Raw genomic sequence first — 143,875 nt, 5'->3', positions numbered from 1 at the left:
TTATCATCAAACACCAACTAAAATTAGCGATGCCATTTCTGTTCTGTCTATCTGAGTTTTTTCTAGGCCTCTCATTTCCTTAGACCACTTCACAGGGCCAGCTGTCAGTCTCAGAGCTACAGTAGGCTCCCGGAGCTAGGCTCTCAGAGCTCCCCGAGCTAACCTCCCAGAGCTAGGCTCCCAGAGCTATCCGAGAGCTATCCTCCCAGAGCTAGCCGAGAGCTATCCTCCCAGAGCTAGGCTCCCAGAGCTAGCCGAGAGCTGTCCTCCCAGAGCTAGGCGAGCGCTATCCTCCCAGAGCTAGGCTCCCAGAGCTAGCCGAGAGCTATCCTCTAAGAGCTAGGCTCCCAGAGCTAGCCGAGAGCTATCCTCCCAGAGCTAGGCGAGAGCTATCCTCCCAGAGTTAGGCTCCCAGAGCTAGCCGAGAGCTATCCTCTAAGAGCTAGTCTCCCAGAGCTAGCTGAGAGCTATCCTCCCAGAGCTAGTCTCCCAAAGCTAGCCGAGAGCTATCCTCCCAGAGCTAGTCGAGAGCTATCCTCCCAGAGCTAGTCTCCCAGAGCTAGCCGAGAGCTATCCTCCCAGAGCTAGCCCAGAACTAGGCTCCCAGAGCTAGCCCAGAGCTAGGCTTCCAGAGCTAGCCCAGAGCTAACCTCCCAGAGCTAGCCCAGAGCTAGGCCCCCAGAGCTAGCCCAGAGCTAACCTCCCAGAGCTAGCTCAGAGCTAGACTCCCAGAGCTTGCCCAGAGCTAGGCTCCCAGAGCTAGCCCAGAGCTAGGCTTCTAGAGCTAGCCCAGAGCTAGTGTCCCAGAGCTAGCCCAGAACTAGGCTCTCACATGAGAAATCAAGGAACAGATACTACCTAACAACCCTTCCACATCTGACTCAGTCAGGGCGAATAAACCAACATACTGTAGCGACCAGGGTGGCTTGGCTGTTTCAGACCACCTTCAGTCCTCAGTCAGACTACGTGCCACTGGCTACAGAATAGTGCTCTGCCCTACATAAGAGCTTCCTATACTCTCTCTCTCTCTCTCTCTCTCTCTCTCTCTCTCTCTCTCTCTCTCTCTCTCTCTCTCTCTCTCTCTCTCTCTCTCTCTCTCTCTCTCTCTCTTTCTCTCGGTGCTTGGCTGGCTGTGAAGGTATGGAATACTGAACGTTGTGATGATGTTTCAGGTTGCAGTGTAATTGATGTTGTGGACTATTATTAGTACATGATAAAGGTGAGTGTCGCCTCAGGGTTAGTTTCTGACCGACAGAAAGACATAACTCTAGTGAAAGTGTGTGTGTCAGTACAATGCCGCTGTTGCGTCCTTGGGTTAGGAAGTCTAAAAAACATACTTTCTCCATCTCGAAAAATGTAATGATTTCACAGAAATAACCAAATATTCAGTTAACTGCACGACCATTCAGTTGTAAACAAAAAAAATCCACTGCTGTTGATCAACTACCTCAGTATCTAAATCAAATAACATAATACACTTGAAATCTTACCTGGTTCTGAAATCTGCCAACACTGTCCTCTAGTAAATAACTGTCTCTCTTGTGGCTAATATCAATGTCTGTTTCCATTTCCAACACATCTCTCCCCACAGGCGCAGCACCCGAGGCGAATGAGGAAAAGGATGAGGAAAAGGATGAGGAAAAGGATGAGGGCGGAGGAGCCAGCACCGCCTCAGTCGTATTGATCTCCAGCCCGTACAGTTTGGTGGTGGGAGAGGCCAGTGTGTCAGACGATGAACCCAGGGCTGAGTGGCTATCTGCGGGATAGGCAGAGCAGTCATCCTCAATGATCACCAGCTCTCCAACAGGCTCCTGATCTCCCTGCCCTGCTGATGATATACACCCGCTGTGGGACTCCTCTGTCTCGGTGTCTTCCCCTTCCCCTTCCCTGTCCTGGAGGCTACCCACTACCAGTAGCTCTTCTGGCCCAGCGAGGATGGGGCTCTCTGGGCTGGCTCTGGGCTCCACTGCCTGGTGTTGGATGGCCATGGGTGTCTGTGGATATGCTTGTGCTTGTCCCAGTTTCTGTGTGAGTGCAGCTGTTCCTGTAAAGTCTTCGGGTCGCGGTCCTCCTCCAGGGACTATGACAGCCCAGTCGGAGAACGTGCTATACCAGCTGTCAGTGGACACAGACCTATCAAAAGGTGGCACAGACAACCACTGGTCTGAATCACAGCCTCCCTGACCAATAGCAGCCTCCGTTCCCGGTAGGAAACCCGACTCCTTTGTGTTGTCCGGACATTCTGTGACACCGCTGCCTCTGATAGGATAAAGGCCCCACTCGTCCCCACCCAAAATAGCCCCTTCTTCCCCCTCCCCATCCTCAGCTGCCAGGGTCTGATACTGGCACGCGTCCAGCCACAACTCGTTAGGACTGTCATTGTTTTCCTCTGAGCGCTTTAAACTAGCTCCCTCTGTCCCATCATGTATCACACTAGTGATGCTATCACATAAGACCCAATAAGCATCAACAGGTGGTGATGTAGCATCATGATAGCCCGGTGCTAGTCCCTCTGACTGGGCCATGTCCTCTTTCTCTGTCCTAACATGGTGGTGGTGGTGGTGGTTTAAGAGTCCTGTCACCGGATCCTGGGTGACTAGCATTAAGACATGTGTGTCACAGTGACAGTCAGTCACATTGTCCTCCACTGTGTCATTTTTAGGGGTAATCTGTCGCATCTGTCGCGTCTCCTGGATTAGGTTAAGTGTGTCGGGGTCAGTGACGCTGGCCTGGATATTTGAGTGAGGGGGTATAGGTTCCATAGGGCCAACACTGATACCAATACCAACACCATGTATCCGTTTGTGACTGGGACAGGGGCGATGGGGGGCCACTGGCCCCTGTGGGGGGTGGATTAAGACAAGTGTGTCAGGGTCAGTGATGCTGTTCTCTGTCTGGGTATTTGGCTTAGGGGATATGGGCTCCATGAAGCCGGCACCTTCCATCCCTCTGGGGCCAAGGCTGGGGCTCGGACCTGGCCAGCAGTGGGGCTCTGGGCCCTGGGAGGTGGGTGCAGGTTTGAGCTGGGTGTCTGGGAGGGGTGGTATGGGTTCCGTAGAACAGAGCCTGTACATCCGTCTGCGGCTAAGGCTGGGGCAGGCTGGTGTCAGGGTGTCTGGCTCTAAGAGGGGTGGTATATCTTCCTCCATAGCGCCAATGTATCGAACGTGAGTCAGGCTCACAGTCAAAAGGGAATTTCCTATTGGGCCAACGGTTAAGAAGTTGGTTTCTCCCGTGGGAGAGCCGGATTCAGATCCCGCCCGCGACACCAACACAGTTCATCCCTCTGGGGTTGGGGCAGCAGGAGGCCCCTGAGAGGTGGGTGCAGGCTGGGGTTGGGGCAGCAGGAGGCCCCTGAGAGGTGGGTGCAGGCTGGGGTTGGGGCAGCAGGAGGCCCTTGAGAGGTGGGTGCAGGCTGGGGTTGGGGCAGTAGGAGGCCCCTGAGAGGTGGGTGCAGGCTGGGGTTGGGGCAGCAGGAGGCCCCTGAGAGATGGGTGCAGGCTGGGGCTGGGGCAGTAGGAGGTCACTGGGCCAACAGGTGGGTGCAGACTGGCGTCGAGGCTGGGCACTACACGGGTCTGTGGACCGGAGCTGGTTGTGGTGACACCAGCCCTTGTCGTTTAGATATTGTCCACCAAGAGCTAGTAACTACAACTTTCCTGTTCGACTGTTCCTTCCTCCATTCTACAGTACTGTCATCCACTCCGAATGGGTTTGTTCAGGAAGATCTGTGGAGTAAAATATGGATCTTATTACACAAAATAATACAACACCTTAAGTCTCTTAGGACCGATCCTAATCTCTTAAAGCTTGATAATAAATTACCATTGGAAAAGATAAACAATAAATATCCTACAACAGGGATCATCAGCTAGATTCAGACGCTGACCATTTTTTTTCTTGAGGAGATAATAAACCCCACCGTCTCCATCTAGCGGTCAATTAATCCACTATCTACCTCTAGATATCTCCCTCTAGCTGTCAATAAACCCACTTTCTCCCTCTAGCTGTCATTACACCCACTATCTCCAGCATTCAATAAATCCACTATCTCCCTTTAGCTGTCAATAAACCTACTATCCTCATCTAGCTGACGCCCTCTAGTTATCTCTGTGTTGCTGTCTCCCTCGAGCTGTCAATGAATCCACTGTCTCCCTTTAGCTGTCAATAAACATCTATCTCCCTCTAGCTGTCAATAAATCCACCATCTCCTTTTAATGAAATCCCTCTAGCTATCTCCCTATAGCTGTCTCCCTCTAGATATCTCCCTGCAGCTATCTCCCTCTAGCTGTTAAAAAACACACTGTCTCCCTCTAACTGTCAAGAAACACACTGTCTCCCTCTAGCTGTCAAGAAACACACTGTCTCCCTCTAGCTGTCAATATACCCACTGTCTCCTTCACGAGATCAATAAACCCACTGTCTCCCTCCAGCTGTCAATAAACCCATTGTCTCCTTCTAGCTGTCAATAAACCCACTATCTCCCTCTAGCTATCTCTCTCTAGCTCTCAAAACACCCACTATCTCCCTCTAGCTGTCTCCCTCTTGCTATCTCCCTGTAGCTATCTCCACATAGCTAGAGGGAGATAGGATAATGGGTTTGCTGACAGTTAAAGGGAGATAGCTATCAATACACCCACTATCTCCCTCAAGCTTTCTCCCTTTAACTGTCAGTAAACCCACTATCTCTCTAAAACTCTGTAGAAAGGCCAGAACCTACCTCGCACTAACAATCTCCATCAAGTTGTCAATAATCCCACTATCTCCCTCTAATTGTCAACAAACCCACTATTTCCCTCTAGTTGTCAATAAACCCACTATCTCCCTATAGCTATTTCCCTCTCACTGTCAATAAATCCACTATCTCCCTTCAGCTGTCAATAAACCCTGTATCTCCCTCTAGCTGTCAATAAATCTGCCATCTCCATTTAGTCATCTCCCTCTAGCTGTCAATAAACCCACTGATTCCCTTTAGCTGTTAATAAACCACTATTTCCCTCTAGCTATCTCCATCTAGCTGTAAATCAAACAACTATCTACCTCTAGCTAGCGCCCTCTAGTTACCTCCTTCTAGCTATCACCCTCTAGCTGTCAATAACCCACTATCTCCCACTAGCTGCCAATAAACCCACTATCTCTGACTAGCAATATACCTATAGTTGTCAATAAACCAACTATCTTCCTCTAGCTGTCCAAAAACCCACTATCTCCATCTCATTGCCAATAAACCCACTATCTCTGACTAGCAATATACCTATAGTTGTCAATAAACCCACTATCATCCTTTAGCTGTCAAATTACCCACTATCTCCCTCTAGCTATCTCCCTCTAGCTGTAAATAAACCCACCACATCTCTTTATCTGTCAATAAAACACTATCTCCCTCTAGCTATCTCCCTCTGGCTATCTCACTCTAGCTGTCAATAAGCCCACTTTCTCCCTTTAACTATCTCCATATGGCTGTCAATACACCCACTATCTCCTTCTAGTTATATCCCTCTAGCTGTAAATAAACCCACTATCTCCCTGTAGCTATCTCCCTATAGTTGTTAATAAACCTACTATCACCCTCTAGTTATATCCCCCTAGCTGTCAATTAATTAACTTTCTCTCTTTAACTATTTCCCTCTAGCGGTCTCCCTTTAGCTGTATCCCTCTAGCTATCTACCTCTAGCTAGCTCCCTCTAGCTTTCTCACACTAGCTGTCAATTAGCCAACTTTCTCCCTCTAACTATCTCCCTATAGCTGTCAATAAACCCACTATCTCATTCTAGTTATCTCCCTCTACCTGTTAATAAACCCACTATCTCCCTCTAACTGTAAATAAACCTACTATCTTTGTCTAGCTATCTACCTCTAGTTGTCAATAAACCCACTATCTCCCTCTAGCTGTCAATTATCCCACTTTCTCTCTCTAAATATATCCCTATAGCTGTCAATAAACCCACTATCTCCCTTCAGCTGTCAATAAACACACTGTCTCCCTCTAGCTATCTCCCTATAACTATCTGCATCTAGTTGTCAATAAAACCACGATCTCCTTCTAGCTATTTCACTCTAGGTGTTAATAACACCCTATCTCCTCTAGCTATCTCCCTGTGGCTGTCAAAAAAACACTATCTCCCTCTAGCTTTCTCCCTCTAGCTATGTGTCCCTCTAGCTATCTCCCTGTAGATATCTAACTCTAGCTATCTCCCTCCAGCTGTCAATACAGCCACTATCTCACTCTAGCTATTTCCCTCGAGCTATCACCCTATAGGTGTCCATAAACCCACTGTCTCCCTGTAACTATCTGCCACTAGTTGTTTATAAACCTACTATTACCCTCTAGCTATATCCCCATAGCTGTCAATTAATTCACTATCTCTCTTTTTCTATTTCCAACTAGCTATCTCCCTCTAGCTGTCTACTTCCAGCTGTCTCCCTCTAGCTGTCTACTTCTAGCTATCTTCCTCTAGCTGTCTCCCTCTAGCTATCTCAATCCAGCGGTCAAGAAACCCACAATCTCCCTATAGCTATCTCCCTCTAGCTATCTCCTTCTAGTTGTCAATAAACATAATATTTCCCTATAGCTGTCAATAAACCCACTATCTCCCTCTAGCTGTCAATAAACCCACTATCTCCCTCCAGCTGTCAATAAACCCACTATTTCATTTTAGCTGTCAATAAACCCACTATCTCCCTCTAGCTGTCAATAAACCCACTATCTCCCTCCAGCTGTCAATAAACCCACTATTTCATTTTAGCTGTCAATAAACCCACCATCTCCCTCTAGCTGTCAATAAATCCACTATCTCCCTTCAGCTCTCAATACACCCTCTATCTCCCCTAGCTGTCAATAAACCCACTCTCTCCTTTTAACTAAATCCCTCTAGCTATCTCCCTATAGCTGTCTCCCTCTAGATATCTCCCTGCAGTTATCTCCCTCTAGCTGTCAAGAAACACACTGTCTCCCTCTAGCTGTCAATAAACCCACTGTTTCCTTCTAGCTGTCAATAAACCCACTGTCTCCTTCTAGCTGTCAATAAACCCACTGTCTCCTTCTATCTGTCAATAAACCCGCTATCTCCCTCTAGCTGTCAATAAACCCACTATCTCCCCCTAGCTGTCTCCCTTTAACTGCCAGTAAACCCACTATCCTATCTCCCTCTAGCTGTCAATAAACCCACTATCTCCCTCTAGTTGCCTCCCTCTTGCTATCTCCCTGTAGCTATCTCCACATAGCTAGAGGGAGATAGTGGGTGTATTGACAGCTGTGTGGAGATAGCTACAGGGAGATAGTGGATTTATTGACAGCTATAGGGAGATAGCTACAGGGAGATAGCTACAGGGTGACAGCTAGAGGGAGATAGGATAGTGGGTTTACTGACAGTTAAAGGGAGATAGCTAGAGGGAGATAGTGGGTGTATTGGCAGCTATCTCCCTTTAACTGTCAGTACACCCACTATCATTTCTCCCTCTAGCTGTCAATAAACTCCAGGTCTCCCTTTAGCTGTCAATAAACCCACTATCAATAAATCCACTCACTCCTTGTAGCTATCAGTAAACCCACTATATCCTTTAGCTATCTTCCTCTATCTGTCAATAAACCCACGATCTAATACATATCTCCCTCTAGCTGTCAAAAAACCTACTATCTCCCTCTAGCTGTTTCCCTCTAGCTATCAATAAACCTACTGCTTTCCTCTATCTGTTTCCCTTTAGCTGTCTCCCTCTAGCTATCACCCTCTAGCTGTCTCCATCTAGCTGTCAATAAATCCACTATCTCCCTCTAGCTATCTCCCTCTAGCTGTCTCCCTCTTGCTATCTCCCTGTAGCTATCTCCCTCTAGCTATCACCCTCTAGTTGTCTCATCTAGCTGTCAATAAATCCACTATCTCCTTCTAGCTATGTCCCTCTAGCTGTCTCCCTCTTGCTATCTCCCTGTAGCTATCTCCCTCTAGCTGTCAATAAACCCACAGTCTCCATCTAGTCAAGAAATCCACTATCTCCCTCTAGCGGTCAATAAATCCACAATCTCCCTCTATCTGTCAATAAACACACTATCTCCCTCTAGCTGTCAATAAAACCACTGATGTCCTCTAGCTGTCAATAAATCCACAGTCTCCCTCTAGCTATCTTGTTTTAGCTGTCAATAAACCCACTACCCCCCTTTAGCTGTTGATTAACCACTATCTCCCTCTCGCTTTCAAGACACGTATAAATTAGTAATCTGCTACTCTGAAAACAAATGATCTGTCTACCTGTTGTACTGTATTTTTGGGATAACGAAGTTGGCCTGTGGTGGGGTTTGCAGTTTTTGAAACCTTTCTTTTGGTTCCATTGCAACAGACAAGCTCAATCAAGCACAGATAAAGTATACTGACAGCATTAGCACATTAGTGCTTGAGGGGGATGGCCCCTTTTTCTCCACCCTACCCTGCTCTGCACTGCACTGAGCTAAGCTTTCCAGCTGGGTAGGTGTCTGGTGGCAGGGACTGTGGAAAAATACCAGTTCACCCATGTGCTGCATTAGTGTCATTCCAGTTTAGATGAAGGGCACCTTTAGCCTGGACCTCAGCACTGTTGTTTAACAAGATATATCCACAGCTATTGACTAGCACAACACTTTCCATGACATTCTAAAACAAGACATTCCAATCCTTCCAAACGAATCCCACCTGGCACTATTCAAGCTTTGATACGATGTAAACAGAGATAAATTATTAAAAATTAGGATTGATTAAGCCTTCATTATGCATTGAATCAATTATCAAATCAAATCAAACATTATTTGTCACATGCTTTGTAAACAACAGGTGTTGACTAACAGTGAAATACTTATTTACCGGTTCTATCCCACAATACAGACAGAAAGAAAATATAAGCAATAGAAAATAATAGCACAAGGAATAAATACACAATGAGTAATGATACTATGGCTATATATACAGGGAACCAGTACCGAGTCGATATGCAGGGGTACAAGGTCATATTTGATTTAACCTTTATTTAACTAGGCAAGTCAGTTAAGAACAAATTCGTATTTACAATGTCGGCCTAACCCGGACGACCCTGGGCCAATTGTGAGCCGCCCTATGGGACTCCCAATCACGGCCGGTTGTGATACAGCCCGGAATCAAACCAGGGTCCGTGGTGACACCTCTAGCCTTAGACCTCTGCTCCACTCGGGAGCCCCAAATGTACGTACATATATGTAGGGATGAAGTAACTAGGCAACAGAGTAAATTATAAACAGTGAAGAGGGCATAAAGGGTCAACTCAGATAGTCCAGGTAGCTGTTGGTTAACTACTTAACTAACTATTTAACAGTCTTATGGCTTGAGGGTAGCTGTTCAGGGTCCTGTTGGTTAACTACTTAACTAACTATTTATCAGTCTTATGGCTTGGGAGTAGCTGTTCAGGTTCCTGTTGGTTCCAGACTTGGTGCATTGGTACCACTTGCCTTGCGGTAGCAGAGACAACAGTCTACGGTGGCTGAAGTCTTTTACATTTTTAGGGCCTTCCTCTGACACTTCCTGGTAGAGAGGTCCTGGATGACAGTACTGGGCCGTACACAGTACCCTCTGTAGTGCCTTGTGGTCGTGTTAACACTGTAAGGAGTTCTGACAGCAAGTTCCAACATGATAACTGATTTAAATCTATGACATCACAAAGTGAGGCAATTCCAATTGGAGTGTAAAATTCCAAAATACAACGGATGATCCTTTAGAAAGGGATGCTGATGTGACCTGTACAATTCTAAAGTAGAACAACTCACACGTCAAACAGCTAAAGGTGAAAGGTGAAAGCTAGGCATGTCTTCAAGCAGGAAGTGTCCAAGACTATGACCAACATACATCCACAAACACATGACTGGTGCTAAGAGACAGCTGGATTTCTACATCTAGTCGGTATCTGACCATCTGGAGTGTGTGTGTGTCAGTGGAGACTGCTGACAGAAGGACGCCTCATTATAATGTCCGGAATGGAGTCAATGGAATGGAATCAAACACATGTTTTTTGGGGAGGGGTGTTTCGTGTGTTTGATGCCATTCCATTCACTCCACTCCACTCTGGCCATTATTATGAGCTGTCCTCCCCCTCAGAAACCCCTGTGTGTGTGTGTGTGTGTGTGAGTGTGAAGTGTGTGTGTGTGTGTGTGTGCGTGTGTGCGTGTGTGTGTGTGTGTGAACGATTAGTCAGCGATTAGTCAGAGTCTGGTCTATTCTGGCATTAAGAGATGATAAAGCTGTCGTCACATAGCTGTAGTGAAACTCTGCGGCCTCATCCATCAGATCACTGTTTTGACTCCAGGTCTACTGTCCACACCAAGCTACAAAGATGTTCTCATTTCAAATAACAGTTCTTCAAATACGAGTTGGTTCTTAATTGACTTACCTTTATGAGCAAACGTTTTCAAAAAATGACAATTCTGCTGTCTTGATGTCCGAATACATTTGAATCTATAATTGAATCCCAAAGTTATAAAACGTATAGTAAAAACATAGGTCCTGTTGGATATTAATAGGATACTGAGAATCCATGATTTAATAACTAAATCAACGTATAAAATAGACCCATGTCTTTTACAAATTACATCTCAATCCTTTTCAGGCTACCCTGGGGCGGCAGGGTAGCCTAGTGGTTAGAGCGTTGGACTAGAAACCGGAAGGTTGCAAGTTCAAACCCCCGAGCTGACAAGATACAAATCTGTAGTTCAGGCAGTTCCTAGGCTGTCATTGAAAGTAAGAATTTGTTCTTAACTGACTTGCCTAGTTAAATAAAGGTAAAATAAATTGAAAAAACCTGATAAGATGACGTCATAGAACAAGCTGTATACATGTATTAGGTTTTGTTTTGAAGTTAAATTGTTTAGCTCACAAGATCAGAACATATTACTGGACAAAAAAATATAAACACAACATGTAAAGTGCTGGTCCCATGTTTCACGAGCTGAAATATAAGATCCCAGAAATGTTCTATACATCACAAAATGCGGCTTTGTCTCAAATTGTGTGCACAAATGTCTTTACATCCCTGTTAGTGAGCATTTCTCCTTTGTCAATGTAATCCATCGATCTGACAGGTGTGGCATATCAAGAAACGTATTAAACAGTGTGATCATTACACAGTTGCACCTTGTGCTGGAGACAATAAAAGGCCACTCTAAAATGTGAAGTTTTGTCACACAACACATTGCCACAGATGTTTCATGTTTTGAGGGAGCGTACAATTGCCATGCTGACTGCAAGAATGTCCACCAGAGCTCTTGCCAGAAATTGAACATTCATCTGAGGACTATTTCTGTCTGTAATACATTTGTGGGGAAAAAACGAATTCTGTTTGGCTGGGTCTGGCTCCCCAGTGGGTTGGCCTGGCTCCCAAGTGTGTGGGCCTTTGCCCTCCCAGACCCACCCTTGGCTGAGCCCCTGCCCTGTCATGTGAAATCCATAGATAGGGCCTCATTTATTTATTTAAATTGACTTGATTTCCTTATATGAGCTGTAACTAAGCAAAATCTTTGAAATTGTTGCATGTTGCGTTTATATTTATTTTCAGTATACATACAGTTGACTAGAACAGGTAAGTCAGTAGCCCTGGTAAGTCAGGTAAATCAACACCATCCCCAAAAGCCTAATGAACACAGACAAAACATAATCAAAACCCCATTTTACGATTCCCAACAACAACCTTATAATTGCTGACATCTCAACCTAACTCCAACAGATCTGGCCTCTCTACACGTATATAAAACCTTGAAAATCCACACACATCAACACAAGGAGAACGTGCCCCCCCCGGGCACAGACGTCAGTTCAACTTCTAATTTTGATATAAATTTGGTTGAGTTGTCAAATAACGTGAATTCAACGTACATCATTTAACTTGAAATGACATGGAAACAACATGGATTCAGCCAGTTTTTGCCCCGTGTGTTGTTAACGCTTCTCTGAATAGTTGTCTACCCTTTGGTATATTCTCAGCATGCTTTTACATACCCGTATTGTCTTCCGTATAGCTGATTATCCAGGGGCGAGATGAAGGAGACGGTAACATGCTCAAGTCAAAGCTGAAGCTTCAGGGGCTCTGGGGCTATTTCTAACACCCTTCAGTAACAGCCAGTTACCTGATAGCTGGGACGTGTGCAGATCCTGAACACTTAACACCCGACATCTATATTCATGTCTTAAAAAGGCACCCTATGCCCCACGTAGTGCACTACTTTTAGTGCACTATAAAGGGGATAGGGTGCCATTTGAGATGTAATCCACAGTACCAGTCAAAAGTTTGGGACACACAAACTCGTTCAAGGGTTTTTCTTTATTTGTAATATTTTCTACATTGTAGAATAATAGTGAACATATCAAATCTATGAAATAACACATATGGAATCATGTAGTAACCAAAAAAAAGTGTTAAACAAATTAAAATATATTTGAGATTTGAGATTCTTCAAAGTAACCACACTTTGTCTTGATGACAGCTTTGCACACTCTTGTTATTCTCTCAACCAGCTTCATGAGATAGTCACTAGTCACCTGGAATGCATTTCAATGAACAGATGTGCCTTTTTTTGTGGAATTTCTTTCATTTTTAATGAGCCAATCAGTTGTGTTGTGACAAAGTAGGTGTGTTACACAGAAGATAGCCCTATTTGGTAAAAGACCAAGTCCATATTATGGCAAGAACAGCTCAAATAAGGAAAGAGAAACAACAGTCCATCATTACTTCAAGACATGAAGGTCAGTCAATACGGAACATTTCAAGAACTTTGAAAGTTTCTTTAATTAAGTGCAGTCGCAAAAACCATCCAGCACTATGATGAAACTGGCTCTCATGAGGACCACCACAGGAAAGGAAGACCCAGAGTTACCTCTGCTGTAGAGGATACGTTCATTAGCCTCAGAAATTGCAGCCCAAAGAAATGCTTCACAGAGTTCAAGTAACAGACACATCTCAACATCAACTGTTCAGAGGAGACTGCGTGAATCAGGCCTTCATGGTTGAATTGCTGCAAAGAAACCACTACAAAAGGACACCAATAATAAGAAGAGACTTGGTTGGGCCAATAAACACAAGGAATGGACATTAGACCAGTGGAAATCTGTTCTTTGGTCTGATGAGTCCAAATTTGAGTGAGACTACTTGACCAAGGAGAGTGATGGAGTGCTGCATCAGATGACCTGGCCTCCACAATCACCTGACCTCAACCCAATTGAGATGGTTTGGAATGATTTGGATGCAGAGTGAAGGAAAAGCAGCCAACAAGTGTTCAGCATTTGTGGGAACTCCTTCAAGACTGTTGAAAAAGCATTCCAGGTGAGGCTGGTTGAGAGAATGCCAAGAGTATGCAAAGCTGTCATCAAGGTAAAAGGTGGCTACTTTGAAGGATATAAATATAAAATATATTCTGATTTGTTTAACACTTTTTTGGTTACTTCATGATTACATGTGTCATTTCATAATTTTGATGTCTTCACTATTATTCTACAATGTAGAAAATAGTAAAAATTAAGAAAATCCCTTGAATGAGTAGGTGTGTCCCAAACTTTTGACTGGTACTGTATATTTACGCCTTCTGCAGTTTCACTGAGTATCATTGTGTTAGCTAACTTAACTTACAAACATCCAGAACTGACCGATCTCAAGAGTCTTGTTTTCTTTTCATCGGCAGCAGTGAAGTCATTAGAGTAATATGTGAGTCTTTAAATCTGTTTTTTAAATTGATCAAGTCACTGATCAAGTCAGCTGATCAAGTCACTGATCAAGGCAGCTGATCAAGTCACTGATCAAGTCAGCTGATCAAGTCACTGATCAAGTCAGCTGATCAAGTCACTGATCAAGTCAGCTGATCAAGTCAGCTGATCAAGTCAGCTGAGTGGTCTAAAGCCTTACGTCAGGGCCCAACATGATCTCAACATGATCTCACGAATCCAGCTAGTGACCAGCCTGCAGGGCCAGTGGGCCACGGTGTTGTGAGGAGGGTGGGAATTAATTTGGAGGTATCTTAACGACTCTCTATGTAACAGTCGGTCACAAGACACTAGGAGGAATCTGAAAGGCTTTTCTATGTTGACAGTCTGACACAAGAGATTAGGAGGAATTGGAAAGGCTATCTATGTTAACAGTCTGTCACAAGACACTAGGAGGAATCTGAAAGGCTCTCTTGGGGAGCGTGGTGGTAACAACCTTATAGCGTGTTACAACATTATAGATCTGCTGAGAGTTGAAGGAAGTCCCCAGACTGACAACAAACTGACAACAGAAGCCCACGGCATAGAAATAGAACGCAATTTTATGTCATATTCTGTCATTCTATTTCTACGGCCCGCAGAGCCAACGCCAGCTCCAGCCCCAGCCCCACGTGAGTTAGTAATGTGAGGTGCTCCTTACTGCCAGGTGGCCTTTTTCGTGAGCCAGGCTGGCGAGGGGGACTGACATAAAGTGACTTCCGTTTCTCAGTTCGAGGAAAACATTGGCACGGAACAGCATGGAAAGAGTTTTCTCCGCCGCTCTGAGTGGATTTATCGACCTGTCACTACCTTGGTGGTGGTGGTCACAGTCAGTGGGCAACATGATCTCATCAACTCACCGTATTATTTTAATGTCTGCAATGAGCTATGAAACTTGGACCTGGATGCCAGTCTGGTGAAGCAAGCTAAATGACACGTTGTTTGCTTAGTTGGCTAGCTATATACATGCCAAATGGATAGGCTACCCACATGTATCGGAAATGACATGATCAATTGATAAACTTACTGATTATGAAAACATGCAGTTACTTGCTGTATAGTATCCCGTTGCTATACCTCCAAAATCACATCGTTATCACGCCTCCTTCTTGTTTTAGGGAAGCCCGGTTCGTGAAGAACTCTGATGAGAGCTAAATGTGGAATGATGGGACATGTGTACTTCTGACTATGCTTTTAAAGAGTTGACGATGTTAAAAACAAACAGCTATAACATTTATTTAACAATCCCTTAAAAACGGAACATATTTGTCAATGGTTTAGTGGAGCTGGGGTCTCCTTGCCCCCCAGCAGCCAAATCGAACACTCTGCACCCTACTGTAACGTTTTATCAGAGAGGAAGAGGAGAAGCTGGGCCAAAAATCTGTCTTCTCCAGCAGGTGGCATTGTTTAGTTTCTTTCGCTCACCAACCGAGGAGTTTTGAATGGAGGTCAATGAAAAGGTGTCGAATTTGTTAAAAAAAACAATGTAATAGCTTATTTGCTACATGCGGTTTATTTGACCCAATTAAGTTTTGTACTGCTTAAGTTGTTACTAGTGTATTGATTTAAGTAGGACACGTAAAATCCCGACAACTTTGAGAGAAAAAAAATTATATCGCTGTTGTCAAGTGATGACTATGCATATTCAAAACATTAGGCTAGTAGCATCCATCTCTCTCCATTGTTAGGGTGAAGACATAGGTATTTCATCATCATATCCAAATCTCTGGTTTTATTGATAATGACCTATAGCTGAGTTATTTTTCATTAAGTCCATGGTATTCTAGTTATGTGAAATGTTTCCACTAAGTGAAGGTTGACCAATCACGAGACAAAAAGAGAGCAACAACAGCTCTACATCAGACTGCAGGGTCATGTTCATTAGGGCGTGGGACGGAGAAAGTTTGAAGACACATTTTAGCACAAAATGAATATGAGGGTTTCTTATTTAGACAAGGCCATGTAGTCCTTCCCTGTTTCAGTCCGTGTTATTCTGTTTGGTGCATAATGAACCCAACCAAGGAGCCTGCTTTACCTCAGGGCACAACCCAGGATCCACATTTACTCAGGTCTGAGACAAAGCCTTAAGTGTACTCTTAAACTGACACCATGACCAAAATACCTAAGACCCTCAGGTTTCATCTGAAAGCCCTGTGGGCTGTTAGAATAATCAAGGTCAGGTTTCATCTGAAAGCCCTGTGGGCTGTTAGAATAACCAGGCTCAGGTTTCATCTGAAAGCCCTGTGGGCTGTTAGAATAACCAAGGTCAGGTTTCATCTGAAAGCCTTGTGGGCTGTTAGAATAAGCAGGCTCAGGTTTAATCTGAAAGCCTTGTGGGCTGTTAGAATAACCAGGCTCAGGTTTAATCTGAAAGCACAGTGGGCTCTTAGAATAACCAGGCTCAGGTTTAATCTGAAAGCCCTGTGGGCTGTTAGAATAACCAGGCTAAGGTTTCATCGGGAGAGGCGAAGGTCGAGAGCTGTGCGTCTTCCAAAACACAACCCAGCCAAGCTGCTTCTTGACACAACACCCGCTAAACCCAGCTGCACCAATGTGTCGGAGGTAACACCACACACCTGGCAACCGTGTCAGCATGCATTGCGCCTGGCCCACCACAGGAGTCACTAGTGCACGATGGGACAAGAACATCCCTGCTGGCCAAACCCTCCCCTAACAACACTGGGCCAATTGTGCGCTGCCCCATGGGTCTCCCGGTCGCGACCGGCTGCGACGGAGCCTGGACTCGAACCAGGATCTCTAGTGGCACAACCTTAGACCACTGCTCCACTCGGAAGGCCGTTAACATTTTACAGACATTGTTATGTAAATGTCAGCTGTAAAGTCAGAGCAGGTCCACCAGGCCCACGGCCCATTTAGACACGGGTACCGGCCCACGTAGATGGAAACAGAAAAGTCTGAGGCTGTTGGGTGAAACACTGGGGTAAAACACTGGGGTAAAACACTGGGGTAAAACACAGGGGTAAAACCCCGGGGTAAATCTCTGATGGAAACTCACCACAAGTGTCTTATTAAATTCCCTGTTCCATTCTGCTTCCCTCTCCCAAATCATCTACCTACATATCTCCAGCTCCTCCATTCTACCTCTTCTCCTCTCCCTGTTCCATTCTGCTTCCCTCTCCCTGTCTCATTCCTCCCAGTCCGTACCCTCAGGGCTGGCATCCCTTCAGGCTGTGGCATCTCCTTATCACTGTCGCACCTCAAGGTCAAGTGGACCAACCACCACCAGACTCTCAGGACTGCGTTACGTCATTCAATTGCACCTCCCGCCTTCGGGCCTCCAGCATTCAGCGATCTATTTCCCTTTAATAAACACCTCTCTGATCTTATTATTAATACTATTTCAAAGAAGATCAACAATTATTTTTTTAGTGTGGGAAGTCACTAGCATGTCTCGTACTTAGTGGGCGATTCATGTAAAAAAATAAATAACTATGTTACGTTCTCTTCCAAGAAGACCAACAAAAATGGTTACATCATCACCCAGAAACAGACACACAGAGGTCAGTTTTATAACCTGGGTGTAATAATCGATGTGTCGCCATGGGTTGTGTCTCATTGTCTTTGAAACAGCAACAGGTGTGGAGTGGTGAGTGCCACGGTAAAGTCAGAAACTCAACACGGCAGTAAAATATCAATTTAATGAGGACCGAGGGGGGGGGGGATCGGGGAGTGAGGGAGCTCCTTTCTTCCTGGTTCTGTGAATGGATGAGCCTGTTGCTGAGGTAGATTTATGTAGAACTTCACCCTCTCTCCCTTCCTCTCCCTGCACCCTAGAACAGGGTAAAAAGGAACGAGAGGTCACTAGAGGTCACGAGAGGTCACAAGAGGTCACTAGAGGTCACGAGAGGTCACTAGAGGTCACGGGAGGTCACTAGAGGTCACGAGAGGTCACAAGAGGTCACTAGAGGTCACTACTTCTTCTAATCTCTTCTTCAGAACGTCAAGTGCTGCTGACCTCCCATCGAAAACCAGTTTTGTAACCGACGACGATGGCCTCACAACTGTTCTTCATTCAGCTCCCAAGCATCGCAGCGGTCCAAGTCTCAGTGCTAGAGGAGTCACTACAGACACCCTGGTTTGATTCCAGTCTGTATCAGAACCAGCCGTGATTGTAAGTCCCATAGGGTGGCGCACAATTGTCGTCCGGGTTAGGGTTTGACCGGGGTAGGCCGTCATTGTAAATAAGAATTATAAAAATGTATTTTTAAATGTGGTCACTTGGACCTTCTCTGAAATTGTAATGGAGACGGACAAGAACATTTCTTTCTTTAACTGGACAACAACCATGTTCCTAACTGGACGACAACCATGTTCCTAACTGGACGACAACCATGTTCCTAACTGGACAACAACCATGTTACTAACTGGACAACAACCATATTCCTAACTGGACAACAACCATGTTCCTAACTGGACAACAACCATGTTCCTAACTGGACAACAACCATGTTCCTAACTGGACAACAGCCATGTTCCTAACTGGACGACAACCATGTTCCTAACTGGACAACAACCATGTTCCTAACTGGACAACAACCATGTTCCTAACTGGACAACAACCATGTTCCTAACTGGACAACAACCATGTTCCTAACTGGACAACAACCATGTTCCTAACTGGACAACAACCATGTTCCTAACTGGACAACAACCATGTTCCTAACTGGACAACAGCCATGTTCCTAACTGGACAACAACCATGTTCCTAACTGGACGACAACCATGTTCCTAACTGGACAACAACCATGTTCCTAACTGGACGACAACCATGTTCCTAACTGGACAACAGCCATAACATACTCTATGAAAGAAGATTCCCCTTTGAGTTGAGCTTTCAAGTGATGAGGTTAAAGGTCATCAGATAGTGTTTATGTACATATTCATGTACGTCGACTGGTTATTGTATAATGTGTGTTCATAACGCTGTTGTTCCACCCAGATACATTACTATTCTAGTCTCTCATTTGGTTGCAGAAATGATCACTCATCAAACGACAACAGTAGGGTACAGTGTCAGGACATCAAGTGGTTTTGTATTCAGTGAGTGAACATGGTCTTCAGAGCAGTGCATGTGTTGCCCATATTGCCATATCAATAGACAAAGTGGCTGATAAGGCGTATGTGGCAGTGGCTCCTAACAATCACGGGTTACAAAAAGAAAGCCAACCACATCACAGTCACCAAGCTGAGTTGCCGAGGATAGCCCCCGATGACAACGTGGGCTACACACTGACAGTCTCCACTGAGGAGACTCACAGATCTACAAATGACCCAATCGCCATTACAGTGTACACTGCCCTCACCCACCTAGACAAAAGGAATACATATTTGAGGATGCTGTTCATTGACTACAGCTCGCCCTTCAGTACCATAGTGCCCTCTAAGCTTATTACAAAGTTCACGGCCCTGGGTCTGAACTCCTCCCTATGCAACTGGGTCCTGGACTTCCAGACGGGCCGCCCCCCAGTAGGTGAAGGTAGGCAACATTACCTCCTCGACACTGATCCTCAACACGTGGGCCCCACAAGGGTACGTCCTCAGTCCCCTCCTGTACTCCCTGTATACCCACGACTGTGTGGCTTCACACAGTTCCAACTCCATCATCAAGATCACTGACGACACGACAGTAGGAGGCATGATCACCAACAACGACGAGATGGAGCCAAGAAGATCATCAGGGACCCCCCAAAAAATGTACTCTGCCACCACCCCAACGACATTCATCACTGTTGCAGTTGTTAATATGTGTATTATTACTTTTTTGTTTTTATTTCACTCAATGGTCATTCTGCTGCTCCCCCAGTAGTCATTCCACCTCACCCCTTCAATGGTCATTCTGCTGCTCCCCCAGTAGTCATTCCACCCCACCCCTTCAATGGTCATTCTGCTGCTCCCCCAGTAGTCATTCCACCTCACCCCTTCAATGGTCATTCTGCTGCTCCCCCAGTAGTCATTCCACCTCACCCCTTCAATGGTCATTCTGCTGCTCCCCCAGTAGTCATTCCACCTCACCCCTTCAATGGTCATTCTGCTGCTCCCCCAGTAGTCATTCCACCCCACCCCTTCAATGGTCATTCTGCTGCTCCCCCAGTAGTCATTCCACCCCTTCAATGGTCATTCTGCTGCTCCCCCAGTAGTCATTCCACCCCACCCCTTCAATGGTCATTCTGCTGCTCCCCCAGTAGTCATTCCACCCCACCCCTTCAATGGTCATTCTGCTGCTCCCCCAGTAGTCATTCCACCTCACCCCTTCAATGGTCATTCTGCTGCTCCCCCAGTAGTCATTCCACCCCACCCCTTCAATGGTCATTCTGCTGCTCCCCCAGTAGTCATTCCACCCCACCCCTTCAATGGTCATTCTGCTGCTCCCCCAGTAGTCATTCCACCCCACCCCTTCAATGGTCATTCTGCTGCTCCCCCAGTAGTCATTCCACCTCACCCCTTCAATGGTCATTCTGCTGCTCCCCCAGTAGTCATTCCACCCCACCCCTTCAATGGTCATTCTGCTGCTCCCCCAGTAGTCATTCCACCCCACCCCTTCAATGGTCATTCTGCTGCTCCCCCAGTAGTCATTCCACCTCACCCCTTCAATGGTCATTCTGCTGCTCCCCCAGTAGTCATTCCACCCCACCCCTTCAATGGTCATTCTGCTGCTCCCCCAGTAGTCATTCCACCCCACCCCTTCAATGGTCATTCTGCTGCTCCCCCAGTAGTCATTCCACCTCACCCCTTCAATGGTCATTCTGCTGCTCCCCCAGTAGTCATTCCACCCCACCCCTTCAATGGTCATTCTGCTGCTCCCCCAGTAGTCATTCCACCCCACCCCTTCAATGGTCATTCTGCTGCTCCCCCAGTAGTCATTCCACCCCACCCCTTCAATGGTCATTCTGCTGCTCCCCCAGTAGTCATTCCACCCCACCCCTTCAATGGTCATTCTGCTGCTCCCCCAGTAGTCATTCCACCTCACCCCTTCAATGGTCATTCTGCTGCTCCCCCAGTAGTCATTCCACCCCACCCCTTCAATGGTCATTCTGCTGCTCCCCCAGTAGTCATTCCACCTCACCCCTTCAATGGTCATTCTGCTGCTCCCCCAGTAGTCATTCCACCTCACCCCTTCAATGGTCATTCTGCTGCTCCCCCAGTAGTCATTCCACCTCACCCCTTCAATGGTCATTCTGCTGCTCCCCCAGTAGTCATTCCACCCCACCCCTTCAATGGTCATTCTGCTGCTCCCCCAGTAGTCATTCCACCTCACCCCTTCAATGGTCATTCTGCTGCTCCCCCAGTAGTCATTCCACCTCACCCCTTCAATGGTCATTCTGCTGCTCCCCCAGTAGTCATTCCACCTCACCCCTTCAATGGTCATTCTGCTGCTCCCCCAGTAGTCATTCCACCTCACCCCTTCAATGGTCATTCTGCTGCTCCCCCAGTAGTCATTCCACCTCACCCCTTCAATGGTCATTCTGCTGCTCCCCCAGTAGTCATTCCACCCCACCCCTTCAATGGTCATTCTGCTGCTCCCCCAGTAGTCATTCCACCTCACCCCTTCAATGGTCATTCTGCTGCTCCCCCAGTAGTCATTCCACCCCACCCCTTCAATGGTCATTCTGCTGCTCCCCCAGTAGTCATTCCACCTCACCCCTTCAATGGTCATTCTGCTGCTCCCCCAGTAGTCATTCCACCTCACCCCTTCAATGGTCATTCTGCTGCTCCCCCAGTAGTCATTCCACCTCACCCCTTCAATGGTCATTCTGCTGCTCCCCCAGTAGTCATTCCACCCCACCCCTTCAATGGTCATTCTGCTGCTCCCCCAGTAGTCATTCCACCTCACCCCTTCAATGGTCATTCTGCTGCTCCCCCAGTAGTCATTCCACCTCACCCCTTCAATGGTCATTCTGCTGCTCCCCCAGTAGTCATTCCACCTCACCCCTTCAATGGTCATTCTGCTGCTCCCCCAGTAGTCATTCCACCCCACCCCTTCAATGGTCATTCTGCTGCTCCCCCAGTAGTCATTCCACCCCACCCCTTCAATGGTCATTCTGCTGCTCCCCCAGTAGTCATTCCACCTCACCCCTTCAATGGTCATTCTGCTGCTCCCCCAGTAGTCATTCCACCTCACCCCTTCAATGGTCATTCTGCTGCTCCCCCAGTAGTCATTCCACCTCACCCCTTCAATGGTCATTCTGCTGCTCCCCCAGTAGTCATTCCACCTCACCCCTTCAATGGTCATTCTGCTGCTCCCCCAGTAGTCATTCCACCCCACCCCTTCAATGGTCATTCTGCTGCTCCCCCAGTAGTCATTCCACCTCACCCCTTCAATGGTCATTCTGCTGCTCCCCCAGTAGTCATTCCACCCCACCCCTTCAATGGTCATTCTGCTGCTCCGCCAGTAGTCATTCCACCTCACCCCTTCAATGGTCATTCTGCTGCTCCCCCAGTAGTCATTCCACCCCACCCCTTCAATGGTCATTCTGCTGCTCCCCCAGTAGTCATTCCACCTCACCCCTTCAATGGTCATTCTGCTGCTCCCCCAGTAGTCATTCCACCTCACCCCTTCAATGGTCATTCTGCTGCTCCCCCAGTAGTCATTCCACCTCACCCCTTCAATGGTCATTCTGCTGCTCCCCCAGTAGTCATTCCACCCCACCCCTTCAATGGTCATTCTGCTGCTCCCCCAGTAGTCATTCCACCTCACCCCTTCAATGGTCATTCTGCTGCTCCCCCAGTAGTCATTCCACCCCACCCCTTCAATGGTCATTCTGCTGCTCCCCCAGTAGTCATTCCACCTCACCCCTTCAATGGTCATTCTGCTGCTCCCCCAGTAGTCATTCCACCCCACCCCTTCAATGTTCATTCTGCTGCTCCCCCAGTAGTGATTCCACCCCAACCCTTCAATGGTCATTCTGCTGCTCCCCCAGTAGTCATTCCACCCCACCCCTTCAATGGTCATTCTGCTGCTCCCCCAGTAGTCATTCCACCTCACCCCTTCAATGGTCATTCTGCTGCTCCCCCAGTAGTCATTCCACCCCACCCCTTCAATGGTCATTCTGCTGCTCCCCCAGTAGTCATTCCACCCCACCCCTTCAATGGTCATTTTGCTGCTCCCCCAGTAGTCATTCCACCCCACCCCTTCAATGGTCATTCTGCTGCTCCCCCAGTAGTCATTCCACCCCACCCCTTCAATGGTCATTCTGCTGCTCCGCCAGTAGTCATTCCACCCCACCCCTTCAATGGTCATTCTGCCGCTCCCCCAGTAGTCATTCCACCTCACCCGTTCAATGGTCATTCTGCTGCTCCCCCAGTAGTCATTCCACCCCACCCCTTCAATGGTCATTCTGCTGCTCCCCCAGTAGTCATTCCACCCCACCCCCTCAATGGTCATTCTGCTGCTCCCCCAGTAGTCATTCCACCTCACCCCTTCAATGGTCATTCTGCTGCTCCCCCAGTAGTCATTCCACCCCACCCCTTCAATGGTCATTCTGCTGCTCCCCCAGTAGTCATTCCACCCCACCCCTTCAATGGTCATTCTGCTGCTCCCCCAGTAGTCATTCCACCCCACCCCTTCAATGGTCATTCTGCCGCTCCCCCAGTAGTCATTCCACCTCACCCGTTCAATGGTCATTCTGCTGCTCCCCCAGTAGTCATTCCACCCCACCCCTTCAATGGTCATTCTGCTGCTCCGCCAGTAGTCATTCCACCTCACCCCTTCAATGGTCATTCTGCTGCTCCCCCAGTAGTCATTCCACCCCACCCCTTCAATGGTCATTCTGCTGCTCCCCCAGTAGTCATTCCACCTCACCCCTTCAATGGTCATTCTGCTGCTCCGCCAGTAGTCATTCCACCTCACCCCTTCAATGGTCATTCTGCTGCTCCGCCAGTAGTCATTCCACCTCACCCCTTCAATGTTCATTCTGCTGCTCCGCCAGTAGTCATTCCACCTCACCCCTTCAATGGTCATTCTGCTGCTCTGCCAGTAGTCATTCCACCTCACCCCTTCAATGGTCATTCTGCTGCTCCGCCAGTAGTCATTCCACCTCACCCCTTCAATGGTCATTCTGCTGCTCCCCCAGTAGTCATTCCACCTCACCCCTTCAATGGTCATTCTGCTGCTCCCCCAGTAGTCATTCCACCTCACCCCTTCAATGGTCATTCTGCTGCTCCCCCAGTAGTCATTCCACCTCACCCCTTCAATGGTCATTCTGCTGCTCCCCCAGTAGTCATTCCACCTCACCCCTTCAATGGTCATTCTGCTGCTCCCCCAGGAGTCATTCCACCTCACCCCTTCAATGGTCATTCTGCTGCTCCCCCAGTAGTCATTCCACCCCACCCCTTCAATGGTCATTCTGCTGCTCCCCCAGTAGTCATTCCACCCCTTCAATGGTCATTCTGCTGCTCCCCCAGTAGTCATTCCACCCCACCCCTCAATGGTCATTCTGCTGCTCCCCCAGTAGTCATTCCACCCCACCCCTTCAATGGTCATTCTGCTGCTCCCCCAGTAGTCACTCCACCCCACCCCTTCAATGGTCATTCTGCCGCTCCCCCAGTAGTCATTCCACCTCACCCGCTCAATGGTCATTCTGCTGCTCCCCCAGTAGTCATTCCACCTCACCCCTTCAATGGTCATTCTGCTGCTCCGCCAGTAGTCATTCCACCTCACCCCTTCAATGGTCATTCTGCTGCTCCCCCAGTAGTCATTCCACCCCACCCCTTCAATGGTCATTCTGCTGCTCCCCCAGTAGTCATTCCACCTCACCCCTTCAATGGTCATTCTGCTGCACCGCCAGTAGTCATTCCACCCCACCCCTCAATGGTCATTCTGCTGCTCCCCCAGTAGTCATTCCACCCCACCCCTTCAATGGTCATTCTGCTGCTCCGCCAGTAGTCATTCCACCTCACCCCTTCAATGTTCATTCTGCTGCTCCGCCAGTAGTCATTCCACCTCACCCCTTCAATGGTCATTCTGCTGCTCCCCCAGTAGTCATTCCACCCCACCCCTCAATGGTCATTCTGCTGCTCCCCCAGTAGTCATTCCACCCCACCCCTTCAATGGTCATTCTGCTGCTCCCCCAGTAGTCATTCCACCCCACCCCTTCAATGGTCATTCTGCCGCTCCCCCAGTAGTCATTCCACCTCACCCGCTCAATGGTCATTCTGCTGCTCCCCCAGTTGTCATTCCACCTCACCCCTTCAATGGTCATTCTGCTGCTCCGCCAGTAGTCATTCCACCTCACCCCTTCAATGGTCATTCTGCTGCTCCCCCAGTAGTCATTCCACCCCACCCCTTCAATGGTCATTCTGCTGCTCCCCCAGTAGTCATTCCACCTCACCCCTTCAATGGTCATTCTGCTGCACCGCCAGTAGTCATTCCACCCCACCCCTCAATGGTCATTCTGCTGCTCCCCCAGTAGTCATTCCACCCCACCCCTTCAATGGTCATTCTGCTGCTCCCCCAGTAGTCATTCCACCCCACCCCTTCAATGGTCATTCTGCCGCTCCCCCAGTAGTCATTCCACCTCACCCGTTCAATGGTCATTCTGCTGCTCCCCCAGTAGTCATTCCACCTCACCCCTTCAATGGTCATTCTGCTGCTCCGCCAGTAGTCATTCCACCTCACCCCTTCAATGGTCATTCTGCTGCTCCGCCAGTAGTCATTCCACCTCACCCCTTCAATGTTCATTCTGCTGCTCCGCCAGTAGTCATTCCACCTCACCCCTTCAATGGTCATTCTGCTGCTCCGCCAGTAGTCATTCCACCTCACCCCTTCAATGGTCATTCTGCTGCTCCGCCAGTAGTCATTCCACCTCACCCCTTCAATGGTCATTCTGCTGCTCCCCCAGTAGTCATTCCACCTCACCCCTTCAATGGTCATTCTGCTGCTCCCCCAGTAGTCATTCCACCCCACCCCTTCAATGGTCATTCTGCTGCTCCCCCAGTAGTCATTCCACCTCACCCCTTCAATGGTCATTCTGCTGCTCCCCCAGTAGTCATTCCACCTCACCCCTTCAATGGTCATTCTGCTGCTCCCCCAGTAGTCATTCCACCTCACCCCTTCAATGGTCATTCTGCTGCTCCCCCAGGAGTCATTCCACCTCACCCCTTTAATGGTCATTCTGCTGCTCCCCCAGTAGTCATTCCACCCCACCCCTTCAATGGTCATTCTGCTGCTCCCCCAGTAGTCATTCCACCCCTTCAATGGTCATTCTGCTGCTCCCCCAGTAGTCATTCCACCCCACCCCTCAATGGTCATTCTGCTGCTCCCCCAGTAGTCATTCCACCCCACCCCTTCAATGGTCATTCTGCTGCTCCCCCAGTAGTCATTCCACCCCACCCCTTCAATGGTCATTCTGCCGCTCCCCCAGTAGTCATTCCACCTCACCCGCTCAATGGTCATTCTGCTGCTCCCCCAGTAGTCATTCCACCTCACCCCTTCAATGGTCATTCTGCTGCTCCGCCAGTAGTCATTCCACCTCACCCCTTCAATGGTCATTCTGCTGCTCCCTCAGTAGTCATTCCACCCCACCCCTTCAATGGTCATTCTGCTGCTCCCCCAGTAGTCATTCCACCTCACCCCTTCAATGGTCATTCTGCTGCACCGCCAGTAGTCATTCCACCCCACCCCTCAATGGTCATTCTGCTGCTCCCCCAGTAGTCATTCCACCCCACCCCTTCAATGGTCATTCTGCTGCTCCCCCAGTAGTCATTCCACCCCACCCCTTCAATGGTCATTCTGCCGCTCCCCCAGTAGTCATTCCACCTCACCCGTTCAATGGTCATTCTGCTGCTCCCCCAGTAGTCATTCCACCCCACCCCTTCAATGGTCATTCTGCTGCTCCCCCAGTAGTCATTCCACCCCACCCCTTCAATGGTCATTCTGCTGCTCCCCCAGTAGTCATTCCACCCCACCCCTTCAATGGTCATTCTGCCGCTCCCCCAGTAGTCATTCCACCTCACCCGTTCAATGGTCATTCTGCTGCTCCCCCAGTAGTCATTCCTCCCCACCCCTTCAATGGTCATTCTGCTGCTCCCCCAGTAGTCATTCCACCCCACCCCTTCAATGGTCATTCTGCTGCTCCCCCAGTAGTCATTCCACCCCACCCCTTCAAAGGTCATTCTGCTGCTCCCCCAGTAGTCATTCCACCCCACCCCTTCAATGGTCATTCTGCTGCTCCCCCAGTAGTCATTCCACCTCACCCCTTCAATGGTCATTCTGCTGCTCCGCCAGTAGTCATTCCACCTCACCCCTTCAATGGTCATTCTGCTGCTCCGCCAGTAGTCATTCCACCTCACCCCTTCAATGTTCATTCTGCTGCTCCGCCAGTAGTCATTCCACCTCACCCCTTCAATGGTCATTCTGCTGCTCCGCCAGTAGTCATTCCACCTCACCCCTTCAATGGTCATTCTGCTGCTCCGCCAGTAGTCATTCCACCTCACCCCTTCAATGGTCATTCTGCTGCTCCCCCAGTAGTCATTCCACCTCACCCCTTCAATGGTCATTCTGCTGCTCCCCCAGTAGTCATTCCACCCCACCCCTTCAATGGTCATTCTGCTGCTCCCCCAGTAGTCATTCCACCTCACCCCTTCAATGGTCATTCTGCTGCTCCCCCAGTAGTCATTCCACCTCACCCCTTCAATGGTCATTCTGCTGCTCCCCCAGTAGTCATTCCACCTCACCCCTTCAATGGTCATTCTGCTGCTCCCCCAGGAGTCATTCCACCTCACCCCTTTAATGGTCATTCTGCTGCTCCCCCAGTAGTCATTCCACCCCACCCCTTCAATGGTCATTCTGCTGCTCCCCCAGTAGTCATTCCACCCCTTCAATGGTCATTCTGCTGCTCCCCCAGTAGTCATTCCACCCCACCCCTCAATGGTCATTCTGCTGCTCCCCCAGTAGTCATTCCACCCCACCCCTTCAATGGTCATTCTGCTGCTCCCCCAGTAGTCATTCCACCCCACCCCTTCAATGGTCATTCTGCCGCTCCCCCAGTAGTCATTCCACCTCACCCGCTCAATGGTCATTCTGCTGCTCCCCCAGTAGTCATTCCACCTCACCCCTTCAATGGTCATTCTGCTGCTCCGCCAGTAGTCATTCCACCTCACCCCTTCAATGGTCATTCTGCTGCTCCCTCAGTAGTCATTCCACCCCACCCCTTCAATGGTCATTCTGCTGCTCCCCCAGTAGTCATTCCACCTCACCCCTTCAATGGTCATTCTGCTGCACCGCCAGTAGTCATTCCACCCCACCCCTCAATGGTCATTCTGCTGCTCCCCCAGTAGTCATTCCACCCCACCCCTTCAATGGTCATTCTGCTGCTCCCCCAGTAGTCATTCCACCCCACCCCTTCAATGGTCATTCTGCCGCTCCCCCAGTAGTCATTCCACCTCACCCGTTCAATGGTCATTCTGCTGCTCCCCCAGTAGTCATTCCACCCCACCCCTTCAATGGTCATTCTGCTGCTCCCCCAGTAGTCATTCCACCCCACCCCTTCAATGGTCATTCTGCTGCTCCCCCAGTAGTCATTCCACCCCACCCCTTCAATGGTCATTCTGCCGCTCCCCCAGTAGTCATTCCACCTCACCCGTTCAATGGTCATTCTGCTGCTCCCCCAGTAGTCATTCCTCCCCACCCCTTCAATGGTCATTCTGCTGCTCCCCCAGTAGTCATTCCACCCCACCCCTTCAATGGTCATTCTGCTGCTCCCCCAGTAGTCATTCCACCCCACCCCTTCAAAGGTCATTCTGCTGCTCCCCCAGTAGTCATTCCACCCCACCCCTTCAATGGTCATTCTGCTGCTCCCCCAGTAGTCATTCCACCTCACCCCTTCAATGGTCATTCTGCTGCTCCCCCAGTAGTCATTCCACCCCACCCCTTCAACAGTCTTTATTCTGCCCCAATGGACATGTATTTATTCTAAACTGCCACAGTTGTTATTATGTATATAGTGCTATTTTTATATGACCATTTTCATTTGTTTATTTCACCTAGTTGGAGCTTGAAGGCTAAGATTTTCACTGTACCCTACAATCACACCTGCAACCCTGTACATGTGACTATTAAACACTCTGAATCTGGTGCTCTAGTGAGTATGCAGTACGATACTGTTTGTCCAGTCCAACTCCTCAGTCTCTTCCGGGCCCCTCGGACCATGGTACACAGAGCTCAGGGCATCCTGTGAGTAAAACAAACCCTCCTACTTTTGGGATGTGCCCTGTCCAGTGCCTCTCAGTGACTTCACTGAGTCAACAAATACCAGTTTATCACCTGCAAGTCTTTCATTGGTGTGTAAATACTTCCTGTCTACAGGAGGGGGGAGGCTGTGTGTGTTCCTATCTACAGGAGGGGGAGGCTGTGTGTGTTCCTGTCTACAGGAGGGCGGAGGCTGTGTTTGTTCCTGTCTACAGGAGGGAGGAGGCTGTGTGTGTTCCTGTCTACAGGAGGGAGGAGGCGGTGTGTGTTCCTGTCTACAGGAGGGCGGAGGCTGTGTGTGTTCCTGTCTACAGGAGGGCGGAGGCTGTGTGTGTTCCTGTTTACAGGAGGGAGGAGGCTGTGTGTGTTCCTGTCTACAGGAGGGAGGAGGCTGTGTGTGTTCCTGTCTACAGGAGGGCGGAGGCTGTGTGTGTTCCTGTCTACAGGAGGGAGGAGGCTGTGTTTGTTCCTGTCTACAGGAGGGAGAAGGCTGTTTTTGTTCTTGTTAGAGGCTTTATCTATGGAATATAACTGTGCTTTAGACCCATGAAAGACCCAGCAAACACACAACCATCACACAACGTTGTCTCCATGTTCTTGGCCTCAACGTGTCATGGCTACTTAGTACCAGCACTTTGACAGCCCTGTAAGTGCAATAGCGACTTTGTAACAACATTAGACAACCAAGCCACAAGGCTCTGCCCACACCAGATAATTTGTTGTTGTTGAGCTCCTAGCCTGTGAAGGATATTCTCCTTCAGTCCCAGCCTCGTTCTTAACATCCATAGGAGTCGGTGTCAGAGACATGCAGTGGGTTGGTGTCAGCTTTCCAAAGGCAGTTATATTTAAAACGTGTTGTCGCCTGGACGGCCCATCCCTCCCACCATCCTGCTGGCCTTCTAGCCTGTGTTGCCTCCTAGGGTAGGCCAAGTGGATAATGGTGATACACACGTAAGTAGAACAGGCGGCTCAGTTCTTGACTCCTGACTGACTTCCCGGTACCGATGCAGTCAGATGCGTAGGGGGGGGGGGTCTGACACGTGAGTATTTTCCCTTTGCCACTGCGCCAGAGTTGAGATGTGTGGCGTAACTCTGGAATCAGAGAATTATAGGGTCTACGGTAACATAGTGTCTTGTGACAGACAGACTGTTGACGTCATAATCACACTGAATTACATAAATTAATCTTGGAACCTTTGTCAAACCGTCCAAGGAAACGAAACAAAACTAGAGAAGCAGACAGGAGAGACGTCAGGCTGACAATGTAATTTACAATGTATTCTTAATTGACTAACCTTAATTTAGGTTAAATGAACACATCAACTTCTGTTTTACCTGAGGGTAACAAGCTAATAGGAGCCATATACCGGTACCTCAAATAACAACAGACAGAATTTACAGAATATTACTCGCAATGAATCACCATATTGATACACACACTGGCTGACTTTCTGTGATGGGTAGGAGGGGATCTTAAATGTGACACCACGAAGCACTAACGCCCATTTTCCAGCAAGTAGCCTAAAATGTGAGACATCAATCCCCCCCAAAGAAAGAGCATCAGTCGTCAGTTCGGAGCTAGAAGATCTCTGCCTTGCATGGTTGCGTCATGATGACCAACTGAGTGCCTAATGATGTAAGCCACCCTGATTAGTCGCTCTCTTTCGAGATGTGAGCACTCAGTCTGTTTGTCCTGACAAAGATCTGTTTTGGATGGAAACGTTGTCAATAAAGCGATGAATTGGGAGCATAGATATTGTGCAGGCCTTCTTGCCTTCTTTCACTCTCTCTCAACCTCTCTACCTCTCTCTCTACCACTCTCTCTCTCTACCACTCTCTCTCTACCACTCTCTCTCTACCTTTCTCTCTATCACTCTCTCTCTCTACCTCTCTCTCTACCACTCTCTCTACCACTCTCTCTCTACCACGCTTTCTCTTTACCTCTCTCTATCTCTTTACCTCTCTCTCGCTCTCTCTCTCTCTCTACCACGCTCTCTCTCTACCTCTCTCCTCTTTACCTCTCACGCTCTCTCTACCTCTCTCTCTCTACCACTCTCTCTTTACCTCTCTCTCTATTACCTCTCTCTCTCTATTACCTCTCTCTCTCTCTTTACCTCTCTCTCTATTACCTCTCTCTCTCTCTCTTTACCTCTCTCTCTCTTTACCATGTCTCTCTCTTACCTCTCTCTCTCTTTTTACCTCTCTCTCTCTTTACCATGTCTCTCTCTTTCTTTACCTCTCTCTCACTCTCTCTCTCTTTACCTCTCTCTCTCTCTTTACCTGTCTCTCTCTACCTCTCTCTCTCTCTTTACCACTCTCTCTCTCTTTACCTCTCTCTCTCTCTCTCTCTCTTTCCCTCTCTCTCTCTCTTTACTTCTCTCTCTCTTTTTACCTCTCTCTCTCTCTCTTTATCTCTCTCTTTACCTCTCTCTCTTTACCTCTCTCTCTCTCTCTCTCTCTCTCTCTCTCTTCATCTCTCTCTCTTTACCTCTCTCTCTTTACCTCTCTCTCTCTCTCTTTTTACCCCTCTCTTTCTCTCTCTCTCTCTCTCTCTCTTTATCTCTCTCTCTTTACCTCTCTCTCTCTCAATTCAATTCAATTCAATTTCAATTCAATTCAATTCAAGGGCTTTATTGGCATGGGAAACATGTGTTAACATTGCCAAAGCAAGTGAGGTAGACAACATACAAAGTGAATATATAAAGTGAAAAACAACAAAAATTAACAGCAAACATTACACATACAGAGGTTTCAAAACAGTAAAGACATTACAAATGTCATATTATATATATATATACAGTGTTTTAACAATGTACAAATGGTAAAAGGACACAAGATAAAATAAATAAGCATAAATATGGGTTGTATTTACAATGGTGTGTGTTCTTCGCTGGTTGCCCTTTTCTTGTGGCAACAGGTCACAAATCTTGCTGCTGTGATGGCACACTATGGAATTTCACCCATTTCACCCTCCCCACTCTCTCTTTGCCACTCTCTCTCTCTCTCTCTCTCTCTGCTACTCTCTCTCTTTATCCACTCTCTTTCTGCCATGTCTAGTGGTCTGGATCTTCACATACTCAGGTAGCCTACTGACACACAGACTTCATAGAGTTGCCTGTCATTCCTCAAACTGACCTCTAGAGGGACCCATTCTTCACTTTAACATGTCTTGGTCCTCAGTTGGAACTACAGTAGGTTAGGTCCTACTGTGTGCCACTGACGTTAACCTTTTCAAAGAGTTACATTCTGAAATTGGATGGAGATAATTATATAGTAATTATACTTAAGAATCTGACCGCTTTAATCAGGTGAAATTAATCATAAGTGTGAAAATGATTAATTTGTGTCAGCAAGTGGTTGATTATAGTGACTTGGTTTCCATGAGACACACGTAGCTAGCTGACTAGTCAAATCAAATCAAATGTATTTGTCACATACACATGGTTAGCAGATGTTAATGCGAGTGTAGCGAAACGCTTGTGCTTCTAGTTCCGACAATGCAGTAATAACCAACGAGTAATTTAACCTAACAATACCAAAACTACTACCTTATACACACAAGTGTAAAGGGATAAAGAATATGTACATAAAGATATATGAATGAGTGATGGTACAGAACGGCATAGGCAAGATGCAGTAGATGGTATCGAGTACAGTATATACATATGAGATGAGTATTGTAGGGTATGTAAACATTATATTAAGTAGCATTGTTTAAAGTGGCTAGTGATATATTTGACATCAATTCCCGTCATTAAAGTGGCTGGAGTTGAGTCAGTGTGTTGGCAGCAGCCACTCAATGTTAGTGGTGGCTGTTTAACAGTCTGATGGCCTTGAGATAGACGCTGTTTTTCAGTCTCTCGGTCCCTGCTTTGATGCACCTGTACTGACCTCGCCTTCTGGATGATAGCGGGGTGAACAGGCAGTGGCTCGGGTGGTTGTTGTCCTTGATGATCTTTATGGCCTTCCTGTAACATCGGGTGGTGTAGGTGTCCTGGAGGGCAGGTAGTTTGCCCTTGGTGCAAAGCCTCCTATCACCACCGCTATCACCTTTCCTGGCCCACTCCATCAGATGACCAATCAGTGCATCCACTGCCTTGGCCCATGTTGGTCCCTGTTGGCTCCTGTTGGCCCCACATGGGCCCATGTTTCCCATTGTTGGTCCCTGTTGGCCCCTGTTTCCTCCTGTTGGCACCCTGTTTCCTCCTGTTTCCCCCTGTTGGCCTCTGTTGGACCCACCTGGGCCCTTTTTGCCTCCCGTTGGTTCATGTTCCTCCCTGTTGGTTCCTGTTTCTCCCTGTTGGTCTCTGTTTCTCCCTGTTGGTTCCTGTTTCTCCCTGTTGGTCCCTGTTTCTCCCTGTTGGTTACTGTTGTACCCTGTTTCCCCCTGTTGGCCTCTGTTGGACCCACCTGGGCCCTTTTTGCCTCGCGTTGGTTCCTGTTCCTCCCTGTTGGTTCCTGTTCCTCCCTGTTGGTTCCTGTTCCTCACTGTTGGTTCCTGTTCCTCCCTGCTGGTTCCTGTTTCTCCCTGTTGGTTCCTGTTTCTCCCTGTTGGTCTCTGTTTCCCCCTGTTGGCCTCTGTTGGACCCACCTGGGCCCTTTTTGCCTTCCGTTGGTTCCTGTTCCTCCCTGTTGGTTCCTGTTTCTCCCTGTTGGTCTCTGTTTCTCCCTGTTGGTTCCTGTTTCTCCCTGTTGGTCTCTGTTTCTCTCTGTTGGTCTCTGTTTCTCCCTGTTGGTTCCTGTTTCTCCCTGTTGGTTCCTGTTTCTCCCTGTTGGTCTCTGTTTCTCCTGTTGGTCTCTGTTTCTCCCTGTTGGTTCCTGTTCCTCCCTGTTGGTTCCTGTTTCTCCCTGTTGGTCTCTGTTTCTCCCCGTTGGTCTCTGTTTCTCCCTGTTGGTTCCTGTTTCTCCCTGTTGGTTCCCGTTTCTCCCTCTTGATTCCTGTTTCTCCCTGTTGGTTCCTGTTTCTCCCTGTTGGTTCCTGTTTCTCCCTGTTGGTTCCTGTTTCTCCCTGTTGGTTCCCGTTTCTCCCTGTTGGTTCCCATTTCTCCCTGTTGGTTCCTGTTTCTCCCTGCTGGCCCCTGTTTCTCCCTGTTGGTTCCTGTTTCTCCCTGTTGGTTCCTGTTTCTCCCTGTTGGTCCCTGTTTCTCCCTGTTGGTTCCTGTTTCTCCCTGTTGGTTCCTGTTTGTCCCCGTTGGTCCCTGTTGGTCTCTGTTTCTCCCTGTTGGTTCCTGTTTCTCCCTGTTTCTCCCTGTTGGTCCCTGTTTCTCCCTGTTGGTTCCTGTGTCTCCCTGTTTCTCCCTGTTGGTTCTTGTTTCTCCCTGTTGGTTCCTGTTTCTCCCTGTTGGTTTCTGTGTCTCCCTGATTGTTCCTGTTTCTCCCTGTTGGTTCCTGTTTCTCCCTGTTGGTTCCTGTTTCTCCCTGTTTTGTTCCTGTTTCTCCCTGTTGGTTCCTGTGTATCCCTGTTGGTTCCTGTTTCTCCCTGTTGGTTCCTGTTTCTCCCTGTTGCTCCCTGTTGGTTCCTGTTTCTCCCTGTTGGTTCCTGTTTCTCCCTGTTGTTTCCGTTTCTCCCTGTTGGTTACTGTTTCTCCCTGTTGGTTCCTGTTTCTCCCTGTTGGTCCCTGTTTCTCCCTGTTGGTCCCTGTTTCTCCCTGTTGGTCCCTGTTTCTCCCTTTTGGTTCCTGTTTCTCCTTGTTGGTTCCCGTTTCTCCCTGTTGGTCCCCGTTTCTCCCTGTTGGTTCCCGTTTCTCCCTGTTGGTCTCTGTTTCTCCCTGTTGTTTCCCATTTCTCCCTGTTGGCCCCTGTTTCTCCCTGTTGGTTACTGTTTCTCCCTGTTGGTTCCCGTTTCTCCCTGTTGGTTCCCGTTTCTCCCTGTTGGTTCCCGTTTCTCCCTGTTGGTTCCCGTTTCTCCCTGTTGGTTCCCGTTTCTCCCTGTTGGTCTCTGTTTCTCCCTGTTGGTTCCTGTTTCTCCCTGTCGGTCCCTGTTTCTCCCTGTTGGTTCCTGTTTCTCCCTGTTGGTTCCTGTTTCTCCCTGTTGGTTCCTGTTTCTCCCTGTTGGTTCCTGTTTCTCCCTGTTGGTTCCTGTTTCTCCCTGTTGGTCCCTGTTTCTCCCTGTTGGCCCCTGTGGCTTTAGGATCATATTTGTTTATTTAGTGATGGATTCAGGATCAGGAGGCTCCAGTTTCAAAACCAAGGGAATATATTTACTATTTGAGTGCATTGATACCTAACTAGATGGGGGTGTTTTGAACAATTGGCAGTGACATGTTTGGGTTACTGGGCTAAGGCTAAGCTAGATGTTGTGGTCATGCAGTGGTAAAGACCATGGTGTACGAGAGACCCACAAACACTTGCCTAATAACCCACTGCTGTGACATATGTGACCCACCACCTGGATTTAGTCTATGTAGCAACATTTGAAATTGTGTTTTTTTACATTGGATAAAAGTAGAGACTGGGTTACCAGCAAAATGGTTTATCATACACAGCATTTGAGGAACAATGGAAAAGTAATTCTGCTTTGAAAGTTGATCAAGTTGTAAACTCACTTTTGAGGAAATGGCCTTTGTATGTTTATGTATCTAGTGAAGAGCTCTTCTTACACTGCTTGGCTTCACAAGTAACATTGTACCTCAATACTACAGTCAGCGTTAAACATTCTAACCACAGAAAGTATTACATTCTAACATACCACTCTGTTCAGACTTTATGTTTCAGTTTTTATACATGGCAAATTATACAATCATTTACACCGCACATCTTCCATCTTACAATGAATACAGTCATCTTTATAAATCAGCCCATACATCATTCCTTTCATTTATGGCCATACTGCTCACAGCTATCCAATCCTTTCAGATCTACAGGAGTGTTGTAGAGGAGGAGGGTCTAGGGGTCCTGTCGTAGGGAGGAGGGGTCATGTCGTAGGGAGGAGGGTGTAGGGGTCATGTTGTAGAGGAGGCGGGTCTAGGGGTCATGTCCTAAAGGAGGAGGGTCGAGGGGGTCATGTCCTTAAGTCTTACTGCCCCTGAGGAAGAGGTAGGGCTTTTCCACCAACACGGTCAGCACATAGCCAATCACCACCGTCAGAATCATGTGACCCAGGAACAGATAGAACTGAGGAGGAAGAAAACAAAGGAAAATAACACAGTGTGATCATCTCCAGAAGAGCAGGAAGATGCATCTCCTTCAAGCATAATGTGCTATTATGATCTACAGTAGTAGGCCTGTCCTAGATCTGTTTGTGCTTTCTTGCCAACTCAAGTCATTGCCATACCAGAAATGTTTGGCATGATAACAACCATGGAAGAAGTTGGCTACGCAGCAGACACTTATCTGGGTCTAGGTTACTACTGTGTGAAATACTTACAAAGTTCATGTCTGTGTAGTGTATAGGAGTCTCCTGTTTGCCGTTGTATAGTATAATAAGAACAGGATGGATCAGGTAACAGGCAAAGCTGATGTTGGACAGAGGAACCCACAGATTTAGTGACAGGAGGTTATCAACAAATCCTGGAGAGAGAGAGAGGGACAGAATATACAGCATGTGAGAGAGACACTGGGTAGTTACTGGAGACTGGCTAGTTACTGGAGACTGGCTAGTTACTGGAGACTGGCTAGTTACTGGAGACTGGCTAGTTACTGGAGACTGGCTAGTTACTGGAGACTGGCTAGTTACTGGAGACTGGCTAGTTACTGGAGACTGGCTAGTTACTGGAGACTGGCTAGTTACTGGAGACTGGCTAGTTACTGGAGACTGGCTAGTTACTGGAGACTGGGTAGTTACTGGAGACTGGGTAGTTACTGGAGACTGGGTAGTTACTGAAGACAGGGTTTTTTTAAGGGGCAGGAATGTTACCTGACCACATGAGGAAAAACTCTGATCCTTTGCTAAAGGATGTAACTAAGACTCTTACATAGAAAACGACTAGGGACCATCATTTTTACCGGTCAGATCAAATGGTCAGCAAAGACTCCTAGCCTTAGATCTGTTCAGAATAGTACAGTGCCTTGCGAAAGTATTCGGCCACCTCGAACTTTGCGACCTTTTGCCACATTTCAGGCTTCAAACATAAAGATATAAAACTGTATTTTTTTGTGAAGAATCAACAACAAGTGGGACACAATCATGAAGTGGAATGACATTTATTGGATATTTCAAACTTTTTTAACAAATCAAAAACTGAAAAATTGGGCGTGCAAAATTATTCAGCCCCTTTACTTTCAGTGCAGCAAACTCTCTCCAGAAGTTCAGTGAGGATCTCTGAATGATCCAATGTTGACCTAAATGACTAATGATGATAAATACAATCCACCTGTGTGTAATCAAGTCTCTGTATAAATGCACCTGCACTGTGATAGTCTCAGAGGTCCGTTAAAAGCGCAGAGAGCATCATGAAGAACAAGGAACACACCAGGCAGGTCCGAGATACTGTTGTGAAGAGGTTTGAAGCCGGATTTGGATACAAAAAGATTTCCCAAGCTTTAAACATCCCAAGGAGCACTGTGCAAGCGATAATATTGAAATGGAAGGAGTATCAGACCACTGCAAATCTACCAAGACCTGGCCGTCCCTCTAAACTTTCAGCTCATACAAGGAGAAGACTGATCAGAGATGCAGCCAAGAGGCCCATGATCACTCTGGATGAACTGCAGAGATCTACAGCTGAGGTGGGAGACTCTGTCCATAGGACAACAATCAGTCGTATATTGCACAAATCTGGCCTTTATGGAAGAGTGGCAAGAAGAAAGCCATCTCTAAAGATATCCATAAAAAGTGTCGTTTAAAGTTTGCCACAAGCCACCTGGGAGACACACCAAACATGTGGAAGAAGGTGCTCTTGAAATTGAACTTTTTGGCAACAATGCAAAACGTTATGTTTGGCGTAAAAGCAACACAGCTCATCACCCTGAACACACCATCCCCACTGTCAAACATGGTGGTGGCAGCATCATGGTTTGGGCCTGCTTTTCTTCAGCAGGGACAGGGAAGATGGTTCAAATTGATGGGAAGATGGATGGAGCCAAATACAGGACCATTCTGGAAGAAAACCTGATGGAGTCTGCAAAAGACCTGAGACTGGGACAGAGATTTGTCTTCCAACAAGACAATGATCCAAAACATAAAGCAAAATCTACAATGGAATGGTTCAAAAATAAACATATCCAGGTGTTAGAATGGCCAAGTCAAAGTCCAGACCTGAATCCAATCGATCATCTGTGGAAAGAACTGAAAACTGCTGTTCACAAATGCTCTCCATCCAACCTCACTGAGCTCGAGCTGTTTTGCAAGGAGGAATGGGAAAAAATTTCAGTCTCTCGATGTGCAAAACTGATAGAGACATACCCCAAGCGACTTACAGCTGTAATCGCAGCAAAAGGTGGCGCTACAAAGTATTAACTTAAGGGGGCTGAATCATTTTGCACGCCCAATTTTTCAGTTTTAGATTTGTTAAAAAAGTTTGAAATATCCAATAAATGTCGTTCCACTTCATGATTGTGTCCCACTTGTTGTTGATTCTTTGAAGCCTGAAATGTGGCAAAAGGTCGCAAAGTTCAAGGGGGCCGAATACTTTCGCAAGGTACTGTATGTCTGGGACTTGTGGTAGGTGCGTTGTCAGTGCTCAGGTCTCACCTCCATATCCCTCCTCACAGGCCAGTATGATCCAGGCCACGGCCAGGGCCCAGAGGGAGCGATGGATCCCCTGGTAGAGGGCGTGAGGCGCGGACGGCTGGGGTGGGACATCCCGGAGGACATAGGCCAATCCTACCAATATCGCCATGACTGACAGGCAGCAGAACCAACCTACTGCAGCCTGCCACTGAGTTGTTACACAGACACAGACACAGACACAGACACAGGAGAGGAGAGGAGAGGAGAGGAGAGGAGAGGAGAGGAGAGGAGAGGAGAGGAGAGGAGAGGAGAGGAGAGGAGAGGAGAGGAGAGGAGAGGAGAGGAGAGAGAGATGTTATTGAAACGAAACAGGACTGTAGTGTTAAAAATAACAGGTAGGTAAACCTTAATGCAAAAAAAACACTTATATAGCATTAAAAGGAGGGTAAACCCTGTTCACAAAATTTTAAAGGTAGGTAACTGAGTGTTAAGCAGTTAAACTGAGTGATAAGCAGTTAAAGGTTATTCAGTTAATTCATGTTATTACCTGATGTTTTAAAAGGTGGCCTTTCTTAGTTGTCATGCTTATCCCTGCCAGGATCCCGATCAGGTAGGGCCCGTATCTGGTGTAGGGTTTATTGTAGTAATACTGGAAGTAGTTTTCATATTTTCTGGACCATATACAACATAAACGATAATGGCAGTGTTGGAACAGAATACATATTATACTGGACATTGTGGGTGATCTGTAACAGTTGATCTGGTTTGAGTTTATGTAATATGACATTTTCTTACAAATCATTTTTTAATGATTTATGTAGGTCTTGCAATGGGTCAATGAAAGCTTCATTGTGCTTTTATAATGATTAATTATTGTTAAAGTGTTACCACTTGATCTTACAGTGTGGTATTCTGGGTAATTTACAGTGTGGTATTCTGGGTAATTTACAGTGTGGTATTCTGGTGAACTTACAATGTGGTAGTCTGGGTAATTTGCAATGTGGTAGTCTGGTGAACTTACAATGTGGTATTCTGGTGAACTTACAATGTGGTAGTCTGGTGAACTTACAATGTGGTATTCTGGTGAACTTACAATGTGGTAGTCTGTGTAACTGACAGTGTGGTAGGCTGATTGAACGTACAGTGTGGTAGTCTGGGTAACTTACAGTGTGGTAGGCAGGGTAATTTACAGTGTGGTAGTCTGGGTAATTTACAGTGTGGTAGACTGGGTAATATACAGTGTGGTAGTCTGGGTAATTTACAGTGTGGTAGTCTGGTGAACTTACAGTGTGGTATTCTGGTGAATTTACAATGTGGTAGTCTGTGTAACTGACAGTGTGGTAGGCTGATTGAACGTACAGTGTGGTAGTCTGGGTAACTTACAGTGTGGTAGGCAGGGTAATTTACAGTGTGGTAGGCAGGGTAATTTACAGTGTGGTAGGCTGGGTAATTTACAGTGTGGTAGGCTGGGTAATTTACAGTGTGGTAGTCTGGGTAATTTACAGTGTGGTAGTCTGGTGAACTTACAGTGTGGTAGTCTGGTGAATTTACAGTGTGGTAGTCTGGGTAATTTACAGTGTGGTAGGCTGGTGAACGTACAGTGTGGTAGGCAGGGTAACTTACAGTGTGGTAGGCAAGGTAATTTACAGTGTGGTAGTCTGGGTAATTTACAGTGTGGTAGTCTGGGTAATTTACAGTGTGGTAGTCTGGTGAACTTACAGTGTGGTAGTCTGGTGAACTTACAGTGTGGTAGTCTGGTGAACTTACAGTGTGGTAGTCTGGTGAACGTACAGTGTGGTAGGCTGGTGAACGTACAGTGTGGTAGGCAGGGTAACTTACAGTGTGGTAGGCAAGGTAATTTACAGTGTGGTAGTCTGGGTAATTTACAGTGTGGTAGACTGGGTAATATACAGTGTGGTAGGCTGGGTAACTTACAGTGTGGTAGTCTGGGTAACTTACAGTGTGGTAGTCTGGTGAACTTACAATGTGGTAGGCTGGTGAACGTACAGTGTGGTAGGCTGGTGAACGTACAGTGTGGTAGGCTGGTGAACGTACAGTATGGTAGACTGGGTAATCTACAGTGTGGTAGTCTGGTGAACTTACAGTGTGGTAGTCTGGTGAATTTACAGTGTGGTAGTCTGGTGAACTTACAGTGTGGTAGGCTGGTGAACTGGGAGGTGCAGTAGGGCAGTGAGAACAGCGCTAGTCAGACTGGACAGAAACAGCAGAGCTGAAGCCACACCAACCAGAACTCCTTTGTTCCTGAAAGACAACAGAGAGAAGAACATTTATTGAGAAAGAAATAGAATGATCATTAGAATAGCCATTTTGCATTGTGAATGACTTACAGCCTATAGAGGTAGATGAGCAGGGGGGTTGTTGCATAGAACTGGAAATCCAGGGACAGATACCAGGTCCATGGAGCACACTGTAGAGACAGATGACCTCTACATTATCTCAGTCATAACCTACAGTCATAGATAATGACAGATGAACTCTGCATTATCTCAGTCATAACCAACAGTCATAGATAATGACAGATGACCTCTGCATTATCTCAGTCATAACCTACAGTCATAAATAATGACAGATGACCCCTGCATTATCTCAGTCATAACCAACAGTCATAAATAATGACAGATGACCTCTGCATTATCTCAGTCATAACCAACAGTCATAGATAATGACAGATGACCTCTGCATTATCTTAGTCATAACCAACAGTCATAAATAATGACAGATGACCTCTACATTATCTCAGTCATAACCAACAGTCATAGATAATGACAGATGACCTCTGCATTATCTCAGTCATAACCAACACTCATAGATAATGACAGATGACCTCTGCATTATCTCAGTCATAACCAACAGTCATAAATAATGACAGATGACCTCTAAATTATCTCAGTCATAACCAACAGTCATAGATAATGACAGATGACCTGTACAGTATCTCAGCCAAACCCAACAGTCAGATAATGACAGATGACCTCTGCATTATCTCAGTCATAACCAACAGTCATAGATAATGACAGATGACCTCTGCATTATCTCAGTCATAACCAACAGTCATAAATAATGACAGATGACCCTCTGCATTATCTCAGTCATAACCAACAGTCATAGATAATGACAGATGACCTCTGCATTATCTCAGTCATAACCAACAGTCATAAATAATGACAGATGACCTCTGCATTATCTCAGTCATAACCAACAGTCATAGATAATGACAGATGACCTCTGCATTATCTCAGTCATAACCAACAGTCATAGATAATGACAGATGACCTGTACAGTATCTCAGCCAAACCCAACAGTCATAGATAATGACAGATGACCTCTGCATTATCTCAGTCATAACCAACAGTCATAGATAATGACAGATGACCTGTACAGTATCTCAGCCAAACCCAACAGTCATAGATAATGACAGATTACCTCTACATTATCTCAGTCAAAACCAACAGTCATCTTTAAAAAAATATATTGTTTTACATATTGTTTTTACACTGTCTGTGTGTATTTGTCCTGTCTGAAGCACCCTGTCAGCCTTGAACGAATTGCCTCTCTGGGATTAATAAAGTTGCATTGTATTGTAGTGGCTACTACCAGTCCAAACATTTCAGTGTAGTACTACTACTGCTAAAGCAATGACAGTTACAGGTTACCTAAAAGGCTCACTATGTCAAATGGTGGTGAAGAGGTTGTTGACCAGTGGTAAGCTAGGGTTAGGGTTAAGGTTAGGTTAGGTGTTAGAGTAGTGGTTAGGTTAGGGGTTAGGTTTAGTGTAGTGGTTAGGGTCAGGGGTTGGGGTCATTCTCACTATGTCAGTGATGGTGAAGAGGTTGTTGACCAGTAGTAAGCTAGGGTTAGGGTTAAGGTTAGGTTAGGTGTTAGAGTAGTGGTTAGGTTAGGGGTTAGGGTTAGTGTAGTGGTTAGGGTCAGGGTCATTCTCACTATGTCAGTGATGGTGAAGAGGTTGTTGACCAGTAGTAAACTAGGGTTAGGATTAAGGTTAGGTTAGGTGTTAGAGTAGTGGTTAGGTTAGGGGTTAGGTTTAGTGTAGTGGTTAGGGTCAGGGGTCGGGGTCATTCTCACTATGTCAGTGATGGTGAAGAGGTTGTTGACCAGTAGCAGGTTGGACCACCAGTACTTTTTACAGTTGATGATCTCATCCTCGGCGATGAACCAGAATGCACCTCTCTGGACCACGGAGAAGAGGCCGATAGCGAGACACACGATGAAGAGGTGCAGCGGCTGGACTCTGGGAGGGAGGGCAGGACAATAACAAATCAACAATGATCAGCAAAGAAGAGCACAAAACATACAGCAGATTGGTGTTGTGGTTCTATAAACAGACTGTAATGATTTCAGTGATCCAGGTCACCCTTACACATAGCATTCAGGGTCTCTCCTGGTTAAATAAAAGTTGATGACTGATGGAGTTACCTTTTAAACCTTTTGAAGAGGAAGTTGGCCACCAGACCTGGACTCAGTTTGTCCTCCGCTCTCTGAATGGACCCCAGCAGGGACCTTGCACTCAAAAGACCTCTGGGACACGGACCAGACAGGTGCAGATCAGTGATTACTTCAAGGAAGATGTGGAAGGAAGGATGCATATATGCAGTACACTCTTAGAAAAAAGGGTTCTTCATCTTTCCCCATAGGAGAATCCTTTTTGGTTCCAGGTAGAACCATTTTGGTTTCCATGTAGAACCCTCTTTAGAAAAGGTTCTACATGGAACACAAAAGGGTTCCACCTGGAACCAAAAAGTGTTCTTCAAAATGTTCTCCTATGGGGACAGCCGAAGAACCTTTAAGGTTCTAGATAGAAAAAAAATGTGCTAAGGGTGGAGTTGAACTGGGTTGTGTTCTCACCCTAGGAGCAGAAAGGTATCCACAGCCAGATAAACAGGTCCACTGAAGGCAAACACATGCAGAGGGTTTTTCTCCACTGTCCCTTTCCATCTCTTTTCATTATCTGTAATCAGTTCATTGCATATCTGTATCTGTAAATAGCTGATATTAATATCCAATTCATTCATCAAGTATTGTAGATAGATATAATTTTTTACGGTATACTATCCTATCAAACGCTGAGTCTGAAATAGCCGCCTGTCCCTTTTAAAAGCTGGGCATCGGCACATATTTCAGTAAATAAACGCCTGTTTCAAATACACGGAGGATCTAAATAAATGGTTTATGAGGTTACCATGGACACCACTCGGATATTCCCGCAAAAGCCGACTCCGGGTGTCCTGCAAGATGATCAGGGTGAAAGCAAATTAGATCTACGCCACCGTGAGTGACAGTGGGGCCTCTGACCGCTGCTAGTGCAGGCTGGCATGACAAATTCCTAGAGCGCTTTTCCTTAAGCACAATGGGTTCAAATTGAAGCCTGTCTCTAATAAACGGCAGTTGTGTTCATTGATTGAAGCAAATAAAAGTCCGGGCTGTTAATTGAAGTTCTAAGGTAGACAGCAGTGTAATGAACCTTGCCTAGGTAAGCCTGTTACCATCCATCCCAAAGGGGCTAACCCTTATCGGAACAGTGGTTGGCAGGTCTGCCTACAAACTGGGAGACGTGGGTTTGAGATCTGCAAGGGGCGTTTTACACTGTGGCCATTCACAAGAATTCGCTACAGTACAGAGAATGAGAATTTCCTCTGATACATACCTAGGTTGTTCCAGGCGCTGAGCTGGACAGTGTGTCCACAGATTATCCATAGAAGGCTAAAGATGCGGATTCCATTCAGGGAGGAGTAGCCTCCACCTGGGCTAGCTGTAGAGAGGACCTCCTGGCTGCAGGCCTGGAAGGAGAAGGTCTGGAGCCACGAGTACATACAACCTGTTGGCAGACAGCAGGAGTGTGGGTTAGTTAGTTAGTTAGGAATGAATGCACCAAATCAAGTGTTTTTTGTTGATGTATGCAATTACACTTTTTCACCTGCAATAAAACATATTTTTTTCTGAGATCAAAGTTCAGGAAACTATAAAGAGCTCCAGTAATGAATAAATGTGAATAATATATCCCAGACAAAGCATCAGTAGTCCAGTGTGTTTGTAGGTTTGCGGTGCAGACTATTCTAAAACATGTACTTGCTCTTCTTACTGCCCCCCTCCTCCTCCACTTCCTCCTCCTCTACTTCCTCCTCTGTGTAGTGCTCCATCTGGCTGTCCAGTTGTCCAGAGCAGCTGTTGTTACTGGCTCTAACACTGGACGTGCCGTTAGACATCAGCGTCCCGTAGAGGTTTGGGTCCCTGGTTTTCAGAGAAGAAGACTCCACTCCAGGGCCGACCTCTCTGTTTCTCTGCCATCTCACTATGGCCACGAACAGGGTTGCAGTCAAGGGGACGGCCACCAACGCACAACACACAAACCTGACGGACAGATGGGGACAGAGTCAGACATCCCAAATCACTTTCTTGGACTTTGGATTGAGTTTTTTTTAACTATCTGGGGATGTTAGTTAGATCCTCAGAATTAAATCATTTTTGTAAGTATTCCATCTACGCAGATTCGACATGGTAGGGGTTAGAGTTATGACGTACAGGCAGGTGACAACAGTGTCATGACTACACATGAGGATCCAAAGGCTCAGATCAGCTTGGCATGGTTGACGAATAACCAGGCCCTCTCTCACCCACAGAAGAGGGGAGGGGGGGGGGGATGTGCCGCTTTTGTGACATCTCACATTTTAAGCAGCAGAACTCTCTCTGTACCCAGAAAAGTAACATCTATTTTGTGATGTTTTTTTTTATTTTTTATTTTTATTTCACCTTTATTTAACCAGGTAGGCTAGTTGAGAACACCTTTATTTAACCAGGTAGGCTAGTTGAGAACACCTTTATTTAACCAGGTAGGCTAGTTGAGAACAAGTTCTCATTTGCAACTGCGACCTGGCCAAGATAAGGCATAGCAGTGTGAACAGACAACACAGAGTTACACATGGAGTAAACAATTAACAAGTCAATAACACAGTAGAAAAAAGGGGAGTCTATATATACATTGTGTGCAAAAGGCATGAGAAGGTAGGCAAATAATTACAATTATGCAGATTAACACTGGAGTGATAAATGATCAGATGGTTATGTACAGGTAGAGATATTGGTGTGCAAAAGAGCAGAAAAATAAATAAATAAAAACAGTATGGGGATGAGGTAGGTGAAAATGGGTGGGCTATTTACCAATAGACTATGTACAGCTGCAGCGATCGGTTAGCTGCTCAGATAGCAGATGTTTGAAGTTGGTGAGGGAGATAAAAGTCTCCAACTTCAGCGATTTTTGCAATTCGTTCCAGTCACAGGCAGCAGAGAACTGGAACGAAAGGCGGCCAAATGAGGTGTTGGCTTTAGGGATGATCAGTGAGATACACCTGCTGGAGCGCGTGCTACGGATGGGTGTTGCCATCGTAACCAGTGAACTGAGATAAGGCGGAGCTTTACCTAGCATGGACTTGTAGATGACCTGGAGCCAGTGGGTCTGGCGACGAATATGTAGCGAGGGCCAGCCGACTAGAGCATACAAGTCGCAGTGGTGGGTGGTATAAGGTGCTTTAGTGACAAAACGGATGGCACTGTGATAAACTGCATCCAGTTTGCTGAGTAGAGTGTTGGAAGCGATTTTGTAGATGACATCGCCGAAGTCGAGGATCGGTAGGATAGTCAGTTTTACTAGGGTAAGTTTGGCGGCGTGAGTGAAGGAGGCTTTGTTGCGGAATAGAAAGCCGACTCTTGATTTGATTTTCGATTGGAGATGTTTGATATGGGTCTGGAAGGAGAGTTTAGAGTCTAGCCAGACACCTAGGTACTTATAGATGTCCACATATTCAAGGTCGGAACCATCCAGGGTGGTGATGCTGGTCAGGCGTGCGGGTGCAGGCAGCGAACGGTTGAAAAGCATGCATTTGGTTTTACTGGCGTTTAAGAGCAGTTGGAGGCCACGGAAGGAGTGCTGTATGGCATTGAAGCTCGTTTGGAGGTTAGATAGCACAGTGTCCAAGGACGGGCCAGAAGTATATAGAATGGTGTCGTCTGCGTAGAGGTGGATCAGGGAATCGCCCGCAGCATGAGAAACATCATTGATATATACAGAGAAAAGAGTCGGCCCGAGAATTGAACCCTGTGGCACCCCCATAGAGACTGCCAGAGGACCGGACAGCATGCCCTCCGATTTGACACACTGAACTCTGTCTGCAAAGTAATTGGTGAACCAGGCAAGGCAGTCATCCGAAAAACCGAGGCTACTGAGTCTGCCGATAAGAATACGGTGATTGACAGAGTCGAAAGCCTTGGCAAGGTCTATGAAGACGGCTGCACAGTACTGTCTTTTATCAATGGCGGTTATGATATCGTTTAGTACCTTGAGCGTGGCTGAGGTACACCCGTGACCGGCTCGGAAACCAGATTGCACAGCGGAGAAGGTACGGTGGGATTCAAGATGGTCAGTGACCTGTTTGTTGACTTGGCTTTCGAAGACCTTAGATAGGCAGGGCAGGATGGATATAGGTCTGTAACAGTTTGGGTCCAGGGTGTCGCCCCCTTTGAAGAGGGGGATGACTGCGGCAGCTTTCCAATCCTTGGGGATCTCAGACGATATGAAAGAGAGGTTGAACAGGCTGGTAATAGGGGTTGCGACAATGGTGGCGGATAGTTTCAGGAATAGAGGGTCCAGATTGTCAAGCCCAGCTGATTTGTACGGGTCCAGGTTTTGCAGCTCTTTCAGAACATCTGCTATCTGGATTTGGGTAAAGGAGAACCTGGAGAGGCTTGGGCGAGTAGCTGCGGGGGGGGGGGGGGGGGGGGGGGCTGTTGGCCGAGGTTGGAGTAGCCAGGCGGAAGGCATGGCCAGCCGTTGAGAAATGCTTGTTGAAGTCTTCGATAATCATGGATTTATCGGTGGTGACCGTGTTACCTAGCCTCAGTGCAGTGGGCAGCTGGGAGGAGGTGCTCTTGTTCTCCATGGACTTCACAGTGTCCCAGAACTTTTTGGAGTTGGAGCTACAGGATGCAAACTTCTGCCTGAAGAAGTTGGCTTTAGCTTTCCTGACTGACTGTGTGTATTGGTTCCTGACTTCCCTGAACAGTTGCATATCGCGGGGACTATTCGATGTTAGTGCAGTCCGCCACAGGATGTTTTTGTGCTGGTCGAGGGCAGTCAGGTCTGGAGTGAACCAGGGGCTATATCTGTTCTTAGTTCTGCATTTTTTGAACGGAGCATGCTTATCTAAAATGGTGAGGAAGTTACTTTTAAAGAAAGACCAGGCATCCTCAACTGACGGGATGAGGTCAATGTCCTTCCAGGATACCCGGGCCAGGTCGATTAGAAAGGCCTGCTCACAGAAGTGTTTTAGGGAGCGTTTGACAGTGATAAGGGGTGGTCGTTTGACTGCGGCTCCGTAGCGGATACAGGCAATGAGGCAGTGATCGCTGAGATCCTGGTTGTAGACAGCGGAGGTGTATTTGGAGGGCCAGTTGGTCAGGATGACGTCAATGAGGGTGCCCTTGTTTACAGAGTTAGGGTTGTACCTGGTGGGTTCCTTGATGATTTGAGTGAGATTGAGGGCATCTAGCTTAGATTGTAGGACTGCCGGGGTGTTAAGCATATCCCAGTTTAGGTCACCTAACAGAACAAACTCTGAAGCTAGATGGGGGGCGATCAATTCACAAATGGTGTCCAGGGCACAGCTGGGAGCTGAGGGGGGTCGGTAGCAGGCGGCAACAGTGAGAGACTTATTTCTGGAGAGAGTAATTTTCAAAATTAGTAGTTCGAACTGTTTGGGTAAAAATGTCATTTTTTTTAATACATATGGTATAATGAAAATACTGTAACCTGAAATGTATACACGTTGTATATGTCAGGTTTTCATCTTAAATGTTGTGGTGGTGAGACATGAACAATGATGAAAATATTTTTGTTAAGATAGGAATGCAGTTTTCGTTTTCTAACGAGATCATAGTTTTGATGATACTTTGCAACAGTAAGTAGCCTAGCCACCAAGGGAGCTCAGAGATCGTGTCAGGATGATGGAATTTCCCTTTTACCAGAGTGCATAAAGGCTTGGAAGAGAAATTAACATCAGACCAGAAAGACGTGAGACCGCGGTCCACACGTTTGAAATGGTTAGAAATTAACCTCAACACGAGATGAAGAAGATAAACACACAGGACACTGCCGGTCTGCAGCTGCGCATGTAAAGTGGTTAACTTCTGACTATTCACATCAGCTAAGAACAAGTTCTGAACAAAGACACCACTGGTGACCGGACAACTAAAATTAAGGACATTGTGACCTCTGGTGGACAATCAGAGCCTTATAAGTGAGCTGAGTGAATACAGAGACAAATAACCCTTTTCAAGAAAGGTTGGTTTCACCAGAGCAAGACGACAAACGACGGCATTCACACATAAATACATTAATGATTTCTTACTGCAAACAGGCGGTGGTTCAAGGTGTGCAAGGTATTAGGATTACTTTGAGGGTAGTTTCCAAATACATATCTCTCTCTCTCTCTTTCTCTCTCTCCCCTCCATCTATGTTTTAACAAGCTGTCATATCTTGTCAGTCCACTAGGGACCTTTGTCTCATGTAAGTGTGTATGTTTATTCTGTATTATTATTTAGTTAGCTAGTAAATAAATAGTTACACCAATTTGTGTGGTACGGAATGATCAGTAAAGCTGGGGTTTTTGCAGATCCAAGAAGTTTGCGATCGTTCAGATTATGAGACCGATATGAGGTAATGATTAATAAATGACTGTTATCAATATGTAATTTATAGATCTTCTGGAGTTTAATTTGAGAGATGGTAACTCGTTAAACAGCTTATTCGGTGGTGCCCCAAATCCTAATGAGTTAATTGTTACATTATTAATTTAATCGGGTAACAATTAAACATAGTTAGTGGATTGAATAAATAACAGTCATCAGATTAATGAAAGTAAAGTCACGACAACAGACAGGTCTGGAGCCCCAGTATGAGTTAGACACAGGGGTCAGTGGCAGGGTTAGGGGTCAGTGGTTAGGGTGAACTGTACTCACAACAGATAGGTCTGGAGCCCCAGTATGAGTTAGACACAGGGGTCAGTGGCAGGGTTAGGGGTCAGTGGTTAGGGTGAACTGTACTCACAACAGACAGGTCTGGAGCCCCAGTATGAGTTAGACACAGGGGTCAGTGGCAGGGTTAGGGGTCAGTGGTTAGGGTGAACTGTACTCACAACAGACAGGTCTGGAGCCCCCGTATGAGTTAGACACAGGGGTCAGTGGCTAGGGTGAACTGTACTCACAGGCAGGCGACAGCAGACAGGTCTGGAGCCCCAGTATGAGTTAGACACAGGGGTCAGTGGCAGGGTTAGGGGTCAGTGGTTAGGGTGAACTGTACTCACAACAGACAGGTCTGGAGCACCAGTATGAGTTAGACACAGGGGTCAGTGGCAGGGTTAGGGGTCAGTGGTTAGGGTGAACTGTACTCACAACAGACAGGTCTGGAGCCCCAGTATGAGTTAGACACAGGGCTCAGTGGCAGGGTTAGGGGTCAGTGGCAGGGTTAGGAGTCAGTGGTTAGGGTGAACTGTACTCACAGGCAGGTGACAGCAGACAGGTCTGGAGCACCAGTACGAGACAGACACTGGGTCATGAACAGGCCCTGAGTGGACTGGGCCAGTAGGGTGGACGGTACTGGAGGGATCAGGGAGGTCCTGGCCTGCTGGAAGGTCTCTGGGGACACAGACACAATGGGTGCCAGTCATAATAACAACATAATGCATCCTTATAACTGTTTATAAATGCTTTATGGACAATTATAAATTTTATTAATGCTATTGCAGACAAAGCTACTGACCGTAAACAACTAGTGTCTGAACCTCTTCTTCCACACAGGAATCAGGAACACATATTCCAACAAAGTACTGGATTGGGTCCTGTGTCAGAACAACATTATAGTACCGTAATTCATTTATCTGAAGGTACATACTGTAGTTAGAATCAAATAGAATACAATAACATATGATATAATTAAATACTACAGTAGAGAGTTGTAGCAGTGTGACTATATATATATAAAAAGAAGGGTTTATTTCCTCACTTGTTTGAGGAAGACCTGGCAGTACTGCCCAGTAAAGGAGGGTCCCTGGACAGACAGACACTCCTGGAGAGACCCAGGCCTGTTCACGTTGCCCCCCAACACATCACTACCCATCTTCCCAAAGGCATCATACACTAGATGGACACAAAACATACACATAATCAATGAGTGATTGCTACGCTAAGCTATGAGATATCTTTTAAAATGTTTTGGAAATGTTGTTTTAAAACTAATGCAGTCATGTCTCTGAGAATACATGTTGTTTTAAAACTAATGCAGTCATGTCTCTGACAATACATGTTGTTATAGAAATAAATAACTATTAATTTAATTAACATTAAAAAAGGTTTGCCCCAAAAATATTTGTTGTAAGTAACCAGACCCTGAGAATTACAGAGAAATCTGAGAAGGATCCTATTAAGCCCCCTGTTAAACTTCAGACAAGTGAAAACATAGAAAATAGTCAGTCCTATCTTTCTTCAATCACATTTTATTTTAAATGTAACCTTTATTTAAGTCAGTTAAGAACAAATTGTTATTTACAATGACGGCCTACCAGGGAATAGTGGGTTAACTGCATTGTTCAGGGGAAGAACAACAGATTTTTACCTTGTCAGCTCAGAATTTGATCCAGCAACCTTTCGGTTACTGGCCCAACACTCTAACCACTAGGCTTCCTGCCGGCTCTACACTCTAACCACTAGGCTTCCTGCCGGCTCTACACTCTAACCACTAGGCTACCTGCCGGCTCCACACTCTAACCACTAGGCTTCCTGCCGCCTCCACACTCTAACCACTAGGCTTCCTGCCGCCTCCACACTAACCACTAGGCTACCTGCCGCCTCCACACTAACCACTAGGCTACCTGCCACCTCTACACTCTAACCACTAGGCTTCCTGCCGCCTCCACACTCTAACCACTAGGCTTCCTGCCGCCTCCACACTAACCACTAGGCTACCTGCCGCCTCCACACTAACCACTAGGCTACCTGCCACCTCTACACTCTAACCACTAGGCTTCCTGCCGCCTCCACACTCTAACCACTAGGCTTCCTGCCGGCTCTACACTCTAACCACTAGGCTTCCTGCCGCCTCTACACTCTAACCACTAGGCTTCCTGCCGCCTCTACACTCTAACCACTAGGCTTCCTGCCGCCTCTACACTCTAACCACTAGGCTACCTGCCGCCTCTACACTCTAACCACTAGGCTTCCTGCCGCCTCTACACTCTAACCACTAGGCTTCCTGCCGCCCCACATGTCAACAATAAGAATTTAATTTAAACATATATATTTTTTTAAAATAGAGGTCAAGTACTCACTTAAAGCAGCATATTCACTGGGCAGGTCCTTGTTTAGCTCTGAGAGAAAAGTCCTGGTGTCCTGCGTGCATTTCTCAGAGACATTCATGGAATATACTGCTAAAGAACACAACGTTAAGCAGTGGACCAAACAACAAGCCCTCCACAGTAGCACCATCTTGGGGAGGATAGCATCCTTCCATTTCGTGACTAGGACCTTTAAATAATGTTAAGAGTCACATGGTCACAGTGGAAGTGATGATGACTTCCTGTTAGGTAATCTGTAGCTTGACCAATCAGTGTGGTAATTGGTGGCTTCACACATGGATGTGAGTGACCAGTCCCCTGGCACTCTAAACCAGCTGTCAATGGCTTTTGATCCAACAGGTACATGTAATGGTTCTTTCATCACAATTATCATTCATTCAAACGTTCATTCATGTAGCAATAACGATCTTCTCTCATAATATTGATTGATTAGTGAGGCCATACAGGCTTGAATTCAAATGTTACGGTGTCACTAAGTTGTCAGTCTAATCCAATCTAATTGAAATTCAAATCCCATGAAGACCAACTATGCATTTTGGACAGGAAATTAGTACATCATGTGTGTTGAAGGTCAAATGTGACTCATAACATGGATGTAATTGGCAGTTAAGAAGTCTGTAAACTGCTTGCTTGACGTCAACACATGTATCGCTGCGTGTCCTAATGACACCCTTGGATGGGATTAACGTACACCATACAGCCTTGAAGCAAAGAGAGAGGAGAGAAAGAGACCATAGCAGAGAAGACAAGGGAGAGACAGTCTGTAGCAGGGAAGAGAAAGGAGAGACAGTCTGTAGCAGGGAAGAGAAAGGAGAGAGTCTGTAGCAGGGAAGAGAAAGGAGAGACAATCTGTAGCAGGGAAGAGAAAGGAGAGACAGTCTGTAGCAGGGAAGAGAAAGGAGAGACAGTCTGTATCAGGGAAGAGAAAGGAGAGACAGTCTGTAGCAGGGAAGAGAAAGTAGAGAGTCTGTAGCAGGGAAGAGAAAGGAGAGACAGTCTGTAGCAGGGAAGATAAAGTAGAGAGTCTGTAGCAGGGAAGAGAAAGGAGAGACAGTCTGTAGCAGGGAAGAGAAAGGAGAGACAGTCTGTAGCAGGGAAGAGAAAGGAGAGACAGTCTGTAGCAGGGAAGAGAAAGGAGAGAGTTTGTAGCAGGGAAGAGAAAGGAGAGACAGTCTGTACCAGGGAAGAGAAAGGAGAGACAGTCTAGCAGGGAAGAGAAAGGAGAGAGTCTGTAGCAGGGAAGAGAAAGTAGAGAGTCTGTAGCAGGGAAGAGAAAGGAGAGACCGTCTGTAGCAGGGAAGAGAAAGGAGAGACAGTCTGTAGCAGGGAAGAGAAAGGAGAGACAGTCTGTAGCAGGGAAGAGAAAGGAGAGACAGTCTGTAGCAGGGAAGAGAAAGGAGAGAGTTTGTAGCAGGGAAGAGAAAGGAGAGACAGTCTGTAGCAGAGAAGAGAAAGGAGAGAGTTTGTAGCAGGGAAGAGAAAGGAGAGACAGTAGCAGGGAAGAGAAAGGAGAGACAGTGTGTCGCAGGGAAGAGAAAGGAGAGATAATCTGTAGTAGGGAAGAGAAAGGAGAGACAGTCTAGCAGGGAAGAGAAAGGAGAGACAGTAGCAGGGAAGAGAAAGGAGAGACAGTCTGTAGCAGGGAAGAGAAAGGAGAGACAGTCTGTAGTAGGGAAGAGAAAGGAGAGACAGTATGTAGCAGGGAAGAGAAAGGAGAGACAGTCTGTAGCAGGGAAGAGAAAGGAGAGAGTCTGTAGTAGGGAAGAGAAAGGAGAGACAGTCTGTAGCAGGGAAGAGAAAGGAGAGACAGTCTGTAGTAGGGAAGAGAAAGGAGAGACAGTCTGTAGCAGGGAAGAGAAAGGAGAGACAGTCTGTAGTAGAGAAGAGAAAGGAAAGACAGTCTGTAGCAGGGAAGAGAAAGGAGAGAGTCTGTAGCAGGGAAGAGAAGACTCAGTCGGCTGTTCTAATTGCTTAAACATCCGTCCTCCCCTCCCCTTCATCTGCACTGACAGCAACAGACTTGATGGGTAAAATACTATATGGTGGAAGAAAGCTCATCACTGTATCATATAGTGGTTTATCTCAGCATTGAGATTAGATGGCAGTAGAGAGAGTATTTCCCAAGGAGGGACTGATGCCTGATCATGTGCAGTAGACATCAGGGGCAGAATTCAGAATTTATTATTGACATCAAGAACTGCTTCTACACAAACATCCGACATCTCTAGCGAACAAGCAGCAAGACACATTCTAAGAAACAAATAAGAACCATTGACAGCTTCTCTCATGCACGTTGAGCTCTACACAAATAGATTCATATGTCATTTTCAGAGAATAAAAAAGTTACTTCCAAAAACAATGTGTCCTTTTATGAAATACATACATGACAAAAAAAAAACATGGAAATAAAAATGTACAGAATCGTGATCGTTTTCTAGTACAATTAATTTTCTCTTTTCAAATGTAAAACACATCTTGAAATGTAAAGACACTGAAATGAGGAAATGGGTTTCAATTCCAGTCTCACATTCACATTGACATTGTTTAATGCGAAGGCAAGTTTTTTTCTATTTAATTGGTTCATTTACACTCTGAACTATGATCAGAGAAATGCATTGGCATCCTACAACCTTCCAAATGGTACACTTGGTGTTCAGGAAATCCAGAATCATAACTATTAGCCAGTGTAATCTTGTTAATTTGGCCAAATGAAAAGGCTGATATACAGTATGGTCAATTGAAAGGCAGAAGGCTATATACTGTATCTGTGTGTACATGCAAAGAAAGACACGTTGCTATCATCATAACTCAATTAATATCAAAACTGAGCTGCCAGAGAATAAGGAAATTGAAAAGACAAACATTCCGAGACATTCTGAAACAAAATGTCTCCGGTTTCTTTAAACAAAGAACAGAACGAATTGGCCCATAGACTGACGGAATAGAGGTGTGAAATAGACAGGCTACTCTCATGTGGTCTAGTCTGGAGTCTGGACTGATTGTCCTGACAATAAGAGCAGAGTTAGGGTCAAATCCATTCTATATCAGTCAATTCTAGAACTGACTTGAATTGACAGAATTGAAACAGAATTGACCCAAACCCTGTGAGGATGACAAAGTCATGCAGAGATAAAAGTGTTTCTTTATAAGCTGACCCCAGATCTGTTTGTACTGCCTAGGCAATAGCCATAGGAGTTGACGGGACAGCACAAACAGATCTGGGACCAGGCTAGTTTCTTCAGACATTCCATGGACGTTAGCAGCAGTTATAAAACGTAACACTGCCAAAAGTTGAGAAGTCATCTCCCATAACATAAACATGTATACAGTACCTAACACTTTCCCATACTAGTGAGAAGACAACAATTGAAACCTTTTCAAAATAAACATTTTCCTACAAAAGATCTATCCAACATCCATAGAAACATCTATATCGTAAAGTGTACAAAATGTTCTCATAGATTGATTTAAATACACATACTTTAAATATATTACATATTTTAAAACACATTAGAAATGTGCATATATATTGTGTATATACTGTATATTTAATATATGTGGGTAGACGAGTCAATGGAGAATGTCTTATTCCTACTCTAGCATTTACAACGCAATATTCTGAGGCAAATTTGGTCAGAGACAACATTCTGGTAGATGCCACTATGCTTCAACAATAGTGTCCCGACGAGGCCGCTCCATCTCTATTTCTCTGTTGCGTTCAATCTCTTAGACCTGATAAAGGCCATGCCATGTGTCCTCATGTGTGTGTTCAAACTCCCCTCTGTCTCAAACATCTTGTCACACACTTTACATTTGGTTTCAGGGGTCCCGTCGTCCAGGCCGGAACCCAACTGGTTCTCTCTCTGGTTCTCATCGGCAGCGACGGTTCCATTCCGTCTGGCCAGCTCCCGCGGCTCCTTCTGCTTGTGGATAATGAAAAGATGTCGGGCCAGGGAGCGGGGAGAAGTGTAGCACAGACCACACTCCCTGCACTGGAAGGAGGATCTGTCAGACTTGTGCTGCGGAATGTGGTCGTGGAAGGTGACGAGGTCCTCGGTGGTGAAGCTGCACACGGCACACTTGTGGACCTTGAACACGTTAACCTTGAGCTTCTTTAGGGGCTGGGTGGGTGTGGAGCCCCTGGAGCGAGAACCGGGAGGCCCCTCGTCATCCTGCTGCTTCCTCTTGGGGCTGAGGGCCTGCAGGGGGGGCGAAATAGGGACATGAGGGTTGCTGCATGTACAGATTTCCATTCAATCCAACACAGATAAACAATCTTTGCATTGCCGTGATTTTTAGAGGCAAATTCCCTCATGTTCACAGAGATCACGTTTGTTTTAAATGCCATAGATGTTGGCTCAAGCACAAATCACCTTTAAAAATCAATGGCAGTGCACAAGCAGTTAATCTGGGTTTCTTTGAATCCTGGTCACAGTATCAGGGAGAGGAACAGCACAAACTATGGATCAGTGGGTGCAGCTGATTGGTCAGTTACTGTGCCTTGTCAGGAGGGTGGGTGCAGCTGATTGGTCAGTTACTGTGCCTTGTCAGGAGGGTGGGTGCAGCTGATTGGTCAGTTACTGTGCCTTGTCAGGAGGGCGGTGCAGCTCATTGGTCAGTTATTGTACCTTGTCAGGAGGGTGGGTGCAGCTGATTGGTCAGTTACTGTGCCTTGTCAGGAGGGTTGGTGCAGCTGATTGGTCAGTTACTGTGCCTTGTCAGGAGGGTGGGTGCAGCTCATTGGTCAGTTACTGTGCCTTGTCAGGAGGGCGGGTGCAGCTCATTGGTCAGTTATTGTACCTTGTCAGGAGGGTGGGTGCAGCTGATTGGTCAGTTACTGTACCTTGTCAGGAGGGCGGGTGCAGCTCATTGGTTAGTTATTGTACCTTGTCAGGAGGGTGGGTGCAGCTGATTGGTCAGTTACTGTACCTTGTCAGGAGGGTGGGTGGGTGCAGCTGATTGGTCAGTTACTGTACCTTGTCAGGAGGGCGGGTGCAGCTCATTGGTTAGTTATTGTACCTTGTCAGGAGGGTGGGTGCAGCTGATTGGTCAGTTACTGTACCTTGTCAGGAGGGTGGGTGGGTGCAGCTGATTGGTCAGTTACTGTACCTTGTCAGGAGGGCGGGTGCAGCTCATTGGTTAGTTATTGTACCTTGTCAGGAGGGTGGGTGCAGCTGATTGGTCAGTTACTGTACCTTGTCAGGAGGGTGGGTGCAGCTGATTGGTCAGTTACTGTACCTTGTCAGGAGGGCGGGTGCAGCTCATTGGTCAGTTATTGTACCTTGTCAGGAGGGTGGGTGCAGCTGATTGGTCAGTTACTGTACCTTGTCAGGAGGGTGGGTGGGTGCAGCTGATTGGTCAGTTACTATACCTTGTCAGGAGGGCTGTCCTCTGTGTGAGCTGGGTCTGGCGCCATCTTCCCCTCAGCATCTTTAATGCCACCATGCATCAGCTGGATGTGTTTGTCCAGCATCACACGCTTAGTGAACGTACGGTTGGGGTCTGGACAGTGACTGTGGAGTCATACAGACAGAGAGAGAGAGAGTTCTTAAAGAAGAGGCCATACACATTTGACACATTAAATGCTAACATGGTCATCACAGGAATTTGTTGCCCTGTTGAATCTGAGTAGACTGAATAGTTGTGCATCTACAATGTAGGTTAAACTCATATATTCTAGCAGCAAACGCCACAATAACCGAACCCAAAAATGTGATCCAATCCAGCATTACTCACAGACAGGAGTAGACCTTACGTAGCCCCTTGTGCTTGATCCTGTTGTGTCGACACAAGCTGTGGGAGGAGCTGAACGACTTGTCACACTGTCGGCACGGGTGCTTCTTCAGTTGCTGCATTCATAGTGGGAGAACAAATAGAATTGAACAGTTATGGTTTTATTACGGTCACCACGGCGATAGACTGTATCACAGCAGTCTGAGGCTCTGTCACTACAGACACCCTGGTTCCACTCCAGACTGTATCACAGCAGTCTGAGGCTCTGTCACTACAGACACCCTGGTTCCACTCCAGACTGTATCACAGCAGTCTGAGGCTCTGTCACTACAGACACCCTGGTTCCACTCCAGACTGTATCACAGCAGTCTGAGGCTCTGTCACTACAGACACCCTGGTTCCACTCCAGACTGTATCACAGCAGTCTGAGTCTCTGCATCTCAGTGCTAGAGGCATCACTCCAGACTGTATCACAGCAGTCTGAGGCTCTGCATCTCAGTGCTAGAGGCATCACTCCAGACTGTATCACAGCAGTCTGAGGCTCTGCATCTCAGTGCTAGAGGCATCACTCCAGACTGTATCACAGCCGGCCATGATTGGGAGTCCAATTCACCGTATCACAATTCCAGTGGGTCAGAAGTTTACATACACTAAGTTGACTGTGCCAGCTTGGAAAATTCCAGAAAATGTCATGGCTTTAAAAACTTCTAATAGGCTAATTGACATAATTTGAATCAATTGGAGGTGTACCTGTGGATGTATTTCAAGGCCTACCTTCACACACAGTGTCTCTTTGCTTGACATCATGGGAAAATCTAAATAAATCAGCCAATACCTCAATTATAACAATTATACACCTCCACAAGTCTGGTTCATCCTTGGGAGCAATTTCCAAACACATGAAGATGCCATGTTCATCTTTACAAACAATAATACACAAGTATAAACACCATGGGACCACACAGCCATCATACCGCTCAGGAAGGAGACACGTTCTGTCTCCTAGAGATGAACGTACTTTGGTGCGAAAAGTGCAAATCAATCCCAGAACAACAGCAAAGGACCTTGTGAAGATGCTGGAGGAAACAGGTACAAATGTATCTATATCCACAGTAAAACAAGTCCTATATTGACATCACCTGAAAGGCCGCTCAGCAAGGAAGAAGCCACTGCTCCAAAACCGGCATAAAAAAGCCAGACTATGTTTTGCAACTGCACATGGGGACAAAGATCGTACTTTTTGGAGAAATGTCCTCTGGTCTGATGAAACTAAAATGTAACTGTTTGGCCATAATGACCATCGTTATGTTTGGGGGAAAAAGGGGGAAGCTTGCAAGCCGAAGAACACCATCCCATCCGTGAAGCACGGGGTGGCAGCACCATGTTGTGGGGGTGCTTTGCTGCAGGAGGGACTGGTGCACTTCACAAAATAGATGGCATCATGAGGTAGGAAAATTACGTGGATATATTGAAGCAACATCTCAAGACATCAGTCAGGAAGTTAGGAAGCTTGGTCACAAATGGGTCTTCCAAATGGACAATGACCCCAAGCATACTTCCAAAGTTGTTGCAAAATGGCTTAAGGACAACAAAGTCCAGGTATTGGAGTGGCCATCACAAAGCCCTGACCTCAATCCTATAGAAAATTTGTGGGCAGAACTGAAAAAGTGTGTGTGGGCAAGGAGGCCTACAAACCTGCCTCAGTTACACCAGCTCTGTCAGGAGGAATGGGCCAAAATTCACCCAACTTATTGTGTGAAGCTTGTGGAAGGCTACCCGAAACGTTTGACCCAAGTTAAACAATTTAAAGGCAATGCTAACAAATACTAATTGAGTGTATGTAAACTTCTGACCCACTCGGAATGTGATGAAAGAAATAAAAGCTGAAATAAATCAATCTCTCTACTATTATTCTGACATTTCACATTCTTAAAATAAAGTGGTGATCCTAACTGACCTAAGACAGGGAATTTTTACTAGGATTAAATGTCAGGATTTGTGGAAAAACTGAGTTTAAATGTATTTGGCTAAGGTGTATGTAAACTTCCGACTTCAACTGTACACACGTACTACGGGGTATTGGCTCAGGGTTGATTTGGGATTCAAACTAGGACTACACGCTACCTTGCCATGCTCCTGCCTGACGTGGGCTACGAACACCTCTCTCTGGATGAAGAGACGGTCACAGTCTCCACATGTCCAGCCAGGAGCAGGTGGCTTCTGGGGGGCTGAGGTAGGGGTGATCTGGGCCTTTTTCAGGGGTGTAGTTGGGGCATTCTTGTCCACCCTGTCCAGACCGTTGGTGTTGGTGTTGGGGCTGGAACTGAGGGGCAGGTTGATACCCAGGTTGGGGGGACCCTCGATGGTCTTTAAGGTGCCATGCATCGTCTACACAGGGATGACAAACAGCTCCAGTAACAGGCATATTAACTACTCATACAGACTGCACAAGGACAATGACTTAGAATGACTGATTAGGATTATACACAAATATATTTCAAGTGCTTGTCATTACATTGTAGTAGATTTTGAATAATCTTCTGAAAAATAGAAGTGCCTGTTATAAGTTTTTATAAGTTAAATAAGTTATTTGTTCACATCGACCACAAGAGAATAAGATATTTCCCCCTTCATACAGTACCTTGATGTGGTCCAACATGAGCTGTTTCTGGGCGTAGTGCATGGAACAGTCTGGGCATTTGAAGACAGACACCTTCTGATTGGCTATGTGTTGATCGAAGTGTGACTGAAGCAGTGTCTGCTGGGTAAACACTGTGTCACACATGGAACACTTGTAGATCAACCTGAAAGACAACACAAAGAATGTTTTAACAACATATTCCACTTTGAGAGACATGTGGCTTTATAAAAATGAATGAGTTTCATTAAACCCTGTGTACAGAAAAGGAATAAAATCAATGTTATCTAATAACAATTATTTTTTTCAATTGTACTAATGCATTGTATACAACAACAGTACCTATTCATGGCCATGAATACACTTACTAATGTTAATGTCCATAATAGGAGTTAATGATTTATTTAAAAACAATTTGTCAGTTCAAAAAGGTATATCACAGAACCTGTGTCCTGTCCTGTCCTGTCCTGTCCTGCCCTGCCCTGCCCTGCCCTGCCCTGCCCTGCCCTGCCCTGCCCTGCCCTGCCCTGCCCTGCCCTGCCCTGCCCTGCCCTGCCCTGCCCTGCCCTGCCCTGCCCTGCCTGCCTGCCTGCCTGCCTGCCTGCCTGTCTGTCTGTCTGTCTGTCTGTCTGTCTGTCTGTTTGTCTGAGAGACCACCTGGCACCTGCTCCTGAACAGGTTCAGTCATCAGTGTGTGTGTGTGTGTTCATTAGAGTGTGTTGACGGTGTTAGGAAAAGGTCAGGGTGCTGGAAAAACACTCAGTTAAAGCTACTGTGTCTAATAACATTAAACGCAAACCCATTCAACGTTGAAAATGAAGACGGTTCTGACAGGAACATGACTTGGATATGGATATCGGATAACTTTCCCTCATTAAAGCAGAATTAATTTGTGTTAACAACTGAGGATGTTGGTGTCACCTTTCCAATCAGTGATAGAACAGCATACAGTAGAATAGAACAATAAGATCGTATATTCTATTAAATAGAAGACAAAGGTCTTCAACATAGAACAAAAACTTTCTAGGATAATATTAAGTTTAGATAAATACTTTACTAGACTAGACTAGACTAGACTAGACTAGACTATACTATACTAGATCACATGAATAATGGGTTGTGAGAATCTGAAGAGACTTACTTGGGCTCTCCTATCTTGACCCCAGGGTGCTGTGTGCGTGCGTGTGAGTGTGTGCCAGGAGCAGACTTGAAGGCCATGGGGCAGATGGGACACTTGTAAAAGATCTCACAGTGAGAGCTCTGGATGTGAGTCTTCAGAGCAGCCACGTCAGAGTAGATGACGCTACAGTGCACACAGCTGGAGAGAGAGAGGGGGGAAGAAAAACATACAAACAGTACATACATGCAGTGAGCACCAGAATGAATTGGACAGTGACCATTTTTCTGTTATTTTGGTTCTGTACTTTGAGTTTGAAAGGATACAATGACAATGAGAGTGAAGTGCAGACTGTCAGCTTTAATTTGAGGGTATTTTCATACATATCGGATGAAACGTTTAGGATTTATAGAAGCTTTTGTACATGGTCCCCCCCCCCCCCCCCCCATTTTCGAGCATCAAAAAACATTGGACAGTTTAACATAATGCAGAATAAAGTAATCATTGTAAATATTTGGTCGCACATCACCAGACGCTGGGTATCTTCCCTGGTGATGCTCTGCCAGGCCTGTACTGCAGCCATCTTCAGTTCCTGCTTGTTTCAGGGACTTATTGCCTTCAGTCTCCTCTTCAGCATGTACAATGCATGTTCAATTGGATTCAGATCCGGTGATTGACTCGGCCAGTCAAGGAGTTTCCACTTTTTGGCCATCAAAAACCCCTTCGTTGTTCTAGCAGTATGTTAAGGGTCATTGTCTTGTTGCGTGATGAAGTGCTGTCCAATGAGTTTGGAGGCATTTGGTTTTATCTGAGCAGATAAAATAGACTTCAGAATTAATTGTTCTACTTCTGTCTACAGTCATATCATCGATGAAGACAAGTGAGCCTGTTTCCCTGGCAGCCATAGCCTGTTTCCCTAGCAGCCATAGCCTGTTTCCCTAGCAGCCATAGCCTGTTTCCCTAGCAGCCATAGCCTGTTTCCCTGGCAGCCATAGCCTGTTTCCCTGGCAGCCATAGCCTGTTTCCCTGGCAGCCATAGCCTGTTTCCCTAGCAGCCATAGCCTGTTTCCCTAGCAGCCATAGCCTGTTTCCCTAGCAGCCATAGCCTGTTTCCCTGGCAGCCATAGCCTGTTTCCCTAGCAGCCATAGCCTGTTTCCCTAGCAGCCATAGCCTGTTTTCCCTAGCAGCCATAGCCTGTTTCCCTAGCAGCCATAGCCTGTTTCCCTAGCAGCCATAGCCTGTTTCCCTAGCAGCCATAGCCTGTTTCCCTAGCAGCCATAGCCTGTTTCCCTGGCAGCCATAGCCTGTTTCCCTGGCAGCCATAGCCTGTTTCCCTAGCAGCCATAGCCTGTTTCCCTAGCAGCCATAGCCTGTTTCCCTGGCAGCCATAGCCTGTTTCCCTGACAGCCATACAGGCCCAAGCCATAACACCACCTCCACCATGTTTCATGGATGAGGTGATATGCTTTGGATCATGGGCATGTCTTTTTTTCTCTCCACACTTTCCATCACTCTGGTACATGTTCTAATCTTTGTCTCATCTGTCCATAATACTTGTTTCCAAAACTCTTGGGGCTCTTTTAGGTGCTTTTTTAGCAAACTGTAATCTGGCCTTTCTGTTCTTCAGGCTTATCAGTGGTTTGTATCTTGTAGTGTACCCTCTGTAGTCTTGGTGGTGTAGTCTACGTATGGTAGACTGACACATCTACACCTGCATCCAGGAGAGTGTTTTTGATCTGTTGGGCTGTTGTCAGGGGGGTTTTCTTCACCATGGTGAGTATTCTCCGGTCATCCGCTACAGTGGTCTTCCTCAGTCTACCGGGTCTTTTGACATAATTGAGTTCACCGGTTGTTGTTTTTTCTTGTTAATGATGAACCAAACTGTTGACTTGGGCGTGCCCAGGGTTTTTGCAATGTTCCTGATTGATTGATGTTCATTTCTGAGCCTTATGACGGCCAGCTTCATTTGCATCGACACTGCTGTCTTCCTCATGTGTGACAACACCCCAACAACAACCTCCAAAGGCAACAGCAAAGTCTAGAATCAATACTATTCATCAACAGCTCTCCTGCATTCACTAACGACACAAATGAATACACCTGCCTAACGATACACATGTGTGAAGCCAATTCAACAAATACTTGTAGTACCTTAAACTGGGGGAGACTATGTACAAAAGGTGCTGTCATTTGTAAATGGTTCATCCGATATGTATGAAAATACCCTCAAATTATATCTGACAGTCTGCATCACCCTCATTGTATCCTTTCAAACTCAAAGTGCTAGAGTACAGAACCAAAATAACAAAACAAGTATGGTGCTCACTGTATATATATAAAACAAAAATATACAGGACCTTTTAACTCAACACTTTGGATGATTTTGATACTCAATGCAAGTTACAAAATCAACTGACATTGTAATTACTGTGATTAGCAAGCGGCACATTGATAGGTGAAATAAATCATTTTCAGTGTGGAGACTTAAAAGGTGACATTATCAAAGAACTACAGTATTGCCTCTTCCAAGTGTGCACCCTCCACATTGGGAAGAGCCGATATTGGGGGTCTCGTTGCTGTTGATTTCTGTAGGAAGAAAGTTGCCTTTCTGTATGGCGTCATATTGCTACGTCTACCTGAGTGAGTGGACCTTTTAAACAAAAGTCATCTGACTGCTCCTAAAGAAAATCTCTAGAGAAGAAGGGGAACCATGGTAACAAGCTAGACAGGCAGGAAGCAATGTCAGACTGACCGGTAGCCCACCCTGCGGGTGTAGTGCAGACAGTTCCTGGTCACATGGGACTGGAAGTGGATTGAGCGGCAGATAGCCCCACACTCAGGGCAGATGTAGGGAGACTTGTGCTGGTGGATCCGTTGGTGCGACGCAAAGCTGCACACGTTAGGTAGTAGCATTTGGCAGATTGTGCAGGTTTTCTACAGACGTAAACAGAGACAGAAATTTCACAAAACGGTATTATAATTCTCTAGGAGGAATGCAATCTTTGAGAGTTGGTTCAATAATGGAGTTAAATTAACAAAAAACATTTGACAATTTATATCATTAGCTGGCGCTATAAAGGGATGATATGATGAAAAAACACAATGGCATTAAAGGTGGCATCTGCAGTACAGGGAAACAGCGCCACTGGCCGCCCCACCACCGTTGTTATTGTTGTTGTTGTTGCTGAGCTGAGGAGCGTCGTGCAGCATGGTGAGAACGAGGCAGTACATATTAAGCTCTTCTGTTGAGGCGTGCAATGATGTCGGGGGGGGACGACGACGACGACGACACACACAGCATTCTCTGTTTGCAGTAACTTCTTTGTTGTAATATCCCAGATGGACGAGGTTCATTTACCATAAAGGATTCCAGCTTTAATATATACATATATTTGTTTATTATATATTAATCAAAAGTGAGTGTTGGAGGCAGTGTAAAAGTGAGTGTTGGAGGCAGTGTAAAAGGGAGTGTTGGAGGCAGTGTAAAAGGGAGTGTTGGAGGCAGTGTAAAAGTGAGTGTTGGAGGCAGTGTAAAAGGGAGTGTTGGAGGCAGTGTAAAAGGGAGTGTTGGAGGCAGTGTAAAAGGGAGTGTTGGAGGCAGTGTAAAAGGGAGTGTTGGAGGCAGTGTAAAAGGGAGTGTTGGAGGCAGTGTAAAAGGGAGTGTTGGAGGCAGTGTAAAAGTGAGTGTTGGAGGCAGTGTAAAAGTGAGTGTTGGAGGCAGTGTAAAAGGGAGTGTTGGAGGCAGTGTAAAAGGGAGTGTTGGAGGCAGTGTAAAAGGGAGTGTTGGAGGCAGTGTAAAAGGGAGTGTTGGAGGCAGTGTAAAAGGGAGTGTTGGAGGCAGTGTAAAAGTGAGTGTTGGAGGCAGTGTAAAAGTGAGTGTTGGAGGCAGTGTAAAAGGGAGTGTTGGAGGCAGTGTAAAAGGGAGTGTTGGAGGCAGTGTAAAAGGGAGTGTTGGAGGCAGTGTAAAAGGGAGTGTTGGAGGCAGCGTAAAAGTGAGTGTTGGAGGCAGTGTAAAAGGGAGTGTTGGAGGCAGTGTAAAAGGGAGTGTTGGAGGCAGTGTAAAAGGGAGTGTTGGAGGCAGTGTAAAAGGGAGTGTTGGAGGCAGTGTAAAAGGGAGTGTTGGAGGCAGTGTAAAAGGGAGTGTTGGAGGCAGTGTAAAAGGGAGTGTTGGAGGCAGTGTAAAAGGGAGTGTTGGAGGCAGTGTAAAAGGGAGTGTTGGAGGCAGTGTAAAAGGGAGTGTTGGAGGCAGTGTAAAAGGGAGTGTTGGAGGCAGTGTAAAAGGGAGTGTTGGAGGCAGTGTAAAAGGGAGTGTTGATTAGAAGTGGTGACACAGTGGGTGTGACTCGCAGAAATACACAATAGACAAGGGAAGTTTAAAAAGAGCAAGAAAATAACCACACATACACACAGTAACCACACATACACACAGTAACCACACATACACACAGTAACCACACATACACACAGTAACCACACATACACACAGTAACCACACATACACACAGTAACCACACCTACACACAGTAACCACACATACACACAGTAACCACACATACACACAGTAACCACACCTACACACAGTAACCACACCTACACACAGTAACCACACCTACACACAGTAACCACACATACACACAGTAACCACACATACACACAGTAACCACACATACACACAGTAACCACACCTACACACAGTAACCACACCTACACACAGTAACCACACCTACACACAGTAACCACACATACACGCAGTAACCACACATACACACAGTAACCACACATACACACAGTAACCACACCTACACACAGTAACCACACCTACACACAGTAACCACACATACACCCAGTAACCACACATACACACAGTAACCACACCTACACACAGTAACCACACCTACACACAGTAACCACACCTACACACAGTAACCACACCTACACACAGTAACCACACCTACACACAGTAACCACACATACACACAGTAACCACACCTACACACAGTAACCACACATACACACAGTAACCACACATACACACAGTAACCACACATACACACAGTAACCACACATACACACAGTAACCACACATACACACAGTAACCACACCTACACACAGTAACCACACCTACACACAGTAACCACACCTACACACAGTAACCACACCTACACACAGTAACCACACCTACACACAGTAACCACACCTACACACAGTAACCACACCTACACAGTAACCACACATACACACAGTAACCACACATACACACAGTAACCACACATACACACAGTAACCACACCTACACACAGTAACCACACCTACACACAGTAACCACACCTACACACAGTAACCACACATACACACAGTAACCACACATACACACAGTAACCACACATACACACAGTAACCACACATACACACAGTAACCACACATACACACAGTAACCACACATACACACAGTAACCACACATACACACAGTAACCACACATACACACCTGTCCGCTGGACTCTGGCGCCTGCTGATAGTGCATCGCTAGAGAGTTCTCATCCAGGAACACCTCACTGCACTCTAAACACTTCAGACTGGTTCTGCAGAGCCGGGACACATCCTCATCCAGGGGCATGGCAGCAACCGGAGGGGCGTTGGAGGGGGCACAGATCACCGCTGCCTGGGCCTGAGTACCAGCACCCTTCCCTAGGAAGTGGCCGGTGGAGCTGTAGGTAGATCCAGCGGTGGTGGTGGAGGATAGCGGAGGTGATGTAGTGATCATCTGGTCTGTAGGGATGGGCTTGAGGATGAGGTGGGAACACTGCATAACCACCCCTTTGAGGAGAAGAGAAGAAGAGAAGACGAGGTTAGAAGAGGAGAGGAGACAAAAGGAGAGGAGAGAAGACAAGAGGAGAAGAAAATAGGAAAGGACAAGAGGAGATAAGAGATTTTTAAGAGATAAGAGGTCTCAATTTAGAAGCATTGCAGAGTATCAACGGCACTGAACGCTTTAGGCATTTCATGTATGAAGAAAAGTCACCTTTGTCTTTGTGTCCTCGGGCGTGGGAGAGCAGACTGCACTTGTTGTAGAAGACCAGGTTCTTGACACAGTGGTTGCAGGTGACCTCGATGCGGACACTGCGGCGGTCGTAATGCTGACTCAGGCTTCTCTCCAGGGCAAACGAGTCACCGCACTCCAGGCACCTGTAAATAATAATATAAATGAATATACATTCATTCGAACATGTATATTATATACACTGCATTTCAAGAAGCCCAAGGACACTGTATACATTTTTTTTAAACAATTAAAATGCTATATAGCTAGCTAGCGTTTTACCTATAGCCGCGGGAGGGTAGGGAGATACAGGCGGCCGAGGGGGGGCTGAGGTTGGGGACGTAGACTGGGACAGGGTTGATGCTGCTCAGGACCTTATTGAAGGCCTCCACTACAGAACTCTGGGAGCTGGCTAACACCTGGACTCTAGAGACACCCTTCTTCTGGGCCTGGGCAGCCAGCAGGGCTTGCTTCACCGGCTGCTGCCCCTGGGGCTTGGCGCTGGACAGCACCTGGTGAAACGAACAGACATTCAAGGAGTTACTGAATGAAATGTTAGGGATTTATTGTTGTTATTAATCTATTGAGTTATTTATTTATTAGAATTATTCCTCATGTTTATTTCATTATTACTGTATGACGTTATATTTTGTTGTCTATAGCGTGTTAGCATAGAAGATTAGTTCTGATGTACAGAATGAGGTATCATAAGAAACCAAACCTGGTGGAGCTCAGACACAGAGGTGGTCTTGGTCAGGGGGAGTAGGTTGAGGTTGGTGAGGTGGACAGTCTTTGGCACGGTGAGTTTGGCGTTTGCCAGGCTGGATGCGGGCACCATGACGGTCTGCTGTTGTTGCTGATGGATGGCGTTGGCAGCTTTGAGGATGGCGCTGCTGGCACTCTGTACCGACGCAGCGGGGATCACTGTGGCTTTGACCATGGTGTTGTTGGCCAGCTTTAGGTTAATGACCTGAATAGGGGGAGGAGAGGATGGGAAATACAATTGTATTCACACAGTGAATACAGTGAATAACGCATAACAATAACATAAAAATAACATGGCTTGGCCTCCCGGGTGGCGCAGTGGTTAAGGGCGCTGTACTGCAGCGCCAGCTGTGCCATCAGAGACTCTGGGTTTGCGCCCAGGCTCTGTTGTAACCAGCCGTGACCGGGAGGTCCGTGGGGCGACGCACAATTGGCCTAGCATCGCCCGGGTTAGCCGGTAGGGATATCCTTGTCTCAACGTGCACCAGTGACTCCTGTGGCAGGCCGGGCGCAGTGCACGCTAACCAAGGTTGCCAGGTGCACGGTGTTTCCTCCGACACATTGGTGCGGCTGGCTTCCGGGTTGGATGCTCGCTGTGTTAAGAAGCAGTGCGGTTGTGTATCGGAGGACGTCTCTCCCGAGCCCGTACGGGAGTTGTAGCGATGAGACAAGATAGTAGCTACTAAAAACAATTGGATACCACGAAATTGGGGATAAAACGGGGTAAAAAAATCAAATAACATGGCTATATACAGGGAGTACCAGTACCGAGTGGATGTAATTGACGTACACTACCGTTCAAACTTAGAAATGTCCTTGTTTTCCATGAAAACATACATGAAATTAGTTGCAAAATGAATAGGAAATATAGTCAAAATGTTGACAAGGTTATAAATAATGCCTTTTAATTGAAATAATAATTGTGTCCTTCAAACTTTGCTTTCGTCAAAGAATCCTCCATTTGTAGGTCAAGCTGCTCCCACAACAACTCAATAGGGTTGAGATCCGGTGACTGTGCTGGCCACTCCATTATAGACAGAATACCAGCTGACTGCTTCTTCCCTAAATAGTTATTGCATAGTTTGGAGCTGTGCTTTGGGTAATTGTCCCGTTGTAGGAGGAAATTGGCTCCAAATAAGCGCTTTTCCACAGGGTATGGCATGGCGTTGCAAAATGGAGTGATAGCCTTCCTTCTTAAAGATCCCTTTTTACCCCATACAAATCTCCCACTTTACCACCACCAAAGCACCCCCAGACCATCACATTGCCTCCACCATGCTTTACAGATGGCATCAAGCACTCTTCCAGCATCTTTTCATTTTTTCTGCGTCTCACGAATGTTATTCTTTGTGATCCAAACTCCTCAAACTTAGATTCGCCTGACCATAACACTTTTTTCCAATCTTCCTCTGCCCAGTGTCTCTGTTCTTTTGCCCATCGTAATCTTTTATTGGCCAGTCTGAGATATGGCTTTTTCTTTGCAACTCTGTCTAGAAGACCACCATCCCATTGCCTCTTCACTGTTGACGTTGAGACTGGTGTTTCGCGGGTACTATTTAATGAAGCTGCCAGTTGTGGTCTTGTAAGGCGTCTGTTTCTCAAACTAGACACTCTAATGTACTTGTCCTCTTGCTCAGTTGTGCACCGGGGCCGCCCACTCCTCTTTCTATTCTGGTTAGAGACAGTTTTTGCTGTTCTGTGAAGGGAGTAGTACACAGCGTTGTATGAGATCTTCAGTTTCTTGGCAATTTCTCGCATGGAATAGCCTTCATTTCTCAGTACAAGAATAGACTGACCAGTATCAGAAGAAAGTTATTTGTTTCTGACAATTTGAGCCTGTAATCAAACCCACAAATGCTGATGCTCCAGAAAAATCAACTAGTCTAAAGAAGGCCAGTTTTATTGCTTCTTTAATTAGAACAACAGTTTTCAGCTGTGCTAACATAGCCAATGAGTTCAATCTTGGTTTCATCAGACCAGAAAATCTTGTTTCTCATGTCCTAAGAGTCTTTAGGTGCCTTTTGTCAAAAAAACAATTTATTTAGTTAACTAGGCAAGTCAGTTAAGAACAAATTCTTATTTACAATGACGGCCTAGGAACAGTGGGTTACCTGCCTTGTTCAGGGGAAGAACGACAGATTTTTATCTTGTCAAGTCTGGGATTCAATCTAGCAACCTTGCGGTTACTGGCCCAACGCTCTAACCACTACGCTACCTGCCACCCCAATCATGTGCCTTTCACTGAGGAATGGCTTCCGTCTTGCCACTCCACCATAAAGTCCTGATTGGTGGAATGTTGCAGAGATGGTTGTCCTTCTGGAAGGTTCTCCCATATCCACATAGAAACTCTGGAGCTCTGTCAGAGTGACCATTGGAGTGACCATTCTTGGTAACCTCCCTAATCAAGGCCTTTCTCCTCCATTGCTCAGTTTGGCCGGGCGACCAGATCTAGGAAGAGTCTTGGTAATTCCAAACTTCCTCCACTTAAGAATGATGGAGGCCACTGTGTTCTTGGGGACCTTCAATGCTACAGACATGTTTTGGTACCCTTTCCCTGATCTGCACCTCGACACAATCCTGTCTCGGAGCTCTAAGGACAATTCCTTCGACCTCATTGCTTGGTTTTTGCTCTGACATGCACTGCCAACTGTGGGACCTTATATAGGCAGGTGTGTGCCTTTCCAAATCATGTCAAATCAATGGAATTTACCACAGGTGGACTCCAATCAAATTGTAGAAACATCTCAAGGATGATCAATGGAAACAGGATGCACCTGAGCTCAATTTCGAGTCTCATAGCAAAGGGTTTGAACACTTACAGTTGAAGTCGGAAGTTTACATACACCTTAGCCAAATAAATTTAAACTCAGTTTTTTACCATTCCTGACAATCCTAGTAAAAATTCCCTGTCTTAGGTCAGTTAGTATCACCAATTTATTTTAAGAATGTGAAATGTCAGAATAAGAGTAGAGAGATTGATTTATTTCAGCTATTATTTCTTTCATTTCGGGTAGCCTTCCACAAGCTTCACACAATAAGTTGGGTGAATTTTGGCCCATTCCTCCTGACAGAGCTGGTGTAACGGAGTCAGGTTTGTAGGCCACCGTGCTCGCACACGCTTTTCAGTTCTGCCCACAAATTTTCTATAGGATTGAGGTCAGGGCTTTGTGACGGCCACTCCAATACCTTGACTTTGTTGTCCTTAAGCCATTTTGCCACTTTGGAAGTATGCTTGGAGGTCATTGTCCATTTGGAAGACCAATTTGCGTCCAAGCTTTAACTTCCTGACTGATGTCTTGAGATGTTGCTTCAACATATCCACATCCACTCGTATCGACCGGGCTAGAGTGGGCATCGAGCCAGGTGCCATGAAGCCAGCTCAGCTCCAGTGCGTCTCCTCGGGCCGGGGTACATGGCACCAGCCCTACGCATGGTGTCCCCGGGTTCGCCAGCACAGTCCAGTGCGGGCTATTCCACCTCGCCGCACTGGCCTGGCTACGGGGAGCATCCAGCCAGGTAGGGTTGGGCAAGCTGTCTCTCCATCTCCTCCCTACAGGTGCTCCCGTCTGTCCTGAGCTTCCAGAGTCTCCCGTCTGTCCTGAGCTGCCAGAGCCGCCCGTCTGTCCTGAGCTGCCAGAGCCGCCCGTCTGTCCTGAGCTGCCAGAGCCGCCCGTCTGTCCTGAGCTGCCAGAGCCGCCCGTCTCTCCTGAGCTGCCAGAGCCACCCGTCTGTCCTGAGCTGACAGAGCCACCCGTCTGTCCTGAGCTGCCAGAGCCGCCCGTCAGTCAGGAGCTGCCAGAGCCGCCCGTCAGCCAGGAGCTACCAGAGCCGCCCGTCAGCCAGGAGCTGCCAGAGCCGCCCGTCAGCCAGGAGCTGCCAGAGCCGCCCGTCAGCCAGGAGCTGCCAGAGCCGTCCGTCAGCCAGGAGCTGCCGGAATCGCCCTTCACTCCGGAGCTGCCGGAATCTCCCGTCCGTCCGGTGCTGCCGAAATCTCACGTCCATTCGGGACCCGTGGCTAGGGTCCCCAGTCCGAGGTTGGCGGTGAGGGTCGCCGCTCTAAAGAGGCCACGGAGGAGGTTAAAGAGGCGGAGAAAGACTATGGTGGAGTGGGTCCACGTCCCGCGCCAGAGCCCCCACCGCGGACAGACACCCACCCAGACCCTCCCCTATAAGTTCAGGTTTTGCGGCCGGAGTCCGCACTTTTGGGCAGGATACTGCCACGTTCTGACCTTAGTTCTTTTATTATGTCTTTGTTTTAGTATGGTCAGGGCGTGAGTTGGGTGCGTTGTCTATGTTCCTTTTTCTATGATTTGGGATTTCTGTGTTTGGCCTGGTATGGTTCTCAATCAGAGGCAGCTGTCATTTGTTGTCTCTGATTGAGAACCATACTTAGGTAGCCTGCTTTCACTTTTGAGTTGTGGGTGATTATTTTACGTGTCAGTGTTTGTTCCACACGGGACTGTTTCGTTTGTTTAATTTATTCACGTTGTTATTTTGTACTTTTCAGTGTTCTATTAAAAGTAAGCAATATTAACACGTACCACGCTGCGCATTGGTTCTCCGATCCTTCCTACTACTCCTCTTCGTCAGAAGAGGAGGAGGACAATCGTTACAGCACCTCTACAAACTATCCCTAACTTTGCATTCTCTCAAGATTCTGAAAGAAAACTCATAGACCTACAGTCAGTGTCCAGATGACAGTTTCCATTTAATGATGAGTGAGAAAGTTACAGACGCACAAATGTCATACCCCCCGAAATTGCAAACCTATTCATTCAGGATTATCCGTAATCATGGTAGCATCCACATTCATGTAGAAGTGTTTAGAATAGAAATGACTCCAAAATGACACAGTACATTATTTACCATTCATTTCTATTGGGCTAAAAGGTTAATGTGACAACCAAAACAAAGAGCACATACATCCAACAAATTTGTAGTCACAAGCTTGATGTAGTCATTATTGTGCTATACATACGGGACCAAATACTTCACTTTTTACTACTTTAATAAACATTTAAGTGAATTTGTCCCAATAATTTTGCTCCCCTAAAATAGGGGGACTACTGTATGTACAAAAAGTGATATACAGTGCCTTGCGAAAGTATTCGGCCCCCTTGAACTTTGCGACCTTTTGCCACATTTCAGGCTTCAAACATAAAGATATAAAACTGTATTTTTTTGTGAAGAATCAACAACAAGTGGGACACAATCATGAAGTGGAACGACATTTATTAGATATTTCAAACTTTTTTAACAAATCAAAAACTAAAAAATTGGGCGTGCAAAATTATTCAGCCCCTTTACTTTCAGTGCAGCAAACTCTCTCCAGAAGTTCAGTGAGGATCTCTGAATGATCCAATGTTGACCTAAATGACTAATGATGATAAACACAATCCACCTGTGTGTAATCAAGTCTCCGTATAAATGCACCTGCACTGTGATAGTCTCAGAGGTCCGTCAAAAGCGCAGAGAGCATCATGAAGAACAAGGAACACACCAGGCAGGTCCGAGATACTGTTGTGAAGAAGTTTAAAGCCGGATTTGGATACAAAAAGATTTCCCAAGCTTTAAACATCCCAAGGAGCACTGTGCAAGCGATAATATTGAAATGGAAGGAGTATCAGACCACTGCAAATCTACCAAGACCTGGCCGTCCCTCTAAACTTTCAGCTCATACAAGGAGAAGACTGATCAGAGATGCAGCCAAGAGGCCAATGATCACTCTGGATGAACTGCAGAGATCTACAGCTGAGGTGGGAGACTCTGTCCATAGGACAACAATCAGTCGTATATTGCACAAATCTGGCCTTTATGGAAGAGTGGCAAGAAGAAAGCCATTTCTTAAAGATATCCATAAAAAGTGTTGTTTAAAGTTTGCCACAAGCCACCTGGGAGACACACCAAACATGTGGAAGAAGGTGCTCTGGTCAGATGAAACCAAAATTGAACTTTTTGGCAACAATGCAAAACGTTATGTTTGGCGTAAAAGCAACACAGCTGAACACACCATCCCCACTGTCAAACATGGTGGTGGCAGCATCATGGTTTGGGCCTGCTTTTCTTCAGCAGGGACAGGGAAGATGGTTAAAATTGATGGGAAGATGGATGAAGCCAAATACAGGACCATTCTGGAAGAAAACCTGATGGAGTCTGCAAAAGACCTGAGACTGGGACGGAGATTTGTCTTCCAACAAGACAATGATCCAAAACATAAAGCAAAATCTACAATGGAATGGTTCAAAAATAAACATATCCAGGTGTTAGAATGGCCAAGTCAAAGTCCAGACCTGAATCCAATCGAGAATCTGTGGAAAGAACTGAAAACTGCTGTTCACAAATGCTCTCCATCCAACCTCACTGAGCTCGAGCTGTTTTGCAAGGAGGAATGGGAAAAAAAATGTCGTTCCACTTCATGATTGTGTCCCATTTGTTGTTGATTCTTCACAAAAAAATACAGTTTTATATCTTTATGTTTGAAGCCTGAAATGTGGCAAAAGGTCGCAAAGTTCAAGGGGGCCGAATACTTTCGCAAGGCACTGTAATTTCTAAACTGTTCACCCGATATGGATGAAAATACCCTGACAGTCTGCACTTTAACCTCTTAGTCATTGTTTGATTTCAAATCCAAACTGCTGGAGTGCAGAGCCAAAACTAAACAAAATAGTCACTGTCCCAATACTTACAGAGGGCACTGTACAAAGGAAAAGGTTGGTTACCTGGGAACCCGCCGTCTTGACTGCAGACACAGGGAGGAAAGCAGTGGCCACAGGTTTGATGGTCATCTGCTTGTTGATCTCCATGGCAACACCTGGGGTGGTGGTGGGCAGGGAGGAGGTCCGCGTCGAGTTCGGGGAGGACAGGAAGGAGGAGACCATGATGGAAGACCCTCTCTTCAGGCGTTCAGGGTCTGACTCTACCTGGGCCAACGGCAGCACTCTGGTGACGGTGCGTTTGATCTGGCCAGAGGAAGTCTTAATGGTTTTGATCCGGACCTTTGGGATGACGGGTGTGGACGGGGAGGAGGAGGGGGAACCAGAGCCTCTACTGCTGTCCTCGCTGGTGGTTGGGCTGCCGGGGCCCTCTGGCTGTTTGGACTGCAGCCTCCTGGCCACCTAGGATAGGATAGAATAGGATAGGATGAACTTTTTTGTCCCGGGTGGAAATTTGTCTGGGACTAATCTATTGTGGACAGACTGCATAACATAAATGGTACCGTAGTCGTTAATGGAGCATCTAACCGTTCCTAGAGGTTAGTCTTAGACACATAGTACTGACGTATACAAGTACAGTAAAACATTTACACACTTGACTTATATACAATCCATACCTCCAGAGCTGATGGGGACTCCTGGTCTGGGGGCTTCTCCGGGACCAGGTCCCTGGGGCTCTCCCTCTCCTTGGCCTCCTTGGGTGCTTCCCTCTGGGTGTGGATGTCAGGGATGGTGGTAAATGAGTCTCTCTCGGTGGTAGGGGGGGACTCAGAGACTACAGAGTTAGTGGTGTCTGATACTGTGGCTTTCTTAGCACTGAGAGCTGCAATAGCAGCAATGCAGGAGGAAAGTTTGGCTGATGAATTGGCTTGTTTGGCCTGCGAGAGACTGGTGGACACAGCCTGGACACAGGGCTCCCCAGCCTCCCTCCCTGACCCCTCCTGGGTGCGAGGGGCCGTTGTCTCTTTGGCTTTCTCTTCTTCAAGTTTCCTTGATTTAGAGGAGTCGTAAAGGTTCAGACTAACGGTGACCAAAGTCTTGTTGTTGTTTTTATCAGGTTTTGATTTGTCGCAGTCTCCATTGGACTTGTTCGCAGGTTTGGCCGTGCTATGGGAGTCTGCCAGTACGGCTTTGGTGGTCAGCTCCTCCTCTTTCTTGGCAGGTGGTTCTGTCAGAGGGTTTGTCCTAAAAAATGGCAGGGCGCTCTGCTTGACCCTGTCCAGAGAGTCATCAACTTCAATCTTATCGTCATCGTCAAACTCCTCAGCGCTGGAAATGGGACTGAACTGGTTAAAAGTAGAGTGGGAGATGAAGTTGGAGGCCAATCCATGATGAGCCTCCACATCTCTCAGAGTCTTTTCGGCTCCGTTGTTCTTACTGTACCGGTCGTTAGGTGACATTGACAGGTACCCGTTATGAAGCCCATTGTGGTTCACCATGGTGGTGGGGTCAGCCTGAACCACCTCCTCTGGTCGTGTGTGTTCTTCACCGCCGGCGTCCATTTTGTGGACATTCTTGACGATGACGCTGACGCCCACGTCTGGAGCTCCAGAGGGGGTGTGTGCCTCGTCCTCGTGGGGGACGCTTGGGTGTTTGAGCTGGCCATCATGAGGGTCCTCGTGGGGGACGCTGGGGTGTTTCAGCTGGCCATCGTGGGGGTCCTCGTGGCCTGACTCTATGGCTGTCTTCGGGTCCACCATGTCTGGGATGTCAAAGGCTGCTAGGAGGTCGTCAAAGTCTGGGGTCTTCATATCGCCCATGTTTTTGATGTGATGATGCAAGAACCTGGAAGAGATATAACGAAAAAAAGAAAACTAGTTAGCTAGTACACAAATGAATACACAAACTCATTAAATCTGAATAATATTGTCAAGACACAAAAGAAGGGTGAGGAGAACGATTAAGCCTCCAGATTCTACCCATAATGCCATTGGAGTGCTTATGTAACAAAGTCATGACAAGCATTCATGGTTTTGACTAGGTGGTATACAGCTATGACCGGAAGTGTCTTTTTCATAGCAGGTTAGGATAACTAATGTAGAAGGTTAGAAGAACTAAATGTAGCTAATTTCCCTCCAACATTGGACACCCCCTAACTTCGGACACTCTCTAGAGGTTGGATGATTAAATCACCGAGCTCAACGGTACATTTTGGGACTGAAGACACGCTTCTAGCTAGCTGACCACAGATTTTCATTGCAGTTTATGTAAGTTAAGTTAGGTTTTGAGAGTTTTCAAAAAACTCTTTGGGATGACGGGTGTGGAAAACTCTCAAAACCTAACTTAACTTACATAAACTGCAATATATATATATATATATATATATACACACACACATTTTGTGGGACACGCTGTATATTGTCAAATTCGAGTGCACGACAGACCACACATCATTTAATGTCCAACTTTTTACCTAAATTATTCATACTTATTTATATGTTAGTATTAAACTGTTATCTACTTTCTCAAAACATAAGATGAATCTGTAAAATAAACGAGACTTTATTTGGTTACAACACTGAAGAAGATGTTGGTGAAGAACCAGGCTACGCAATGAAAAGTTGACAGGCAAGTCTTTGTTTTTTACTGAAAGGCTAGCCAACTATCTAGTAAGCACTTCGGACACGAGGTTGGTGTCTCTTTTTTGAACAAAATGAAATGGATATATCTTGTAATTGAACAAAATAGTAAGGTGTCCAATAACTGGAGACTGTATGCCGATAATACGGGAGGTTTATCTTTGCTAAACCGCATATCAAAAAGCTGATACAGTAGTAGTAGTATTTCCACTGAAATGTCAAACATGCTAATTACTAACCCGTTAGCTAACATTTTTACGACACCAATAATCACAAAATATTGATAGCTCGATCCCGAGATAACACTGTTGAAGGTAATATATTTCTTAAACGCTGTTGAATATGCCGATAATAAAGGGTGCTACGCTAGCAGGTTAGGATAACTAAATGTAGCAGATTAGGATAACTAAATGTAGCAGGTTAGGATAACTAAATGTAGCAGGTTAGTATAGCTAATGTAGCAGGTTAGGAGAACTAAATGTAGCAGGTTAGTATAACTAAATGTAGAAGGTTAGGATAACTAAATGTAGCAGGTTAGGATAACTAAATGTAGCAGGTTAGTATAACTAAATGTAGCAGGTTAGGATAACTAAATGTAGCAGATTAGAACTAATGTAGCAGGTTAGTATAACTAAATGTAGCGGGTTACAACTAATGCAGCAGGTTAGTATAACTAAATGTAGCAGGTTAGAACTAACGTAGCAGGCTAGAACTAACGTCGCAGGTTAGAACTAACGTAGCAGGTTAGTATAACTAAATGTAGCAGGTTAGAACTAACGTAGCAGGTTAGTATAACTAAATGTAGCAGGTTAGAACTAACGTAGCAGGTTAGTATAACTAAAGTAGAAGGTTAGTATAACTAAAGTAGCAGGTAAGTATAACTAAATGTAGCAGGTTAGAACTAATGTAGCAGGTTAGTATAACTAAATCTAGCAGGTTATAACTAATGTAGCAGGTTAGTATAACTAAATGTAGCAGGTTAGAACTAACGTAGCAGGTTAGTATAACTAAAGTAGAAGGTTAGTATAACTAAAGTAGCAGGTAAGTATAACTAAATGAGGCAGGTTAGAACTAACATAGCAGGTTAGAACTAACGTAGCAGATTAGTATAACTAAAGTAGCAGGTAAGTATAACTAAAGTAGAAGGTAAGTATAACTAAAGTAGCAGGTAAGTATAGCTAAATGTAGCAGGTTAGAACTAACGTAGCAGGTTAGAACTAATGTAGCAGGTTAGAACTAACGTAGCAGGTTAGAACTAATGTAGCAGGTTAGTATAACTAAATGTAGCAGGTTAGACCTAATGTAGCAGGTTAGTATAACTAATGTAGCAAGTTAGTACTAATGTAGCAGGTTAGTATAACTAATGTAGCAAGTTAGTATAACTAATGTAGCAGGTTAGGAGAACTAAATGTTGCGGGTTAGGAGAACTAAATGTAGCAGGATACGATAAATAGGTTAAGGTTAGGAAAGGGGTTAGGGTTAGCTGAAATGTTCTCCTAACCTGCTTCAACAATTCCCTTTGGGCTCCCGAGTGGCGCAGCGGTCTAAGGCACGGCATCTCAGTACTAGAGGCATCACTGCAGACACCCTGGTTCGAATCCAGGCTATATCACAACGGTGATTGGGAGTCCCATAGGGCAGTGCAATATGCGTCATCTGGGTTTGACCGGTGTAGGCAGTCATTGTAAAATAAGAATTTGGTCTTAACTGACTTGCCTTGTTAAATAAAAAAATGTACTCCATCTAGTCACAACCAGCATTCAGACATGCAACAAATTCCCAAGTTAATTTGGTTGGCATCCTATACATCCTGTACATCCTGTATATACATCCTGTATAGTGGCTAATAACGCACACTCTAAATCAGTAATGCTTTTCGAGACCACATGGAGTGCTATTGTATACATTTTAAACAGAGGTTAAGTGAATGGGACGACAAGCATTCAGCATACCTATTATTCAGACAAGGCACATTCGTGACAGGTTAGTATAACTCTGGGGAGAATGACTGCTCCCTCTCATTGAAGCCACAGAGTTTCAAGGCCCACCGCAGTACTGCAGGCATTTTTAGCGTGTACATTATAGATATTTTTTAAGGCAATCGTAGTCCCAATAATTGCTTTTAATACACCACATGCATGTCCTTGAACCGCTTATTTTAAAATCGCACATAGAAATGATAAAAAAAAAAGAGGAAGAGGCGAAGCGAGAGGGATAACTGGACCCCATCAGGTGGCATTTATTTTATTTTATTTGCTCACCAAGCAAGTTTTTGTATGGAGGTCAATGAGAGAGTGTAGAATTTGGTTAACCAAAAATGTAATGACTAATTTGCTACCTGTGGCTTATTTGATTGAATATACGTTTTTTTAATGATTAGGTTGTTCCGAGTGTACTGATAAGTATACGTGATATCCTGGCAACTTTGAGAAGAAAAACAACGTCATATTGACGTTGTGCCTGGTCGTATTTCTACAATTTATCTTCTTCAAATTTGATTTTAAACCTAACCATGTGCCTAACCCTAACCTTTAATTAAGACCAAAATTCAAATTTTGGGGTTCATGAATTTTTAAGATATAGCCAAATGACTTTGTGGCTGTGGTAACTAGTGGAAACCGTTGTGCTTGGTGGTCACACACGTATCTTCCCTCTCATTAGCTAGAATGGTCCCACCTGCTCTCGCTTCCCAACTGCCTTCCAATTTTTAAGACATTTATTTTCATTATTAGAGTGGCCACTTGAGTTTCTTGTCAATATAATGGATAATCTGTGGTTATACGGATAATTTAATGGCAGCCTATAAGTACCCCTGTCGGCCTTCAACTTGAGATACTCAATGAGAGGGGCCAGCACTGAGCTAGCCTGCAACGCCACTTCCTGGACTAGCTCAAACTACACATGTTAATGTTTCTATGGCTGCATTTAGGCAGGCAGCACAATTCAGATCTTTGTTGGTGGTTAATGCGGAAGACACATTTCGGTTGAAGGCATTCAGTTGTGCAATTGACTAGGTATCCCCTTTCCCTTCTCTTTTGCGATTCCTGTATGCCACATCTTCAATTTAAGCCTAGAAGAGGATGTGTGTCCTCAGGCCTGGAGGGAGGCAAAGGTCATTCTGCTGACCGCTACTGAAGAATAGCAAAGCACCCTTTAATGGTTCAAACAGCCAACCAATTAGCCAGTTACCGGTGTGTTTGACAAGAATAGAATAGTTATTTTAAAGAAAACTCAGTAACAACATACTTTAAGCATGCTTATAGGGAAGGGCACTCAACATGCTCAGCACTACCACAAATGACTGATGATTGGCTAAAAGAAATGTATAATAAGAAGATTGTGGGAGCTGTTTTGTTAGACTTCAGTCAGTCTTTGATATCATTGATCATAACCTATTGGTGAAAAAACTTAGGTCTTAAGGATTTACATCCTCTGCCTTTTCATGTATTGAGAGTTACCTATATAATAGAACACAGAGTTACTTATCAAATCAAAGTTTATTTGTCACGTGCGCCGAATACAACAGGCGCCCTTACAGTGAAATGCTTACTTACAGGCTCTAACCAATGGTGCGAAATGGGAGCCTCTGCTACAACCACAAACAAATTTGGTTGAGTGTGGTGTACCGCAGGACAGCTGGCTTGGGCCCACTGACCTTGAATAAAGCCTGTGTGTCTATGCATGCTGACGACTCAACAGTATAGACGTCATCTATGACAGTAAAATAAATAACACTCAACATAGATCTCCAGTCAGTTTTAGAATGGATAACTAGCAATAGGCTGGTGCTAAATAAAATAAAAACTACAAGCATTGTTTTTGTGACAAATCACTCGCTCAACCCTAAACCTCATCTGGATCTATACCGAATAATGTGGCTATTGAGCAAGTTGAGGAGACTAAACTGCTGGGTGTAACCCTAGATAGCAAGCCATCATGGTCAAAACATAGAGACGCAATGGTTGCTAAAATGGAAGGAGGTCTGTCCATGATAAGGCGTTGCTCTGCTTTCTTGACATCTAAATCAACCAGGCAGGTTCTACAGGCCCTTAGTTTTGTCGCACCTAGACTACTGCGGCAAAGGAGGACATAAGTAAATTGCAGTTGGTCCAGAACAGAGCTGTACACGGAGGGTGAATGTCAGTGGTATGCATGTCAACTTTTCTGGCTCAAAGTTGAGTAGATATATATACTGCAGAGATAGCCTGCAGAGTTCTGTCTTACTATCCAGGTCTGTACCCAAACAATTTGAGTTTCTACTTTTAAAAATCCACCTTTCCAGAAACAAGTCTCTCACCGTTGCCGCTTGCTATAGACCACCTTCTGCCCCCAGCTGTGTCCTAGATGGGGGGCAATCAATTCACATATGGTGTATATGTGAATTGATTGCCCCCCATCTATCTTCAGAGCTCGTGCTGTTAGGTGACCTAAACTGGGACATGCTTAACACCCCGGCCATCCTACAATCTAAGCTTGATGCCCTCAATCTCACACAAATGATCAATGAACCTACCAGGTACAACCCCAAATCTGTAAACACGGGTACCCTCATAGATATCATCCTAACCAACCTGCCCTCCAAATACACCTCTGCTGTCTTCAACCAGGATCTCAGCGATCATTGCCTGCATCTGTAATGGGTCTGCGGTCAAACAACCACTCCTCATCACTGTCAAACGCTCCCTAAAAGCCTTCAGCGAGCAGGCCTTTCTAATCGCCCTGTCCCGGGTATCCTGGAAGAGCAGTTGGAGGCCACGGAAGGAATGTTGTATGCCATTGAAGCTCGTCTGGAGGTTAGTTTACACAGTGTCCAAAGAAGGGCCAGATGTATACAGAGAAAAGAGTCGGCCTGAGAATTTAACCCTGTGGCACCCCCATAGAGCCTGCCAGAGGCCCAGACAGCAGGCCCCCGATTTGACACACTGAATTCTGTCTGAGAAGTAGTTGGTGAACCAGGCAAGGCAGTTATTTGAGAAACCAAGGCTGTTGAGTCTGCCGATAAGAACGTGGTGATTGATAGAGTTGAAAGCCTTGGCCAGGTCGATGAATACAGCTGCACAGTATTGTCTGTTATCGATGGCGGTTATGATACCGCTCCGTTCCGTTTCTTTTTCATCCTAAAAAAACTCCCCAGTCTTTATTGATAACACACATACACCTAACATGATACAGCCACCACTATGCTTGAAAATATGGAGAGTGGTACTCAGTAATGTGTTATATTGTATTTCCACCAAACATAACACTTTGTATTTTTTTTACTTTAGTGTCTTGTTGCAAACAGGATGCATGTTTTGGAATATTTTTTTATTCTGTACAGGCTTCCTTCTTTTCCCCTCGGTCAATTAGGTTAGTATTGTGGTTGTGGTTAGTATTGTGGAGTAACTACAATATTGTAGTTACTCCTCAGTTTTCTCCTATCACATCCATTAGTCACCATTGGCCTCATTGTGAAATCCCTGAGTGGTTTCCTTTCTCTCCGGGCAACTGAGTTAGGAAGGCCGCCTGAACCTTTGTAGTGACTGGGTGCTGATACACCATTCAAAGTGTAATTAATAACTTCACCACGCTAAAAGGGAAATTAAATGTCTGTTTTTTTTTGTTTTACTCATCTACCAATAAGTGCCCTTATTTGCGAGGCATTGGAAAACCTCCCTGGTCTTTGTGGTTGAATCTGTGTTTAAAATGCACTGCTCGACTGAGGGACCTTACAGATAATTGTATATATGGGGTACAAATAGGATTGAAAAAAGGCAGAAACAGTCCGGTAAATTTCCATGGCAACTTAAGCCCTGGAATTTGGGGAATTTTGCTTAAATTCATCAAAAAAAGTTAGCTTATAACAGTGAACCTTTTTTTGTGGGATACACATAAGGCAATTCTAGGTCTTGTGGCATATTTTGGTTAAACTATCCTCAATTCAATGGAATTGTAACCCTCTGCATGCACAGTGCATTCTTCCATCACATGTGCAGTGCACTTAGTGTAATAGTATGGGCTCAATAGCATCTCATTAGTGTGCAAGATCTTAAGAATCAGCTGTACAGTGCCTTGCGAAAGTATTCGGCCCCCTTGAACTTTGCAACCTTTTGCCACATCTCAGGCTTCAAACATAAAGATATAAAACTGTATTTTTTTGTGAAGAATCAACAACAAGTGGGACACAATCATGAAGTGGAACGACATTTATTGGATATTTCAAACTTTTTTAACAAATCAAAAACTGAAAAATTGGGCGTGCAAAATTATTCAGCCCCCTTAAGTTAATACTTTGTAGCGCCACCTTTTGCTGCGATTACAGCTGTAAGTCGCTTGGGGTATGTCTCTATCAGTTTTGCACATCGAGAGACTGACATTTTTTCCCATTCCTCCTTGCAAAACAGCTCGAGCTCAGTGAGGTTGGATGGAGAGCATTTGTGAACAGCAGTTTTCAGTTCTTTCCACAGATTCTCGATTGGATTCAGGTCTGGACTTTGACTTTGCCATTCTAACACCTGGATATGTTTATTTTTGAACCATTCCATTGTAGATTTTGCTTTATGTTTTGGATCATTGTCTTGTTGGAAGACAAATCTCCGTCCCAGTCTCAGGTCTTTTGCAGACTCCATCAGGTTTTCTTCCAGAATGGTCCTGTATTTGGCCCCATCCATCGTCCCATCAATTTTAACCATCTTCCATGTCCCTGCTGAAGAAAAGCAGGCCCAAACCATGATGCTGCCACCACCATGTTTGACAGTGGGGATGGTGTGTTCAGGGTGATGAGCTGTGTTGCTTTTACGCCAAACATAACGTTTTGCATTGTTGCCAAAAAGTTAAATTTTGGTTTCATCTCACCTTCTTCCACATGTTTGGTGTGTCTCCCAGGTGGCTTGTGGCAAACTTTAAACAACACTTTTTATGGATATCTTTAAGAAATGCCACTCTTCCATAAAGGCCAGATTTGTGCAATATACGACTGATTGTTGTCCTATGGACAGAGTCTCCCACCTCAGCTGTAGATCTCTGCAGTTCATCCAGAGTGATCATGGGCCTCTTGGCTGCATCTCTGATCAGTCTTCTCCTTGTATGAGCTGAAGGTTTAGAGGGACGGCCAGGTCTTGGTAGATTTGCAGTGGTCTGATACTCCTTCCATTTCAATATTATCGCTTGCACAGTGCTCCTTGGGATGTTTAAAGCTTGGGAAATCTTTTTGTATCCAAATCCGGCTTTAAACTTCTTCACAACAGTATCTCGGACCTGCCTGGTGTGTTCCTTGTTCTTCATGATGCTCTCTGCGCTTTTAACGGAACTCTGAGACTATCACAGTGCAGGTGCATTTATACAGAGACTTGATTACACACAGGTGGATTGTATTTATCATCATTAGTCATTTTGGTCAACATTGGATCATTCAGAGATCCTCACTGAACTTCTGGAGAGAGTTTGCTGCACTGAAAGTAAAGGGGCTGAATAATTTTGCACGCCCAATTTTTCAGTTTTTGATTTGTTAAAAAAGTTTGAAATATCCAATAAATGTCGTTCCACTTCATGATTGTGTCCCACTTGTTGTTGATTCTTCACAAAAAAATACAGTTTTATATCTTTATGTTTGAAGCCTGAAATGTGGCAAAAGGTCGCAAAGTTCAAGGGGGCCGAATACTTTCGCAAGGCACTGTACAGCTGATTCTTAAGATCTTGCACACTAATGAGATGCTATTGAGCCCATACTATTACACTCTCTGAGCCAAGGACTACATGCTTTCTGGTAAGTTGATTACAATACTGGGTGGGGTGAATATATTTTATACGACATACATTCTTTTTTGTTAACTAGTAAACAGTAGCTTACAGCAAAGTGTGTTTAAATAATTTATAACTAGTTTGTTTCTGCTACCATGTGGGTTTTCGCTTGCTTGAGCCTGCTAACTGAGGAGTGTTAATTCACCTGTTTCCATACATGTTTCATTAAAAAAAAATTATCTTACAAAGGAGCTGTTTAATCTAACTGCTTAACTATTTATCTGTACATGGAATTGTATTTTGGTTTTTGACTTATTTTTTTCTAATCTTTACAGGAAAATGCCACAGGCACTATCTGATGTGTGGAGACATTTCACTGCAGCTAATGTAGAAGGAAAAGTTGTGTACATTTGCAAATACTGTGCCAAATCATGTGCATAAAGTTCCCTCAGCGCTCACAACAAGCCACCTCTGACAAAAGTCCCTCTACTTCTTTTCGAGGTGAAAAGGATGAATCAGACACCTTATCGATAGCAACAGCTCAAGTTTTTTTTCCCTCAATGGAGGAGCGTAGTCAGAGAAACGCTGATGAATGTCTTGCTCGAGCTGTGTATGCAACTGGTTCACCTCTAATGCTCACAGGCAATGTGTATTGGAAGAGATTTCTGAATGTTCTGAAATACCTCAAAAAGCGTGAAGACTTCTGCCTGAAGCCCAAACACGCCACAGCGTACATGTTGGACCCCAAATGTGCTGGCAAGAGCATCGTGTATGGTGCAAAGATCAACAAGGCCTATGGTGTCATCACTACCGTGTCTCGCCACTTTGGCCTGGATGAGGGCAAGGTTATTGGCAGTCTGGCGTAGTACACTTCCAAGCAAGGGCTTTGGGATGGAGATGCAATATGGCAGTTGTGCCAACATATCTAATCAGCCACCTGGTGGAAGGGACTTTCTGGATCTGAGGCTCTTTCCCCTGTTACCTCCATCATCCTCCAAATCCCACCAACATCAGCCGCCTCAGAGTGCAACTGGTCCTTGTTTGGGAACACACATACTAAAGCAGGCAACAGGCTGACCAATACAAAGGCCAAAAAATTGGTGGCCATCCGGGGAAATGTTTGGCTTTTTGAGCCTGACAACGAGCTATCCTCAACAAGGTTGGAAAGTGACAGTGAAGATGAGGCCTCAGAGTCTGATGTTCAAGAGGTGGACATTGAGGAGATCCAGGGAGAAGACATGGAAGCCTGAGAGGAAGACAACCAAAGCTTCAGTTTCCAGACTATAATTTTACAGATGTTGAAAACGTTTTTGGGAGATGTGATGGATCATTGGGATCATTCAATATTCCCTTCCTTTTGTTGTTCAGTGAAATCATCCCATGTAAAGAGTCAACTCACTTAATTAAAGTTATATTTGTAACTAAATTGTTTTAAAACATTTCTATTGAAAGGATTTATCATTTGGAATTATGTCTACTAAGGTAAAAGGTTTATGTTTCTGTCTCCATATGATATGGTAAATATATCCAATGCAAAAAAACATCTACATTTAAATGGTATTAATATTAATTTGCATATATTTCCGTTAATTCCCATATATTGCCGTTAATTCCCATATATTCCCGTTAATTCCCATAAATTCCCATATATTGCCGTTAATTCCCATATATTCCCGTTAATTCCCATATATTGCCGTTAATTCCCATATATTCCCGTTAATTCCCATATATTGCCGTTAATTCCCACGGAAAGTTTCCACCTATGAATATTCCCCAAAATGTGCAAGAGATGAGGTAGTCATTCAAAAATCATGTTAAAATGCTATTATTGTCAATACAATTTTATTATGTGACTTTAAAAAAAAAAAAAATTACACCTGAACTAATTTAGGCTTGCCATAACATACTTACTTATTGACTCAAGACATTTCAGATGTAAAATTTGTAACATTTTTGAAAAACATAATTGCACTTTGACATTGAGGCCAGTGACAAAAAATAAAAATCAATATTTAATAAAATGTTAAATTCAATCTGTTACACAGCAAAATGTGGAAAAAGTCAACAGGTGTGAATACTTTTTGAAGGTACTGTACATGGAACTCTCTGTCACCCCAGGTAACTCAAGTTAGCAATAAAAACAGATTTAAAAACAGATAAAATAGCTCCTTCACTGTGAAGAGACTAACATTTTGATATTTTGTATTATATTACGTATTGCATTACGTAGTGTTATATATATATATATACTATGTATTTTATGCATTTAGTTTTGTTTGGACCCCAGGAAGAGTAATTGGGGATCCTCATAAAATCAGAATTGGGCTGCCTGTCTAAACGCAGCCAATGAGACACTCTCTTAAACCGACTTCATTTGGCTTCAATGCGCTATTGAGTCTTCACCTAGGAATGCATTGTGTCATGTGATCGATGGCTTTGTCCATTCATGTATACAGTCATTGACACAAATTCACTACTTTTTTGTTGTAGAAAATCGCCCACTAATGTACAAGTAGGAACTCATTCTGCTCCAATTCCCCTCCCAACTCTCAGTTGCCCAATTCAGGGGTTTTCAAAAACCTCTCCTCTGGGATCCCTAGCCGTTCCATGCATTTGAACTATTCCACAGCTGGCACACCTTATTATACTCGTCAACTAATTATCAAGTCCTTGAATAGGTGCATCAGGTGAGCTAGTTCAAGGCTAGATCAAAATTGTGAAATGTGTGGGGGTCCCTGAGGAGAGGTATGAAAACCACTGCCTTTAATCAAGCTCTCCTAGAGAGGAACAAAGGAAAGCAGAGGTAGGTAGTCAACTAGGCCCACTTAAGACCCAGGACATTCAAATCCGGCCACTAATTTCCTACTGCAATCACTTCATCCATGCAATTAGGCTAAATCGCAGTAGCTAATGCCCATTTGAACGTTAACAAAATGCAGTGGACCCTCGTAAAAACCAGCATCCAAATCAAACTCTGTGAATACTCATCAGTTGGAAAAACCAGACCAGACTTTTGGTGATCTTCATTCAAATTGGCATTTTTCTCTTCCTTTCACGTATGTCAGATGACTTCAGACCAAGGTCACTGGGTGTTTACAGAGAATGAATGACACATCTCCAGTGATTATGCTGGTTTGTTTATGAAGGAAACGTGAGAGTGGTATACAGTAACATGGCTACTCAGCGCTAGATGAGCTAGCTTCATCATTCTGACCTACTTTATGAATGGGATGGAGACAGATAATGCCTGTCCTCTAAATAGCTAATAACTAGCCAAATTGCTTCATGTACATTAGCCTGTATCTGAAGTATTATAAATACGTTTATTTCACAGTTCGGAGGTGGATGTACTGTATGTATGTACAATGCTTCTGAAACAAGTAGTGCTTTTTGTGTTGTTGTACTGAAATGAATTTTCACAAGAGGAATCCTCATAGGAAATGTGATGGATGAAGACAATGGGCTACGGATATCATATCATGTGGTGCGTCTTTGCGCTGCCTCTTCAGTCTGCACGTAGCATGTAGCCAAGGAGGGCTGCCTGAATGCTTGCTGCCTCTTCATTAAAATGGATGACAGATCAGTCTGCACACTGCACTGCAGCCCCGGCCACATCCATTTCACCTATTAACATCTGCACTCCCCAGTCTCCCTCCCAGCTAAACCACCAGTGAAATGGCCTCCTCTCCTCAGCTGCAGACAATGAGATAACCAGGCAGTAGTGAACAGAACAAGAAAAGTAGAGAACGAGAGAGAGCGAGAGAGACAGAAACAGATTTGGAGATTGGAGAAAAGGGGCAAGAGGGAAAGGGAATGGCTGCTGCCGAGCTGAGGTGAGGAAAAGCTGCATCAGAAAAAAAAGGAGAAATGGCTGCTGCCGAGCTGAGGAAAAGCTGCAGCAGAGGAAAGAGAATCGCAGGGCCTAGTGCAAGAATACGGCCAATAAAAGCAAAGCTGTCTGACATAGAAAAAATGATATTTTTATGCAGAGAGATGAAGAATACTGTACTGTATACATATTGACGCCCAGTTATATTAACCCCAGTTTCATGTATATGCTGTTCTCACCACCACCCCTTTCAAGTGCACATACAGTACATCTACCTACAGAGTAACTCACATTAGGATACACAGCAGTAGAAAGAAACATGAAACAGTCCTCACCCTGTGATCTGTAGCCAGCCTGTCCCCAGCCAGCCACTACTGTAGTCACAAAACCACCTTCCTTCCTTCCTGCTACCACACAGTCAGTCAGGCACAACAACCACCCCCCTTTTCCTGCAGAAAAAAAAAAATCCATTTCCCATAGCAGGCAGGGCCCAAAAAGAGGCAGAGAGATGGAGGTGGTGTGATCCCGATCAGTCATCCATTTCCTCCTGTCCTGCACCATCACCAGCTGACTGACAATGACCCTGTGCTGTGAGACAGGCCTCCAGAGTTGCAGTCTCATCCCCTCTCCCCTGCCTGAGCACTGCTCTCTCTGCCTCTGCCTTCAGCGAGGTGGCCAGCCCTGCTTGTCCCACATCCCACAGCCTACACCCTGTATCCCATAGCCTAAACCCCACACCCAGTGTACTGTACCACCACCATACTGCTGGGGATCGATAGTGCCTTTATGCAGCCTCCTCTGCTAGGCTACAGCCTTCTAGTTTGGCTGCCATTATTAAGCAGCCAGGGAAGCTCTCTCTCCCCCTGTAGCACAGAGCCGGCATTGTTCCTCAGCCCTCTGTCTGCTGGCTCAAACCTGTTTCAGCCGGTTCCGGTCACCACACATAAAGCCTGCTCTGCTGCAGTACAGCTACACACACACAGAGACAGGCAGAAAGAGACACAGCGAGCGCCCACTTCTCAGGCGATCACAGAGCACTGATACTGCACCATTTTGACCTGAAATACAACATCTGGATGCGGTTAAAAGATAACAGATGACTAAAAAGGTAATAGTTCTCTGGGCTCAAAATACAAAAGGTTTGAAGAGATCTTTGTCCAAAACAAATCTGAAATCCAGGTCATTACCCCAGCAACAAAACAACAGCTAGGCCTCGAGAGTACAAACCATAACATCCTCCTCTGGGTTGTGCAATGGGACAAAATACACACGCAGTTACAAAATCTAACTCTGTTACAGATACAAAACGAGATGGCAGGAAAAAAAGGACACAGCTCAAAACACAGACAATAATACAGCCTGAATCCGGATGGCTTATTATGTGAGTCATGACAGTTACGATTCCTGGTCTGGGATGAGGACGTGCCACAACGCTGGGTGAAAATGGAGAGGGAGGAGGCTGAAGCAGCCATGACAGAGTAGCAGTAGTGGTAAAACCCTGGTCTATACGTGGCCTGCTTGTCTGCATGAGCCCCAGTGTTTTAGTACAGCCCTCGGCTGAGCTGGTGAGGGTCTCTCCACCTCTATCCTCTCTATTCCATGCCCATGGTTCCCTAATCTCTGTCCTAGAGAGGCTGATCTTTGTCATGATAATCCCTGTAGCCTCAGGCAATTGAGCATCCCATCCGTCTGTCTGTGATAAATGACAAGGAAAACAAAGGGCCATCATGATGGCACACACCCTATCCCTGTCACAGGCACAATACATGCAGACACACACAATATATATATATATAATATATATGTATCTGATATAGATATATATATAGATCTATCTCTCTATATATATCTATATATAGATAGATAGATATATCTACACACAAATACTAGGGGAGGAAAAGGAGATTGTGCCATACCCTCGTGATCCCCTGACTCTGATTTTCCACTAAGAGAGGAGAAATCTTCCTGTTGAGGCCTGCTTCATACACACAGAGTCAATCCAGACTAGCAGCCCCCATCCTGCCAGGCAGCCCCCTATAAACAGTGCTGTGCCTCTGCTCTGTGGCTGCAGTAGGTCAGCCAGTCCAGGCTGCTCCCTCCAGACGAAGCCGAGCGCTGCATGGAAAAAGGGGGCAGTGTTCGACAGGCGAATCAGGCCTTTTGTCTATGCATGTATGTGCAGGGTAAGGGGGTGAGGGGACTCTCCAGGCTCTCTCGGCTACGGCAGGGAGCAGCAGCTGGTGCAGGAAGGAGAGGAGAGAGGGGGAAAGGAAAATATAGAAATATGAGAAGAGGGCACAAAGAAAAGGATACCAAGAAATCTCCTAAGTCTCTCTTGATCAATGACAAATATAGGCTAAATATTGACTTGAAGAAAATAGGGCCTAGTATGGTCTGTGCAGTCTGCATATTGTAGAGATATTGTCATCAATTGATACTGATAGGCTACTTACTCTAATAATTTAACAAAGGCTCACTTTGTACATGGCACTGCATAATGCAATTATTTAAAACCATGTTCTTTCTTTCTGAGTAATTACAAAGATAAATAGCAGACTATAGGCTAACTACTTTAAAAAGACAGCACATTATTGTTTATGTTATATAACAGATCCTCACAAGGCCCGGGCCTGTACCTATAAAGTCATCAACCCAAACCCCAGATTCAGACAATTCATCAACCAACACGTGAACAATAGATTATTACCTACCTGGGTAGTGGGTATGGTGACAGATTAGCATATAGCTGTCTCTCTGCAGAATGTTTTTGTATATATGACAGCAGCTCACTCTCAGACAATGAAGTCATGGGTAGCCCCTTCTGTAATAGGTTCAGCACCTTTCCATCAGCAACACATCAAAATGCAAAGGCATCAGACTGCATTTTATCTAAGAGGGGGATATAAACTGCCCTGCTCCAGACTGTTGTTTCCAGATGTTGAACATGTATGTTCTTAAGGAAGAAAGGCCTATAAAATACCCCCCCTGCTCACTGCTCTCCGGTGAAGTCTATTCTTTTCTGAGCTGAGCAGAGCAGAGGTTGCTGCTCAGTGCTGCCCACCCCCAAGATTGCCATTGTCACGTGATGAGAAATATTGCCTTGACGCTTGATCATAACGATATCTCAAGTCAGCGGATCAGCCATGTCGTACCTATTATAATGTAGACAAATCGATATTGGAACGTTACGTATGTAAGGTCGTAGGTATCAGACGTTTATTTTATGGATACTTTGTTTTGACAAGATGTGATGACGTTGAAAATCAGAACACAGTTTTCTCACACCCAGAATGCATTTCGCGGTCGTTCAAACGTGTAAAAATAAATAACGCTTTCTTCGGGGAAATATTAATCGTCTTGTTGGCGGTGTCATCACCGATACATTTCAAGGAGCATTCGTTACGAGTCTCGTTTTTATTTTTAAAATCTTATATATTTGATATAAGTGAACTGCGCTAGCTACTGGCTAGTTTCTTCTAAGAGCTGCACTTAATCATCAGCTAAATCCATGCAAAGAAATCATCTCGTCCATAGTTCAATGTCATACTATACTTACCCGCATCCTCCGTGATTAAAACGGTCATGAATTATTAGGAATGCTGGCTTTGTGTAACTACATTAGAAACGTAAATACTCGAAAGTATTCTGTTTGAATCTTTTGGCAAAATGTATTTTTGGATAGAGCTGTAGACATGAGTGTCAGTTCCTGATGTGTGTCAGTCATGTATCATCTCAGCACTCCATCATCACCGTTACAATTGTTCATATTTTCAGCTTGGCAATTATTTTTTAGCATTTGCTTATTTTCAGAGTTATGCAGCAGCATAATAATGCAGAATTTAATTCTAAATTAAATTACATCCTTTGTGCTGCACCTTTGGACTTGATAGATCAATTAATCAATCACATGTATTTATAAAGCCATTTTTATATCAGCAGAGAGCACAAAGTGGTGTACAGAAACCCAGCCTAAAACCCCAAACCGCAAGCGATGCAGATGTTGAAGCACTTCATTGTAGAAGCGCTACAAATGGAAAAACACGTGGTGTTTTTTATTACAGGAATAAGGAATCTAAAAATGGTTGTGGCAAAAGGCTTTAATGATCTCTGTTCCTATGTGACACCTTTGTTAACCGGAGGTCTTTCCTTGATGGGCTACTACACTAGATCATTTTGTCAAAACGATATATGGCTTTCCTATGACATCATGTGACCTTTTCATCATATTTTCCTCAGGTCATTTTGGCTATTGTTGTTCATCTTGGTCTTCATTTTTGAGGAAATGCAGTTTATTTAAATTCACGTAACAAAATGTATTCCCTTTTTTTTTTGACTACTTGTACATAGGCTACATGGGAAGTAAACCATTTTAAAAAGTTACTTTGTAAAGTTATTCAAACAATATCTGTGTTTGAATATAACACTTGTCTTGCTTCAATGAAGGTTTTACACACGTATCAATATAATTATTTCATGTGCAAGGTAGCTATCATTTTGTCATTATTTCAACAAGTGTGATTTCATTTCAGGTAGTTGAATGGAAGGACACCTCATATTTCATATTTGACTCATCCTACCAGTCAGCGATGTGACAGTCAACAGAGGTTTTAATTAACACTTGCTGCCCCTTAAATTACCCGTATTGCCCATTAAAACGCCACTGTGGACATGTATCAAAAAGAGGACGAATGAAATGTGGGGCTTTTTTAGTCATGTTTGCAAATGTCAAGTAATTGTAGTTCTTTTCAACAATGTACATGGGATCCTGTAATATGACTCCCGTCTAGCCTGCTCCAAGCGATTAGAGGGCGCCGCTATGTAATGTGAAAATACAGTATATTTGACTCTTGCAAAAACACAAATGCTACATTCAACCTCTAAAGTGTGTTGAAATTAATATCCCCTAAATTCACTCAACACTGCCATCTAGTGTTCATGCTAGACAGATACAAAGTGTCCGTACAGCATTCTACAACGTCACTTATCTCATATGTTGGTCAGCTAGTGGGAAATCAATCAACTCGTCGTGACATGTGTCGTGATCGATGGTTGTCATTGATGCCGCATTCACAACAACTGGGACTCGGAAAAATACGAGGTCAAATCATGACGTAAGTGATCTTCAGGTCGGGAAGTTGGAGCTCTAGGAAGAGGCCCGAGTTGGATGACCGTCAAATCGATTTTTTTTTCAGTCGGAGCTCGTTTTTTTCCGAGTTACCAGTTGCTTTGAACGCCTTGATGTCGGAAGTCGGAGTTATCCGAGTTCCCAGTTGTTTTGGAACGGCGGCATAAAATACCGATGACGTTACAAGTGATCGTTCAAAAGACAGCTAATAATTACGTGTGACCTGAGTTGACTGTGATGCCTATGGCATGAGTAGATGAGCCGGTCTCTTGTCTGTCTTACGTTCTATGTGATCATTATCTTATCATTATTCAGACTATTTGAATGGCTGACAGCTGCAGAAGTGTTCATGCCAATATCTGGTCACAAACATCTGACTGTATTGTGAGACATATGTTCTAATAAATAATCAATATGACTCATATTTCTACTTTTCTATTGGTATATTCGAGGACATTGTGAAAAGAGAAGGAAGACAAAACATCACATAGAACATCTTCGGAAACAGTTGTTAAATTGACTAAAAAAGAACTGACAATTTGTGAAACATTGCCAAAGACTCCAGCCACCCAAGTCAAACACTATTCTCTCTGCTACCGCAAGGCAAGCTGTGTTGGTCCAAAAGGCTTCTTAACAGCTTCTACCCCCAAGCCATAAAACTGCTGAACAGCTAATCAAATGGCTACCTGGACTATTTGCATTGACACCCAACCCCTCCCCTCCTTTTTTTTAACACTGCTGCTACTGGCTGTTTATTATCTATGAATAGTCACTTTACCACTACCTACATGTACATATTACCTCAATTACCTCGACTAACCTGTAACCCCGCACATTGACTCGGTACCGGTACCCCCTGAATATACAGCCTCGTTATTGTTATTTTATTGTTGCTCTTTATGTTTTTTTTGTATTTAAATAACTCTTATAATTATATCTTCAAACTGCATTGTTGGTTAAGGGCTTGTAAGTAAGCATTTCACGGTAAGGTCAACCTACACCTGTTTCAGCGCATGTGACAAATAACATTTGATTTGATGATTTGATGTGATATGCTCAGATCTGACTAACTGATGATCTTCTAATGACAGGGCCTTTATAGTGATCTAAAATACACCCAACTAAAATATAAACTCAACATGTAGTGTTGTTTCCATGTGTCATGAACTGATATAAAAGATCCCAGGAACGTTCTATGTGCACAAAAACCTTATTTCTCTCAAATGTTGTGCATTTGTTTACATCCATGTTAGTGAGCATTTTTCCTTTGCCATGATAATCCATCCACCTGACAGGTGTGGCATATCAAAGAAGCTGATTAAACAGCATGATCATTACACAGGTGCAACTTGTGCTGGGGACAATAAAAGGCCGCTACAAAATGTGCAGTTTTGTCACACAACACATTGCCACACATGTCTTAAATTTTGAAGGAGCGTGCAATTGGCATGCTGACTGCAGGAATGTCCACCAGAGCTGTTGCCAGACAATTTCATGTTAATTTCTCTACCAATGTTGTTTTAGAGAATTTGGCAGTATGTCTAACTGGCCTCACAACCACCGATCATGTGTAACCACGCCAGCCCAGGACCTCCACGTCTGGCTTCTTCACCTGCGGGATCGTCTGAGACCAGCCACCTGGACAGCTGACAAAACTGAGGAGTATTTCTATCAGTAATGAAGCCCTTATGTGGGGAAAAACTCATTCGGATTGCCTGGCTCCTCAGTGGGTGGGCCTATGCATTCCCAGCCCCACCCATGGATGTGCCCCTGCCCAATCATGTGAAATCCAAAGATTAGGGCCTAATTAATTTATTTCAATTGACAGATTGACAGATTTCTATATGAACTGTAACTCAGTAAAATTGTTAAAATTGCTGCATTGTTGCTTTTATATTTTTGTTCAGTATAGTTCCATTGGTGCCTGAATTTGTCATACGGCCCAAACTGATTCATAATGTTCAGAGCCTTTATAGTGACCTAAAATAGTTCCATTGGAGCCAGACTTTTTCCTATGGCCCAAACTGACTCATAATGTTTCCACTTATAGGTTATTCTCTTGATGTCATCCAATGAGGAAGAGCTGAGTACCAGGCCAACTCACCAACTTCCTGCGGGGCTTTCCTGAGATGTGTACAATGCCCCCGGGCACCACTCAACCTTATCAGACCAAATGTTATCTGTATGTACCTTCAAAAGACCGGCGGGTGGACAACGGATCTGTCAACACTAATCCTCTATTACTTTAACTCTGCAATGATCTGTATGTCAATACAGGATATGAATGTCATCATTCGAGTATGAATGTTTCACAAGGATGTGTACTTACAGTAATAGACTCATTTAATTGAATTAAATAACATGGACATGTTTTTGTACATGTTGTTGATCTTTCCTATTCACTGATGCAGATTCCATAATATCATTTCTGCATGGTAACCAACCAATGGTTGTGTGGGTCATTCATTCATCATTGTGTCTAAATTAATGAACACAAGTCAAACCACTTTTGTTTGTTAGCCTTGACCCTACAGTACCATTCCTGGCACCTGTTGTCAGCTGTGTTTCTACCAGTCTCAAATCAAAAATCAAATAAAAAAAAAATCAAAAATCAAAAATCAAATCAAATCAAAAATCAAATCAAATCAAATGTTATTTGTCACATACACATGGTTAGCAGATGTTAATGCGAGTGTAGCGAAATGCTTGTGCTTCTAGTTCCGACAATGCAGTAATAACCAACAAGTAATCTAGCTAACAATTCCAAACCTACTACCTTATAGACACAAGTGTAAGGGGATAAAGAATATGTACATAAAGATATATGAATGAGTGATGGTACAGAGCGGCATAGGCAAGATACAGTAAATGGTATTGAGTGCAGTATATACATATGAGATGAGTATGTAAACAAAGTGGCATAGTTAAAGTGGCTAGTGATACATGTATTACATAAAGATGCAGTAGATGATATAGAGTACAGTATATACATATACATATGAGATGAATAATGTAGGGTATGTAAACATTATATTAGGTAGCATTGTTTAAAGTGGCTAGTGATATATTTTATATCATTTCCCATCAATTCCCATTATTAAAGTGGCTGGAGTTGAGTCAGTGTGTTGGCAGCAGCCACTCAATGTTAGTTGTGGCTGTTTAACAGTCTGATGGCCTTGAGATAGAAGCTGTTTTTCAGTCTCTCGGTCCCAGCTGTGTTCCTACCGGTCTCCAATATAAAACCTTCTTTCAGCAGTATATGTTTATTTATTTAACTAGGAAAATCAGTTAAGAACAAATTCTCAATTTCACTGACGGCCTAGGAACAGTGGGTTAACTGCCTTGTTCGGGGGCAGAACAACAGATTTTTACCTTGTCAGCTCGGGGGATTTGAACTTGCAACCTTTCGGGTTCTTAGTCCAACGGTCTAACCACTAGGTTTCGTATCGAAACCCATTGTGAGAGTCTTAACACTTGGACAGAAGTTAGTGTGTCACCGGATAGGTGCGGCTGGTCTTATTCACATCCAGTGGAATAGAACTGCAATTACTAAATAGCCAGCTATTGGTGTAACGTTTAGTTTTGTTTTTAATGTGGGTGATGCAATGTATTCTATTCTACTCTAATGTATTCCATTTCATTGTATTCTACTCTAGGCCTACTCTACTCTACTGAAGGGGGATACATCAGATGCACAACTGAATGTCTTCAACTGAAATGTGTCTTCCACATTTAACCCAACCCCTCTGAATCAGAGAGGTGAGGGGGGCTGCCTTAATCGACATCATCGGCACCCGGGGAGCAGTTGTTGGGGGTTAACTGCCTTGCTTGAGCAAGGGCAGAACAGCAGATTTTTCCACCTTGCCTGGCTCAGGGATTCAAACCTCTGACCCAACGCTCTTTACCCCTTTACCGCTAATGTTTTCAATTTGATTTGATTATTCTCTACTCTCGTCTCTTATACTGTTGTCACACCCTGACCTTAGTATTCTTTGTTTTCTTTATTATTTTGGTTAGGTCAGGGTGTGACGAGGTTGATGTATGTGTTTTTGTCCTGTCTAGGGTTTTTGTATGTTTATGGGGTTGTATCTAGTCTAGGTGTTTTTATGTCTATGGTTGCCTAGATTGGTTCTCAATCAGAGGCAGCTGTTTATCGTTGTCTCTGATTGGGGACCATATTTAGGTAGCCATATTCCTTGGGTATTTTGTGGGTTAGTGTCTATGTAAAGTTGCCTGTGTCAGCACTAGTGTTTATAGTGTCACGGTCGTTTTGTTAGTTTGTTTAAGTGGTCTTCCTTTAATAAAGAGGAATGTATTCTCATCACGCTGCGCCTTGGTCTCCTCGTTACAACAAATGTGACAACTGTACTATACAGTCGTGGCCAAAAGTTTTTAGAATGACACAAATATTAATTTCCACAAAGTTTGCTGCCTCAGTTTGTATGATGGCAATTTGCATATACTCCAGAATGTTATGAAGAGTGATCAGATGAATTGCAATTAATTGCAAAGTCCCTCTTTGCCATGCAAATGAACTGAATCCCCAAAAAACATTTCCACTGCATTTCAGCCCTGCCACAAAAGGACCAGCTGACATCATGTGAGTGATTCTCTCGTTAACACAGGTGTAAGTGTTGATGAGGACAAGGCTGGAGATCACTCTGTCATGCGGATTGAGTTTGAATAACAGACTGGAATCTTCAAAAGGAGGGTGGTGCTTGGAATCATTGTTCTTCTTCTGTCAACCATGGTTACCTGCAAGGAAACACGTGCCGACACCATTGCTTTGTACAAAAAGGGCTTCACAGGCAAGGATATTACTGCCAGTAAGATTGCACCTAAACCATCCATTTATCGGATCATCAAGAACTTCAAGGAGAGCGGTTCAATTGTTGTGAAGAAGGCTTCAGGGTGCCCAAGAAAGTCCCGCAAGCGCCAGGACCGTCTCTTAAAGTTGATTCAGCTGCGGGATTGGGGCATTACCAGTACAGAGCTTGCTCAGGAATGGCAGCAGGCAGGTGTGACTGCATCTGCACGCACAGTGAGGCAAATACTTTTGGGGGATGGCCTGATGTCAAGAAGGGCAGCAACGAAGCCACTTCTCACCAGGAAAAACAATCAGGGACAGACTGATATTCTGCAAAAGGTACAGGGATTGGACTGCTGAGGACTGGGGTAAAGTCATTTTCTCTGATGAATCCCATTTTTGATTGTTTGGGGCATCCGGAAAAAAGCTTGTCCGGAGAAGACAAGGTGAGCGTTACCATCAGTCCTGTATCATGCCAACAGTAAAGCATCCTGAGACCATTCATGTGTGGGGTTGCTTCTCAGCCAAGGGAGTGGGCTCACTCACAATTTTGCCTAAGAACACAGCCATGAATAAAGAAAGGTACCAACACATCCTTCGAGAGCAACTTCTCCCAACCATCCAGGAACATTTTGGTGACGAACAATGCCTTTTCCAGCATGATGGAGCACCTTGCCATACGGCAAAAGTGATAAATAAGTGGCTCGGGAACCCAAACATCAATATTTTGGATCCATGGCCAGGAAACTCCCATTGAGAACTTGTGGTCAATCCTCAAGAGGAGGGTGGACAAACAAAAACCCACAAATTCTGACAAACTCCAAGCATTGATTATGCAAGAATGGGCTGCCATCAGTCAGGATGTGGCCCAGAAGTTAATTGACAGCGTGCCAGGGCGGATTGCAAAGGTCTTGAAAAAGAAGGGTCAACACTGCAAATATTGACTCTTTGCATCAACTTCATGTGATTGTCAATAAAAGCCTTTGACACCTATGAAACACTTGTAATTATACTACAGTATTCCATAGTAACGCCTGACAAAAATATATAAAGACACTGAAGCAGCAAACTTTGTTGAAATTAATAATTGTGTCATTCTCAAAACTTTTGGCCACGACTGTACTCTACTCTACTATACTATACTGGACTATACTCTACTGTACTCTACTGCACTCTACTGGACTCTGCTATACTCTACTGTACTCTACTGTACTATACTGTACTCTACTATACTCTACTCTACTATACTCTAATATACTCTACTGTACTCTACTCTACTGTACTACAGCAGGTAGCCTAGTGGTTAGAGCCTTGGGCCAGTAACTGAAAGGTTTCTGGATTGAATCCCCGAGCTGACGAGGTAAAAATCTGTCGTTCTGCCCCTGAACAAGGCAGTTAACCCACTGTTCCCCGGTAGACCGTCATTGTAAATAAGAATTTGTTCTTAACTGACTTGCCTAGTTAAATAAAAACAAATACTATACTGTATTACATTTGGTTTTATTTGTTCTACTCTGGGCCTACCCCACTCTACTCCACTCTACTCTGGGCCTACCCCACTCTACTCCACTCTATTCCACTCTATTCTACTCTACTCCACTCTACTCCACTCTACTCTACTCCACTCTACTCTGGGCCTACTCCACTCTACCCCACTCTACTCCACTCTACTCTACTCTACTCCACTCTACTCCACTCTACTCTACTCCACTCTACTCTGGGCCTACTCCACTCTACCCCACTCTACTCCACTCTACACCACTCTACCCCACTCTACACCACTCTACCCCACTCTACTCCACTCTACCCCACTCTACTCCACTCTACTCCACTCTACTCCACTCTACTCTACTCCACTCTACTCCACTCTACTCTACTCCACTCTACTCCACTCTACTCCAATCTACTCCACTCTACTCTACTCCACTCTACTCCACTCTACTCCACTCTACTCTACTCCACTCTACTCCACTCTACTCCACTCTACTCCACTCTACTCTACTCCACTCTACTCCACTCTACTCTACTCCACTCTACTCTGGGCCTACCCCACTCTACTCCACTCTACTCCACTCTACTCTACTCCACTCTACTCTGGGCCTACTCCACTCTACCCCACTCTACTCCACTCTACACCACTCTACCCCACTCTACACCACTCTACCCCACTCTACTCCACTCTACTCCACTCTACTCTACTCCACTCTACTCTAGGCCTACCCCACTCTACTCCACTCTACTCCACTCTACACCACTCTACCCCACTCTACTCCACTCTACCCCACTCTACTCCACTCTACTCCACTCTACTCCACTCCACTCTACTCCACTCTACTCTAGGCCTACCCCACTCTACTCCACTCTACTCTGGGCCTACCCCACTCTACTCCACTCTACCCCACTCTACTCTACTCCACTCTACTCTGGGCCTACCCCACTCTACTCCACTCTACCCCACTCTACTCTACTCCACTCTACTCTAGGCCTACTCCACTCCACTCTACCCCACTCTACTCCACTCTACTCCACTCCACTCTACCCCACTCTACTCTGGGCCTACCCCACTCTACTCTGGGCCTACCCCACTCTACTCTGGGCCTACCCCACTCTACTCCACTGTACCCCACTCTACTCTACTCCACTCTACTCTAGGCCTACTCCACTCCACTCTACCCCACTCTATTCCACTCCACTCCACTCTACCCCACTCTACTCTGGGCCTACCCCACTCTACTCTGGGCCTACCCCACTCTACTCCACTCTACCCCACTCTACTCTACTCCACTCTACTCTAGGCCTACTCCACTCCACTCTACCCCACTCTACTCCACTCTACTCCACTCCACTCTACCCCACTCTACTCTGGGCCTACCCCACTCTACTCTGGGCCTACCCCACTCTACTCCACTACTCTAGGCCTACTCCACTCCACTCTACTCCACTACTCTAGGCCTACTCCACTCCACTCTACTCCACTACTCTAGGCCTACTCCACTCCACTCTACTCCACTACTCTAGGCCTACTCCACTCCTCTCTACTCCACTCTACTCTACTCTACTCTACCCCACTCTACTCTGGGCCTACCCCACTCTACTCTGGGCCTACCCCACTCTACTCCACTACTCTAGGCCTACTCCACTCCACTCTACTCCACTACTCTAGGCCTACTCCACTCCACTCTACTCCACTACTCTAGGCCTACTCTACTCCACTCTACTCCACTACTCTAGGCCTACTCCACTCCTCTCTACCCCACTCTACTCCACTCTACTCCACTCTACTCCACTCCACTATACTCCACTCTACTCTAGGCCTACTCCACTCCACTCTACACCACTCTACTCCACTCTACCCCACTCCACTCTACTCCACTCTACTCTACTCCACTCTACTCTACTCTACTCCACTCTACTCTACTCCTCTCTACTCCACTCTACTCTACTCCACTCTACTCTAGGCCTACTCCACTCCAATCTACACCACTCCACTCCACTCTACTCTACTCTACTCTACTCTACACCACTCTACTCTAGGCCTACTCCACTCCACTCTACTCCACTACTCTAGGCCTACTCCACTCCTCTCTACTCCACTCTACTCTACTTGACTCCACTCTACTCTAGATCTACTCCACTCTACTCCACTCCACTATACTCCACTCTACTCCACTCCACTCTACCCCACTCTACTCTGGGCCTACCCCACTCTACTCTGGGCCTACCCCACTCTACTCCACTACTCTAGGCCTACTCCACTCCACTCTACTCCACTACTCTAGGCCTACTCCACTCCACTCTACTCCACTACTCTAGGCCTACTCCACTCCACTCTACTCCACTACTCTAGGCCTACTCCACTCCTCTCTACCCCACTCTACTCCACTCTACTCCACTCTACTCCACTCCACTATACTCCACTCTACTCTAGGCCTACTCCACTCCACTCTACACCACTCTACTCCACTCTACCCCACTCCACTCTACTCCACTCTACTCTACTCCACTCTACTCTACTCTACTCCACTCTACTCTACTCCTCTCTACTCCACTCTACTCTACTCCACTCTACTCTAGGCCTACTCCACTCCAATCTACACCACTCCACTCCACTCTACTCTACTCTACTCTACTCTACACCACTCTACTCTAGGCCTACTCCACTCCACTCTACTCCACTACTCTAGGCCTACTCCACTCCTCTCTACTCCACTCTACTCTACTTGACTCCACTCTACTCTAGATCTACTCCACTCTACTCCACTCCACTATACTCCACTCTACTCCACTCCACTCTACCCCACTCTACTCTGGGCCTACCCCACTCTACTCTGGGCCTACCCCACTCTACTCCACTACTCTAGGCCTACTCCACTCCACTCTACTCCACTACTCTAGGCCTACTCCACTCCACTCTACTCCACTACTCTAGGCCTACTCCACTCCACTCTACTCCACTACTCTAGGCCTACTCCACTCCTCTCTACTCCACTCTACTCTACTCTACTCTACCCCACTCTACTCTGGGCCTACCCCACTCTACTCTGGGCCTACCCCACTCTACTCCACTACTCTAGGCCTACTCCACTCCACTCTACTCCACTACTCTAGGCCTACTCCACTCCACTCTACTCCACTACTCTAGGCCTACTCCACTCCACTCTACTCCACTACTCTAGGCCTACTCCACTCCTCTCTACCCCACTCTACTCCACTCTACTCCACTCTACTCCACTCCACTATACTCCACTCTACTCTAGGCCTACTCCACTCCACTCTACACCACTCTACTCCACTCTACCCCACTCCACTCTACTCCACTCTACTCTACTCCACTCTACTCTACTCTACTCCACTCTACTCTACTCCTCTCTACTCCACTCTACTCTACTCCACTCTACTCTAGGCCTACTCCACTCCAATCTACACCACTCCACTCCACTCTACTCTACTCTACTCTACTCTACACCACTCTACTCTAGGCCTACTCCACTCCACTCTACTCCACTACTCTAGGCCTACTCCACTCCTCTCTACTCCACTCTACTCTACTTGACTCCACTCTACTCTAGATCTACTCCACTCTACTCCACTCCACTATACTCCACTCTACTCCACTCCACTCTAGGCCTACTCCACTCTACTCCACTCCACTCCACTCTACTCTACTCTACACTTCTCTACTCTACTCTACTCTACTCTACTCTACTTTACTCTACTCTACTCCTCTCCTCTCTACTCCACTCTACTCTACTCCACTCCTCTCTACTCCACTCTACTCCTCTCTACTCCACTCTACTCTACTCTACTCCACTCTTCTCTAGGCCTACTCCACTCTACACCACTCTACTCCGCTCCACTCCACTCCACTCTACTCCACTCTACTCTACTCTACTCTACTCTACTCTACTCTACTCTACTTTAGGCCTACTCTACTCTACTCTACTCTACTCTACTCTACTCTAGGCCTACTCCACTCCACTCTCCTCTCCTCTACTCTACTCCAGTCTAGGCCTACTCTACTCTATCTAATCCACTCCATTTAGTTGTATTCTATTCTAATCTAGCATAGGCATACTGTAACTGGTCACCAGAACACAGGACATGACACTGGCCATCACATAGCCTTGTGAAGAACTGGCATACTGTAACTGATCACCAGAACACAGGGCATGACACTGACCATCAAATAGCCTAGTGGAGAACTGGCATACTGTAACTGGTCACCAGAACACAGCCTAGTGGAGAACTGGCATACTGTAACTGATCACCAGAACACAGCCTAGTGAAGAACTGGCATACTGTAACTGATCACCAGAACACAGCCTAGTGAAGAACTGGCATACTGTAACTGGTCACCAGAACACAGCCTAGTGAAGAACTGGCATACTGTAACTGGTCACCAGAACACAGCCTAGTGAAGAACTGGCATACTGTAACTGGTCACCAGAACACAGGACATGACACTGGCCATCAAACAGCCTAGTGGAGAACTGTAATAAGTAATATGAATGAATAACCTGCTGTAAGGGGAAGCAATTAACTGCCTGTTATTAATAACAGACTGTCGCAAATGGCTCCCTATTTGCTACATAGTGCACTACCCCTTATAGGGAATATATAGGAAATAGGTTGCCACTTGGAATGTCCCAGGCTGTACAGGCTCTGCAAAGAGGAAAAAACAACCCGTCAATGTTAATGAAATGACGCTGACGTGCAAATGCAATCTCTACACACACATTATCCAGGCGTGTTTCGTAATGGCAGGTTATCACAATTTGTCACATTTTTTTTTTTTTTTTTTTTAAGGATCTCTGACGTATAACACTCAGGAAAGGCATTTAACTTTCAGCGTCGCCTACTTCAGAACTATCGCCCTTATGGAGTCACTCCCGTGTAACTTCGCAAAGACAACAAACTTGAACGTCGGTCGCGGTATTATATAAATTAACTGATTATGGAAGACCACCATTAGTTTAGGAATTTTTCAACTGGACGGATATACAGCCAATAAGGATTATAATACCTTATTATAACGCTTGCTCCTCTCTCTGCGATATAATGGGCGACCTGTGCTATGCATGGACCTACAAACCTTTCTTATCGATTGCTATTATATTGGTATCAATTTTATTTATGGCGCATTGTTCAGAGAATACTGGAGCCATTGGAAAAGTGTTCCCACGAGGGAATCACTGGGCAGTAGGTAAGATACCTATTATTGTTGCTATTTATATTACAGAATAATATATTATTATTTATAATAAAATTACAAAGTGTTATTATTGCTATGATCTACTTCGGTTTTTGAGATTATGCTGGATAGATGAAAAGTTTGTTTCGAGATAAAAAAAAAAAAAAAATAATTAACGATGGGAAACCACTGCACAAACCATGTTTAATGGTGTAACAATTTTCTGATTGAATTGTTGAGCTGATGTATATAAAAAAAATCGGACTTAATGTGGACTTCCGAATGTTGCCTTTGTTTTGATTAATCACCTTGGTTACCCAGAAAAATTAGTATTCTATTTGGTGGGCAAGTTACATTTCCTGTGAAAAGTTTAGGTGAAATGTTCCTGGGTGATAAAGCTCAGAGCAAACGAAGACATTGTGACGCAGGACATTGGTTGTTCAAATAACAACCCAGCGTTGAATTGTCTTACTCTCCAAACCAGAATTGGACTCAAAAGAACACTAACTTCAATATTCAATCTTCCTCAATGTCCATCCGTACATTCTTTATGTATAAAAATGTTTTATTAGGTCACTTGATGGGGAAGAAAAGCCTTGACAGTCTCTCTGGATCAGAAGATAGCAGCAACAGGGACAATATACCGTCTTCAGAGGAAGACACGCTGTTGGATAGATATGTGCAGCCGTCCAAGCTGGTGCAAGGCTTCATCAGGACCCTCTGGGGACTGGAGAACAAGAGGCAGAACCAGACCCAGAGACAGGGACAGGAACATGTTCTCTCTCGAATGGGGGTACTCAAGACCACAAAGTGGGAAGAGACAGATAGACACCGATACCTCAAACAGGTTAGTAATGGTGAGAGGTTAGTGTCAATTAGGTGAATGTTGTTCCTCCGGTCTTTCCCTTTATAGTATGTAGCCTATGTATTAATCGCATCCCCTAATATCCAGTAGGCTATTTATCAGAATATACATGTCTGACTTCATTCTTAACTTAATGTTTGAGTTCAGTAGTAACAACATATTTATGAAGTATAATTATTTAAAAACGCATGTTTATGAAGACTGATTATTTAAAACTGGTAATGATATTTTATTGCAGGTTTACGTGGTTCAGGTATGAGTGCTAAATTGTTGTATTTCTGCGTTTCCTCTCCGTAGCTGACAGACCTCATTCGATTGGCTTTCAACATGAAGGAGAACACCATCTTCAACTGAAGACAGGCAGTCAGTCAGCTCTAGTCTGCAGCTGTCCTATGATGAACGGCACTACACGCCTCAGAGACTCAGTCCGAGTCGTTGCATCCAGCGCACCTGTTCACAATATTTTGAAAACAATATAGCCTATATTAGAGTTGACTTCATATGATATATAATAACATAATTATCATAATAATTACATGACGTCATCTACTATTTATTGTATCCTACTCAAAATACTACTCCCCCCCCCATCAACAACACTGTGTAAAGAACATTGAATAAAGCTGAAATTGTTGTGATAACTGCATTGCATTGTGGATATCTGGGTGTTCCTTTACATAACCATACAGAGGTATCCAAAACAAATATAAAAAAAATATTTGATAAAATATTGAATTTGGCCTTTATTACTATAACCCATAGAAACACATTGAATGACACATTCATAAATGGCAAATAAGACAGTCCAAAAGTAAATAATGAGGAATAAGGTTTTGAAGTGTCTATACCTCCTTACTTCCATAAAACAGTTTTCATGTACTGGTTACCTTCAGATGAGTCCACATAGGTTCAGTCAAACCGTTCGGACGCTACAGACGTTTTCATGAGAAGACTGATTTTCGGGATGTCTCGCAGATGTCTGTCACCTTTCACCGCAGATGTGAACGTGTTACAAACAACAGATATCGCTAGCTTAAACTGGCGGTATTTTGATGGGGATTTTGATTATGTTACTTCGATAATCGACTCTAGGAGGTATATATACTATAGTACTGTATGTACTTCATTTTCAACTGACAACGGGTGAAGAAGTGCAGAGGCAACATATTCACCACAAGATGGCAGACAAGCGTCTCGTCAGAGCCTGTTCACAGTTACGACTGCGTTCCCCATTCCACTTTCTAATAAAGACATTTTTAATTATATAATCTTTTTTGATTTTTACAAAATGTTTATCTATCTATCCCATATTTAAATCTGACAACTGATATGCATCCTTACATTTCTCTAAACTACCTAAGATACTCAAAGTTTAAAATATAAGCTTCAGTATCAAGGAAAGCAGTTCTTAAAGCTATTCAATTTCTGTTAGAAGTTTTCAGGCAACAATTTGGCAATCACTACGATTAGGCTACATTTTGACAAAGGACAAAATACTGGCTTGTATCTTTCAGTGACCCAGCAATACATAAATCTAATGACAAGCTGATCTTTGTGAGGCATAATGTGCAGACAGACAGTCATTGCGTTCCAAATGGCACCCTACTCCCTATATAGTGCACTACTTTAGACCAGAGCCCTATCGGAAAGTAGTGCACCATATAGAAAATAGGATGCTATTTGGGACGTAAAACAGTGTGTAAGGAAGGACTCATGCCTCTCTACTCAGCTGTCCCCTGACAACAATGGCCTCAATTATCTGCTCCAGACTTTCTCACAATGAGAAATCATAATTGGAACAATTTAATTTGGTTAAGGCGCATCCTGTTGGCATGAACCAGGCTTGTTCTCCACTCTGTTTTCTCCCCTCATTTGTCACAGATAATAGTAGATGATATTAGTGAATAATAGTAGATAGTAGATAATAGTAGATACAGTGCCTTGCAAAAGTATTCATCCCCTTTGGCGTTTTTCCTAATTTGGTTGCAATACAACCTGTAATTTAAATAGATTTTTATTTGGATTTCATGTAATGGACATACACAAAATAGTCCAAATTGGTGAAGTGAAATGGAAAAAAGAACTTGTTTCAAAATATTAAAAAAATATTTAAAACAACTGAAAAGTGGTGTGTGCATATGTATTCACCCCCTTTGCTATGAAGCCCCTAAATAAAATCTGGTGCGACCAATTACCTTCAGAAGTCACATAAATAGATAAATAAAGTCCACCTGTGTGCGATCTTAGTGTCACATGATCTGTCACTTGATCTGAGTATATATATATATATATATATATATATATATATATATATATATATATATATATATATATATATATATATATATATATACCTGTTCTGAAGGGCCCCAGAGTCTGCAACACCACTAAGCAAGGGGCACCACCAAGCAAGTGGCACCATGAAGACAGAGGAGCTCTCCTAACTCACGGACCAGGCAAGGAAGGCATTAATCATAGAGGCAACAAAGACACCAAAGATAACATTGAAGGAGCTGCAAAGCTCCACAGCGAAGATTGGAGTATCTGTCCATAGGACCACTTTAATCCTTACACTCCACAGAGCTGGGCTTTACGGAAGAGTGGCCAGAAAAAAGCCATTGCGTATAGAAAAAAATAAGCAACCACATTTGGTGTTTGCCAAAAGGACTGTGGGAGACTCCCCAAACATATGGAAGAAGGTACTCTGGTCAGATGAGACTAAAATTGAGTTTTCTGGACATCAAGGAAAATACATCTGGCACAAACCCAACACCACCCATCACCCCGAGAACCTCATCCCAGTGAACCCCAGTGAACCATGGTGGTGGCAGCATCATGCTGTGGGGATGTTTTTCAACGGCAGGGACTGGTAAACTGGTCAGAGATGAAGGAATAATGGATGATGCTAAATACAGTGAAATTCTTGAGGGAAACCTGTTTCAGTCTTCCAGAGATTTGAAACTAGGACGGAGGTTCACCTTCCAGCAGGACAATGACCCTAAGCATACTACTAAAGCAACACTCGAGTGGTTTAAAGGGAGACATTTAAATGTCTTGGAATGGCCTAGTCAAAGCCCAGACCTCAATCCAATTGAGAATCTGTGGTATGATTTAAAGATTGCTGTACACCAGCGGAACCCATCCAACTTGAAATGGCTGGAGCAGTTTTGCCTTGAAGAATGGGCAAAAATCCCAGTGGCTAGATGTGCCAAGCTTATACATACCCCACATATTTTGCATCTTCAAAGTGGTAGGCATGTTGTGTAAATAAAATGATACAAACTCCCCAAAAATCTATTTTAATTGCAGGTTGTAAGGCAACAAAATAGGAAAAATGCCAAGGGGGTGAATACTTTTGCAAGCCACTGTAGTAGATCATAGTCGATAGTAGTAGATAGTAGATCATAGTAGATCATAGTAGATAATAGAAGACAGTAGATCATAGTAGAAAACAGTAGATAGTATATAATTGTCACACCCTGACCTTAGAGAGCATTTTGGTTTGGTCAGGGTGTGATTTGGGTGGGCATTCTATGTTCCTTTTTCTATGTTTTGTATTTCTTTGTTTTGGCCGGATATGGTTCTCAATCAGGGACAGCTGACTATCTATATCTCTGATTGGGAACCATACTTAGGTAGCGTTTTCTCTCCTATGTTTTGTGGGTAGTTATTGTTTAGTGTTTAGTGTTTTCTGCACCTGACAGGACTGTTTCGGTTTCGTTATTCACTTTGTTATTTTTGTTTCAGTGATCAGTTAAATAAAGTCATGAACACTTACCACGCTGCGCATTGGTCCGATTCCTCCTCATCAGACGACGACACCTTTACAGAACTACCCACCACCAACGGACCAAGCAGCGTGGTATGGAGGAGCAGAGGGTTCAGGACTCCTGGACATGGGAAGGAGATGTTGGACGGAAAGGGACCCTGGAGACAGGCTGGGGAATATCGCCGCCAGAAAAAGGAACTGGAGGTAGCTAAAGCTGAGAGGCGGCGATATGAGGCAAGTGAGTGAAGCAGGTACGAGAGGCAGCTGGATTGACGGAGTCAGGCTATAGTGTTTTCTGCACCTGACAGGACTGTTTCGGTTTCGTTATTCACTTTGTTCTTTTTGTTTCAGTGTTCAGATAAATAAAAGTCATGAACACTTACCACGCTGCGCTTTGGTCCGATTCCTCCTCATCAGACGATGACACCCGTTACAATAATAGGAGATAATAGTAGATAGTAGATAATAGCAGATATCACTGTATAGTAGTTGTTTTATTTCTTTACTTACCTACACACACACACACACACACACACACACACACACACACACACACACACACACACACACACATGCCTTTTTCCCCACACCATTGGTTAGAGCCTGTAAGTAAGCATTTCACTGTAAGGTTGTATTCGGTGCACATGACAAATAAACTTGGATTTGATTTGATTTGATAACAGTAGATACTAGTAAATATTAGATTATAGTAGATAGTATTAGATAGTAGATAAAAGTAGATTATAGATAGTAGTAGATCATAATAGATGGTAGATAGTAGTAGATAGTAGATAGTAGTAGATAATAGTAGATAACAGTAGATAATAGATAGTAGTAGATAATAGTAGGTAATATTAGATAGTAGATAGTAGTAGATAATAGTAGATAGTAGTAGATAATAGTAGATAGTAGATAGTAGTAGATAGTAGTAGATAATAGTAGATAGTAGATAGTAGTAGATAATAGTAGATAGTAGTAGATAATAGTAGATAGTAGATAGTAGTAGATAGTAGTAGATAATAGTAGATAGTAGATAGTAGTAGATAATAGTAGATAGTAGATAGTAGTAGATAATAGTATATAGTAGATAGTAGTAGATAATAGTAGATAGTAGATAGTTGTATATAATAGTAGATAGTAGATAGTAGTAGATCATAGTAGATAGTAGATAGTAGTAGATAATAGTATATAGTAGATAGTAGTAGATAATAGTAGATAGTAGATAGTTGTATATAATAGTAGATAGTAGACAGTAGTAGATAATAGATAGTAGTATATAATAGTAGATAGCAGATAGTAGTATATAATAGTAGATAATAGATAATAGTAGATAATAGATAGTAGTAGACAATAGATAATAGTAGATAGTAGATAGTAGATAGTAGTAGATAATAGTAGATAGTAGATAGTAGTAGATAATAGATAGTAGTAGATAATAGTAGATAGTAGTAGATAATAGTAGATCGTAGGTAGTAGTAGATAATAGATAGTAGTAGATAATAGTAGATAGTAGATAGTAGTAGATAATAGTAGATAGTAATAGATAATAGTAGATATCAGTATATAGTAGGTATTAGTAGATATCAGTAGATAATAGTAAATAGTAGATACAAGTAGATAGTAGATCATAGTAGATAATAATAAATAGTAGATTGTAGATAATAGTGGATAGTAGTAGATAATAGTAGATTATTGTAGATAATAGTAGATACTTGAAGATAATAGCAGATAGTAGACAATAGTCGATAGTGGATAATAGAAGTACAAATCACCACTCTAGAAGTAGTAAGAGTCTGGAAGCGATAATGTTTACTGTCCTAAATGTGGAGGAAATTACTAATTAAAGGACTGCTGCATTCTTTTAGTAGGGAAATCGAATTTCTAGTTACACTTTGTAACTCAATAAAACATTTTATTGCATTACAAAGTGGAATTAAAATTGATGTAATTGTCATTAAAAAACTAAAATCTACACAAAATACTCTGTTATGCCAAAGTGGAAGAAATATTCTAACAAAAAGTTAATAAAAAATACAAATATTCAACCCCCTGAGTCAATACATGCTAGAATCACCTTTGGCAGCGAATCCAGCAATGAGTCTTTTGGGGGTATTCGCTAAGAGCTTTGTACACCTGGATTGTACAATAGTTGCCCATCATTCTTTTTTCAATTCTTCAAGCTCTGTCCAGTTTGTTGTTGATCATTGCTAGACAGACATTTTCAAGTCTTGCCATAGATTTTCAAGCCAATTTAAGTCAAAACTGTAACTAGGCCACATGGGAACATTCACTGTTGTCTTGCTGAGCAACTCCAGTGTAGATTTGTCCTTGTGTTTTAGGTTATTGTCCTGCTGAAAGGTGACTTCGTCTTCCAGTGTCTGTTGGAAAGCAGACTGAACCAGGTTTCCCTCCAGGATTTTGCCTATGCTTAGCTCTATTCCGTTTGTTTTCATTTAAAAAACCTCCCTGGTCCTCATCGATGACAAGCATACCAATAACATGATGCAGCCACCACCATGCTTGAAAATATGGAGAGTGGTACTCAGTAATGTGTTGTATTTATCACAGATCAGGTTTTCTCCCGTGAGTGTACTACCTGAGGTTGCCACTGGAGAGCACCCTTGGGTTACATCTGGTATCCAGGTGACCCTCATTGGTCTATTGGGATCACCTGATGGATGACTATTTAGGTTCCTCTGTGGACTGGGTCAGTTGCTCAGGTCTCATGTTTTGTTCAGTGTTCTTGCTATGAAGATCTTCCGTAAATATTCTGGATTTACCCGTACCTCTGCCTGCTGTGTTTCTCTGCTCATGGGTCCCAGTTCGTACTAACACTAATCTCACAGTATTGGATTTGCCCCAAACATAACATTTTGTATTCAAGACAAAAAGTTAATTTCTTTGCCACATTTTTTTGCAGTATTACTTTAGTGCCTTGTTGCAAACAGAATGCATGTTTTGGAATGTTTTTTATTATGTACAGGCTTCCTTCTTTTCACTCTGTCATTTAGGTTAGTATTGTCGAGTAACTACAATGTTGTTTATCCATCCTCAGTTATCTCCTATCACAGGCATTAAACTCTATAACTGCTTTAAAATTGCAATTGGCATCATAGTGAAAAGCCTGAGTGGTTCCTTCCTCTCAGGAAACTGAGTTAGGAAGGACTCCTGTATCTTTGTAGTGACAGGGTGCATTGATCCATAGACTAATTAATAACTTCACCATGCTCAAAAGGATATTCAGTGTTTTTGTCTCTCTTTTTTTTTTTACCCATCTACCAATCAGTGTACTTCTTTGCCAGGCATTGGAAAACTTCCCTGGTCTTTGTGGTCGAATATGTGCTTGAAATTCAGTGCTCGACTAAGGGGCTTTACAGATAATTGTATGTGTGGTGTGCAGAGATGGGGTACTCGTAAAAAAATAATGTTAACCACTATTATTGCATAGAAAGTGAGTCCATGCAACGTATTTAGACTTGCCAGAACAGTGGTTGAATACTTATTGACTCAAGACATTTCAGCTTTTTATTTTTAATTTAAAAAATCTACTTTGACATCATGGGATATTGTGACATCATGGGATATTGTGACATCATGGGATATTGTGACATCATGGGATATTGTGTGAAGATTAGTGACACAAATTTTCAGGATGTAACACAACAAAATGTGGAAAAAGTCAAGGGGGTTGAATACTTTCTGAAGGCACTGTAAGTAGAATTTTCACTTGGTCGTGCGTTGATGTCGATGGGAAATTAAAAGTATAAATTTGACTCAAGTGGAAGTTGAGTCTTAAGAGCTGACTTGGTGAGTTTCAATTGTATTGGCTGCCGCTAAAGATTCACATTACTTTATTGACCAATTGCACACAAGGTCCAAATGAAATGTAACTTCTTCTTTTAACGCAACCCTTCCGAAAGACACACATACACAGGTGTTTTTAGAGAGGTCAAGGGGGCTGCCACTCTGGACACCTGTTGTTGTGGGGGGTTAAGTGCCTTGCTCAAGTGTACAACAGCAGGCGATGGCATCTAGGATTTGATATCCATAGATTATTTGATTGCCAGCTCACTTCCCACCCGTCATAAGACTAATGTCCACTGGAGGGAACCAGACACCACATTCACGTGTCCTGCTCTGTGATTTGTGATTTCAATTTGCAGTATAGAACCACCTGTTTTCTAAAAAGTGAAAGTATTGAGTAAAAACAAACCTCTTGGAAAAGACAGGAGTTATATTGTATATTATCTTTGTGATATATGGATAATATACCACGGCCCTTAGCAGTGGTATATTGGCCATATACCACACCTACCCGGGTCTTATTGCTTAAATATGGCTTTTTAGGCTTGACAATTAATGAAAGAAGGATGAGTTTGCACATTGTCAGCCTGGAGGGTTGATGTAAATATACAGGTTTATTTCCATAATATCATTCACGTACAGAGTGAAACTAATTACAGCAAATTGACATTTGTTTGTTTGTAAAGTCAGCAGCACAAAATGGAAAAATACTGAAAGAAAGGTACCTAAATAAGGGTTGGTAAACAACAATACATACATTGACCCTGGGATGGGATTGTCTTAGCAGAATAACAGAAGAGAATTGTTCAAATAGGGATGGAAATTATGACAAGGAAAGCAGGTTGCGAGCAACATAGACAAACATTTCACATTTCTACTTTCTCATCAATGGCATCCTTCATTTTTCATTAAAAGCAGACTGGATGGATCTTGGTGAATCCAAGCATAACACTGACAGTTAAAGTTCATTATAAAATGTGAACATCTGAAATTAGACATGGTTGTTCCTCCTCCAATACTGAGAATTCACAAAAAAAAACACTGACTGGGACGATGATGTAAACCACTGAAGAAGAAACAATAGTTTTCATCATCTCGTGGAGTCCTCTAGTCCTCTAGCACAGTGGACTTCCATGTCCACAGACTAGAGCAGCAGCACTGCATGAAGTAGTAGTCTTTAAAGTGTTGGCCCCAGTCAGAGGGACGCAGACAGCATCCATCCATCCTCACCATGTCTTCCCAATAGACTGAATATGCTCCTTAGCCTTCATTCTCAGAGACGCAATACTAGAATTACGAGGATCCGTCTCTTCCATGACTAACTTGTCCATGTACCCAGCCACGGCGCACTGGTATGGGGGTGGAGGAAGAGGGCGCGTAGAACCAATGTGAGGCAGGTTATGGTGTCCGAAACTGGGGGAGTTGAGGAAGGCTGGAGGGGAGTAGCTGGAGGCTCCTGGGAGGCCCTGAGAGGAGCTGGTAATGAAGCCGGGTAGGGACTGCAGTGGGGTGGAGGTGATGGCAGTGCTGAGCCATGGCTCCAGCTGCAGTCCGGAGCCCAAAGACTGGGAAGGGGAGCGGCTGAAGGACAGGAGAGAGGAGGTGTCCTGAAGCTTAATGGAACTCACCTCCAGCTTCTCCTGGCGACGCCACTTGGCCCGACGGTTCTGGAACCACACCTGAGATGGAAGCATCACAACATTCTGATTAGACATTTTAGAATCATAACAACATTCTGATTAGACATTCTGGATCATTACTAAATTCAAAATTAGATCTTCTAGAACTCACACATTATGATCAGTTATTCTGGAACCACACAACATTCTGATTAGACATTCTGGAACCACACAACATTCTGATCAGTCATTCTGGAACCACACAACATTCTGATCAGTCATTCTGGAACATTCTGAAGTTCAATATTATGGATGATTTCATGCTAAAACAGGATTTCAGGGCCATTTTGAACAAATCATGACAATATTGAAATAGCCTACATTTAACCCTATCAATGATAACACAGCTGCAGGAAAGATGAAAGAAAATCAGTCAATCAGGGAGCTTATCTACTGAGATTGACCCTTTGTCAAAACTTGTCATCTTCCAAAAAATGTTCCTGTGTCAAATCAAATAAACTCAATTGCCTAATTCTCCAAACATGAAGTAAAACTTTGTTCGGCTATTTGAGAAAGAGTTTATTTGCATTTAATATCTACAATGGGAAAACATATTGAATATTAATGTTGAGTGTCCTCCTTGGTGTAATAAATGAATTATTGTCATGTCATTAATACATATTGGACATTTTATCGAGAGAAAAAATCGCGTTCATAATCAAAATAATGTTGAACATTTTTTAAATTGAATTTCTTGATATGACTAACTGAAAATATTAACAAATATATACCTAATATATATATATATATATTGATGGCTACATGTTTTAAATAAATTGAGAATTAGCGATGATAGTGAAATGCTTAAGAGAACATCTATATGGCGTAATTTTGCCTATTTTAAAAAGTATATAGGACCTAAACTAAATGAGACGTTTTAAGATAAATTAACACATTTTTACATAATTTAACGAGTTATATTAGACCAATTGAATACATTTTAAATTGATAACATTCTATGTGATGCTAGTTTCAAATACAAACGTTTAAAATAGCAATTAACGGTCTATCATCATCAAATATCCAGCGGTTAATATCCAAGTAGCCTATACTTACTAATATGTGACAGTTGACTAAGTACATTACCTAAAAGTTAATAAACTGAAGTGGGACTTTGAATTGAGGAATTATGCCTAATACTGACATTATTGTTGTACAGGCCTAATTGTAAAAAGCTGACTATTCAAGTCTAGGCAATTAATGCTTCTTTCATGAGCCACGCATTCAAAAAAATATTATTTGAGAATCATAAATTAATGTCCCACAAATAAGAGAAAGGTTTTGTGGAATATTGGAAATTCAGTTGAGCCCCGTAATAAAATCTAACTTTCTGTTTTCTTTTAAAGACAGAATCGAACATCATTACCAATGTAAGGAGTCTGTCAAGTTGGCTCATATCTATATTACCTGCACTCGAACCTCCGGAAGATTCACTTTCATCGCGAGCTCCTCTCTGCTGTAGACGTCAGGATAGTGCGACTTCTCGAACGCTCTCTCCAGCTCATGCAGCTGAAAGGTTGTGAACGTAGTCCTGTTGCGCCGGTGCTTTTTCTTTGGGTTATCATCATCGGACAGTTTATCCTCCCCGTCAGGTAAATCAGGACTAACAGAGGCCCCCGAACTGCTGCAGCAGACACCTAAAAAACACATTATAGGCTAGATCAATATATAAACTTCTAAAAGTGTATTTGCCTTTATATGTGACTTTTTTCTCTTTGATTCAAAAGTCTACTGGCACATATTTATAAACATGGAATAAATAGCCTATTGGTGTGAAAAATAACATTTTGAATCAATCAAGATTGAACCATTTTGAATCACCTTTTTAACAAGGCCTCTGGCTTAATACACATTGCAGTGTCACTTACTGTCAAAACGTTCCGTGTTGTGTTCTTTCTTCAGGGATGACATAATTCCGTTCCCTCTCCGCTCGGCGAGTTTCCCCGATGATCCATTGTATGAGACAGATTGATTATATATGTTTTCGTCTTTAAATCCCAATATTGCTTCAATACTGTGAACCCTCGCTGCTGCGGTGTTATGGTTATTGCCGGGGTTCCGGACGAAACACGCAGAAGGTGACAGGCGCTCTTCCATGACTTCAGGAGTTGAACCAAGTAGCCACATTTGATGAACAAATAATAATCTCAAACTAAATTGAAATGACACTGATTAACAAATGTAGCCTAAACTCAAGAGACATGTACTTTTAAAACAAAGTTTTAAGTGTTCAGAATGAATAGCAAAATGTTTTTATAGAATGAAACACTAAATGTTAAATAGATTGAAACAACAATTCCGGTTGTTTTGTTGAAATAAAAATCTAAAATCGAATTGAAAAAAAATCTGCGTTAGTAAGCATCCGTCGCATCTGAGTAGTAGAGGCACCTGTTTGTCTACTAGCTGACACTCCAGTAGTGGTCTTGTCTCATAGAGGAGGCTGTATCTTCTGGGGTTTATAAAGTACTCCTTATGGTAAGACCCCCTTCACTCCGCCCATGTGACAGCCCCCACCTCCCCACCAAGACACGTAAAAGGGGGGTTGTCATGTTCGATTTTCCCCAGCCATGGGTTTAGGGGTAACTACATTGTCCCCATTGAACCAATGCACCAATGCTGAGCTAGGCCACTAACCCCTCCCTAAGACAAGTCTTCTGCCCTGCCTGCCTGTCAGTCAGTCAGTGTTGGTTTATAAACCGCCTTACATAAATCTTAAAACCATATCTCCAGATGTCATGGTTTGTGTCCCAAATACCACCCTTTTCCTTATTCCCTTATATGGTGCACTACTTTTGGCCATTGGCCCAAAGAGCTCTGGTCAAAAGTAAAGACCTATGTAGGCTGGGGATAGGGTGTCATTTGGAATTTACAGGCCATGCTCACGATGGCCTGTAAAAGGAGCAGGTTGGGTAAGAGATTATGGCTTAAGGTAGTCAGAGAACAAAATCATAATTACAAGATGTTCAGTCACGACGTAGGATTTACAAGATGTCAGATTAATGTTGGACTGGTGTCTTAATCAAAGGGTGAATAGATTATTATCAAAACAAGTGACCAAATCACACATTTAGGAGATAATGATATTATTGCAAAAGAAGACAAGTCATGTGCTCTTTTGTTTAATGAACAGGCCTAGGACCTACATATAAAATAGTTTAAATAGTGAAATAGTTATCGATAGGCCTATCGGCGTATTACACGTTTTCTCAGAGAGGAAGTCTACACGGCCACCTCCCAATACTTTAATGTTCAATAAAATAAACGTCGTCCTTTTTTAAAAACTTGAAAATAGGCCTAGTTGTTTTATGTCATTTTTTTATTTAGTTAAATACATAAATACATAAGAAATAAATACGTGTTTGCTCAATTGTCCAGTTATTTTATTGAATTAATGCTCTTTTTTTTATTCTATTAAATTAGTTGATTAACCTGGCAACCAAAACACACAATAATATAATATGTGATTAGCAACAGCTATACGTGTTATCCAGGTTAGGCTACAGCCAGTTATCTTGATAATTGGACATATTTCAAGTTGGGTTGAATGTGTTGAATGAGTTGAGTGGCCTGTGTAAGCCGGTTGTAGCCTATTATCTGTGAACAAGAAAGCCACGACAGTTTCTGCTCCATTAACTAACCACTTGAGAGGTCATAGTTCACACCGTAGTTACATCGTTACATCTTTAGGCCTATACAGTATATAACCTTATTATGTGAGAGGTTAACCATACAGACCTTCGTTTAGCCCAGTGGCCCAGTGGGCCTGCCATTGAGGTGCAAATAAAATGTCTTAACTTCCTCAATATTGTGGGGGATATGTGTAATTAACACTAAACAAAGATTGACAGCAGTTTGGTAATCCCTGGCCCACATGCTGATTAAGGGGATTTGTTTTTTTCTTTCTCTAAAGAGGTAAAACCCTTAAAACTATTTAGCTTTTCCTAATTGCAGAAGGTAACATTATCCTCTGTTTGCTAAAGAGTCCGGTAGGCACTGCACAAGGAGAGATCCATCTAGTGTGCTGGGAACTTGCAGTCACGATATACTTTAGCTTGTCATTTACAACACAGGCTTGTAACTTAAATATATGTTTTAGTTACAATTAGGGGATGCATATTGGATATAAAAGGGTTATTGGACTCTTGAGTCATTACCATATTTGTAGTTCACAATATTAATTACAATATCCAGGGCTGGGGGGGGGGGGGGGGGGGGGGGCAACATGGTTCAAGTCCATTTAGTTAATTAATGTCAAGCATTTAAATTTAATTTAAAAAATCCTCAATGAGTCTATTGATCCTTGGCCTTGACAACCGTATGAGCAATTTGATAGCTGGATATTATACAGCACAGTTTTTATTTGCTGTTATTGTACCTTTGACATTGTTGCGCCTTTGGCTTTGACATTGTTGTGCCTTTGGCTTTGACATTGCTCTGTCTGTTGAAAAGCAGTCATCTAGCTGGCTCACACTAGTATGTGATGATCTATTCTCACACCTTTGAGGAGGTTCCAACTACTCTAATGAGGAATATGTGATGTGTGGGTTTCTAAAATAAAATACTGGCTATATGATTTCATCAAGATACAGTATGTCTTCCTTTCCCCCTATATAACTCTAACCTTCTGTGGAAACTTGAACAAAACTTGTCTTGTCTAGTTTTCTAGCTAACTGAGTCCAATCCAAATCCTTTGAGAGTCTGACATAAGCAGTTAACCTGATGAGGTGGGACAACCTCCTCGGCAACCTTCATCCTATTAACTGCTAATGTTTTACCAGAACATTCCCAACCCGAGGCATTCTGAATCCGAGGCATTCTGAATCCGAGGCATTCTTAATCCGAGGCATTCTTAATCCGAGGCATTCTGAATCCGAGGCATTCTGAATCCGAGGCATTCTGAATCCAAGGCATTCTGAATCCAAGGCATTCTGAATCCAAGGCATTCTGAATCCGAGGCATTCTGAATCCAAGGCATTCTTAATCCGAGGCATTCTTAATCCGAGGCATTCTGAATCTGAGGCATTCTGAATCCGAGGCATTCTGAATCCGAGGCATTCTGAACATTGAACTCACGTGAAACTCACAACATGGAGGGATTCTTCACCCGACCTAAACCTACCCTAACAACAGTTGCTAAATAATCTCAAATTAATTGAAGACCCATTCCTTTATCCAGTCTCTGATAGTGTGCTAGTGTAATTCACAAATTTAAAATCTAATCTAGAGTTTCTTTCGATTTCTGTCTGTTATATCACCCTTTAGGAATATATGTATTTGTGAATAGAAGGCTTTGGATCTGTGAACAGCTATAAGAGAAATAACGTCAAAAAGTCAGCCATTTTATACAAGTCAGTCGTTTTATTTGTCATTGGCTTCTGCATGAACATGTATAATTCTAACAGCACAACATAACCTTACATTTAATATACATATGTTTTAGAGTAATCCAATATCCTTAACATTAGTACTCCAGTGTGTCAGTCAATGTTAATGTACAGTTTGTTTAATTATGGAATAAAGACTATATATTTTATTTAAATGATGGACTGTGCAAAACCGCAAGAATTTATCTCTTACAGGCGTGTTTTATGCTCGTTGTTTTGGATAAACATTGATAGAGGTGATTTGTCAAAGATGTACTATTGTGTGTGTGGAGGAGGATATGCAACAGAATGCATTTTGCAACTGTCCAAAATACTGTCAGTTGAAAAAAAAGTGTAAAAGAAGTGGCCATCATGAGGTGCCATCATTTCCTAATTAACAGATGAAACATGGAGAATAACACAAATTGGGGAGAAACAATCTAAAACAGCATTCATTCACACACATACAAAAAAAATACGTACTTTTACAAGTTAAACAAACAGCAAATTACAGGGAGACTTCAAAACATAAACCGATTCACACAAGAAGTTGTTTGGGAAATTAACTTCCATTTCAGTAAAGACCTGCTACCATTGGATGTCGCCAAGCAGATTTCACAGCTTTGATCATTGATAGGGGGAGATAGAGGACTCTCTTAGACCTGGGTTCAAATAGTATCTGTTTTCTTTCAGCTGAGCTTGATTGAGCTTTTATGGAGCCAATGGAATGCTACCAAAAGTGCAAACCAACTCGGCCCGTCCATCTGGCACTCCCCAGACAGGCTCATTCAAAACACTCAAAGGAGACTTTAAAACAGGGGTACTCAAGTACTAGTTGAGAAGGTCCGGTCAAACAAATGTTCTATGTGGCTAAGGTCCAGATGGATAATGTCATTTATCGGCGTAGTAACGAACCCTACCTCACAACCCATTGGACCCCAAACTGTTCACACCCCTCTTGTTGGCGGAGAGAAAATGTTGCAGTTTTAAAGCTAATTTCCTGCAGTTCTACACATTTCACATGGGACAGAGAATTTTGTTGCTATTTCAAAGCTAATTTCCTGCAATTCTACACATCTTATGTGTGTTTAAATGATACCAGGGGTCAAAGCCCGATCGAGTTCCATTATTTTAACAATAAATAGATGTGGTCCACCAGTTGAGCATAGGAGCTTTAAAATAGCTCAGATACTTATTTTAAACCCAGGTCTGCTGGGTGGAGAGTGGAGATTCTTATAGGATCGGTTTGTTTACAGTCGGTCCTAAATCACTCCCTTTCCCTCCCCCTTGTTCCCTTACACCTCTATGTTAGCATGTCTAATGGTCTTAATAAGTATAGGCAGTGTGGTGGTACAGCTTCCACCATGTTTTTCCACCTTCAGATCTGCAAACATTGAAGGGTTAGGGCCAAGGGATCGAATCGGGCTAGAATTGGGACCGGCTGTTCATGAAGTGAAATCTTCCATTTTATTTTTATTTTACATGACAGAGCATTTCTCCTCTGCCTTGGCTTTCATCTCCGTCACGGTGGCCGAGGCCTTCTCCTTGAGCTGGTCCATGTCCATGTTCTGGAGGTTCTGAATGCCACCCAAGATGGAGTCCTTGTCCTCCTCCTCCGTGGCATCCTCGTCCACCATCTTGAGCAGCTCCTCGGGTACGTCCACGTCGTCTCCAGCCATGGCCAGCATGTTATCGTCCTGCTCGCTCTGGAGAGAGTAGAGACCGATGCAGACATTATATTTATTTTATAGCTTGTAATGTTATTATTAGGTCAGGACATCAGCTAGTAAGATAGACAGAGATCATGTTCTCGTCCTGCTCGCTCTGTTAGAGAAACAATAGAGATTTTACATTAGCTAGCATCGTTAGTTACTGCTCGCTGCCCTTCTCCCACTAAAAGACCAATGCAGACATTAGATTAGCAAGTGAGACAGACAGACAGCCTGAACCTACTACTCGGCCTTTAAAGGGAGAGACCGATACAGATATAAACAACCTCCTACGGGGGCAAGAAAAACGTATGTGAATCCTTTGGAATTACCTGGACTCCTGCATAAATTTGTCATAAAATTGTATCTGATCTTCATCTAAGTCACAACAATAGACAAACACAGTCTGCTTAAACTAATAACACACAAACAATTATACGTTTTCATGTCTTTATTGAACACACCGTGTAAACATTCACAGTGCAGGGTGGGAAAAGTATGTGAACCCTTGGATTTAATAACTGGTTGACCCTCCTTTGGCAGCAATAACCTCAACCAAACGTTTTCTGTAGTTGTGAATCAGACCGGCACAACGATCAGGAGGAATTTTGGACCATTCCTCTTTACAAAACTGTTTCAGTTTAGCAATGTTCTTGTGATGTCTGGTTTGAACCGCTCTCTTGAGGTCATGCCACAGCATCTCAATCGGGTTGAGGTCAAGACACTCTAGAAGGTGTATTTTCTTCTCTTGAAGCCATTCAGTTGTTGATTTACATTTGTGTTTTGGGCCGTTGTCCTGTTGCATCACCCAACTTCTGTTGAGCTATAGTTAGCGGACAGATAGCCTTACATTCTCCTGCAAAATGTCTTGAAAAACATGGGAATTCATTTTTCCGCCGATGATAGCAAGCTGTCCAGTCCCTGAGGCAGCAAAGCAGCCCCAAACCATGATGCTCCCTCCACCAGACTTTACAGTTGGGATGAGGTTTTGATGTTGATGTGCTGTGCCTTTTTTTCTCCACACATAGTGTTGTGTATTCCTTCCAAATAATCTGTCCACATAATATTTTGCCAGTAGAGCTGTGGAACATCCAGGTGCTATTTTGCAATCTTCAGACGTGCAGAAATGTTTTTGTTTGGACAGCAGTGGCTTCTTCCGTGGTGTCCTCCCATGAACACCGTTCTTGTTTAATGTTTTATGTATCGTAGACTCGTCAACAGAGATGTTAGCATGTTCCAGAGATTTCTGTAGAAGTCTTTAGCTGACACTCTAAGATTCTTCTTAACCTCATTGAGCATTCTGCTCTGTGCTCTTGCAGTCATATTTGCAGGACGGCCAGTCCTAGAGAGAGTAACAACAGTGCTGAACTTTCTCCCTGTATAGACTATTTGTCTTACCGTGGCGTGATGCACATCAGGGCTTTTAGAGATACTTTGTAACCCTTTCCAGCTTCATGCAAGTCAAAAATTCATAATCAGGTCTTCTGAGATCTCTTCTGTTCGAGGCATATTTCACATCAGGCAATGCTTCTTGTGAATAACAAACTCAAATTTGTGAGTGTTTTTTTTTATAGGGCAGGGCAGCTCTAACCAATATCTCCAATCTCGTCTCATTGATTGGACTCCAGGTTAGCTGACTCCTGTCTCCAATTAGCTTTTGGAGAAATCAGCCTAGGGGTTTAAATACTTTTTCCAACCTACACTGTGAATGTTTAAACAATATATTCAATATAGACAAGAAAAATACAATAATTTGTGTGTTATTAGTTTAAACATACTGTGTTAGTCTATTGTTGTGACTTAGATGATCAGATCAAATTTGATGACCAATTTATGCAGAAATCCAGGTCATTCAAAAGGGTTCACATACTTTTTCTTGCCATTGTACTCGTGTGTTTATGTAGAGGCCAACACAGGCGTCAGATTAGCTAATGAAACAGACAGCCTACTGCAGCTATACTCCTGCCTCATGCTGGATCTGTAGAAACAAGACATCAACAACAGCATCCACGTGTAAGACAGACATCAGATTAGCTAGTGTGATAGAAAGATACCATACTACAGCTAGACCAACACAGACAATCAATCAATAAATCAATCTATCAATGAAATCCATACAAATAAATCAAATGTATTCATAACTGACTGTTTTTATGTCAGCAGTTGTCACAAAGTGCTTTGCAGTACATTCGACTACCGAGACAGACAGACAACCTCTATCATCCTGTCTCGCTCTGTAGAGACAGATGTTAGATTAGCTAGTAAAACATGGAGAGACATCAAATAAATGAGACGAATACAACAAGTGTAGACTTCACTGTGAAATGTTTACTTACGACCCCCTTCCCAACAATGCAGTTAAAAAGTAGGAACATTTCCAAATAGATGTAAAATATATATATATATAAAAACTGAAAAATTGGGCGTGCAAAACTATTCAGCCCCTTTACTTTCAGTGCAGCAAACTCGCAAAAGTATTCGGCCCCCTTGAACTTTGCAACCTTTTGCCACATTTCAGGCTTCAAACATAAAGATAGAAAACTGTATTTTTTTGTGAAGAATCAACAACAAGTGGGACACAATCATGAAGTGGAATTACATTTATTGGATATTTCAAACTTTTTTAACAAATCAAAAACTGAAAAATTGGGCGTGCAAAATTATTCAGCCCCTTTACTTTCAGTGCAGCAAACTCTCTCCAGAAGTTCAGTGAGGATCTCTGAATGATCCAATGTTGACCTAAATGACTAATGATGATAAATACAATCCACCTGTGTGTAATCAAGTCTCTGTATAAATGCACCTGCACTGTGATAGTCTCAGAGGTCCGTTAAAAGCGCAGAGAGCATCATGAAGAACAAGGAACACACCAGGCAGGTCCGAGATACTGTTGTGAAGAAGTTTAAAGCCAGATTTGGATACAAAAAGATTTCCCAAGCTTTAAACATCCCAAGGAGCACTGTGCAAGCAATAATATTGAAATGGAAGGAGTATCAGACCACTGCAAATCTACCAAGACCTGGCCGTCCCTCTAAACTTTCAGCTCATACAAGGAGAAGACTGATCAGAGATGCAGCCAAGAGGCCCATGACCACTCTGGATGAACTGCAGAGATCTACAGCTGAGGTGGGAGACTCTGTCCATAGGACAACAATCAGTCATATATTGCACAAATCTGGCCTTTATGGAAGAGTGGCAAGAAGAAAGACATTTCTTAAAGATATCCATAAAAAGTGTTGTTTAAAGTTTGCCACAAGCCACCTGGGAGACACACCAAACATGTGGAAGAAGGTGCTCTGGTCAGATGAAACCAAAATGTAACTTTTTGGCAACAATGCAAAACGTTATGTTTGGCGTAAAAGCAACACAGCTCATCACCCTGAACACACCATCTCCACTGTCAAACATGGTGGTGGCAGCATCATGGTTTGAGCCTGCTTTTCTTCAGCAGGGAAAGGGAAGATGGTTAAAATTGATGGGAAGATGGATGGAGCCAAATACAGGACCATTCTGGAAGAATGGTCTGCAAAAGACTGCAAAAGACCTGAGACTGGGACGGAGATTTGTCTTCCAACAAGACAATGATCCAAAACATAAAGCAAAATCTACAATGGAATGGTTCAAAAATAAACATATCCAGGTGTTAGAATGGCCAAGTCAAAGTCCAGACCTGAATCCAATCGAGAATCTGTGGAAAGAACTGAAAACTGCCGTTCACAAATGCTCTCCATCCAACCTCACTGAGCTCGAGCTGTTTTGCAAGGAGGAATGGGAAAAAATTTCACTCTCTCGATGTGCAAAACTGATAGAGACATACCCCAAGCGACTTACAGCTGTAATCGCAGCAAAAGGTGGCGCTACAAAGTATTAACTTAAGGGGGCTGAATAATTTTGCACGCCCAATTTTTCAGTTTTTGATTTGTTAAAAAAGTTTGAAATATTCAATAAATGTCGTTCCACTTCATGATTGTGTCCCACTTGTTGTTGATTCTTCACAAAAAAATACAGTTTTATATCTTTATGTTTGAAGACTGAAATGTGGCAAAAAGTCGCAAAGTTCAAAGGGGCCGAATACTTTCGCAAGGCACTGTATGTATGTATGTATGTATGTATGTATGTATGTATGTATGTATGTATGTATGTATATATATATATATATATATATATATATATATATATATATATATATATATATATATATATATATATAGTAACACAATAAAATAACAATGACGAGGGTATATAAAGGCTATAAAATACCGGTACCGAGTCAGTGTACTGAGGTATGAGGGTGTTGGGGTGATTGATTGAGGTAATATGTACATGTAGGTTTGGTTAGGTGATTGATTGAGGTAATTTGTACATGTAGGTTTGGTTAGGTGATTGATTGAGGTAATATGTAGATATAAGTAGGGGGTGAGGTATGAGGGTGTTGGGGTGATTGATTGAGGTAATTTGTACATGTAGGTTTGGTTAGGTGATTGATTGAGGTAATATGTAGATATAAGTAGGGGGTGAGGTATGAGGGTGTTGGGGTGATTGATTGAGGTAATATGTACATGTAGGTTTGGTTAGGTGATTGATTGAGGTAATTGTAGATATAAGTAGGGGGTGAAAAGCAGAATGTCCGGGTAGCCATTTGATTAACTGTTCAGCAGTCTTTTAACTTTGGGGTAGAAGCTGTTCAGGAGCTTTCAGGTCCCAGGTATGGCGCTCCGGTACCGCTTGCTGTGTGGCAGCAGAGAGTACAGACAGTGGCGGGAGTCTTTGATAATTTTTAGGGTGTTCCTCTGACACAACCTGGTATCCTGCAATAACTACACACAACCACATGCAAGGCACGGGATGAGCGTCGTTTTAATACCTCACTGGTGAAAACAAATGGTCACTTAGGGATCCTTAGTTTGAGCACACTTAATGCAATAAAGAAGAAGAAGAAGAAGAAACAGATTGACTGAAGAAACTGCAGCAACCTCCAACCTACATTCTAGAACCTGTTGAAACCTCCATTCTAGAACCTATTGGAACCTCCACTCTAAACTCCAGGAAGGCTGATCTGAAACCTGCGTTAGCCTTTCCGTTGTAAACCATGACGACGGCCAGGTGTGAGGATTCTAAAGATGTCCGCCACAGTCTTACACAAGAGACTAATTCCATTAGTTAAACATGCCAGATTTTGCAGTTACTATATACAATCACATTATTCCACCATTCATTGTGTTCATCAGTTGTGATGACTGTCTTGTACAATGCCTTTAATCAAATGTAAAATAATCTAGATTTTGGGTTGTCTGTTATGGTGAAACTATACTTGCTGGACTCAATAGTCGTTGTATAGGTTGTATAGCCTTTGTCATGAACATTTCTATTTAAACTAACACGCAAACAAAACAACTGAAACTATACCTATTCATGAAATATGAATATGTTGTCTATTGTTTTGAAGTGTCGTTCCACATATAGAAATACAAATAACTAACAACAAGATTGAATATTGAACTGAATGACTTGTGAGAGGCATTCTGCAAAAAGCAAACACAGAAGCCATTTACGTTCACCTCAGTCAGGATGATTTATTTTCAATTCTTAAATAATATTAATATATTCTGCTTTTTGCTACAAATCAAATGGTTAGAACATTGAACTATCGTATTTTCTTTCAGTAATGACGTATATAAAATCAGAAATCCAACTGTACCTTATTTTCGCTCGTCATAACAACTGGTTAAAAATATCTTCCTTATCAAGCAGCTTTCAATAGATCCAAACAGATTCAGTAGATTATTCTACCGAATCGATCCTAGATGTGGTTGTTGTGGCTGTCAACGTCGCTCAACCAACACTGTCTTCACTCCCCAGAGCCACATTAACACCTAGCAGAGCAGATGGCTTCTGGTCTTGTTTTAAGCCCGCGGCACAATATAGGACACCATGTCAAGTCTCCAGGCCTTTTATGGAACATCTTGCCTTCACCGTAATCTGCTGGCAGTTAGCCACCTCCACCTCCCGCTGTACGGCCTAAGGTAAACTGCCCATGTACTAGGCCAGGGGATAAAAACAGAGTCTAGCCTGTAAACATCAACCACTGCAGGTCAGGCTCAACCACTGAGGTGTTCACCACAGCGCTAGAGGCGTCAATACAGACACCCTGTTTCGAATCCAGGCTGTATCACAACCGGCCGCGTTTGGGAGTCCCATAGGGCGGCACACAATTGGCCCAGTGTCGTCCGGGGTTGGCCGTCATTGTAAATAAGAATGTGTTCTTAATGTTCTTAACTGACTTGCCTAGTTAAATACATTTTAAATGTAAAATTACATAACCTCATTGTTCCATCCAAAGGTCTCTGCATCTGAGCAATGAACGTGTTTGCTATTTTAACATTTGCTCTACAGTATGTAAACATACAGTATAACATAAAACAGTGCAGAATTCAGGAAGCAAAGTAAAGTTGAAATCATCTACTCTAGAGAGTGACTAGTGACAGGGGGCTGAAAAGATTGTAATTCAGGGGGAATGGATTCTCACAGGGGGCTGAACAGGTTGTAATTCAGGAGGAATGGGTTGTCACAGGGGGCTGAACAGGTTGTAATTCAGGAGGAATGGGTTGTCACAGGGGGCTGAAAATATTGTAATTCAGGAGGAATGGGTTGTCACAGGGGGCTGAACAGGTTGTAATTCAGGAGGAATGGGTTGTCACCTTTGGGAGTCTGTACTTGTCTCGTAGGCACACCCGCAGAGTTGCCCTCTCAGCTTTCTTGTGTAAGAAGTCGGCATCTCTTTCCATCCTGAACAACAGAGAAAAGAAATGATTGATTAACTGATTGATTAATTAATTTATATATATAGTGTGACCACACAATGGATAACTTTATATGCATGCATACTGTATACTTGTTTCATTTGTATTCATACAACAATAACGGTCTGAGTATGATCCTGTTTCAACCAAAGGGACAATCAATATACCATACTAATGCAACACATGATACTGTGAAGCTAAGAGGATGCAGCGCTTACGCAGGTTGACCTTAACGTCATGCTACATGTCTCAGGGGTAAAACATTCAGATGGGTTTAGGTAAAGAGGTAAGGAGGTTCACACTACATATTCTCACTCACAAGTCATATGATTCTTCTGGAATTTGACAAGAGAACATGGAGGATGTCTGGGCTGGCTGCTATAATAAATAGTTACTATTTATGACTTTATCATCTAATGTGCTGCTTGCTTTCCTCCTATTTAGAAAAATCAAAAGCTGTAAAGTCTATGGCTCCAATGATAGTAATTGATTAAACCAACGTTTCAACAGCTTTCCTCCTGTGTCCTTATTATGGCTTTACACAACCCGTAGCATGTCACACAACCCGTAGCATGTCAACACAACCCGTAGCATTTCATCACAACCCGTAGCATGTCATCACAACCCGCAGCATGTCAACACAACCCGTAGCATGTCATCACAACCCGTAGCATGTCATCACAACCCGTAGCATGTCATCACAACCCGTAGCATGTCACACAACCCGTAGCATGTCATCACAACCCGTAGCATGTCATCACAACCCGTAGCATGTCATCACAACTCGTAGCATGTCATCACAACCCGTAGCATGTCATCACAACCCGTAGCATGTCATCACAACCCGTATCATGTCATCACAACCCGTAGCATGTCATTAGGCATTGGGCAGTCAGATTATACAACGCTTGGTCAACTCATTAGTGTATTGACTTTAGGTTAATCATTATGAGAATCCTTGGTTGCGATCCAAGTGGCTCCATATTCTCTATATAATGCACTACCCTAGCGGTTATAGCCCTATTTTCTATATAATGCACTAGCCTAGCGGTTAGAGCCCTATTCTCTATATAATGCACTAGCCTAGTGGTTAGAGCCCTATTTTCTAATGCACTAGCAGTTAGAGCCCTATTCTCTAATGCACTAGCCTAGCAGTTAGAGCCCTATTCTCTAATGCACTAGCATAGCAGTTAGAGCCCTATTCTCTATATAATGCACTAGCCTAGTGGTTAGAGCCCTATTCTCTATAAAATGCACTAGCCTTGTGGTTAGAGCCCTATTCTCTAATGCACTAGCCTGGTGGTTAGAGCCCTATTCTCTATATAATGCTCTAGCCTAGCGGTTAGAGCCCTATTCTCTATATAATGCACTAGCCTAGTGGTTAGAGCCCTATTTTCTAATGCACTAGCAGTTAGAGCCCTATTCTCTAATGCACTAGCCTAGCAGTTAGAGCCCTATTCTCTAATGCACTAGCATAGCAGTTAGAGCCCTATTCTCTATATAATGCACTAGCCTAGTGGTTAGAGCCCTATTCTCTATAAAATGCACTAGCCTTGTGGTTAGAGCCCTATTCTCTAATGCACTAGCCTGGTGGTTAGAGCCCTATTCTCTATATAATGCACTAGCCTAGCGGTTAGAGCCCTATTCTCTATATAATGCACTAGCCTAGTGGTTAGAGCCCTATTCTCTAATGCACTAGCCTAGCGGTTAGAGCCCTATTCTCTAATGCACTTCTAGCCTAGTGGTTAGAGCCCTATTCTCTAATGCACTTCTAGCCTAGTGGTTATAGCCCTATTCTCTATATAATGCACTAGCCTAGTGGTTAGAGCCCTATTCTCTAATGCACTAGCCTTGTGGTTAGAGCCCTATTCTCTAATGCACTAGCCTAGCGGTTAGAGCCCTATTCTCTATATAATGCACTAGCCTAGTGGTTAGAGCCCTATTCTCTATAAAATGCACTAGCCTTGTGGTTAGAGCCCTATTCTCTAATGCACTAGCCTGGTGGTTAGAGCCCTATTCTCTATATAATGCACTAGCCTAGCGGTTAGAGCCCTATTCTCTATATAATGCACTAGCCTAGCGGTTAGAGCCCTATTCTCTATAAAATGCACTAGCCTTGTGGTTAGAGCCCTATTCTCTAATGCACTAGCCTGGTGGTTAGAGCCCTATTCTCTATATAATGCACTATCCTAGCGGTTAGAGCCCTATTCTCTATATAATGCACTAGCCTAGCGGTTATAGCCCTATTCTCTATATAATGCACTAGCCTAGCGGTTATAGCCCTATTCTCTAATGCACTAGCCTAGTGGTTAGAGCCCTATTCTCTATCTAATGCACTAGCCTAGCGGTTAGAGACCTATTCTCTAATGCACTAGCCTAGCGGTTAGAGCCCTATTCTCTATATAATGCACTAGCCTAGTGGTTAGAGCCCTATTCTCTATAAAATGCACTAGCCTTGTGGTTAGAGCCCTATTCTCTAATGCACTAGCCTGGTGGTTAGAGCCCTATTCTCTATATAATGCACTATCCTAGCGGTTAGAGCCCTATTCTCTATATAATGCACTAGCCTAGTGGTTAGAGCCCTATTCTCTAATGCACTAGCCTAGCGGTTAGAGCCCTATTCTCTATATAATGCACTAGCCTAGCGGTTATAACCCTATTCTCTATATAATGCACTAGCCTAGCGGTTAGAGCCCTATTCTTTATATAATGCACTAGCCTAGCGGTTATAGCCCTATTCTCTATATAATGCACTAGCCTAGCGGTTATAGCCCTATTCTCTAATGCACTAGCCTAGCGGTTAGAGCCCTATTCTCTATCTAATGCTCTAGCCTAGCGGTTAGAGACCTATTCTCTAATGCACTAGCCTAGCGGTTAGAGCCCAATTCTCTATATAATGCACTAGCCTAGTGGTTAGAGCGTTGGGCCGATAACCAGAAGAATGCTGTTTTGAATACTCGAGCAGACAAGGTGACCCTCTCTCACCCTGAAAAATAACACATTTCACTGCACTTATCGGGTGTATATGACAATACAACATATTATTTATTTTGTCCAGAGCCCTATGGGATTCCCTAGGGCCCTGTTCCGTGAAGGGAGCAGTATACAGCATTGTACGAGATCTCCAGTTTCTTGGCAATTTCTCGCATGGAATAGCCTTCATTTCTCAGAACAAGAATAGACTGACGAGTTTCAGAAGAAAGGCCGTTGTTTCTGGCCATTTAGATCCTGTAATTGAACCCACAAATGCTGATGCTCCAGATAGTCAGCTAGCCGAAAGAAGGCCAGTTTATTTGCTCTTAAACAGGACAACAGTTTTCAGCTGTGCTAACATATTTTTTTTTTTTTAAAGGTAAAATAAAATAAATATGAGATGAGTAATGCAAAATATGTATTACATGATTAAAGTTACTAGTGTTCCATTATTAAAGTGATTTCAGTGATTTCAAGTCTATGTATATAGGGCAGCATGTATATGTGCCAACCTCATTGGTGGAGAGGGAACTGTTTCCCCTAGCCAATTAAACGTGAGGATTATTAGTTGGCCAGATTGAGGGCTTGGGCCAGATTGAGGATTAGGACAAATTACCCAACACAGAAACAGTACACTGAGTGTACAAAACATTACCATGACATAGACTGAACAAGTGAATCCAGGTGAAAGCTATGAATCCTTATTGATGTCACTTGTTAAATCCACTTCAAATCAGTGTAGATGAAGAGACAGGTTAAAGAAGGATTTTTAAGCCTTGAGACATGAATTGTGTATGTGTGCCATTCAAAGGGTGAATGGGCAAGACAAAATATTTAAGTGCCTTTGAACGGGGTATGGTAGTAGGTGTCAGGCGCAACAGTTTGAGTGTGCCAAGAACTGCAACGCTGCTGGGTTTTTCATGCTCAACAGTTTCCCGTGTGTATCAAGAATGACCCACCACCCAAAGGACATCCAGCCAACTTCACACAACTTTAGGAAGCATTGGAGTCAACATGGGCCAACATCCCTGTGGAACGCGTTGGACACCTTGTAGTTTCCCAATTAATTTAGGCTTTTCTGAGGGCAAAAGGGGGTCAACTCAATATTAGCAAGGTGTTCCTAATGTTTTGTACACTCACTGTATAACACTAACTCCTGCTCTGCTCTGCTCTGAGAGTCATAGGCCGAAGACACCCAACACAAAATGAGGAATACAAGATGGTTATGAGGTGGTCATACACACTCTTATAATGCATTATAACTGCAGGCTTTAAGTAAAAGTGCTTTAACATTTAGCATCAGATCTATGTGCAGCCATTTTCCACCAGACGACAACAGAATTGTTCACTAAATCATGGGAGGAAGGGCTAATCTGGTTACATAATCTGGTTACATAATCTGGTTTGGCTGAAGCGTCCATCAGAAGATTATATTTCTGTAAAACATCAACATGTCAAATTAAATCAAATATTATTATTGGTCACATACACATGGTTAGCAGATGTTATTGCGAGTGTAGCGAAATGCTTGTAACATGTCAGTGTTAGGCTAAGGCTATGCTATATTTTGTTGCAATATAGAAAATTATTACACACAAATAATGTAACCTTTATGGTCTCATTTGTTGATTGCTTAAATAAATGTAAAAAAATCTTAATTTTATTGAATGTTTAAACATACAATCTACCCGCAGCGAAGCAGCTCAACATTGGCATTCGGTCATCTAAAAGACTCCCATCCAGAGAGACCCACAGGAGCAACCAGGGTCAAGTGCCCAGCTCAAGGGCACGTCAAAAGATCTCCCACCAAGTCAAAACGGGGACCCGAACCAGCGACCTAGCAGCCACCAGCCCAAGATCCTAACAGCCAGACCATCAACCATCCAAGACCCCCCTCCCCCACCCAAAAAAAACTCTCCCTCTGTTGTCGCCAGTTCCAAATCCCAACCCTCAGTTTCCCTCAGCCCATCCCACCTATCTCTGCTGACCACACTCTTTGTATTTCTACACGCCATACAGTATCTTTCAACTATGCTGTGATGTAACAAACAATTTGAATCTAATTGAATAGAATCCAGAGATTGCGAGTTAATGTTTTGGACAGTCACTGAACATGCCCTACTCGGCAGCAGCCAAATCATTTTACATAATAAAACAAAATGGCTGCCATGGCAGTGAACCCACAGTTATGAGCTCTTCCTCCTGTTTGTCAACTAGTACCTGTCTGAAATTGTGGATATGGATGAATAAACTGGACAGAGTGTTGAAATGATTCGAGATAGGCAGTAAGATTACTTTTGATCTGTGATTTTTCACTTCACCATCAAAGCTCCTCCTACAACGTCGCAGTTAAATTAAATCACCATGGGTGAAATTCAGCAGCCATTTTAAAATCCTCCTGGAGTCTTAATAGTTCAGGCTCTAAATTAGACTGAACTGAATTCACTTTTCAAAATGTAAGTCTATTTTAGAGACTAATTTACAAACCATTTTACAGACCATTTTACAGACCATTTTACAGACCATTTTAGAGACTAATTTACAAACCATTTTACAGACCATTTTACAGACCATTTTACAGACCATTGATCCTTTTGAGTGTTATTCAAATTCAATGTCAGCAAGCCAGTCTGGCTTCAAAAAAACATTGTTGATATCACAGCAGAGGGTCAACGATCAGAGATTAATTGTGTAATGGTGGTCGTGGTTGTAAAAATTGCAGTTTGAGTTAAGGTGTCTGCTCTGACCTTGAGTGACAAAACCATCAAGAAAATAAATAGTGCAAAAATAAACTAATTGTAATCTGTAACGTCAGGAATAAATGTTGATAAATTTAAGTTATGAATTCAACAACTTTTCAAATTAACGAATAATTTGCAAGGTGATTTCCTGCAGAATTGCTGCATGGTGCTTGTCAAGGTCAGATAGAATAGGGGTGGTGGAGCCGACACTCTGTAGGGTTAGCCAGCCATGTTGTCTCATAGCCATTCATGATCCAACAACACCAAAACAAAATGGAGGTCACTCGGCAGTCAGGGCAGGTTACTTACTTCTCCTCCACCAACTGTTTTTGGTACTCCTCATACTCCTCGCGTGTCATCCCTGCTGCCTTGGCCGGGTCTGCAGGGGCCGCCTCCGCTTCCTCCTCTCCTCCACCCATAGGATTCAAACCAGCCAGTGGGTTAGGCATCATGGTCTTGATTAGGAACATCTTGATCCCCTATAGATTTCTGCTGTACTAGGATATATAGATATTATATTATTGTAAATAGGACTAGTTGCTTCCCTGGCTTCTACCGTTGGGTTGGGATTGCTAGCGGTTGGTTAGGTCCAATGGGATCCTGTATATTCTGTCTAGCTAACCTGTCCTGCTGCCTGGGTGTGTAATGAAGGATGCACTGACGGCTAGGGAACAGACACCAACAACAAAAAATACGGTCAGCCGTAATCTGGATTAAACCTCACTACAGCCCCACGATGCTAAGAGGCAGATGGCCTGGTTTTCTGCCTCTATTTTTAACACACAACTTTAAGGATTGATATTGATAAATGGGACAGGTTCAATCAATGACAGAATTGGTGTATAGCACAATGCAAAAGGTCACAGTCAAATTTTTGGGGATTTCAAGATCCCAAGACATTCTTGTTCCCCTGTCACATTAGTTGTTGCGTCCGCCCGCCCACTGCTAGTTAATCACATTACTGAACAAGGTTTGGCCCCTCCCATCTGCCAGAGATATCTGTTTATATCCTGGATGAGTTGGGGGGAGTGGGAGCTGAGGGCTGGAGGAGCTGAGGAGCTGAGGGTGGGGGGAGGAGGGGGAGCTGAGGGCTGGAAGAGCTGAGGGTGGGGGGAGGAGGGGGAGCTGAGGGCTGCAGGAGCTGAGGGTGGGGGGAGGAAGGAGAGCTGAGGGCTGGAGGAGCTGAGGGTGGGGGGGAGGAAGGGGAGCTGAGGGCTGGAGGAGCTAAGGGTGGTGGGGGGGTTGTTGAGGGCTGGAGGAACTGGGGGGGGGGGGGGGTGAGGGCTGGAGGAGCTGGAGTTGGGGGGAAGAGCTGAGGGCTGGAGGACCTGAGGGGTACTGAGGGCTGGAGGAGCTGGGGGGGAGCTGAGGGAGGGGGACTGAGGGCTGGAGGAACTGGGGGTGGGGGGAGCTGAGGGCTGGAGGAGCTGAGGGGGGACTGAGGGCTGGAGGACCTGGGGGTGGGGGGAGCTGAGGGCTGGAGTTATATAAAGAAATCTTTATGTAACAGCATGAAGAATAACGCAACGTACATTTGTGTACAGAGTGTGCAGAATGCAGGGTTGTATACTTTCATATTCTTATCATCAAACGCTGATGTTCTTCATAATTGGTATGAAATTACAGACAGACAAGCTGAATTTTATAACCATAGCATTTGCCCTTTTCTATAGCTACACTGTTGATTGCAGTTTGCTGTACTGTACTGCGTTGTACTGTGCTACACTGTACTGTGCTGTACTGTACTGCGTTGTACTGTACTGTGCTATACTGTACTGCATTGTACTGTACTGCGCTGTACTGTGCTGTACTGTACTGTGCTGTACTGTACTGTGCTGTACTGCGCTGTACTGTACTGCGTTGTACTGTACTGCGTTGTACTGTACTGCGTTGTACTGTACTGCGTTGTACTGTACTGCGTTGTACTGTACTCTACTGCGTTGTACTGTACTGTACTGTGCTGTACTGTACTGCGTTGTACTGTGCTACACTGTACTGTGCTACACTGTACTGTGCTGTACTGTACTGCGTTGTACTGTGCTACACTGTACTGTACTGCGTTGTACTGTACTGCGTTGTACTGTGCTATACTGTGCTGTACTGGGGAGGCGGGTGAAGGAGGCAGTTTCCTGTGAAATAAGTGTCATCATCTCTTATTTATGACGAGTGACACTGCAACAATGCAGTCTGACAATAACAGATTACGGTGTGCATCTAACATATACCCTATTCCATTTGAGGGAGGAGAGAAAGAGAGCAAGAGAGAGAGAGAGGAAACTAATGGCAGAACGTACAGTACTTTCGGAAAGTTCAAACCTCTTGACTTTTTCCACATTTTGCTACGTTGCAGCCTTATTCTAAAATGGATTAAATAAATACAAATCCTCATCAATCTACACACAATGCCCCATAATGACGAAGCGAAAACATCTTTTGCAAATTTATTAAAATTGAAAAACAGAATTATCTTATTTACCTAAGCATTCAGTCACTTTACTATGAGACTCTAAAATGAGCTCAGGTGTATCCTGTTTCCATTGACCATCCTTGAGATATTTCTACAACTAACTTGATTGAATTCAATTGGACATGATTTGGAAAGGCACACAGTTGACAGTGCATGTCAGAGCAAAAACCAAGCCGTGAGGTCGAAGGAATTGTTCGTAGAGCTCCGAGACAGGATTGTGTCGAGGCACAGATCTGGGGAAGGGTTCCAAAAAATGTCCGCAGCATTGAAGGTCCCCAAGAACACAGTGGCCTCCATCATTCATAAATGGAAGAAGTTTGGAGCCACCAAGACTCTTCCTAGAGCTGGCCGCCCAGCCAAACTGAGCAATCGGGGAAGAAGGGGCTTGGTCAGAGAATTGAGCAAGAACCTGATTGTCACTTTGACAGAGCTCCAGAGTTCCTCTGTGGAGATGGGAGAAACTTCCAGAAGGGCAACCATCTCTGCATCACTTCACCAATCAGGCCTTTATGGTAGAGTGGCCAGACGGAAGCCACTCCTCAGTAAAAGGCACGCGACAGCCCCACTTGGAGTTTGCCAAAAGGCACCTAAAGGACTCTCCATGAGAAACAACATTCTCTGGACTGATGAAATCAAGATTGAACTCTTTAGCAAGCGTCACATCTGGAGGAAACCTGGCACCATCCCTTCGGTGAAGCATGGTGGTGGCAGCATCATGCTGTGGGGAAACCTGGCACCATCCCTTCGGTGAAGCATCGTGGTGGCAGCATCATGCTGTGGGGAGCTTGACTAAATTATGTATACATTTAAAGTAGAAATATAACTTAACCGAATACTACCCTGTCACTGTATGATTGTATGAATCTTATTGGAATCATAACACTAAATCTAATGTGTGTAGTTTTAGTCAAGAATTAGAACAAGGACTTTCTGTTCCTTGTTAGAGACAAATGGAGCTATCGTCAGACCGGCTGGAATACTGTGTTCCTTACAGGACATTATGTCCCCACCCAGGGAGGGGAGAGACCTTGGGCTTGTAGAACATTGTTTAACAGGTGGCAGACAATGTGAGAAGACTTGTGAACTATGTTGCCATTGTATCTGAGGAGGGACATTTCTGAAAAAATGTGAGGTATATAAACCAAATGTACATGGTATTATGACCAGAGCTCTCGAGAATAAACACTATTGGCTAAGTTGACTGATCTCTATCCGTTTTATTTCAATAATAACCTTACAAATTCTTAGAAATAGACAGAGTGTATTAATTGCATTGGTTAATGAACACATAGGAACAAAATCCCTCTAACACCCATCCAACCTGACAGAGCTTGAGAGGATCTGCAGAGAAAAAGAGGAGAAACTCCTCAAATACAGACGTGCCAAGTTTGTAGCGTCACACCCAGGAAGACTCTACGCTGTAATCATCAAGGTGCTTAAACAAAGTATTGAGTAAAAGGTCTGAATACTTATGTAAATGTGATATATATTTTTTTTTCTAATAAATTTGCTAAAATTTCTAAACCTGTTTTTGCTTTGTCATTATGGGGTATTGTGTGTAGATTGATGAGGAAAAAAACTATTTAATACATGTTAGAATAAGGCTGTAACGTAACCAAAATGTAGAAAAAGTCAAGGGGCCTGAATACTTTTTGAATGCCCTGTATGTAGATTGAGACACATTCATCACCAGTGGTGTCCATTAAAACATACATGTTTTACCTGTTATGTTACAATGTTCATTTTTCACTCGCTATGTTGTCATACATTCCCTCAGAGGCTGACAAGAGGATAAAGCCGGTATTTGTACACATGCCATCAGGATTAGTGAGAGGTCACGGTGGTGATGTGACCTGGAAGTATAATGGTTAACATCATACTGTAGCTCAGGAGAAACAGCGTCCACATCACAGCTGCCATAACCAGCCGAATCACAACAAGTTAAACTACATGACCAAAAGGTGTTCGAACACCTGCTTGTCGAACATCTCACTCCAAAATCATCTGCATTCATAGGGAATTGGTCCCCCACCTTTGCTGCTATAACAGCCTCCAGTCTTCTGGGAAGGTTTTCCACTAGATGTTGGAACATTTGGGGCGGGGATTTCCAACATCTAGTGGAAAGCCTCTCTATACCAGGCGGTGTGAAAAGAATGCCCAGGAAATCGTCAGACCCCAACCACCCAAGCCATAGATCTGACACCAACAGGCTCTTGAACAGCTTCTATCCCCAAGCTATACGACTGATAAATCAAATCAAATTTATTTGTCACATACACATGGTTAGCAGATGTTAATGCGAGTGTAGCGAAATGCTTGTGCTTCTAGTTCCAACAATGCAGTAATAACCAACGAGTAATCTAACCTAACAATTCCAAAACTACTACCTTATACACACAAGTGTAAAGGGATAAAGAATATGTACATAAAGATATATGAATGAGTGATGGTACAGAACGGCATAGGCAAGATGCAGTAGATGGTATCGAGTACAGTATATACATATGAGATGAGTAATGTAGGGTATGTAAACATTATATTAAGTAGCATTGTTTAAAGTGGCTAGTGATATATTTTACATCAATTCCCATTATTAAAGTGGATGGAGTTGAGTCAGTGTGTTGGCAGCAGCCACTCAATGTTAGTGATGGCTGTTTAACAGTCTGATGGCCTTGAGATAGAAGCTGTTTTTCAGTCTCTCGGTCCCAGCTTTGATGCACCTGTACTGACCTCGCCTTCTGGATGATAGCGGGGTGAACAGGCAGTGGCTCGGGTGGTTGTTGTCCTTGATGATCTTTATGGCCTTCCTGTGACATCGGGTGGTGTAGGTGTCCTGGAGGGCAGGTAGTTTGCCCCCGGTGATGCGTTGTGCAGACCTCACTACCCTCTGGAGAGCCTTACGGTTGTGGGCGGAGCAGTTGCCGTACCAGGCGGTGATACAGCCCGACAGGATGCTCTCGATTGTGCATCTGTAGAAGTTTGTGAGGGGTTTTAGGTGACAAGCCGAAAGCACTGTCACTCCATCTGATAAATAGCTAACAAAATAGCTACATGGACTGAGTTGACTTTTTCTTTCAGTCTCTATGCACACTAACAGGGCCCTTACACACTCACACAATGTCACTTAATCTGATCACACACACATAATACTCACATACATTTATACTGACTCTACACACGGACTCACATGCAAGCTCCCGCTACTCTGTTTATCTTATATCCCGTTGCCTCGTCACCTTACCCCTATACATATCTATCGTCATCACTCAAGTATTCCTGCACATGTAAATATAGTATTGGAACGGATTTAAATATTTCCTGCATATAGTATGCTTACTTACGGGTTATTTCATTCCTTATTTCTTGTTTTTTTTTCCTAGTAATATATTGTATTGATTATTGAATTGTTGGGTTTTGAATTTGCAAGAAAGGCATTTCACTGACATAAAAACTTGAAATTTACTTCCACTCAGCCACAAGAGCATTAGTGAGGTCGAGCATTGATGTTGGGCGATTAGGCCTGGCTCGCAGTCTGTGTTCCAATTCATCCCTAATGTGGTCGATGGGGTTGAGGTCAGGGCTCTGTGCAGGCCAGTCAAGCTCTTCCACACTGATCTCGACAAACCATTTCTGTATGGACCTCGCTTTGTGCACTGGGGCATTGTCATGCTGAAACAGCAAAGAGCCTAACCCAAACTGTGGCCAAAAAGTTGGAAGCACAGAATGGTCTAGAATTTCATTGTATGTTGTAGAATTAAGATTTCCCTTCACTGGAACTAAGGGGCCTAGCCCGAACCATTAAAAACAGCCCCAGTCCATTATTCATCCGCCACCAAACTTTACAGTTGGCACTATGCATTGGGGCAAGCTTCTCCTGGCATCTGCCAAACCCCGATTTGTCTGTCGGACTGCCAGATGGTGAAGCGTGATTCCAGAGAACGCGTTTCCACTGCTCCAGAGTTTAATGGCAATGAGCTTTACACCACTCCAACTGACGCTTGGCATTGCGCATGATCTTAGGCTTGTGTGCGGCTGCTCGGCCATGGAAACCCATTTCATGAAGCTCCCGACGAACACTTCTTGTGCTGACATTGCTGTTTGGAACTTGGTAGTGAGTGTTGGAACGGAGGACAGATAATTTTTACGTGCTACGCGCTTCAACTCTTGGCGGTCCTGTTCTGTGAGCTTGTGTGGCCTACCACTTAGCCGTTGTTGCTCCTAGATGTTTCCACGTCACAATAACAGCACTTACAGTTGACCGGGGCAGCTCTAGCAGGGCAGATATTTGACCAACTGACTTGTTGGAAAGGTGGCATCCTATGGAAGTCACTGAGCTCTTCAGTAAGGCCATTCTACTGTCAATGTTCGTCTATGGAGATTGCATGGTTTTGTGCTCGATTTTAGCAAACGGGTGTGACTGAAATAGCCGAATCCACAAATTTGAAGGGGTGTCCACATACGCTACATAAACCAAAAGTATCTCCGCAGGACATGGCGTCATATACCAATGACCCATAGTCCGTACTCATGCGAACTGTATGGCATGCCTAGATTGATATATTAATTTGATCAAATATGAACTAACATTTTATTTAGGACACAGTGCCATTCATTTGTGGAAATATGCCTGCTGCGGAGGCACTCACGGGTTTCCATTTGTTGCTGTTGGTATTACTGGTATGCAAACATTTGTTTGGAGAGACCCATATGCAATCAGACAGTTATTTCTAATATACACTCAACAAAAAATATAACCGCGACATACAACAATTTCAAATATTTTAGAGTTACAGTTCATATCAGGAAATCAGTCAATTGAAATCATTGAATTTGGCCCTAATCTATGGATTTCATATGACTGGTAATACAGATAGGCATCTCATGGTCACAGATACCTTAAAAAGAGGTAGGGGTGTGGATCAGAAAACCAGTCAGTATCTGGTGAGATCACCATTTGCTTCATGCAGCGTGACACATCTCCTTCACATAGAGTTGATCAGGCTGTTGATTGTGGCCTGTGGAATGTTGTCCCACTCCTCTTCAATGGCTGTAAGAAGTTGCTGGATATTGACGGGACCTGGAACACGCTGTCATACACGTCGATCCAGAGCATCCCAAACATGCTCAATGGATGACATGTCTGGTGTGTATGCAGGCCATGGAAGAACTGGGACATTTTCAGTTTCCAGGAATTGTGTAGAGATCCTTGCGACATGGGGTCGTGTGTTATCATGCTGAAACATGAGGTGATGGCGGCGAATGAATGGCACGACAACGGGCCTTAAGATCTCGTCACGGTATCTGTCACTTAAAATTGCCATTGATAAACTGCAAATTGTGTTCGTTGTCCGTAGCTTATGCCTGCCTATACCATAACCCCACCACCACGGGGCACTCTGTTCACATCAGCAAACCGCTCGCCCACACGATGCCATCTGCCCCGTACAGTTGAAACCAGGATTCATCCATGAAGAACACACTTCTCCAGCGTGCTAGTGGCCATCAAAAGGTGAGCATATGCCCACTGATGTCAGTTACAACAAACTGTATATGAAAACATAAAAAAATAAAAAGGTTATTCAAGTATTAATTACCAAAATTATGAAGATTCCGGTAACTGTTAAATTACCGGTAGCTTGGCAACCCTACCTACAGTGCCTTGCGAAAGTATTCGGCCCCCTTGAACTTTGCAACCTTTTGCCACATTTCAGGCTTCAAACATAAAGATATAAAACTGTATTTCTTTGTGAAGAATCAACAACAAGTGGGACACAATCATGAAGTGGAACGACATTTATTGGATATTTCAAACTTTTTTAAACAAATCAAAAACTGAAAAATTGGGCGTGCAAAATTATTCAGCCCCCTTAAGTTAATACTTTGTAGCGCCACCTTTTGCTGCGATTACAGCTGTAAGTCGCTTGGGGTATGTCTCTATCAGTTTTGCACATCGAGAGACTGAATTTTTTTCCCATTCCTCC

General features: G+C 44.2%; 7 protein-coding genes across 10 annotated transcripts in view; 1 reads left to right on the top strand and 6 right to left on the bottom strand.

Annotated features, from left to right (window-relative positions):
• The window catches only part of alpk2 (alpha-kinase 2), a 26,715-nt gene extending 14,650 nt beyond the window's left edge, over positions 1–12,065 (bottom strand). Inside the window, exons 1-2 of the mRNA XM_036936847.1 lie at positions 11,982–12,065; positions 1,491–3,728 (exon numbers count right to left, since the gene is read on the bottom strand). Of these exons, the coding sequence (XP_036792742.1) occupies positions 1,491–3,149 (1,659 nt within the window). The 5' untranslated portion in view covers positions 3,150–3,728; positions 11,982–12,065. The remainder of the gene's footprint in view (positions 1–1,490; positions 3,729–11,981) is intronic.
• Positions 12,066–35,380: 23,315 nt separating this feature from the next.
• LOC110536930 (O-acyltransferase like protein) lies at positions 35,381–44,412 on the bottom strand. Its single transcript, XM_036936845.1, has 10 exons — positions 44,214–44,412; positions 43,415–43,517; positions 42,986–43,087; positions 42,635–42,800; positions 40,879–40,958; positions 40,682–40,792; positions 39,078–39,201; positions 38,552–38,738; positions 36,287–36,429; positions 35,381–36,033 (listed from the first exon to the last, which is right to left on the bottom strand). Exons 1-10 carry the CDS (start codon positions 44,377–44,379, stop codon positions 35,929–35,931), a joined length of 1,287 nt encoding a protein of 428 aa, XP_036792740.1. The 5' UTR covers positions 44,380–44,412; the 3' UTR covers positions 35,381–35,928.
• Positions 44,413–44,604: 192 nt separating this feature from the next.
• oacyl (O-acyltransferase like) lies at positions 44,605–53,327 on the bottom strand. The gene is made up of 5 exons (XM_036936846.1): positions 51,940–53,327; positions 50,619–50,752; positions 50,376–50,454; positions 50,116–50,251; positions 44,605–44,917 (listed from the first exon to the last, which is right to left on the bottom strand). Exons 1-5 carry the CDS (start codon positions 52,094–52,096, stop codon positions 44,623–44,625), a joined length of 801 nt encoding a protein of 266 aa, XP_036792741.1. The 5' UTR covers positions 52,097–53,327; the 3' UTR covers positions 44,605–44,622.
• An 804-nt stretch (positions 53,328–54,131) lies between these two features.
• znf532 (zinc finger protein 532) lies at positions 54,132–92,302 on the bottom strand. 3 transcript variants are annotated; one of them, XM_036936844.1, is made up of 16 exons: positions 91,813–92,300; positions 91,018–91,338; positions 89,437–90,794; positions 75,592–76,759; positions 74,981–75,376; positions 68,218–68,466; positions 67,779–68,008; positions 67,479–67,642; positions 66,945–67,273; positions 64,208–64,389; positions 61,479–61,655; positions 60,341–60,503; positions 59,824–60,087; positions 57,703–57,815; positions 57,338–57,479; positions 54,132–56,165 (listed from the first exon to the last, which is right to left on the bottom strand). In XM_036936844.1, the coding sequence occupies exons 4-16, from the start codon at positions 76,732–76,734 to the stop codon at positions 55,668–55,670; spliced, it is 4,050 nt and encodes a 1,349-aa protein (XP_036792739.1). In that variant the 5' UTR covers positions 76,735–76,759; positions 89,437–90,794; positions 91,018–91,338; positions 91,813–92,300; the 3' UTR covers positions 54,132–55,667. The 3 variants fall into 3 exon arrangements, with proteins under 3 accessions (XP_036792739.1, XP_036792738.1, XP_036792737.1); XM_036936843.1 differs by lacking the exon at positions 89,437–90,794 and having other exon boundaries at positions 91,813–92,297; XM_036936842.1 differs by lacking the exons at positions 89,437–90,794; positions 91,018–91,338 and having other exon boundaries at positions 91,813–92,302.
• A 13,035-nt stretch (positions 92,303–105,337) lies between these two features.
• On the top strand, positions 105,338–107,235 carry LOC110536926 (gastrin-releasing peptide). 2 transcript variants are annotated; one of them, XM_021622605.2, is made up of 3 exons: positions 105,338–105,736; positions 106,297–106,571; positions 106,887–107,235. In XM_021622605.2, the coding sequence occupies exons 1-3, from the start codon at positions 105,592–105,594 to the stop codon at positions 106,941–106,943; spliced, it is 477 nt and encodes a 158-aa protein (XP_021478280.2). In that variant the 5' UTR covers positions 105,338–105,591; the 3' UTR covers positions 106,944–107,235. The 2 variants fall into 2 exon arrangements, with proteins under 2 accessions (XP_021478280.2, XP_036792735.1); XM_036936840.1 differs by lacking the exon at positions 105,338–105,736 and having other exon boundaries at positions 105,822–106,571.
• A 6,675-nt stretch (positions 107,236–113,910) lies between these two features.
• rx3 (retinal homeobox gene 3) lies at positions 113,911–118,374 on the bottom strand. The gene is made up of 3 exons (XM_021622604.2): positions 117,710–118,374; positions 117,249–117,478; positions 113,911–115,841 (listed from the first exon to the last, which is right to left on the bottom strand). Exons 1-3 carry the CDS (start codon positions 117,966–117,968, stop codon positions 115,389–115,391), a joined length of 942 nt encoding a protein of 313 aa, XP_021478279.1. The 5' UTR covers positions 117,969–118,374; the 3' UTR covers positions 113,911–115,388.
• Positions 118,375–121,182: 2,808 nt separating this feature from the next.
• Positions 121,183–136,212, bottom strand: cplx4a (complexin 4a). The gene is made up of 3 exons (XM_021622603.2): positions 135,737–136,212; positions 129,612–129,699; positions 121,183–122,910 (listed from the first exon to the last, which is right to left on the bottom strand). The coding sequence occupies exons 1-3, from the start codon at positions 135,895–135,897 to the stop codon at positions 122,683–122,685; spliced, it is 477 nt and encodes a 158-aa protein (XP_021478278.1). The 5' UTR covers positions 135,898–136,212; the 3' UTR covers positions 121,183–122,682.
• Between the last annotated feature and the right edge of the window lie 7,663 nt (positions 136,213–143,875).

The sequence above is a fragment of the Oncorhynchus mykiss genome, chromosome 12 (assembly GCF_013265735.2).
Source record: "Oncorhynchus mykiss isolate Arlee chromosome 12, USDA_OmykA_1.1, whole genome shotgun sequence".
Taxonomy (NCBI): Eukaryota; Metazoa; Chordata; class Actinopteri; order Salmoniformes; family Salmonidae; genus Oncorhynchus; species Oncorhynchus mykiss.
This window is presented reverse-complemented; position numbering and strand designations above follow the sequence as displayed.

Bases quoted from the DNA above. Each gene is read 5' to 3' on its own strand.
- LOC110536930 (XM_036936845.1), bottom strand. From the start codon at position 44,379: ATGTACTCGTGGCTCCAGACCTTCTCCTTCCAGGCCTGCAGCCAGGAG. The intron at 43,088-43,414 runs GTGAGAACACAA...TCCGTGTCCCAG, and splicing joins GATACCTTTCTGCTCCTAGG to AGGTCTTTTGAGTGCAAGGT. The intron at 36,430-38,551 runs GTGAGACCTGAG...CTCTCTCTCCAG, and splicing joins CTGTGAGGAGGGATATGGAG to GATTTGTTGATAACCTCCTG.
- znf532 (XM_036936842.1), bottom strand. From the start codon at position 91,910: ATGACTTCATTGTCTGAGAGTGAGCTGCTGTCATATATACAAAAACAT. The intron at 64,390-66,944 runs GTGTGTATGTGT...TTACGTCTGTAG, and splicing joins CGCCAGAGTCCAGCGGACAG to AAAACCTGCACAATCTGCCA. The intron at 60,088-60,340 runs GTACTGTATGAA...ATCCCTGTGTAG, and splicing joins TCATGTTGGACCACATCAAG to ACGATGCATGGCACCTTAAA.
- rx3 (XM_021622604.2), bottom strand. From the start codon at position 117,968: ATGTGGCTACTTGGTTCAACTCCTGAAGTCATGGAAGAGCGCCTGTCA. The intron at 117,479-117,709 runs GTAAGTGACACT...TGTGTTTTTTAG, and splicing joins CAACACGGAACGTTTTGACA to GTGTCTGCTGCAGCAGTTCG. The intron at 115,842-117,248 runs GTAATATAGATA...CTTCCATCTCAG, and splicing joins TTCCGGAGGTTCGAGTGCAG to GTGTGGTTCCAGAACCGTCG.
- LOC110536926 (XM_021622605.2), top strand. From the start codon at position 105,592: ATGGGCGACCTGTGCTATGCATGGACCTACAAACCTTTCTTATCGATT. The intron at 105,737-106,296 runs GTAAGATACCTA...ATGTTTTATTAG, and splicing joins AGGGAATCACTGGGCAGTAG to GTCACTTGATGGGGAAGAAA. The intron at 106,572-106,886 runs GTTAGTAATGGT...TCCTCTCCGTAG, and splicing joins GACACCGATACCTCAAACAG to CTGACAGACCTCATTCGATT.
- oacyl (XM_036936846.1), bottom strand. From the start codon at position 52,096: ATGGTGCTACTGTGGAGGGCTTGTTGTTTGGTCCACTGCTTAACGTTG. The intron at 50,753-51,939 runs GTGAGTACTTGA...GTGTCCATCTAG, and splicing joins CAGTGAATATGCTGCTTTAA to TGTATGATGCCTTTGGGAAG. The intron at 50,252-50,375 runs GTCAGTAGCTTT...CTGTGTCCCCAG, and splicing joins TCAGACACTAGTTGTTTACG to AGACCTTCCAGCAGGCCAGG.
- cplx4a (XM_021622603.2), bottom strand. From the start codon at position 135,897: ATGTTCCTAATCAAGACCATGATGCCTAACCCACTGGCTGGTTTGAAT. The intron at 129,700-135,736 runs GTAAGTAACCTG...TCTGTTGTTCAG, and splicing joins AAACAGTTGGTGGAGGAGAA to GATGGAAAGAGATGCCGACT. The intron at 122,911-129,611 runs GTGACAACCCAT...TACTCTCTCCAG, and splicing joins ACAAGTACAGACTCCCAAAG to AGCGAGCAGGACGATAACAT.